This window comes from Oncorhynchus tshawytscha, linkage group LG03, assembly GCF_018296145.1.
Source record: "Oncorhynchus tshawytscha isolate Ot180627B linkage group LG03, Otsh_v2.0, whole genome shotgun sequence".
NCBI classification, from domain to species: Eukaryota; Metazoa; Chordata; class Actinopteri; order Salmoniformes; family Salmonidae; genus Oncorhynchus; species Oncorhynchus tshawytscha.
Genome location: NC_056431.1, coordinates 49,068,926 through 49,184,656, shown reverse-complemented (window position 1 = coordinate 49,184,656; position 115,731 = coordinate 49,068,926). Strand labels below are relative to the sequence as shown.

The following is a 115,731-nucleotide window of genomic DNA, read 5'->3' as shown; positions in this document are numbered from 1 at the left end:
TCATGACTGATGACACTGACTGTATAAAAAATACATTTCCATGCCTGTTATCATTTCAAAATGAAGAAACTGCAAATACTCAATAGCAGAAATGCGATGAGTTTTTTTCCTTTCACCATCTGAAAACAAGCTTTGCCCTCTGTCCTGTTCTATAATTCATTCTTAGGATGAAAACAGTTTGTATTTTTGCAGAGGTTTTATTTGTTTAGCTTATGCTTTTTATTAATTCAGTGAATACAATTTCCTCAGACCCGAAAGGCAATAAAAATAATCCATCATTGGATATATTTGATTTAAATGTCAGTCACCTTCTCTTTTCAATGGCTCAGCCTTGGTTCCTTTTTTTCTTTATTCAAACATGGAGTTGTCCATTGTTATATGCTCATATCATCTGTTGTATTTTTCTTTCCCTTTGAGATATTTTTTTTATGATACAAAATCATGGAAAGTCTCTCACAGCTCTGTATTATCACCAATATAAATAGGGATGAATGAAGATCTCTGTGTGTATAAGCCTGCATGTGTGCATCTGTGTGATAAGATGTAGAGAGAGAGAGAGGATGTCACGGGAGCTTGTCCTACCTGTATGGGCATAGCGGGGGACATAATTACCTCCATCTGTAGAAACAATCACAGAAGAAACAGTAAATAACATTGCCTTAGGAAAATATGCCTCCCCATACCCCTTGAGTCCATCACAATGTTTGGTAAAATATAGCCAACCAGAACATTCAATAGAAAGTGGGTTCCACTCCTGGAACAAAATAAGCAGCTTACTGTGCCAGATTTCCACCCCCACAAATCATGGAAAGTGTGTGTGTGTTTGTGTGTGATATAGGGCAGGGAACAGCGGGTTGTTTCGCATCCATACTTTCTCTGAATAAGGGGGCTAAACTGGGGCAAAAGAGGGATGAACTCCTATCCTTCAGTCCCACATCACTTCTGGAGCCACAGTCACACCAGGGGATAAGAGTGAGTCCAGACCAGGACCAGACCACAGGAGTAATAAATGTATAGATACACCCTCAGTTCTGGGACATGTATTGTCATTGGAGCCTCAGAGTCTACAGAATAATGCTGACTCATAAGAACAAAAGTATAATAAATCTGACCCCTAGCCTGCTCTGTGGCTGTATATCGTGGAAGTGGATGGCCATTAATCAGACACTGACTTGTCGTGAACACATGTTGTTTGAGAGCGAGAGCAGAAAGCAGACCCTCATTGCACCAAGTCGTATTTGCTTTGTGAGAGGGCCAATTGGCTAGTAGCTCTATCATGGAACTGATGATGACATAGAGGGGAAAGTATTGACATCTCATTCAATGTTGGTGAAAAGATTACGCTTTTAAGAAAATAGATTGAATTGCATTCTTATGTGTTGTTCACAGCAGCAGATTTCAACAAACAAAAAGTATGAGTTCCTCACTTCAGCAATGACTGAAATGCCTGAATACTGCTGAAAACCCCATAGATGCTAAATAGGGATTTTAGAGATAAGAAATACATTGTTTCGGCTACTGCACCGAGGCCCTTCTTATCAACATTCCCAAAATGTAAACTAAGGGTGGCAGCCTTGCTGAAGAAATAATCCCTTTGGAAAGGGTGGGTAGCCGAAGACCATTGTGTCATTGTTAGAATGAGCGGTTCAGGATTGAGGGATTCTCTGCTGCAGATGCACTATGATATGAAATGCAAAGAGGAACTGGCTGGCCAGCCTCCTGATAATATCTTTCCAATTATAACAGCACTTCTCTCCAACATCTTCGTCTGATTCCAACAAGTGGCAAAAACAACATAGAAAAGCAGTGCTGGCTCGCAGAACTTTTTATTTGAGGTTTATTTGGATCGTGGATTGCTCCTATTCTCTTATGCTCATAATCTCCGAGTTTTTATTTAGCTCTGCTGCCTGTAACATTGGGTAAAACAGAAAAGTTATGACTTGGCATTAACAGACAGTGAAGCCCCATTCATGAGACACCAAATGCTGGTCTTGACAGTCAGAACAAGAGGGCACTGTTGCTTGGGAATCAGAACTGACATTGGTACGGAAACCCAAACAATCCAAGTCTTGTGTCAGTGTGTGTGAATATAGTAGGCTTATGAAGCATTGTGAGGTTTGGGTCATTTCTAGTGTTTAGATGTTCGCTGAGGCTGTTAGCTTTTGTGAATGGGTGAGGAGAAGCATGGTTTTTTCCTACAAAAGTATTTACATTTTCTAATAAAAAAAAGTAAAATGTTATCTCTTTGGACTATTTTGAGGCCACTCACTGGGCGGTCCTGGCGGACAGCGCCGTTGGCCTGGGAGAGGCAGCGGATACCGTCTCTGAGGACATCCGTTTCTGTGAAGATCTCGTTATTCAAAAGAAAGTCAACATCTTCCCCAATAATAAACTGTGGGTAACTTAGGAATTAAAAGAGCTCCTCAACCAGAAAACAAATGTGTTTAAACCAGGTGGCAGGAAAGAGGAAATGAAAAATATTAAGGCAAATCAAGTAGTGAAAGGCAGCATACAAAGACAAATTAGAAAACCTTTTCAAGGACAAGGACATTTGGAAAGCCTGGTAAGTGCTACATATCATCACAGGCTACAAACCAAAGAGACATTGTGTGACCGTCGAAAATAACCTTGCTTTTGCAAATCCTTTGAACAGTTTCTATTGTACAGTCGTGGCCAAAAGTTTTGAGAATGACACAAATATTAATTTTCACAAAGTTTGCTGCTTCAGTGTCTTTAGATATTTTTGTCAGATGTTACTATGGAATACTGAAGTATAATTGCAAGCATTTCATAAGTGTCAAAGGCTTTAATTGACAATTACATGAAGTTGATGCAAAGAGTCAATATTTGCAGTGTTGAACCTTCTTTTTCAAGACCTCTGCAATCCGCACTGACATGCTGTCAATTAACTTCTGGGCCACATCCTGACTGATGGCAGCCCATTCTTGCATAATCAATGCTTGGAGTTTGTCAGAATTTGTGGGGTTTGTTTGTCCAACAGCTTCTTGAGGATTGACCACAAGTTCTCAACGGGATTAAGGTCTGGGGGGTTTCCTGGCCATGGACCCAAAATATTGATGTTTTGTTCCCCGGGCCACTTAGTTATCACTTTTGCCTTATGGCAAGGTGCTCCATCATGCTGGAAAATGCATTGTTTGTCACCAAACTGTTCCTGGATGGTTGGGAGAATTGCTCTCGGAGGATGTGTTGGTACCATTCTTTATTCATGGCTGTGTTCTTAGGCAAAATTGTGAGTGAGCCCACTCCCTTGGCTGAGAAGCAACCCCACACATGAATGGTCTCAGGATGCTTTACTGTTGGCATGACACAGGACTGATGGTAGCGCTCACCTTGTCTTCTCCGGACAAGCTTTTTTCCGGATGCCCCAAACAATCGGAAAGGGGATTCATCAGAGAAAATGACTTTATCCCAGTCCTCAGCAGTCCAATCCCTGTACCTTTTGCAGAATATCAGTCTGTCCCTGATGTTTCTCCTGGAGAGAAGTGGCTTCTTTGCTGCCCTTCTTGACACCAGGCCATCCTCCAAAAGTCTTTGCCTCACACCTGCCTGCTGCCATTCCTGAGCAAGCTCTGTACTTGTGGTTCACCGATCCCGCAGCTGAATCAACTTTAGGAGATGGTCCTGGCGCTTGCTGGACTTTCTTGGGCGCCCTGAAGCCTTCTTCACAACAATTGAATTGCTCTCCTTGAAGTTCTTGATGATCCGATAAATGGTTGATTTGGATGACGGCATGTGTTTCCTTGCAGGTAAACATGGTTGACAGAGGAAGAACAATGATTCCAAGCACCACCCTCCTTTTGTAGCTTCCAGTCTGTTATTGGATCTCAATCAGCATGACAGAGTGATCTCCAGCCCTTGTCCTCGTCAACACTCACACCTGTGTTAACAAAAGAATCACTGACATATGATGTCAGCTGGTCCTTTTGTGGCAGGGCTGCAATGCAGTGGAAATGTTTTTGGGGGATTCAATTGACTTGCATGGCAAAGAGGGACTTTGCAATTAATCTGATCACTCTTCATAGCATTCTGGAGTATATGCATTGCCATCATACAAACTGAGGCAGCAGACTTTGTGTCATTCTCTTAATTGTGTCATTCTCAAACCTTTAGCCACGGCTGTAGGTTTGACGTGTGATTTTACATCGCAGCAGAAAGTGGCCTTGGACAGTATAGACAGCATACCAGCTGTTGATATACAGATCTCTGTGAATGACGTCAAGCAATACTTTCAACGTGTCAACCCACGATAATCATATGGTACCGACGGCGTCAGGAGCAAGGCACTTCAGGCATGCGCAGACCATCTCGCTTAACTGTTCCAGAAGATGTTCCATCTGTCACTGAACATATGGCCAATTTACCACAGCCAAGGGTTGTTCTTATTCATGACTCAATGCGGAGTGCCTGGAAACAGCCCTTAGTGTCACGCCTGCACCCGCTCCCCCTCCTTGGTGCTCGAGGGAGCCAGGCTGCCGATCACTACGCACACCTGTCACCATCATTACTCACATGGGCGCTCATTGGACTCACCTGGACTTCTTCACGTTGTTGATTGCCCTCTCTATATCTGTCTGTTCCTCAGTTTTGTTCCCTGTGTCAGCATTATTGTCGTAATGTCGTTTTGTTCCCCCCATCCAGACGCCGTTCTTGTTTTGTTTGATGTCCGTTTTCCATCACTCCCTGTACTTACTTCTCATCTCCAGCGTCGGTCCTTACACTTAGCCTTGGTATATTTACCATATACCACATACCCCCGAGGTGCCTTATTGCTATTATGAACTGGTTACCAACGTAATTAGAGCAGTACAAATAAATGTTTTGTCATCCCTGTGGTATACGGTCTGATATACAACAGCTGTCAGCCAATCAGCATTCAGGGCTTGAACCACCCAGTTTATAAGAACATTTATACACTGGGTGGTTCGAGCCCTGACTGCAGATTGTCTGAAAGCCATTGTAAATCAGACCGTATACCATGGGTATGAGAAAACATTTATTTTTACTGTTCTAATCACGTTGATAACCAGTTTATAATAGCAATAAGGTACCAAAGGGTTTGGGATATATGGCCAATATACCACTGCTTAGGGCTGTGTTCTAGCACTCCGCATTGCATCGTGTATAAGAACAGCTCTTAGCCGTGGTATATTGGCCATATACCAAACCTCCTCTGGCCTTATTGCTTAGTTAGAAAAGGCAAATAGCCCAGTGAAAATGTTATTAATTGACTTCAACAGCTCATTTAACACCATCCAACCCCACTTACTGGTGGGGTTTCCTTGTGAACCATACTCAACAAGTAAAGTTTAACTCCCGCCTTCTCTACATCTAGAACGGTGAACACGGGAGCCCCTCAAGGTTGTGTACTTTCACCAATACAGTACAGCCTGTACTCAAACGACACAGCCCACACATTTCTTTTAATATACAGATGACACCGCTGTTGTCGGTTTCCTCCACCCAGACCAAGCCTCTGTTCAATGTTTTGACAGAGAAACTGCAAAATGTGTCTAGTGATGCGCAGATAACTTTCTTGAAATAAACGTTAAGAAAACAAAAGAGAAGGAAATTGATTTCAGATTAAACAAAACTCCACTACCCTCTACGAAGATCAATGGGGATTCAGTCGATAGAGTGACCACCTATAAGTACCTGGGAATTGAAATAGACAATAAACTGAAATCAAACTGGACTGTTTTATCTCCATCTCTTCATTCAAAGACAAGACTCAATCATGGACACTCTTATGGACAGTTGTGGCTGCTTCGCATGATGTATTGTATTGTCTGTAACCAATAATGTTTGTACCATGTTTTGTGCTGCTACCATGTTGCTGCCATGTTGTGTTGCTACCATGTTGTTGTCATGTTGTGTTGCTACCATGCTGTGTTTTCATGTGTTGCTGCCATCCTATGTTGTTGTCTTAGTCTTCTCTTTATGTAGTGTTGTGGTGTCTCTGTTGTCGTGAAGTGTGTTTTGTCCTATATTTTTATTACATTTTTAATTTTTAATCCCAGCCCCCATCCCTGCAGGAGGCCTTTTGCCTTTTGGTAGACCGTCATTGTAAATAAGAATTTGCTCTTAACTGACTTGCCTAGTTAAATAAAGGTGAAATAAAAACAGAGTGTGCTGTCCTTTGGTCTGATATGTGTGTTTTTAAACATGCGAGTGCAAGACCAAGTCAAGCTTCAGCGCTTGATAAGGACAGTGGTAAGGATAATTGGTATAGATCAAGAATCAGCTACCAATCTGTACACAAAACTCATCCTCCTAAAACTTGAAAGCATTTTACAGGACAGTACTCATCATCTTCATTCAAAATTCAGTCACAACAGCAGCCGGACAAGAGGAAAGAGACTTCTTCAAAGTAAATTAAAATGGATAGCTATATAGACTATTTTATTCCAACTGCCATTAGGCTGTGTAATAGATAGTATTTTGGGCCCTCGAGTATACAGTATATTGCACTTTCACTTTAAATGTTTAGCTAAAGCACTTTGAATGAATTATATTGTGTCGTTTCTGTGTTTTCATGTTTTATGAACCGTCTCTTTAAGCATATGAGCATATGTGCTTCAAATGACACAACATATTGTGAGATAAAGCCATGATGAACATGCTGGCATATTTTTCCAACAAATAATCACCTTACCATTTAAAAAAACAATAAAATATTGTGTTGTCTACATAACATAATAATGATGTGTTACATATTTTGCCCAACTGTGTTGCCTATTTCATTTTATTTGTCTAGCGGAACACATGTTTTATTTGATATTTGGCCGGACAACAATAACTAACGGAACAATCCCTGCACTTCCGTTAATGACACCGGCAGCGGAGTTGTTACAACTGATTGTCAGCTTTTTTACATTTCAGTATTAACATTTCTCATTATATATTTGAGAGGTTGTTTGGCGACGGAAATTCAGTTTTAATCTGTCGCTGCAGGTGCAGCAAGAGGCTTGATTCCGAGTGTCGTTTGATTATGGTGTAGAGGGAGCGTTTCTCTGAGACAGCAGGTAAACAACGGGGCAGACATTAGCTAGCATGTTCGCCTAGCTTGCTAGCAAGCCAAGTGACATTTCATTCGATAAAAACAATAGCTATATAACTAGATATCTCTGGTAGAAACATAGCTAGCACCCTTAGGTGTGTTTTTATGAATCGCTCCAGTTGTCATCCCAGTCTACCATTGTAACACTGAAAGTTAGTGCATATTTCGATAGCTAACGTTGGCTAGCCAGTTGGTAGCTACGTTTCCTGCTACCTACCTAGGTTTCTAGCGGCTAACGTTAACATCTTAACTACTCTACTATGTTGGTATGTTGCTTACTAAAGTTAGCTAGCTAAACTAAACCCATAGCTAACTAGATTGCGGGAGTGATTAAATAAGTAGCGTCCTAAATATTTACTTGTCTAGCTACCTAGTTAGCTTCATATGTGATGTCATTGCATTTTTAGCACTACAGTAGCTAACTTTAGCTACTACACAGGAAACATTGTGTAAAGTTAGCTAGTTAACGTTAGCTAAATATGTTTACTACACTGATGTCACAACTAATCTTAGCTAACGTTATTTATCAGTGTTTTCTTGCTGTGTAACTAGCTATGCTTTAGCTATCTGTGCAAGTATCGCCTTCCTTGCTTGCCACACCCTAACTAAGTCCTGAGTTTCACTTATTGTTTATTTGTCAAAAGCATCATAATCCTGGCATTACATAACTATATGGGGTCTTAGCTTGTTGACTGCCTGCCTTGGTGCAGTGCAGCTCTGCCCTGCTTTCATTTAGCTGAGGAACTAGTAGCCTGGAGACCCAAAGGTGAATTTTATTGGATTCAACGTTTGACATAAATGAGTGCTAGGAACAGGCAAACGTTTCCTTGCACTATCTCTACAAGCCAGAATGTTGAATACAATGATATTTTATCTTACTTTACCTGTTGTCTGTGTGGTTTCCACAGGAAAGTATAATTCAATCAACTTTTCAAGGTGCTGGTAGTGCTTTCAGATTTCTATCACCTGAAGCTTGTGCAGAACCATTTAAACTTGTACACGAGCTTGGCAAGTATCCTTGTGTGGCGTGCATGTATTTTCTTCTTTTGCCCATGCTTCAGGTGATAGAAATCTGAAAGCACTGCCAGTACTTTGAAAATTGTATTTAATTCTACTTTCCTGTCGATATATTGTCTCACATTCCTACCTGCAAAAGGACCAACCGGAAAGTAAGTACAATGCAATGAAATTAAGAAAGAAAGACACTGGTAGCTGTGCTATGGGAAATTAACAACCAATCTATTGTGAACATGCTGTGGAATTACTTACATTGTCTGTCTGCTAACATAGCTAGGACAAGTGGCTTTTAAGTTAGGCCTAAATGTAGGCCCTGTGCAGACTGCACTTTGAGCTAGCTTCGTGCCGCAACGAGAGATTTTGTTGGGACATTGGGCCGATACAGATCGTTGGCTATGTGTAGATCCAGTTGTATTAGCTTCCATTAACGTGTTTTTTTTCTTTCCTTTTATAGAACCACAAGATTACTTCTTTGTTGTATGTGTGTACAACTGTGTGGTGGTGAGAATAAAACTCTGGATATGGAACATCTGCCTTGTTCTTGCCGGACAACGTGTAGTGAGTCAGAAATGTAGTCAATCAGCATTAAGTCACTAGCAGGTAAGGGAATCTATAGCCAACCGCTCAGATGGCTCCACCAAGCCATTTTTACATGCCCAATGTCCCAACAACAGAATCCCTTGTCGGGGGACAAAGCTACAGTACGTGAGCCTGCCCTGTAGTGCTGGCAGGCAGGCAGTGACAGCTGAAGCAGGTGGGGGTCATACTGGGCACATTTCATGGACACACTGATATCTGATACCTAGGCCTCTGTCACTCCTATAAACACAAGCACTCACTCTACATAGGCACAGGCAGCCTAGTGCGGCAGGGCCTATTCATTTTAAGATTTTGGGGTTGATATTCTGGTTCAGGTGCAGACATCCCAGGCCTGGTGGCTTTTGTTCCTTTTACATTCAGAACAAGGATGGATTGAAACAACTTCATCATAGTCTGGTATAAACTCTGCCTTGAACTTGTTCAAGAACAGGCTTGACTGCAGTTCTTAGTGCAGCATGAATGCATGCCGATTCAGACACATTCCTTTGTTTGAAACTGAGTAGGCTAGTCAATCAGTGATTCTTCAAATCAAGCTATCAAACTATTTTAATTATCCCAGGTAGTAGTCCTAGCCACTAGCCAAATATGACATCCACTCAGAGCTGAACTAAGAGAATAACCCTATCGGGATGGCCAGTCTCATAGCGGGCGAATGACTCATACAGAAATTACAAGTTGGTCACTGAGCCGCTGTATTGTTGTGCTTCTGTGCTGCATCACCCCTGACAGTTTGTCGTCTGCTGCCAAGCATTTTGGGGGGATTTCAGCAACACAGCTCCTCAATGGCCCTAGATAACAGTGCATCCAGGTGGGTTGACAGAGTTTAAACCTGCATCATGCCAACCATCTTCTCATTGTAAGACTGAGCTGACTACTGAGAACACAGTAAACAAGCTGATTAAAGTCAAGAGTCCAAAGGCCCATACAAGCTTCACTCAATTGATCTACGCTCGTGGGTGGAGTTGGATTTTTGGAGCATTGGACACCTTTTAGCCTTTTTAAATTATAGGATTCGCATAATATTCGACAAATATAGTACTCAACATCCAATATGGACCAAACTTCTTCCTGCCATTGAGTAAAATGTGTGGTAGCCAATAAAATGGTCCAAAGCCACCCATGGTCCCCCTCACACACCATGCCAATCCCACCCCAACAACCACGACAGTATCATTTCTCTGTATCTGACAAGTCGTTTGGAGCTCCAGCTTGAAGTATAGCTTTTTCATCCTTTGAAGTGTATTCCTGGTGATTTAAATGTTTATTTATTTTTATCCCCCCCCATTTAGAGAAATGAGCCATTGAAGTTGCTTGCATCATTTACCATAAATCAGTGTGAAAGTGGTTTCCTGTGTTTATTAAATGGATCACAATATTTTCTTTGCAACTTTGTGTAAAAAAACAACCTTTAAACAGGTCAACATTCACAAGGCCGCTGGGCCAGACGGATTACCAGGATGTGTACTCAAAGCATGTGAGGACCAACTGTCAGGTGTCTTCACTGACCTTTTCGACTTCTCCCTTACCGAGTCTGTAATACCTACATGTTTCAAGCAGACCACCATAGTCCCTGTGCCCAAGGAAGCGAAGCTAACCTGCCTAAATGACTACCGCCAGTTGCACTCACGTCAGTAGCCATGAAGTGCTTTGAAAGGCTGGTCATGGCTCACATCAACAGCATCCCCCCGGGACACCTTAGACCCACTCCAATTCACATACCGCCCCAACAGATCCACAGATGACGCAATCTCAATCGCACTCCACACTGCCCTTTCTCACCTGGACAAAAGGAACACCTATGTGAGAATGCTGTTCATTGACTACAGCTCAGCGTTCAACACCATAGTGCCCACTAAGCTAAGGACCCTGGGACTAAACACCTCCCTCTGCAACTGGATCGTGGACTTCCTGACAGGCCACTCCCAGGTGGTAAGAGTAGGCAACAACAACATCTGCCACGCTGATCCCTAACACTGGGGCCCCTCAGGGGTGTGTACTTAGTCCTCGCCTGTATTCCCTGTTCACCCACGACTCCAACACCATCAAGTTTGCTGACGACACAACAGTGGTAGGCCTGATCACCGACAACGATGAGACAACCTATAGGGAGGATGTCAGAGAACTGTCAGTGTGGTGCCAGGACAACAACCTCTCCCTCAATGTGAGCAAGACTACTTAGCTGATCGTAGACTACAGGAAAAGGTGGGCCGAACACACTGTTTTATTTAACACATTTACGTTAAATAATGCAATCAACTTCAAAGGCTAATTTCTCCAAACGGGAAATATAACATCACCAGCTTCACATGGATTACATTACGAAGGATGACATGGAGACATAACTGATACTGGTTGTTGGGGTGGGATTGGTGTGGGGTCCGTTGGCGGCTTTTGATCATTTTATTAGAATCCTCACTGTTGGGAAGAATTAGACCAATGGTCCAAATCGGATGTTAGGTTATATATATATATATATATAATATATATATATATATATATATACATACATACATATACAGTGCCTTGCGAAAGTATTCGGCACCCTTGAACTTTGCGAACTTTTGCCACATTTCAGGCTTCAAACATAAAGATATAAAACTGTATTTTTTTGTGAAGAATCAACAACAAGTGGGACACAATCATGAAGTGGAACGACATTTATTGGATATTTCAAACTTTTTTAACAAATCAAAAACTGAAAAATTGGGCGTGCAAAATTATTCAGCCCCCTTAAGTTAATACTTTGTAGCGCCACCTTTTGCTGCGATTACAGCTGTAAGTCGCTTGGGGTATGTCTCTATCAGTTTTGCACATCGAGAGACTGAAAATTTTTCCCATTCCTCCTTGCAAAACAGCTCGAGCTCAGTGAGGTTGGATGGAGAGCATTTGTGAACAGCAGTTTTCAGTTCTTTCCACAGATTCTCGATTGGATTCAGGTCTGGACTTTGACTTGGCCATTCTAACACCTGGATATGTTTATTTTTGAACCATTCCATTGTAGATTTTGCTTTATGTTTTGGATCATTGTCTTGTTGGAAGACAAATCTCCGTCCCAGTCTCAGGTCTTTTGCAGACTCCATCAGGTTTTCTTCCAGAATGGTCCTGTATTTGGCTCCATCCATCTTCCCATCAATTTTAACCATCTTCCCTGTCCCTGCTGAAGAAAAGCAGGCCCAAACCATGATGCTGCCACCACCATGTTTGACAGTGGGGATGGTGTGTTCAGGGTGATGAGCTGTGTTGCTTTTACGCCAAACATAACGTTTTGCATTGTTGCCAAAAAGTTCAATTTTTGTTTCATCTGACCAGAGCACCTTCTTCCACATGTTTGGTGTGTCTCCCAGGTGGCTTGTGGCAAACTTTAAACGACACTTTTTATGGATATCTTTAAGAAATGGCTTTCTTCTTGCCACTCTTCCATAAAGGCCAGATTTGTGCAATATACGACTGATTGTTGTCCTATGGACAGAGTCTCCCACCTCAGCTGTAGATCTCTGCAGTTCATCCAGAGTGATCATGGGCCTCTTGGCTGCATCTCTGATCAGTCTTCTCCTTGTATGAGCTGAAAGTTTAGAGGGACGGCCAGGTCTTGGTAGATTTGCAGTGGTCTGATACTCCTTCCATTTCAATATTATCGCTTGCACAGTGCTCCTTGGGATGTTTAAAGCTTGGGAAATCTTTTTGTATCCAAATCCGGCTTTAAACTTCTTCACAACAGTATCTCGGACCTGCCTGGTGTGTTCCTTGTTCTTCATGATGCTCTCTGCGCTTTTAACGGACCTCTGAGACTATCACAGTGCAGGTGCATTTATACGGAGACTTGATTACACACAGGTGGATTGTATTTATCATCATTAGTCATTTAGGTCAACATTGGATCATTCAGAGATCCTCACTGAACTTCTGGAGAGAGTTTGCTGCACTGAAAGTAAAGGGGCTGAATAATTTTGCACGCCAAATTTTTCAGTTTTTGATTTGTTAAAAAAGTTTGAAATATCCAATAAATGTCATTCCACATCATGATTGTGTCCCACTTGTTGATTCTTCACAAAAAAAATACAGTTTTATATCTTTATGTTTGAAGCCTGAAATGTGGCAAAAGGTCGCAAAGTTCAAGGGGGCCGAATACTTTCGCAAGGCACTGTATAGATAGATGGATGATTATGTGAGTCCTATAAATTAAAATGGCCAATTTCGGTGCAATCAATTAGTTTAATTTCTTTAATTATATTTCAACAAAATAATGTTTCAGGAATGCAAATGTTACTTTTCTAACTACAGTGTAAACTCTTTATTATTTCCTCTTAATTAGCCTGGCTGGGATTAGTCTACTCATTGTGATCAAAGGTGGGAACAGCTGGGAAGGTAATACTACCTCTCCCCTTAATGTTTTTAAGCAGTTATGTCTGGGACAAACATGAATTAGACTAGGACGAATCTGGGTCCATAAGGACTGACTTGGGAAATGGTTACTGTTGGGACTTGGTTTGAAAACAACACCTAACCTCTATGCCTTTACCCTAGCCTGCCTCCTGCCCAAGCCACTTGGACATTGCTTACACCTAGCCCATATCCAACTGCACACCTAAAGGGAATGCAAGGTGTAAGTTGTTAGCTAGAGTTGTTCTTTTGGACAACAGTGTTTCTGTTGGCTGAAGGTCAAGTGCTGGTTGGTCTCTTCTCTGTGGTGGTAGAATGTAGCCTAGGGAAGTGATTGAGAAGAAGTTCAGCACATTAAAACACACAGAGGAGCTATCAGACATGGGCTTTGTGTTTTAGAGTAATGCTTGAATTAACTCTGACTTAAATGACTAATCACTATTAAACTGTCAAACTCTATGTAGGCTAAGTAACAGCACTGGCGAAAGTACAATGGAAGGTAGCTCCACAAAGAAGTCTTGTTATAACTGAATACCACTGATTTTGTGGTCTCGCATGACAGTGTTAACATCAAGTAGCTGACTTGGGTTCTGGCTGCCGGTGGCCAAGCAGAGTGATTTTTGGATGAATTCCGTTAGGTGTTCCACTGCGCCAGTCTATCAGACATGTTTCACATCACATGTAGTTCCTATCGACAGTGAATGTTGCAGGTGCATGAATAAGTCATCAGGTTATGTGATTGAGCAGCCACTGCTGTTCTCAGCAACTTTGTTGCTGCAGTGGCTTTTGGGGGATGCTGTGACTTTTTGAGTCCCAGGGGTGCTAAAGTGTCCCAATTCCACTGGGCCTGCAGGGGACAAGAAGCCACAACTAACACACCCAGCCACACGCTGGTGGGACAAAGGGCTTTGTGGGTAGCAGTTAGCACCTGTACATGCTCTGGCAAGACCTCACTTCATGTAATGTGAACATCAAGCAAAGGGAAGTGTATTCAGGGTTTTGAGTGCTTATTTCGTTCTTTTATTTCTCCTTTCATGTTGTCTATAGCCTACCACTATTATGAATTGGTCATATTTTATTGTAATATCACTACATCCCTGTCTCTTATGCATCATGTCACACACTGATCCACTGCTGTTATTGTGTGTTTTCAAGAGAGAGCGTAGGGTAGCCATGCTGACGTTGGCCAGTAAACTGAAGAGGGACGAGGGGGTGAAGACTGGCAGGGCCCCTGGGGGCCCCTCCGACTCCTCTCACAGGGTCTCTATCAGGGACCGGCTGCTCATCAAAGGTACAACACACATGAGCTTCTGTAAATGTATCTATCCATCTCCTTCAGTTAGTCTTTTCAGACTTCTAGCATCTGGGTGAACCTTATGCTCTTCTCATGAATTTCAAAGAAATTCAAATCTCTTTCTTTTTTAATCTTTTCATACTGTCTTTAGTTCTTTACATTTTGATCCCTGTATTCCTGTTGCTCACTCTTCTTCTCTATAGTCTCACCATCCCAGTCCCTTAATCGTCTGTCCTTGACCAATCTCCTCTAATTTTATTCCTCCACACTCCATGTTCTGTTTCAAGCTCTGTAGTTCTGCTTTCTTTAAAAATCCATTCAAATTCAAGGTCAGAAGCCCATCTCATGCAAAGGAGAATGGATGTCTTTCTGTTCAGTCACTGTGGATGTTCTTTCATCAGTCTCTTCTCTGTGATTCCTCCAAGTATTGTTTTTTTTTCTTTCTTTGAGTTACATTAATGGCTTTAATTATTTTTGTTAATTTCCTGTGTTGGTCAGGTCAAGACAAATTCCCCCTCAAGGGCAGAAAAAGTTGTCAAATTCTGTCTCATTTGAGTTGTCTGTTATGTTTGGATGCTCTTAGCTTACACAGTGCAGAGCCGATACCGTCGCAAGGTCACATTTTACCACTTCCTCTAGAGTGTCCTGAATAGCTAGCTAGAGTCAAACATCTCTGGTTGTGTCCATCTGTCTAGTGATTGAGGAGGTGGGCTTTGAACGTTAGCAGAACAGGAACACTGTCCGGATGTAGCTTCGTCGTCATCCGCTCCTCTAGACTCCCTGACAGATTCACATGTGTCCTCCCTCCTCTTTCTCCACCTCCCTCCTTCTCCACCTCCTTGTCCGTAGCTATTACTGTTATGTGTCTTACCACTGGGGCATAATGTCCAAAGTTTATCCTCTTTTAATCATTCACCCTAACATCCACTGAAGGCAGTTTGCCACAAAGTACACAGTCTAATACTCCCTCTGAGGGAGAGAACATGCTTTTCTTTCTGTAAAGGTGTGGAGCTGAAACTGCATCAGTCCAATGAATTGTATTGGTGGAAATAGCCCAGTACCCATTCATAATACATATGCAGTACAGACAGTCCATTCACAATTGTGTCATGATTTATTGTTTTAATATTGCTTGCACAGCACTGTATCGAAGCTCCTAAGCTGTACCTAGAGCAAGATAAGTTACTTCTCACCTCAGCACCGGCAGAGATGGTAAGGAAAGGGGAACACAAAAGAGTAACCCCTTCTCTCCCCACAGGACTCCCTAGTGAGGTTGAGGTTACTGTACAGTCATCTGAGTTGACCCTTGTATTTATTTACTTTTTTGCACTGTCTCTATGCACATTCTCAGGGCCCTACACACACACTGACACTCCAACACACATACAAGCACTCATTCCATCATTTGCTCACACACACATAATATACACATAAACTCAGCAGAAAAAGAAACAGCCCCCTTTTTAGGACCCGGTCTTTCAAAGATAATTTGTAAAAATCCAAATAACTTCACACATGCTCATTGTAAAGGGTTTAAACACTGTTTCCCATGCTTGTTCAATGCGCCATAAACAATTAATGAACATGCACCTGTGGAACGGTCGTTAAGACACTAACAGCCTACAGACGGTAGGCAATTAAGGTCACAGTTATGAAAACCTAGGACACTAAAGAGGCCTTTCTACCGACTCAGAAAAACACCAAAAGAAAGATGCCCAGGGTCCCTGCTCATCTGCGTGAACGTGCCGTAGGCATGCTGCAAGGAGGCATGAGGACTGCAGATGTGGCCAGGGCAATAAATTGCAATGTCCGAACTGTGACACGCCTAATAGGCTGACCACACCGCTTGTGTCGCGTGCGCAAGCGTTTTTTAAAATTTTTAATTTAACCAGTTAGGCAAGTTGAGAACAAGTTCTCATTTACAATTGCGACCTGGCCAAGATAAAGCAAAGCAGTTCGACACATACAACGACACAGAGTTAACCATGGAGTAAAACAAACATACATACAGTCAATAATACAGTATAAACAAGTCTATATACGAGGTGAGATAAGGGAGCTAAAGGCAAAAAAAGGCCATGGTGGCAAAGTAAATACAATATAGCAAGTAAAACACTGGAATGGTAGATTTGCAGTGGAAGAATGTGCAAAGTAGAAATAAAAATAATTGGGTGCAAAGGAGCAAAATAAATAAATAAATAGGGTAGGGTAAGAGGTAGTTGTTCGGGCTAAATTATAGGTGGGCTATGTCCAGGTGCAGTAATCTGAGCTGCTCTGACAGTTGGTGCTTAAAGCTAGTGAGGGAGATAAGTGTTTCCAGTTTCAGAGATTTTTGTAGTTCGTTCCAGTCATTGGCAGCAGAGAACTGGAAGGAGAGGCAGCCAAAGAAAGAATTGGTTTTGGGGGTGACCAGCGAGATATACCTGCTGGAGCACGTGCTACAGGTGGGTGTTGCTATGGTGACCAGCGAGCTGAGATAAGGGGGGACTTTACCTAGCAGGGTATTGTAGATGACATGGAGCCAGTGGGTTTGGCGACGAGTATGAAGCGAGGGCCAGCCAACGAGAGCGTACAGGTCGCAATGGTGGGTAGTATATGGGGGTTTGGTGACACAACGGATGGCACTGTGATAGACTGCATCCAATTTGTTGAGTAGGGTATTGGAGGCTATTTTGTAAATGACATCGCCGAAGTCAAGGATTGGTAGGATGGTCAGTTTTACAAGGGTATGTTTGGCAGCATGAGTGAAGGATGCTTTATGCTTTTTTTTTTTTTTTTTTTTTTTTTTGCGAAATAGGAAGCCAATTCTAGATTTAACTTTGGATTGGAGATGTTTGATGGTCTGGAAGGAGAGTTTACAGTCTAACCAGACACCTAGGTATATGTAGTTGTCCATGTATTCTAAGTCAGAGCCGTCCAGAGTAGTGATGTTGGACAGGCGGGCAGGTGCAGGCAGCGATCGATTGAAGAGCATGTATTTAGTTTTACTTGTATTTAAGAGCAATTGGAGGCCACGGAAGGAGAGTTGTATGGCATTGAAGCTTCCCTGGAGGGTTGTTAACACAGTGTCCAAAGAAGGGCCAGAAGTATATAAAATGGTGTCATCTGCGTAGAGGTGGATCAGAGACTCACCAGCAGCAAGAGCGACATCATTGATGTATACAGAGAAGAGAGTCGGTCCAAGAATTGAACCCTGTGGCACCCCCATAGAGACTGCCAGAGGCCCGGACAGCAGACCCTCCGATTTGACACACTGAACTCTATCAGAGAAGTAGTTGGTGAACCAGGCGAGGCAATCATTTGAGAAACCAAGGCTGTCGAGTCTGCCGATGAGGATGTGGTGATTGACAGAGTCGAAAGCCTTGGCCAGATCAATGAATACGGCTGCACAGTAAAGTTTCTTATCGATGGCGGTTATGATATCGTTTAGGACCTTGAGCGTGGCTGAGGTGCACCCATGACCAACTCTGAAACCAGATTGCATAGCAGAGAAGGTATGGTGAAATTCGAAATGGTCGGTAATCTGTTTGTTGACTTGGCTTTCGAAGATCTTAGAAAGGCGGGGTATATAGATACAGGTCTGTAGCAGTTTGGGTCTAGAGTGTCCCCCCCTTTGAAGAGGGGGATGACCGCAGCTGCTTTCCAATCTTTGGGAATCTCAGACGACACGAGAGAGAGGTTGAACAGGCTAGTAATAGGGGTGGCAACAATTTCGGCAGATCATTTTAGAAAGAAAGGGTCCAGATTGTCTAGCCTGGCTGATTTGTAGGGGTCCAGATTTTGCAACTCTTTCAGAACATCAGCTGACTGGATTTGGGAGAAGGAGAAATGGGGAAGGCGAGTTGCTGTGGGGGGTGCAGTGCTGTTGACCGGGGTAGGGGTAGCCAGGTGGAAAGCATTGCCAGCTGTAGAAAAATGCTTAATGAAATTCTCAATTATAGTGGATATATCAGTGGTGAGTGTTTCCTATCTTCAGTGCAGTGGGCAGCTGGGAGGAGGTGTTCTTATTCTCCATGGACTTTACAGTGTCCCAGAACTTTTGAGTTAGTGTTGCAGGAAGCAAATTTCTGCTTGAAAAAGCTAGCCTTGGCTTTTCTAACTGCCTGTGTATAATGGTTTCTAGCTTCCCTGCTGCATATCACGGGGGCTGTTCGATGCTAATGCAGAACGCCATAGGATGTTTTTGTGTTGGTTAAGGGCAGTCAGGTCTGGGCTATATACCAAGGGCTATATCTGTTACTGGTTCTAAATTTCTTGAATGGGGCATGCTTAGCATGGTTACCATTTAAAAAAATAAAATAATAATAATAATTTAAAAAAATAACCAGGCATCCTCTACTGACGGGATGAGATCAATATCCTTCCAGGATACCCCGGCCAGGTCGATTAGAAAGGCCTGCTCGCTGAAGTGTTTCAGGGAGCATTTGACAGTGATGAGTGGAGTTCGTTTGAACGCTGACCCGTTACGGATGCAGGCAATGAGGCAGTGATCGCTGAGATCTGCTTTGCAAAATAAATTTAGAAATCTGTTATTTAATTATTGCACCCACACTGCTCGTGTGCCCCAACGAGCATCTGCATTGCCAAGGGCTAAAATAGACATCAGTTCTATTTCTGATGCAGATCACGCTGCAAGTCCTGCCTCTTCCATTTCCTCATTGGTTTATAGAAGCAGGTACCCACGTGCCATCTCCTCATTGGTTATACCCACATGGGTGACTGAAAGACGAACGAGGTCAGTGACGGTAATGCACCTAATTTATAAAAGTTGCCAATCGCAATATAAATCCAAGAGAAGAAAATGCCTGGAAGGAGGAGAGATGACTAGAAACGATTCGGTTGACCGTTTAATGTGTGGATTAATTGTCAGAGTAGAGGACCTTGTGCATTTCATGGAAAATAACAACTCAATGTTTATCCCAGGACAAAATAGTTAGCTAGCAACAGCAAGCTAGCTAAATAGGACAAATTAGCTAGCAAGCTAACTAACTAAAGTACCATAAGTGTTTAATGCTTTTCGACCTGTCCCCAAATTAATGTAATTGGTATAGAGCTTGTTTGGATATTTTAACCTGCGTGTCGTGATCGCATTTGGTGTCGGGACAAAATAAATGTATGCACAATGGCACAGGATGGCACACTCGCGCAGCCGGTTTGGGTTCTGTGTAAAACAGCACTACAGGGAGACGGGACGGACAGCTGATCGTCATCGCAGTGGCAGACCACGTGTAACAACACCTGCACAGGATCGTTACATCCGAACACCACACCTGCGGGTCAGGTACAGGATGGCAACAACAACTGCCCGAGTTACACCAGGAATGCACAATCCGTCCCTCAGTGCTCAGACTGTCAACGATAGTCAGAGAGAGGCTGGACTGAGGGCTGGTAGGCCTGTTGTAAGGCAGGTCCTCACCAGACATCACCGGCAACAATGTCGCCTATGGGCACAAACCCACCGTCGCTGGACCAGACAGGACTGACAAATGTGCTCTTCACTGATGAGTCGCGGATTTGTCTCACTAGGGGTGATGGTCGGATTCGCGTTTATCGTCGAAGGAATGAGCCTTACGCCGAGTCCTCTACTCCGGAGCAGAATCGATTTGGAGGTGGAGGCTCCGTCATGTTCTGGGGTGGTGTGTCGCAGCATCATCGGACTGAGCTTGTTGTCATTGCAGGCCATCTCAATGCTGTGCATTACAGGGAAGACATCCTCCTCCCTCATGTGGTACCCTTCCTGCAGGCTCATCCTGACATGACCCTCCAGCATGACAATGCCAACAGCCATACTGCTCATTCTGTCAGTGATCTGCTATGGCCAGCAGAGAGCCCGGCACTCAATCCCATTGAGAACGTCTGGAACCTGTTGGATCGGAGGGTGAGGGAGGGCTAGGGCCACCCCCCCCCACAGAAATGTCTGGGATCTTGCAGGTGCCTTGGTAGAAGAGTGGGGTAACATCTCACAGCAAGAACGGGCAAATTTGGGGCAGTCCATGAGGAGGAGATGCACTGCAGTACTTAATGCAGCTGGTGGCCACACCAGATAATGACTTACTTTTGATATGGACCCCCCTTTGTTCAGGGACACATTATTCCATTTCTGTTAGTCACATGTCTCTGGAACTTGTTCAGTTTGTCTCAGTTGTCGAATCTTATGTTCATAGAAATATCTACAGATGTTAGGTTTTCTGAAAATAAACGCAGTTGACAGTGAGAGGACGTTTCTTTTTTTGATGAGTTTACATTTATACTAAACTTTTCATACAATCATCATATACACTGCTGCTACTCTGTTTATCGTACAGTATATACTGATTCCTAGTCACCTCACCACTGTACTGTACATCTCCCTCCATCACTCCAGTGTCCCTGTCCATTGTAATTATGGTTCTGGAACTGACCCTGTATATACTTACTTGTGTTCTTATTTTTATTGCTTGTTTTGTTTTTTCTAATGTTTAGTGCTATATTGATTACTGTATTTTTGCATTTGGAGTTTGCAAGAAGTACACAAGTACAGTGAAATGCCTGTGACATTAACTTGAAACTGTAGACAAACTGACTGTGGTACAAATTATTTGCTGAACTGTCTGCAGGTTTATCAATCATATTGTCTTTGTTTTGATTAATTTACAACCTGATTTATGAGGTAAATAATTACTGTAGCTACCATTTCATAATATTTGTTTGTCATACATTCAGCCTATGAATGACAAGGTAACTTTTTTTGCAGGGGTGTTTTCTAGTAAGTTTGTAGCATTCCAACAACACAGGGCTGAGAGAGAAGAGAAGGGAGTGTGGGATATGATGTTGTTCCCTTAGGATTTGGTGCACACCACTGACTGCGCTCTCCTAGCTACCCACACAATCAGGATTCTTAGTTTTAGTCTGACGACTCTCTCTCTCTCTCATATTGCAGAAGTTGCAGAACTTGAAGCCAACCTTCCTAGTAAGTGTATGCAGTGCAACATAAAAAAAAGTTGCGGATTCATGTGAATGATGTGTTTGATGTTCCCATGGCTCATTAGTAACTGAAGAGTCAGTTGCAGGCAGCGGTGGATGTCTCGGCTGTAGTGCTCCTGTCTGAACACCAGGGGGAGATTAAGAGCCACTGGAAAATGGATGATGATCATAGACCAGTTACTTCTTACTTTTATAGCAAAATACAGTGCTAAATACAGTGATGTATACACCACCGGTCAAATGTTTGAGAACATCAAAGGGTTTTTCTTTATTTTGACTATTTTCTACATTGTATAATAATAGTAAAGACGTCAACCATGAAATAACACATGGAATCATGTAGTAACCAAAAAAGTGTTAAACAAATTCAAATATATTTGAGATTCTTCAAATAGCCATCCTTTGCCTTGATGACAGCTTTGCACACTCTTGGCGTTCTCTCTCAACCAGCTTCATGAGGTAGTCACCTGGAATGCATTTCAATTAATGTTGCGTCCTATTAAAAGTTAATTTGTGGAATTTCTTAATGCGTTTGAGCCAATCAGTTTTGTTGTGACAAAGTAGATAGCCCTATTTGGTAAAAGACTAAGTCTATATAATGGCAAGAACATCTCAAATAAGCGAAGAGAAGGTCAGTAATTACGGAAAATTTCAAGAACTTTGAAAGTTTCTTCAAGTGCATCCGCAAAAACCATCAAGTGCTATGATGAAACTGGCTGTCATGAGGACCGCCACAGGAATGGAAGACCCAGAGTTTCCTCTGCTGCAGAGGATACGTTCATTAGAGTTACCAGCCTCAGAAATTGCAGCCCAAATAAATTCTTCAAAGAGTTCAAGTAACAGACACATCTCAACATCAACTGTTCAGAGGAGACTGTGTGACTCAGGCCTTCATGGTCGAATTGCTGCAAAGAAACCACTACTGAAGAGACTTGTTTGGTCCAAGAAACACAATGGACATTAGTCCGGAGAAATGTGTCCTTTGGTCTGGAGTCGAAATTCGAGATTTTTGGTGAGACGCGGTGTGGGTGAACGGATGATCTCTGCATATGTGGTTCCCACTGTGAAGCATGGAGGAGAAGGTGTGGGGGTGCTTTGCTGGTGACACTGTCAGTGATTTTATTTAGAATTCAAGGTACACTTAACCAGCAGGTTTACCACAGCATTCTGCAGTGATACGCCATCTCATCTGGTTTGGTCCCATTATCATTTGTTTTTCAACAGGACAATGACCCAACACACCTCCGGGCTGTGTAAGGGCTATGTGACCAATAAGGAGAGTGATGGAGTGCTGCGTCAGATGACCTGGCCTCCACAATTCCCAGACCTCAACCAAATTAAGATGGTTTGGGATGAGTCGGACTTCAGAGTGAAGGAAAAGCAGCTAACAAGTGCTCAGCATATGTGGGAACTCCTTCAAGACTGTTGGAAAAGCATTCCAGGTGAAGCTGGTTGAGGGAATGCCAAGAATGCCTTGATGACAGCAGTGCACAAAGGGTGGCAATTTGAAGAATATCAATTATAAAATATACCCTTGAATGAGTAGGTGTTCTAAAATGTTTGACCGGTACTGTATTAGCATAACATAGAGATAACAAAGATAGTGTAGACCTAGATTTATAATGTACACATAGATTCAAATATAATAAGATAACTATGTACATTTCCCAGAAAATATCAATTCAACTGTAAATGTTGGCTAATAACAACTGAGAGATATGCCCTTATCCTCTCTCTCACCACCTCCCCACCTTAGGTACGTGTAAAGCCAGCTTCCCTGATGAGAACAAGCTACATCACTTTCAGCTGGCTGTCTCTCCAGGTAAGACCCCACCAGCCCCCATCTCACTAATAGCCAACCTGTGTGTATGTAGACCTACATAAATAACAATTGTATAACACAAGTGTGCAGTGAGCTAGTTACTAGGATAGTAAGGTATGATGACAGTCTGGAAGCTGTTTCTAATCCCTTCAGTTAACCTTTAGAAGTAGGCTCTTAATAAGTGGCAGTGCTTAAGTAATTGTATTCTCCAAACCGTTGACCTCCTCTGAGAGTTAAACTGGATCATTGAGGTCAGGAGGTCAAGTCTAAGATGGACTACATCAGCGATTTCTCTAATTACTGCAGTGCTTTTAAAGGGCATAAACTCCATGCCAGCTGAGTATCACACTGATAAAAATAAAATCATGTGCTGTTCTTTCTGACTATTGTCACCATTATCCAAAGTTGTAGCTCACACCAATGACAAGCTGTACCAGTACAAACTTATTATTGAGTATTCTATAGTCCCCTATTGAGAACTGCTCTCCAGGCAAAAGTTCTGCTTCTCAGGAAGGTAATTGAGAGTCCCGGATCACGTCTGTGACAGCACGTCCTGTTCTAGCCTAAGTGGTTGTTCCCTGTATTTAAATGCAGGCTGTCTCCAGCAGGATGGCAGGCAGGCAGCCATCATTATTCCCCAGGCAGGTCCTGTCTTAGAGCGCTGCCTAGTGCATACCTATCCTGTATACTGTAGTCTGAAGATGTACTGTTACTGGAGCAGCCTGGAATTATTCATGCCTTAGGAGACTTTGTTCTCCTAACTCTGTGTGTGTGTGTGTGTGTGTTACTGCTTGTGTGAATTTCATCACGCACACCCACCCTTCTCCAGGTATGTGCCCCTCATTTCTTCTCTTGCTAAATGAGCTCAGTTCCTTCCTTTAGCCTTCATAAAGTGCAGTATCGGCAGATTCTCTGATACTGCGCTGTTGGTTGTCACCATTAGAGCAGTGTTATTCTGGAGTATTCAAAGACGGCCTGTTTGGAGGTCACAGAGGGCAGTGTGGTTTAGCTGGGGAGTGAGTAGTAGGAACTGGGGACAGGATAGCTGTTGTTCTCCCTCTGTGGAGCCAGGAGACTTGGCTAGCTGCCCCATGCGTTTAGCCTGCCCTGTCCAGGCTCAGGAGGATGGGCACAGCAACATGCATGTTTAATGCAGTGCATTTGTAATGTTTTGCCACTTTCCTCACATCTGCTGCATTTTTTTTTCTCAGACCTTTTTTGTTTTTAAAGAGAGCCTTTACCATTTCAGTAATATCTCTGTGTCAGCAGGGGGCACCTGTAATGCTCAACTCTGTTTGAGAGCTTGATCTAGCATGGAGATAGTGGATAGCATCTCATTTCACCAACTGAACTGTTTTAGAACCAAGCTCCTCAATACCTTGCATGGGTTGGAACATTGAGGTGCCTCCATAGTCCCTGTTCGAGGGGTGATTTTAACAATTACCCTCATGCTGTACTTTGTTACGACAAGCTCCAAAATGTCCCTATGCTGTCAGGCCCGCACTCCTCGAGGTCTATGAAGTTTTTGGTTGAAAAGATTCCGATTGGGAGGACGTAAATAATCTTCTCTGCACAAAGCCCAGGGCTAAGATCATGCAGTGTGAAAAGCCCTCTAATACTAGCTCCTCATTCACAGTCTGTGTCAGTGCCCCAGAGCACGATTGAGAGGACCGCCCAGCCCCAGCAGTTGACTCTTTTTAAATTCACAGCCTGTGGGAATGATAATGGTGATTAATTGCGGAATGACCCGTAGATAAATTATCCTTCGAGTTTCTACTACAAGGTGATGTTGGCAAAACCCACAGGTTCTCCCGGCTCTAACTAAAATACCAAGAGAAGAGGTAATGTCATGAATTTGTGATGTGGTGTGTTTAGGAGCCACCCCTCTATCACCTCTCTATTTCTGCGTGCTGTCAGCCAGTCACTCTCGAAAGGAGGCATATTCTATATGCTGAGCAGTCATTTTAATGTGTGTGCGCGTCTGTTTGTGCACGGGTGCTCTCTGAGCCCTCTTAACGCTGAGTCAAGTGTATTCTCTCCTCTTGAGCCTGCTATTGTATTAACTTACTAAAGGCATGGCTCCCCTGCTCTGGAGTTGACCTCTAATGACCGGTAGAGAGGCGAGTGACTGTCTGGGAGTCTCAGCCTCAGAATTACAGTGCCTAAGGATAGTATTTAGACCCTTTGACTTTTTCCATATTTTGTTAGGTTACAGCCTTATTCTACAATTTAATACATTCCCTCAATCTACATACAATACCCCATAATGACAAAGCAAAAACAGGGTTTTAGACATTTTTGTGAATTTATAATAAACGGAAATATCACATTTACATAAGTATTCCGACCCTTTATGCAGTACTTTGTTGAAGCAGCTTTGACAGTGACTACATCCTCGAGTATTCTTGGGTATGACACTACAAGCATGGAACACCTGTATTTGGGGAGTTTCTCCCATTCTTCTCTGCAGATCCTCTCAAGCTCTGTCAGGTTGGATGGGGAGCGTTGCTGTACAGCTATTTTCAGGTCTCTTCAGAGATGTTCAATCAGGTTCAAGTCCGTGGCTCTGGCTGGGCCACTCAAGGATAATCAGAGACTTGCTGCATGCTTAGGGCCATTGTTCTGTTGGAAGGTGAAACTTTGCCTCTGTCTGAGGTCCTGAGCGCTCTGGAGCAGGTTTTCATTAGGTATCTCTCTCTACTTTGCTCCATTCGTCTTTGCCGCCCAGTCCCTGCCGCAGAAAACCATCCCCACAGCATGATGCTGTTTCTTTCAGACGTGACACTTGGCATTCAGGCCAAAGAGTTCAATCTTCCTTTCTTCAGACCAGAGAATCTTGTTTCTCATTGTCTGAGAGGTGCCTTTTGGCAAACTCCAAGCGGGCTGTCATGAGGAATGGCTTTTGTCTGGCCACTCTACCATAACGGCCTGATTGGTGGAGTGCTGCAGAGATGGTTGTCCTTCTGGATGGTTCTCCCATCTCCACATCGGAACTCTGTAAATCTGTCAGTGACCATCCGGTTCTTGGCCACCTCCCTGACCAAGGCCCTTCTCCCCTGAATGCACACTTTCTAGGAAGAGTCTTGGTGGTTCAAAAGGTCTTCCATTTTAAGAATGATGGAGATCACTGTGGTCTTGCGGACCTTCAATGCTGCAGATCTGTGCTTCAACACAATCTTGTTTCGGAGCTCTACGAACAATTCCTTCGACTTCATGGCTTGGTTTTTCCTCTGACATGCACTGTCAGCTGTGGGACATTATATAGACAGGTGTATGTGCCTTTCCAAATAATTTCCAATCAGTTGAATTTACTACAGATCTCCAATCAAGTAGTAGAAACCTCAAGGATGATCAATGGAAACAGTATGCATCGGAGCTCAATTTGAGTCTCATAGCAAAGGTTCTGAATACTTTTTATTTTTTATTATTAATACACTATCCCTACTTTTGTAAATATATATTTTTTTTAAAATCTGTTTTTGCTTTTCATTAAGGGGTATTGTGTGTAGATTTGCTGTTTTTGCCTGCCATATCAGTTCTGTTATACTCAGACATTATTTTAACAGTTTTAGAAACTTTAGTTTTCTTTCCAAATCTACCAATTATATGCATATCGTAGCTTCTGGGCCTGAGTAACAGGCAGTTTACTTTGGGCATGCTTTTCATCAGGATGTGAAAATACTGCCCCCTACCCAAGAGAGGTTAAAGAAGAAATGTCTTTGTTTCTTGCCGTTTTGAGCCTGTAATCGAACCCACAAATGCTGATGCCTCATATACTCAAGTAGTCTAAAGGACAGTTTTATTGCTTCTTTAATCAGGACAACAGTTTCGGCTGTGCTAACATAATTGCAAAAGGTTTTTCTAATGATCAATTAGCCTTTTAAAATGATCAACTTGGATTAGCTAACACAACATGACATTGGAACATACGAGTGATGGTTGCTGATAATGGGCCTCTATACAACTATGTAGATATTCCATTAAAAATCATCTGTTTCCAGCTACAATAGTCATTTACAACATTAACAATGTCTACACTGTATTTCTGATCAATTTGGTGTTATTTTAATGGACAAAATATTTTCTTTTCTTTCACAAACAAGGACATTTCTAAGTGACCCCAAACTTTTGAACGGTAATGTACATACCACACCATCATCTAATTGGACTTTCCTCTATACGTCCATGCTTGTGGTTAAATTACTCTATCATAACATTTTGTCTGTCATATCTAGGGCGGTCATACTTAGTGGTGTGTTGCTTAGGACACTATCCTAAGTTGATAACTACAGCTGTAAGGCACCAGCTTCGGACAGTCTAGAGGGATGACCTATGGACAGTGATGTAAACTACTTAAGTAAAAATACTTTCAAGTACTACTTAAGTAGTTTTTTTTGTGGTATCTGTACTTTACTATTTATATTTTTGCCTACTTTTACTTCACTGCATTCCTAAAGAAAATTATATACCTTTTACTCCATACATTTTCCCTGACACCCAAAAGTTCTTGTTACATTTTGACAGGAAAAGGGTCCAATTCACGTACTTATCAAGAGAACATCCCTGGTCATCTGCCTTTGATCTTGCGGACTCACTAAGCACATGCTTCGTTCATAAATTATATCAGGTTTTCCTAATATAAGGATTTTGAAATTATTCATACTTTTACTTTTGATACTTAAGTATATTTAAAGCCAAATACTTTTAGACGTTTACTCAAGTAGTATTTTACTGGGGTATTTAACTTGAGTCTTTTTCTATTAATTTATCTTTACTTTTACACCAACAACCAAGAGAATGAACTAAAAGAGAAAAAAAACAGAAAACAGCAAACAACAATGCCAAAAACAACACACAAAAAAACGAAGGACATCAAGGACAACTAAAATCATAACAGCAATGCCAACTGTATATGTTTGTGTGCATGTCTGGCACGTACAGTGGGGCAAAAAAGTATTTAGTCAGCCACCAATTGTGCAAGTTCTCCAACTTAAAAAGATGAGAGAGGCCTGTAATTTTCATCATAGGTACACTTCAACTATGACAGACAAAATGAGAAAAACATTCCAGAAAATCACATTGTAGGATTTTTTTTATGAATTAATTTGCAAATTATGGTGGAAAATAAGTATTTGGTCACCTACAAACAAGCAAGATTTCTGGCTCTCACAGACCTGTAACTTCTTCTTTAACCTGTAGTGACACCCCATCCCGTGAACGGAGAGCTCCGTTTGTTCTTCACGTTTGGCTGAGAAATCGCCCGGAAATTGCAGTCACCACAACGCCAAATTAGCTCCATAATATCGACAAACATGGCAAACATTGTTTAGAATCCATCCTCAAGGTTTTTTTAGAATATCTATTCGATAATATATCTGTCGGGACAATTTAAAACGGGAATGTTTTTTCCCCAAAAATAAATATACTGCCCCCTAACACCAAGAGGTTAAGGCTCCTCTGTCCTCCACTCGTTACCTGTATTAATGGCACCTGTTTGAACTTATCAGTATAAAAGACACCTGTCCACAACCTCAAACAGTCACACTCCAAACTCCACTATGGCCAAGACGAAAGAGCTGTCAACGGACACCAGAAACAAAATTGTAGACCTGCACCAGGCTGGGAAGACTGAATCTGCAATAGGTAAGCATCTTGGTTTGAAGAAATCAACTGTGGGAGCAATTATTAGGAAATGGAAGACATACAAGACCACTGATAATCTCCCTCGATCTGGGGCTCCACGCAAGATCTCACCCCGTGGGGTCAAAATTATCACAAGAACGGTGAGCAAAAATCCCAGAACCACACGGGGGGACCTAGTGAATGACCTGCAGAGAGCTGGGACCAAAGTAACAAAGCCTACCATCAGTAACACACTATGCCGCCAGGGACTCAAATCCTGCAGTGCCAGACGTGTCCCCCTGCTTAAGCCAGTACATGTCCAGGCCCGTCTGAAATTTACTAGAGAGCATTTGGATAATCCAGAAGAAGATTGGGAGAATGTCATATGGTCAGATGAAACCAAAATATAACTTTTTGGTAAAAACTCAACTCGTCGTGTTTGGAGGACAAAGAATACTGAGTTGCATCCAAAGAACACCATACCTACTGTGAAGCATGGGGGTGGAAACATCATGCTTTGGGGCTGTTTTTCTGCAAAGGGACCAGGACGACTGATCCGTGTAAAGGAAAGAATGAATGGGGCCATGTATCGTGAGATTTTGAGTGAAAACCTCCTTCCATCAGCAAGGGTATTGAAGATGAAACGTGGATGGGTCTTTCAGCATGACAATGATCCCAAACACACCGCCCGGGCAACGGAGTGGCTTCGTAAGAAGCATTTCAAGATCCTGGAATTGCCTAGCCAGTCTCCAGATCTCAACCCCATAGAAAATCTTTGGAGGGAGTTGAAAGTCCATGTTGCCCAGCAACAGCCCCAAAACATCACTGCTCTAGAGGAGATCTGCATGGAGGAATGGGCCAAAATACCAGCAACAGTGTGTGAAAACCTCGTGAAGACTTACAGAAAACGTTTGACCTCTGTCATTGCCAACAAAGGGTATATAACAAAGTATTGAGAAACTTTTGTTATTGACCAAATACTTATTTTCCACCATAATTTGCAAATAAATTCATTAAAAATCCTACAATGTGACTTTCTGGATTTGTTTTCTTCTCATTTTGTCTGTCATAGTTGAAGTGTACCTTTGAAGAAAATTACAGGCCTCATCTTTTTAAGTGGGAGAACTTGCACAATTGGTGGCTAACTAAATACTTTTTTGCCCCACTGTATGTGTGTGTTATTGTATGCGTTTATCTGAATGAGTGGGTGTGTGTACAAACACCTGCACGGCATCAGCCTCAGGCAAACCGGCATTAGCTGTAAAAACACTGCCCCTCAGTGTCATTCAAACTGATTTTTACTTTATTTTTTACTTTGACTTTACTAGTTTTAATCTTTGACCATCATTATCTCCCGCACATCAACTCCACTCCCACTTGTCTCCAATACCACATCCCAACCCTCAGCTTCCCTCAGCCCTTCCCACCTATCTCTGCTGGCCACCCTCTTCGGATTTCTATGCAACATATCTTTCAACTATGCTGTGATGTTTAACGTACAATTTCTATCTAATCGAATAGAATCCACAGATTACGAATTGAAGATAATTATTTTTATTAAGAATATTAGTAATTGACTGACCCAGTCTCTCCAGATTTCCTAACAGTACTATTTCCAGGGTCAATTTTAGATCAATGCTATGCATTTTCAGCCATTCCTGAACCTGAGACCAGAAATAGGCTACCTGAGGGCAATACCCTGAGAAATCAGACCTTCCTGCTGAGTACCTGACAGACTACCATTTCTATAGGAGTAGTTAAAACCATCTAACAATGGAGCTTTTAGTATATAAAAAGGCTTGATATACCTCTACTGGTATGCCATCAAGCCCTGGGGTTTTTCCAGGCTGAAAGAATTTAATAGCCTCTAATTTGGCCTTCTCACTGATCTTTCTGTAGATTTGTTAATTTTCCATTATTATGGAATTTGGAAAGAATTCCTTACCGTAATCTTCATTCAGTGGGAGAGGATGAGACGGAAAAGAGAACATCTCCCTAAAATATTTAGCTTCCTCTTTTAAAATATAATTCGAAGAGTCATAGATGACTGTCTTCAGCAATGAGTTTCTGCAAATGTATTTTTGTTAGCATTCCTATATTGGAGATTCGGGAAGAATTTTTAATTTTTCTCCATATTCTATCCAGTTTGCTTGAATAAATTCCTCAAGTTCTTTTTGTTTTTCCTCTAACTTATTTTGCATCTCTGTGGTATCATTTTTATTGCTGTCTACCTGTACTATTAGTTAATGGATTTCCCTTGTTAGTCCCTTTAGCCAGAAACTGCTTTGTTATTATTGATGAATATTGAATGACCCCTGAAGGTACGTTTTTAAAGGTATCCCAAACAATAAGGGGATTTTCTGAACCTATATGATACTGGAAAAATTCAGTTCTAAATTATTTTGTCTTAGTTAAAAATGTTGTCCTCCAGTAAACTTTGATTAAATTTCCAATATCCCCGTCCACGTGGACAATCTGAGTTATGTGAATGCCAATTAGATGATGATCCGATCACATTCTGTCTCCTATTAAAACTTTTTGAACCTTTATGCTGATTTGGACCATATAGATTAATGAGCCAAATCTCCTTTTTCATCCACTTTCATAATCAAAAAGATCCACCTTTCTTGCGAATCATCATTCCTGACTATTTGCACATTCCGATTTTAAATGTTTGTTAATTCATATCACACCTTTTGAGTTCCTTTGTCCATGACAGAGAATTATTTCACCACCCCATTCCTTTTTCCACACAACTTCATCTAAGGATGTAGAGTGAGTTTCCTGTAAACAGTATATGTTATATTCCTTTTCTTTTAGCCACGTAAAGACTGATATTTTTGTATAATCTGCTAAACTGTTATAATTAGAACTGGCTATGCTTATTTCTCCCCTTACCATAACTAGATACTATTTTCAGTCTAAATTGACCATAATTAGTGCTTGTAAAGTTACTGCCATCAGAGGTATTATAATGGTCAAAATTAGCTTTCAAATGTCTGATATTTAGAATTCAAGAAATCGGTTCTAGCAATATTTGTTTTATTCCCTTGCCTGTTTGCCTGTGAGCCAATGCCACAGATGTTAGAAAATTAAGACAATATATTTTATGTGTAGTAAATCTGAGTAGGTTGATGTGTATGATATCGGATGTGATTTAGTGAGAGTGTGTACAATGTCTGTGTAAGAGTAAGACTATAATGTGATGTCCAAATAAATAGTAACTCCAACAATTTGCATGGTTGAGTGTCTTTGTGTAACATGTAGTGGGTATAGCCTTAATATTCATGAGGATAATTGTAATTCATATCGTATCACTGTCATAGTTGCATCATAATTACCTTTAACATCATTGAAAAACATCCCAGCATTTCCATAGCAATTCATGTTTCACATGATCATGAAAGAGACCTTGCGTTACTCTAGAGATGGCTTTACAGTACAAATGTATTCTGTACAATCTGTTATTATTCCCCAATGCCCCTGATATCTTCCCCTTGCTTGTTGTAAACATATATAAACTTGTAGACGAATACATAAAAACGAAAAAACATATTAAATTATAAAACAGTTCTCAACAATAGAGAGATGGCGAGAAGAGCGCAAGATCAGGGGTGTGTGTGTGTAAGTGAGCATGTAATTGAGTATGTGTGCGTTGATAACCACTTCATAGTGTTCAGATATTTTTACAGTTCTATTTGTTAACAGCATGTGTGTTAACATCAGAAGAGTGTTTTGGCGATTCCCTTCCACGTGGTGCAATCTGAGTGACTACTACCTCATCTGTTGCTGTTATCAAGGGCAATTTCACTTGTTAGGTTTCTAACCTGCTGACTGTTTCTGGCATTGGTACTGGTACCAAAGGGGACCAACTAGTCTACCGATTTTTATTCCGTATTGTTGTCCTACCGGAACACATGTTTAGAGTATTTTACTATTTGCATTGTAGTTGAGACTATGCATGGCTACGAATGATTATTGTTACCATTTTTGGGGGGAGATGGAAAGTGTGGGACACCTCAGTGATCTCTCAATATGTATTCCAAGGTTATCCCCGTCGAGGGGCTTGTCCGCCCCTTTCTGTTCTCGTGGGTGGCCTCGCACAGTGTTGCACGTAGCCTCGACCCACCCACTGGCCTCAACGAGGCTCATCATGGAGCTGGGCTAGTATTCACCCCCCCTTTTTGTCTCCGGACACCCCAACCAGCGGTTGGTGTTGGTATCCGAGGCACAAACAAAAATATTGTGCACTTTGTATGAGTTGTCAGCATCTGCGTTGTTCATAGATTGGCTGTAACCTTTCAACCAAATCTCCTGGTGTTTTTGCTTCAAAATGCTTAGTGACTGTCATGGCCCGCATTTTCCACAGCGTCCACATGTGGGAACCGTTTCAGTAACTGCGAACTGAGATGAGGATATCTTTCGGCGATATCACACAGTGTTATACTAGTTGGAGTTACCGGGTCAGTGGCGGGACTGAAGCTGTTAGTTTCATTGTTAAGGGGTCTGTCGCCCTCAAAGCGGAAAATGTATCATCGGAAGCAGAGTCCACTCTGAACATTGATACTTAGTTTCCTGAGACTGCTGCACACTGCTTGCATAAGCTTGCAGAAGTGTCTGAAGGAAGTTCATCTTAGCTACAGTATTGCATGATTCCAATGAGGACGGAAGTTGCTCACTCAGACTGCTTCCTCGGAATCATGGAAATAATAGTCTGAGGTTTGCTGATTTGTATGTGCTGAGATATTGTAATATCCGCTTGAGTCAGATTCTGTACCAAGAGGTATCAAAAAGTATTTTTCCCAAGGGGTCCTGTCGACAGATACTCCTTGTGGATGACTGTGTTGCAGCAAACATTAGGAGAACACAGTGTGGTCAATGGAGGCAGCACAATTACTTGTGACCACAATTGGTTGTTTTTCCAATCAATCAGTGGGACCAAATGATCCATCAAGCCTGCTCAGAGTAGCAGGTGTTCAGTTTTGTGGCTGGTAACATACACAGGGTGAACAAGCGATACGTTTTGGAAGTGTAGTTTCAGTATGAGTCGCTTTGTGAGTGGCGAAGTAGTTTGAGTGAAACCTCAAAGTTTAGTGTATCTAACCAAAGTTTAGCGAGGTTCACAGCCCTTTTGAGATCATTTCATCCATGTTTGAGAGATGAGCGTTATTGTCGAGCCGAATGAATTAGTGCATCACAGGGCTCTACACAATTTTTTTCCCCCAAGGAGTACATGTGCTCCTAAATGAAAAAATGTAGGCGCACTCAGAAATTGAGGCGCACAGTGTAAAATGTTAAAGTAACAAAGAATTTATTACATACATATTTATACTGCTTGTGTGTGTGCACATGTTCCAAGGGTCACACATCTATGCAACAGCACATACCACCAAAACCACACATTGACCCATGCCTACTAGACGCAAAGGATATCAGTTGTCCAGCTGCTTTTGTATGTTGGCCGTCTGGCACGCTAAGAGGTCAGCCAGCGGTCCATGGCAGCAGTGGGATCAAACTCCTCGACTGAAGGCCCCTCCAGGCTGATCCTCATCAGGTCTTCCCTGGTGGAGACCCCAAGGCACCTTCTTGTCGAATTCTTAATCCGGTTCTGCGCAGAGAAGCCTCGCTGAAATGGGCAGCACCAGCATAAGCTGCACCAACTCCAGTATGTTCTAGGGAAAATATATCTTTCAATTTCATTCTTTTCCATGCTGCAGGAACACTTTTTGAGGGATCTGTAGACATGGGGGATCCAGCGAGTGCCCTTGACGCTAGAGGGTGTGCAAATATCCACACAGCGCTCTCGCCCGAAAACATAGAGCTCTTGTTTGGATTTTCCGCTGAAGTGATACATCTTCGATTTCAGATTCAGAAGATCGTACACGGCAGACACCTTTTGGCTCTTTCTTCTGAAAGTATTGCCAGCCCTAGCCTGGCAATACATTCAGGTCTAGCCTGTGAAAGTCAGAACAGAATCTTCCAAACAATTCAAACCCCCCCCTGTCTCTTGTGCCAGCAGAAAACAATAATTCTGTGGTATTTACCATTCCAGCACTTAGAGCGCGCACACACACACACACACACACACACACACACACACTGTTTAACATTCTCTGCTTGCAAATAAAACTCAATCATAGGTTTGTAACTAATAAATTATCTTTGTGGCATACAGTGGATTGGAATTATATGCCCCCCTGCCTCTCTCTGCAGATGGGCAATCACTCCCCCATGGTGGCCCATGTTCACGGAGGCACCATCTGCCCCGAAGGAGATGCAATTCTTCATCCATGACCATCCAATGAGCAAACAGCACGAAATGCGGCCTTGGTGGCAACCAAAACACCTCGAATGACAACACAAAAAAACTATTCTACAAAAGTATTTCTGACAAACTAAATTCCATCTCCATTACGAATAATGATTCAACTTTACACAAGAATAAAGCCTGTAAAGAGAAACAACTTACCAATGGCATGGGAGTGCTCAAGAGTCTGTCTGACCAGGAGATTGACTGGTTTCCCATCCTCCAACAAGCGCATGAAGACAATCTCGCATTCGGTGTTGGATATATTAGTGTCTCCGTCTATTAGAATGGCAAAATGCTTCGCGGCTGACAGGCCCTCTCATTTTGTCAGCAATTTTACCAATCATCTCCGCACATCTTACATCATTGTCATATGTGGGATTAATGTCAACTCCGTTTTTGTGGTCCGATAAGTGGCCCAAATTTGATGAAAGGTTCTTCTTTCGCAATGAAGTATGCGATGTTTATCTTTAATTTCCGATGCCTCCTCTTCTCCTCAGACAGCAGCACTTGCCTTCTCAAGGCTGCTGACACTGCCTGATGGTGTCTCCTGTCTCAACAGGTACAGATCTCTGTACTGGATATTCCGCTGCGAGATGTTATGTTTCGTTACATTATCTCTTTTCAGATGCGGGTTTCCTGACACGAAGGACTAGCTGCCCGCCTGTTTCTGCCCTCTACAATATTTGCAGAACATGACGTTGTTTTCGAAATTTAGCAATGGGATCATTTTGAGCAAATTCGCATTGAAATCTATATGTTCTCCTTCTGCCAGGCTACAGTGGACGTTGAAGTGACAGCGAAGGTCACGGTAGCTTCGCTAACATTGTTCTCAGCAGCTTAGCTAACGTTTTTCTCAGCATCCCTTACGTTAGCTGCCATGTCAACATTAGCCGGCTCAGGTAAACCTTGTGAAGAGGCTTCGTTAGTTGAAACATGCGAATCCCCCTCGCTGGATTCCTCTTTCTCATTGCTTTTTCACTTAAAATAAAATTGAATGGCTTCATTTTTATCGATGACTGCACGTTAACTTATAGCCTATACCGATTTTCTTTTTTTCCCAGTGTTCACCTTTCTCTCACTGACTGACTGGACTGCGTCATCACAGTAAACTCTACTGTGGTTGGCGTATACCGCTTGTAAAATGTGGGACTTGTAGTTTTTAAACAATTCGCAGCGGGGGGGAAATCGATTACGGTTGGTTGTAATCTTTACTCAGACACTGTTCGTAAATGATTCGCATCTATATTTAGGGGCATATGCGAGTGAAATACTCTCACTGTAGAGCCCTTCATCATGGGTTAAGCAGTCCTCCAGGACTGTTTCCATGTAGCGACTTACAGAGTTGTGTTTTGTGGTCATATTCCCCACAAAGTGAAGGGGTTATTCGCACCAATGTGATGTGCCATTTGTGTTCATGGTGAAAACAGATCAGAGTTTGTGTGGAATTGGCTATAGTGATGTGGTTTACCTTGTGACACATCGTTTGTGTCTATTGTGTCTATCCGTAGTCAAAGCTTGTGGGCTTGTTTCTTGATCGAGTGGGCCCTGGATAGGGTTACGAGTGAGAGCGGGGGTAATTTGATTGTTTACATCCTTGCTAATGGTGTTAATTTCAGCAGACCTTTTCGCTCTTTCTCAAACATTTTTTTTCTCTTCTGTACTTCTCTTAACTTCTAGAGTGCATCGGTTTACGTTTTGATCGTCATTGAACTCTTTGTTACCCATGTGGGTTGTGGGCAGGATCATAGCGACCAGGTTGATTGTAGTGGTAGTCTTTTCACTGGCAATGTTCTTTATAGTTATTTTGACCTCGGTGGTTATTGGTATCGTGGTTTTGTGGTAGATACCATTGTTGTGCGTCATCACTCCACGCTCCTATCCCTGATGCCGCACCCTCTAACTGGAGTGAGTGCTCCTGCTCAATATTGAAAACCGAGATGTCAGGGCTCTTAGCGCGGCTCACTTTTGATGCCTCAAAAGCTGTTCTCGTCTGTAGGGCCCAAGTAGTTAATGAAGTTAGGATACATTTTCTACAGAAACATTTGTTTGAATGGTAATAACTCTTCCATTCCTGTTTCAGTGAGTAGTTTTGCACATGTTGCTGTTGTAGACGGACTAACCATGTCGTGTCTATTCGACACTTGTTTCAACAGATAAAGCCTGTCAGTACCCGTTGCGTTCGGGTAGCCGTCAAAGGCGTCCTCCATGTTTGCTAAGAACGTCTGTGTCGTTTGGCTTCCCTGGAACGGGGTCAAAGGTGCAAAAGTTTTTGATTTTGTCAAGGTGTTCCACGCTAAGAGCATTTTGGCATTGTTGGTGACGAGGCGCCATATTACTCTGTGCCGAATGGCCAAGAGGAAAAGACTAGGGACACCTGAGAGAGGTAAAGTCTGAAACCTTCTGTCGTCTTCACTCCTTTGTGTACCGAGCTCAGTTTGCAAACTTGGTTGCTTTGTTGGTAGTCACGCTGTAGCGCGTGACTGTTCTGGGGTTTCTCCAGGTGGTACCTAAAGGTGGTATTCTGCTCGAATGGCTTCTCTCTGTTCGTTAGCTAATATTCTAATGCAAAGCTAGCCGTTCTTGTACAATTTTTAAATCAAGAACAAAAGGGACCCCTTCAATTTGGGAATGGGGGTTTACTAACGACGTCTCACGTTCAACCCAATCGGAGTTTCTTGCTAGCAATGTTACTGGAACATAAAGAATTACTCGCCGTATCTACACGCACTCATGAAGTGCGAGAGAGAACGATAATACTTCGCTCCAGACAAACAAATATATCTTCTCAAATGTCCTTAATAGGCTGGCCATTGTGTCCTAGCTCTGGAAATTAATAATTACCCTACACACTCTGACCCTTTGACTCCGGTGTTGTATACCTGACAATCTCTCTCTGCTATCTGGGTCGAAAGGAAACTCTCACACTCAACGACAATCCTGACAACTGCTCTTTTGGTGTATAACGTAATTTGCTACGCAATTCCCGTAGACTGAATTCAACAGTAAGGCCTAATTGTTATTAAAAATACATTTTTAAAAGTCGGAACCTCATTGCATCTGCAAAACCCAAGCCTTACTTATGATTCAGTACAAAACAAGTTGGTTTAATTATTTATTTACTACCTAATTAAATGGTAACACAGGATAAACACACACTTATTACGGTAAAAACGGGTCCCTAGCACGCCGACACAACATGGCTGCTTGTTACAAAAGAGGGGGGCAGAGAGGGACAGATACACTTAACATTGATACGATTTAGAAACTCCTCTCACTTATAGTAATCATATACTTTGCACACAAACCGCCAACCTCTGAGTAAGAAATCATTCAAGTATTTTGGGAAATGTCTTTGTTCGCCATCTCTCTCTTGGTGGACAGGGCTGCCTTGGAAAGGGAGTTGGGACTTTTCGCTGCACACTTGTAAGGCTTTGATCTACCTAGCTTCCGTTAAAGCAATCTCAGATGGATGAGTTAGTACATGCCGGTTTCATGATGTAGTTTACCCTAACAGTGAACCCAAAGTGAGGGGAGATGGCAAAACTGTTCCCTGGCTCATCCCCCTCAACCCCTGTCCCCTGTATTCTTACATCACTGTATATCTCAGTGTCTCTCTTCAGAACTGGGACACTGACAGCTTGGGTTCACTCAATGCTTTGTTCTGGGCTATGTGTAGTCATTATGAGTGGAGACCTTTCCCCATTTGTGCCTGGTTTGATATGAAGCCATTAGCAGAAATCACAATGCTTTTTTATACAGGGGATTAGCTCTAAACAATTGGAGCAACATGCTGGGAGTGCCTTGCCTGAATAGGCCCAGTCCAGTTTGGTGTTCTTATGAGATCATTGTGACGTTGAGCTCTGGGTCCGTATTTACAAAGAACAACTCAGATTAGGAGACACTGCTGATCTAGGATCAGTTTTGCCTATTAGTTTATAACAAGGGGGGACCTGATCCCAGATCAGCACTCATCCTACTCTGAGACGCTTTATGAATATGGGCCCTGAAATGAATCACATTTTTACTACTATATTCATAGTATGACACATTTAGAAACGTACAGTACCAGTCAAAAGTTTGGACACACCTACTCATTCCAGGGTTTTTCTTTATTTTTTACTATTTTCTACATTGTAGAATAGTAGTGAAGACATCAAAACTCTGAAATAACACATCGAATCAAGTAGTAACCAAAAAAGTGTTAAACAAATCAAAATATATTTGATATTTGAAAACCTTCAAAGTAGCCACCCTTTGCCTTGATGACAGCTTTGCACACTTTTGGCATTCTCTCAACCAGCTTCAAGAGGTTGTCACCTGGAATTATTCTTTGCAAAATTTGAGTTGGGCCGTCCGGACCTGAGTGAAGACCGAATACAGCCTCTGGTCACTAGGGAATTGGGCTCCATTTGGAACTCGTACCCCACGTACGTAAAGCCTGTAAAATAATAACCTACAGGGGAGCGGACAGAGATCTCTTGTGGATAATACAAGGACTCTTCTCTCTATGTTCCAATGTGATTAGTGTCAGGCATGGACCTGTATACTGAGCATAACTTTAACACTCAGGGCCAGTGTATGCATGTGTGCTATGTCTAGACTAAAGGGTTGGAATTACCTAATGAATGTGTGTAGCAGAGAAAAAGGTTATCAATTTATCCTGCTTTAACCCCCCCATGCTACTAGTTGTAATAGTAGCATGCACAAGGTGCAATTTCGAATTTGGAAGTGCATGGGCAGTTTTCCTCTTGTTACATTGTCATTTATTGACAGACCTTAGAGAGGTTATAAATAACTATCATAAATGTCCGGTTGATCAACTAGCTCATGTTATCTTAAGTTCTGGTAACCAGCTACACTATATATACAAAAGTATGTGGACATCCCTTCAAGTTCACAGAATGGGATCGCAGAGGGCTGAAGTGCTTAGTGTGTCAAATCTTCTGTCCTCGGGTGCAACATTCACTATCAAGTTCCAAACATCCTCTGGAAGCAACGTCAGCACAATAAATGTTTGTTGGGAGCTTCATGAAATGGGTTTCCATGGCCGAGCAGCCGCACACAAGCCTAAGATCACCATCCGCAATGCCACGCGTCGCCTGTAGTTGTGTAAACCTAGCAGCCATTGGACTCTGGAGCAGTGGAAACACGTTCTCTGGAGTGATGAATCACTCTTCACCATCGGACAGTCCGACGGACGAATCTGGGTTTGGCGGATGCCAGGAGAACGCTACCTGCCCCAATGCATAGTGCCAACTGTAAAGTTTGGTGGAGGAGGAATAATGGTCTGGGGCTGTTTTTCATGGTTCGGGCTAGGCCCGTTAATTCCAGTGAAGGGAACTCTTAACTCTACAGCATACAATGACATTCTAGACAATTCTGTGCTTCCAACTTTGTGGCAACAGTTTGGGGAAGGTCCTTTAAAAATCTAAATGTATTGGTCACATACATGTATTTAGCAGATGTTATTGCAGGTGTAGCGAAATGCTTGTGTTCCTAGCTCCAACAGTGCAGTAGTATCTATCAATTCACAACATACACAAATCTAAAAAGTAAAATAATGGAATTACGAAATATCAAAATTAGGACGAGCAATGTCGGAGTGGCATTAACTAAAATACAGTATAATAGAATACATTATATAGAAATGAGATGAGTAAAGCAGTATGTAAACAACATTTATTAACCTTTTACGGCTGAAATACCGTTAACGGGATCGATTTGACAACAGCCAGTGAAAGTGCAGGGCGCCAAATTCAAACAGAGAACTCATAATTAAAATTCCTCAAACATACAAGTATTATACACCATTTTAAAGATAAACTTGTTGTTAATCCCACCACAGTGTCCGATTTTCAAAAAGGCTTTCCGACGAAAGCATACCATGCGATTATATTAGGTCAGTGCCTAGTCACAAAAAACACAGCCATTTTCCAGCCAAAGAGAGGAGTCACAAAAAGCAGAAATAGATCAAATTAATCACTAACCTTTGATCTTCATCAGATGGCACTCATAGGACTTCATGTTACACAATACATGTATGTTTTGTTTGATAAAGATCATATTTATAGCAAAAAAATCTCAGTTTACATTTGCGCGTTATGTTCAGTAATGTTTTGCCTCCAAAACATCCTGTGATTTTGCAGAGAGCCACATCAATTTACAGGAACACTCATCATAAATGTTGATGAAAGATACAAGTGTTATTCATGGAATTAAAGATATACTTCTCCTTAATGCAACCGCAATGTCAGATTTCAAAAAAGCTTTACGGCAAAAGCACACCATGCGATAATCTGAGTACAGCGCTCAGCCACCATACAGATACCCGCCATGTTGTGGAGTCAACAGAAGTCAGAAATAGTATTATAAATATTCACTTACCTGTGATGATCTTCATCAAAATGCACACCCGGGAATCCCAGTTCCACAATAAATGTTTGTTTTGTTCGATAAAGTCCATAATTTATTGTCCAAATACCTCCTTTTTGTTCCCGCGTTTAGTCCAGTAATAGTGCCCACACCGTGAGCATTTCTAAGTCCAGACGTAAAGTCAGTTCTATTACAGTTTGTAGAAACATGTCAAACGATGAAAAGAATCAATCTTTAGGATGTTTTTATCATAAATCTTCAATGATATTCCAACCGAACAATTCCTTTGTCTTTAGAAATTAAAAGGAACAGAGCTTGCGCGCGTGACTAAACTCGAGGCTTTCTGCCAGACCCCGGATTCAAACAGCTCTTATTCGCTCCCCCTTCACAGTAGAAAGACTGTTGACATCTAGTGGAAGCCTTAGGAGGTGCGATCGGATCAAATTTACACTGTATATTGGATAGGCAATCACTTGAGAAACTACATCTCAGATTTCCCACTTCCTGGTTGGATTTTTCTCAGGTTTTCGCCTGCCATATGATTTCTGTTATACTCAGACATCCTTCAAACAGTTTTAGAAACTTCCGAGTGTTTTCTATCCAAATCTACTAATAATATGCATGTCTTGGTTTCTGGGCCTGAGTAGCAGGCAGTTTACTTTGGGCACACTTTTCATCCGGACGTGAAAATAGTGCCCCCATGCCGTAAGAAGTTAAAGTGACTAGTGTTTCATTATTAAAGTGGCCAGTGATTCCATGTCTATGTATATAGGGCAGCAGCCTCTAAATCAAATCAAATTTTATTTGTCACATACACATGGTTAGCAGATGTTAATGCGAGTGTAGCGAAATGCTTGTGCTTCTAGTTCCGACAATGCAGTAATAACCAACAAGTAATCTAGGTAACAATTCCAAAACTACTACCTTATAGACACAAGTGTAAGGGGATAAAGAATATGTACATAAAGATATATGAATGAGTGATGGTACAGAGTGGCATAGGCAAGATACAGTAGATGGTATTGAGTACAGTATATACATATGAGATGAGTATGTAAACAAAGTGGCATAGTTAAAGTGGCTAGTGATACATGTATTGCATAAAGATGCAGTAGATGATATAGAGTACGGTATATACGTATACATATGAGATGAATAATGTAGGGTATGTAAACATTATATTAGGTAGTATTGTTTAAAGTGGCTAGTGATATATTTTACATTTCCCATCAATTTCCATTATTAAAGTGGCTGGAGTTGAGTCAGTGTGTTGGCAGCAGCCACTCAATGTTAGTGGTGGCTGTTTAACAGTCTGATGGCCTTGAGAGAGAAGCTGTTTTTCAGTCTCTCGGTCCCAGCTTTGATGCACCTGTACTGACCTCGCCTTCTGGATGATAGCGGGGTGAATAGGCAGTGGCTTGGGTGGTTGTTGTCCTTGGTGATCTTTATGGCCTTCCTGTGACATCGAGGTGTAGGTGTATTGGAGGGCAGGTAGTTTGCCCCCGGTGATGCGTTGTGCAGACCTCACTACCCTCTGGAGAGCCTTACGGTTGTGGGCGGAGCAGTTGCCATACCAGGCGGTGATACAGCCCGACAGGATGCTCTCGATTGTGCATCTGAAGAAGTTTGTGTGCTTTTGGTGACAAGCCGAATTTCTTCAGCCTCCTGAGGTTGAAGAGGCGCTGCTGCGCCTTCTTCACGATGCTGTCTGTGTGGGTGGACCAATTCAGTTTGTCTGTGATGTGTACGCCGAGGAACTTAAAACTTACTACCCTCTCCACTACTGTTGGATAGGGGGGTGTTCCCTCTGCTGTTTCCTGAAGTCCACAATCATCTCCTTAGTTTTGTTGACGTTGAGTGTGAGGTTATTTTCCTGACACCACACTCCGAGGGCCCTCAGCACCTCCCTGTAGGCCGTCTCGTCGTTGTTGGTAATCAAGCCTACCACTGTTGTGTCGTCCGCAAACTTGATGATTGAGTTGGAGGCGTGCGTGGCCACGCAGTCGTGGGTGAACAGGGAGTACAGGAGAGGGCTCAGAACGCACCCTTGTGGGGCCCCAGTGTTGAGGATCAGCGGGGAGGAGATGTTGTTGCCTACCCTCACCACCTGGGGGCGGCCCGTCAGGAAGTCCAGTACCCAGTTGTACAGGGCGGGGTCGAGACCCAGGGTCTCGAGCTTGATGACTAGCTTGGAGGGTACTATGGTGTTGAATGCCGAGCTGTAGTCGATGAACAGCATTCTCACATAGGTATTCCTCTTGTCCAGATGGGTTAGGGCAGTGTGCAGTGTGGTTGAGATTGCATCGTCTGTGGACCTATTTGGGCGTTAAGCAAATTGGAGTGGGTCTAGGGTGTCAGGTAGGGTGGAGGTGATATGGTCCTTGACTAGTCTCTCAACGCACTTCATGATGACGGAAGTGAGTGCTACGGGGCGGTAGTCGTTTAGCTCAGTTACCTTAGCTTTCTTGGGAACAGGAACAATGGTGGCCCTCTTGAAGCATGTGGGAACAACAGACTGGGATAGGGATTGATTGAATATGTCCGTAAACACACCAGCCAGGTGCAGGGTTGAGTAACCATGTGGTAGCCAGCTATTGATGGCTATTTAAAAGTCTGATGGCTTTGAGATTAGAAGTCTATCATCCCAGCTTTGATGCACCTGTACTGACCTTGCCTTCTAGATGAAAGCTGATGAACAGGCTGTGGCTCGGGGGGTTGATGATCTTTTTGGCCTTCCTGTGACATTGGGTGCTGTACAGTGGTTACTCCTTTAAAAGTTGCGTCATACCGAGGCAAACCTTGCGTGCTGCCTCAGCATTCTGTGGCACGTCATTTAATTCTCAGCCATTTTTTCTGTTACTGCAAGTTGTTGCTAGTTTGACCACCAGAGGGCATCTTTGAGAAGCATTTGATAGTATTACGTATTGGCAATACCAGAGATTTTAAAACCTTTTTTGTAATAACAGTATATGGGATTGATTTTAAGAAATTTGGCTTAATTAATTTGATTAATTTTAAGGTGTTTCTATTCAGAGAAAAAGGAAATCCTCAGAGTTTCTATGGCGCTGTACAACGTGATGTCGGGAGTAGGCTCTAGGATCGGAGGATTCTAAGTTATTTGCCTTCACTAGACAACTTTGTTCCAATATTTCTTTAAGTCAGTGGTATTTATTCCCATAGTAATTCGTTATGGGTCCATAACTAAATCAACTTATGCATTTTGAAAGTTTTTTTAATCATTATTTTAGTAACGAAATGTGTTTATTTGCCTACTGTGCAGTCTACAGTAAATACTGTGGTAAACATGGGAAAGTGCCTAATTACATTCATAAGGGAGAGCAGGCCATGTCTGTACTACAGAATGTGGGGCACGCGGGAGACCGGTGTTATGTCCGGTGTGATGTCTTCACTATTATTCTACAATGTAGAAAATAAAGAAAAATCCTGGAATGAGTAGATGTGTCCAAACTTTTGACTGGTACTTGCTTAATTAATTAGATTAATATTATGGTGTTTCTATTCCATGAAAAACGAAAAATCCTCTGGGTTTCTGTTAGAATGGAACAGAAAATATGGCACTGTACAATGTGACGGTAGGCAGTACAGTACTGAGCTATTTAGCTAAAGAATCCCTGTGTCCTGTGCATGGGAGACCATTTGACGGGGAGGAAGGAGTAGGCTGTCTTTGTTCCTAAATGATTCCATTTATGCTATTTCATAGTTGTGATGTTTTCACTGTTATTCTACAATGTAGAAAATAGTGAAAAATCCTGGAATGAGTAGGTGTGTCCCAAGTTTTGACTGGTACTTGCTTAATTAATTAGAATAATATTATGGTGTTTCTACTACATGAAAAACGAAATGGAATGGAAAATATGGCGGTTTGTTCCAATATTTCTGTAGGTCAGTGATATTTATTCCCATAGTAATTTGTTATGGATCCATAACTAAATCAACATCTGTATTTTGAAATGCAGTATTTTTTCATCATTATTTTATTAATGAAATGTGTTCATTTGTTTATTAGGCTACTGTGCAGTCTACAATACATACTGTAGTAAACATGGGAAAGTGCCTAATTCCTTACATAAGGGAGAGCAGCGCAGGAGACCAGGGTTCAAATCCCCGTCGGGGAGAAAGGAGTAGGCTGTCCTTGTAAATAGGAATTTGTTCTTAACTGATTCCATATGTGTTATTTTGTATTTGTGATGTTTTCACTATTTTTCTACAATGTAGAAAATAGTAAAAATATAGAAAAATCTTGGAATGAGTAGGTACAGTGCCTTGCGAAAGTATTCGGCCCCCTTGAACTTTGACCTTTTGCCACATTTCAGGCTTCAAACATAAAGATATAAAACTGTATTTTTTTGTGAAGAATCAACAACAAGTGGGACACAATCATGAAGTGGAACGACATTTATTTGATATTTCAAACTTTTTTAACAAATCAAAAACTGAAAAATTGGGCGTGCAAAATTATTCAGCCCCTTTACTTTCAGTGCAGCAAACTCTCTCCAGAAGTTCATTGAGGATCTCTGAATGATCCAATGATGACCTAAATGACTAATGATGATAAATACAATCCACCTGTGTGTAATCAAGTGTCCGTATAAATGCACCTGCACTGTGATAGTCTCAGAGGTCCGTTAAAAACGCAGAGAGCATCATGAAGAACAAGGAACACACCAGGCAGGTCCGACATACTTTTGTGAAGAAGTTTAAAGCAGGATTTGGATACAAAAAGAATTCCCAAGCTTTAAACATCCCAAGGAGCACTGTGCAAGCGATAATATTGAAATGGAAGGAGTATCAGACCACTGCAAATCTACCAAGACCTGGCCAACCCTCTAAACTTTCAGCTCATACAAGGAGAAGACTGATCAGAGATGCAGCCAAGAGGCCCATGATCACTCTGGATGAACTGCAGAGATCTACAGCTGAGGTGGGAGACTCTGTCCATAGGACAACAATCAGTCGTATATTGCACAAATCTGGCCTTTATGGAAGAGTGACAAGAAGAAAGCCATTTCTTAAAGATATCCATAAAAAGTGTCATTTAAAGTTTGCCACAAGCCACCTGGGAGACACACCAAACATGTGGAAGAAGGTGCTCTGGTCAGATGATACCAAAATTGAACTTTTTGGCAACAATGCAAAACGTTATGTTTGGCGTAAAAGCAACACAGCTCATCACCCTGAACGCACCATCCCCACTATCAAACATGGTGGTGGCAGCATCATGGTTTGGGCCTGCTTTTCTTCAGCAGGGACAGGGAAGATGGTTAAAATTGATTGGAAGATGGATGGAGCCAAATACAGGACCATTCTGGAAGAAAACCTGATGGAGTCTGCAAAAGACCTGAGACTGGGACGGAGATTTGTCTTCCAACAAGACAATGATCCAAAACATAAAGCAAAATCTACAATGGAATGGTTCAAAAATAAACATATCCAGGTGTTAGAATGGCCAAGTCAAATTCCAGACCTGAATCCAATCGAGAATCTGTGGAAAGAACTGAAAACTGCTGTTCACAAATGCTCTCCATCCAACCTCACTGAGCTCGAGCTGTTTTGCAAGGAGGAATGGGAAAAACTTTCAGTCTCTCGATGTGCAAAACTGATAGAGACATACCCCAAGCGACTTACAGCTGTAATCGCAGCAAAAGGTGGCGCTACAAAGTATAATTTTTCAGTTTTTGATTTGTTAAAAAAAGTTTGAAATATCCAATAAATGTCGTTCCACTTCATGATTGTGTCCCACTTGTTGATTCTTCACAAAAAAATACAGTTTTATATCTTTGTTTGAAGCCTGAAATGTGGCAAAAGGTCGCAAAGTTCAAGGGGGCCGAATACTTTCGCAAGGCACTGTATGTCCAAAATTTTGACTGGTACTTGCTGTAACGAGTCAACCATGGCCCTTGAGCAATTTGCTCAAAATTGCTACAGAAATATTAACTAAAGCATAAAGATGTTGATGAAGAAACGCTGTTTTGAGTTAGATATCCTCTAATGACTCCCAAACCCGCATGCGGGAGCGTAATCATCGCCTGAAACTAATTAGCATAACGCAACGGACATAAATATTCCTATTCATGAAAATCACAAATGAAATATATTGGGACACAGCTTAGCCTTTTGTTAATCACCCTGTCATCTCAGATTTTCAAAATATGCTTTACAGCCAACGCTAGACAAGCATTTATGTAAGTTTATCGATAGCCTAGCATAGCATTATGCCTTGCTAGCAGCAGGCAACCTTGTCACAGAAATCAGAAAAGCAATCAGATTAAATCGTTTACCTTTGAACTTCGGATGTTTTCACTCACGAGACTCCCAGGTAGATAGCCAAAGATTATTTTTGTAGGCGAAACAGCTCCGTTTGTTCTTCACATTTGGCTGAGAAATCGCCCGGAAATTGCGGTCACCACAACGCCGAAAAATATTCCAAATTAGCTCCATAATATCGACAGAAACATGGCAAACGTAGTTTAGAATCCATCCTCAAGGTGTTTTTCTAATGTCTATTCGATAATATATCCATTGGGACAATTCGTTTTTCACTAGGACCGATTGGAGTAATGGCTACCTCTGTATTTTACGTGAGAATCTCTCTCGGAGCCACCATGTGACCACTTACGCAATGTGGCCGCCTACGGCTATTCTTCAACAGAAGTGCGTAAAACTACATCACAATCCTGTAGACACCTTGGGGAATACGTAGAAAGCGTAAGCTCGTTGATGGTACATTCACAGACGAATAGGGAGTCATTGGAACGCAGCGCTTTCAAAACCTGGGGCACTTCCGGATTAGATTTTTCTCAGGCCTGCAACATCAGTTCTGTTATACTCACAGACAATATCTTTACAGTTTTGGAGATGTTAGAGTATTTTCTATCGAAAGTTTATTTTAGCATCTTTTCCTGACAAAATATCCCGTTTAAAACAGGAACGTTTTTCCCAAAAATGAAAATACTGCCCCCTAGCACTAAGAGGATATGTAACACTTTAGAGTACTTAAGCATCGAATACATTGCAAGTTGAGGGATTCTCACAACAGTAGCCAGGCTATAAAAAGTCTGTCCTGCTACTAGAAATCATTGTAACTCCAATGTCACACACAATTTGTATCTACCTTTCCAATGACTTTTAGAGTTTGGGAATTACAAATGTGCGCTTTTTAGTTACATTTTTTAAATTTGAGTTATAATCTTTAAATGATTGTTATGTAGGATGCTACATTTTTGACCAGTTGCAATTGTAAGTAGGTCTAATAAAAAATGTAATAAACCCTAGTTCTATTAGGCTGTTAAGCGTCAGCCAGTTAAGTTATTTTATATAGGTCTTGGCTCCGAAGAAATAGACTCCAATTAAGCCCTCTTGTTTTTTGTAAATTCAAAAGGCACTCGCACATCTATCTTTTTTGCAGGTGCATGGCAACAGCCGGATAAGATGAGGAAAAGAAAGGAACCCGCACACTGCTCTTGATCATGTCAATGATCTTTAATAAGCTTTACGTATCAGCCTCATGGTCTTTGTCAGAGCTTTTGTGAGTAAAAAAAAAACATGTGCACCCTTATGTAGACCGAGCCACACCCACATCCATTCCATGCATCAAAAGGTGTTAAAAGCAAAGGAGAAACAAATAAGTGCTACCGAATATACTTATATGCATTTCATAAATATTCAAATAAAGTGTGTACATAAAACGTATTAAACACGTCTGTAAAACCACAATGAAGACATCGACCTACCAAGCAAGTTTTCATAAATCATTGGGTACAGTGTAAGAAAAAAGTCAGAGTAATCTGAAATGGGGGCATAATTCATGTTCAAATTTATAACATATATAGGCATTTCATCATTAAGACCTTTTATGAAATGTCTGGAGGGTTAAAATCCCAAAACATTCTGGCTGATTTTCTTTTGTGGCTGGTAGTTGGCATGGACCAATTTATTGCGTAAATTCAACATGCTGGTTTTTCTTGACCTTATCTCCCACCTTTTGCAAGTTCAAAGTATATGTGGTTGTGAACATTACGTAGTGTTCTTTGGCTTTAGTGGGTCTTTTTTGTAGCAGTTAATCTCGTGTTTTTCCCCAATGCCAAATTAAGAGCATCATCCAGTGAATAGCCTCTTCTTAGAAACCTATTGTGCATCTCCGCTGTTTTTTCTAGATAGTCCTGAAAATGATTTGTTGAAAATTGGGGGGTGGGTTCACACCTAGCTCGGCTATTAGACAATTCTTTAGTAAAGGTTGAATAGTCTTGTTCAGCTAATAGCCCATCCTGCTTTGCTTGTGAAAAACTAATAATAATTTTTCCCCTTTCCACACGTTAAAGATTCCAATAGATAAGTGTTTTTAGCCACAATCGGCCCCAACCCAAGTTAATAGATTTGGGCACAGTCGATAGCATGCTGGACTTCGGGCTAGAATGTTAAGGGTTCAAAATCTGCTCCCTGCTTGCTATAATGAATGAGTTTGATACACCTGGTATTGGATATGGCTAAATAGCCATTTTCATAAACTAACTTTATAACAAAATATGCACAATTGTTTGTCTCTACATTAACTAACATATTCCTCTCAAATATGCACTTTTTGCTTGTCTCGTTATGATGGTATAATTACTTAAATTTGTTTCCCCGTAATGTTTTGTCAGCCATCTTTGCTGAAGTCACCAGGGATGGCTGGCCCACGTCAAATTTGTCATTGGAACCACTCGATATGATTGGTCATATATAAACCTTGGGACCCAAATGCATAATGAGAGCTGTAACTCCCTCTTGTGGTGGTCTGGAGCAATGAATCCGTGACGCTGGGTACCTCGTGTAAGTCCCGCAGTGTAAGCTCACAACTTTTAAAGGAGGAACCTCTGAGGGTCTTTGAGCAGCCACTGGGATAAGTTTGATTGCCTTTGGGGGAACGAACAAAGGATCCAATTTGGGAAAGTCGGAATGCTGGTAAGTTACCACTGCCCTGATATCCAAAAGTTATTTCCGGCTGTATGTAGTAACACAAAACGCATTGTGGTTTAAAAATGTAAGAAATAACAAAATACTGCAAAGTTGCTTAGAAGCAGAGCTTCCATGTGTATCGGCACCATCTTACATCATCCTGTTTCAGCATGAAAATGCCCCCATGCACAAAGTGAGGTCCATACAGAAATGCTTTGTCGAGACTGGTGTGGAAGATCTTGACTAGCCTGCACAGAGCCATGACCTCAACCCCATCGAACACCTTTGGGATGAATTGGAACGTTGAGTGCTAGCAAGGCCTAATCGCTCAACATAAGTGCCCGACCTCGCTACTGTGGCTGAATGGAAGCAAGTCCCTGCAGCAGTGTTCCGACATCTAGTGGAAGACCTTCCCAGAAGAGTGGAGGCTGTTGTAGCAACAAAGGGGGGACCAACTCCATATTAATGCCCATGATTTTGGAATGACATACTTTTGATCATGTAGTGGATCTAAATCCACAATTTTCTAATTGTGTTGAGTCGCTCAGGTATCATATGAACACACACGAAACATGGCCAAATGTGTAGAATTGTAGGAAATTCGCTTTAAATCTGCAACATTTTCACTCCGCCCAAAGCAAAATGTGTACAATTGAACTTAACTGAAAATGTTTATTTCTGCCAGTAAGAGTGGCGTGTGGAACTCTTTGGGTCACGTGGTTTGCGAGGTGGGAGATTTATTACTATGCCGATAAATGACATATCCATCCGGACCTTTACCACCTAGAAAATGTGTGTAACCTGACCTACTAAAATAGGAGTTGAGTACCTCTGATCTATAGGCTAGTACCAGATGTGATGCATCATTAAACCTCTCCACGCCATAAGGTTCTTGTTCACAATTCGTTCAAGATTTCACGATTTCCCCATGTTTCCATCAGTGGGTCACCTCTTTGTTGCTGTTATTCAACCATTACTATTTTCTGTCAGAATGATATTCATTGGCTCTCTGTTTTTAATTTAGTTGGTCTGAGATTCACCTTGAAAGGGAGAGGGGGGGGTGCAAGTCAATAGTAGGATGGTGTTCTTAATGTTTGGTACACTCAGTGCATTTTACATTTTTAAAAGTTATTCATGTATAAATTACCAAAGTTACAATAGATTGCTAAAGATTTTCTGTTAATTACAAAAAATTAACATTATCTTTGGTAAATTACCGGTAACTTTGCAACCTTAGGAAGGGTGAATACAAGGCTGGCTTGCTGATTGACTGAAGTCCAGTAAACATTCAGTCTCTGAGGAGGGAGGCTGGGGAAACGAGAAGTTTTTGATGAAGGCTATTGACTGAGGCTTTTCGCCTTGAAGCAAAGTCCACAGGAGAGAGGGGAAGAGGGGAAAACGTTTCACAAATTAGTTTCAAACATCAATCAAATGTATTTTTAAAGCCCTTTCTACATCAACAGATGTCGCAAAGTGCTATACATGGAGCACATGCCAGATTTCCTCTACTGGTACAGTGCTTCTGTATGAGCTCTCCACATGGTTACGTCAGTATCGATCAGCATTGAAGACGAAGAGGTGCTAGACAGATATTTTGGGAGACTTGCTTAGGCTATTATCTGCTTGATCCAAAACAACAAAGGTTATCTTTCAAGTAAGCTGGGATATAGAAGGAGATAATTGATTTGCAATTATTGTTTGCAAAGCATTGGAAAGCCTCCCTGGTCTTTGGTTGAGTCTGTGTTTGAAATTCACTGCTTGACTGAGGGACCTTACAGATAATTGCATGTGTGGGGTACAGAGATGAAGTAATACAAAAATAATATTAAACTCTATTATTGCACAAAGAGTGCCCCGCATGTGACTTGTTAAGCAAATGTTTACTCCTGAACTTATTTAGTCTTGCCCTAACAAAGTGGTTGAATACTTGTTGACTTTTGAAAAAAATAATTCCACTTTGACATAATCGGGTAGTGTGCATAGGCCAGTGACAAAATCTCAATTTAATCCATTTTAAATTCAGGCGGTAACACAACAAAATGTGGAGAAAGTGTAGGCGTGTCAGTACTTTCTGAAGGCACTGTAGGTATCAGCCGTTGCTAGCTTAGTTGCTAGCGTTCAAAGCTAGCTAGCTAGCTAACAACACAAATATCTGGAATAGTGACAAAGCAGTGGACGGAAGCAACTCAGACGGATTACCAGGACGTGTACTCAAAGCATGCGCAGACCAACTGGCAAGTGTCTTCGCTGACTTTTTCAACCTCTCCCTGACCAAGTCTGTAATACCTACATGTTACAAGCAGACCACAATAGTACCTGTGCCCAAGAAAGTGAAGGTAACCTGCCTAAATGATTACCAAAAGGCTGGTCATGGCTCACATCAATGGCATAATCCCGGATACCCTAGACCCACTCCAATTCGCATACCTCCCCAACACATCCACAGATGACTCAATCACACTCCACATTGCCCTTTCCCACCTGGACAAAAGGAACACCTATGTGAGAGTGCTGTTCATTGACTTTAGCTCAGCATTCAACACCATAGTGCCCACAACACTCATCACTAAGCTAAGGACCTTGGGACTAAACACCTCCCTCTGCAACTGGATCCTGGACTTTCTGACGAGCCACCCCCAGGGGGTAAGGGTAGGCAATAACACATCTGCCACTCTGATCCTCAACACTGGGGCCCCTCAGGGGCGCTTAGTTCCCTCCTGTACTCCCTGTTCATCTACGATTGCGTGGCCAAACACGACTCGAACACCATAATTAAGTTTGCTGACGACACAACAGTGGTAGGCCTGATTTACCGACAAGATTGAGACAGACCTGGCAGTCTCTGACCTCAACCTCTCCCTCAATGTGACCTATACAAAGGAGCTGGTCGTCGATTACAGGAAAAGGCGGGCTGAACAGTCCCCCATTAACATCGGTGGGGCTGTAGTGGAATGGGTCGAGAGTTTCAAGTTCCTTGGTGTCCACATCACCAACGAACTATCATGGTCCAAACGCACCAAGACAGTCGTGAAAAGGGCACGACAATACCTTTTCCCCCTCAGAGGAGACTGAAAATATTCTACAACTGCACCATCGAGAGCATCCTGACCGGTTGCATCACTGCCTGGTATGGCAACTGCTAAGGCGCTACAGAGGGTAGTGCCTGGGGCCAAGCTTCCTGCCATCCAGGACCTATACACTAGGTGATGTTAGAGGAAAGCCCAAAAAATGGTCAAAGACTTCAGTCACCCTAGTCCTAGACTGTTTTCTCTGCTACCGTACAGCAAGCGGTCCCAGAGCGCCAAGTCTAGGACCGAAAGTCTCCTTAACAGCTTCTACCCCCAAGCCTTCAGACTGCTGAACAATTAATCAAATGGCCACCCGAACTATTTACATTGGTACCAGTACCCCCTGTATATAGCCTCGTTATTGTGTTACTTTTTTATAATTTTTTACTTTGGTTTATTTGGTCAATATTTTCTTAACTCTTTAACTGCATTGTGCGTTAAGGACTTGTAAGTATGCATTTCACGGAAAAGTCTACACCTGTATTCGGCATAAGTGACAAATAAATGTTTGATTTGTTTTGATGTTTTCAAAATGCGTACTGCCTCCAGCTCATTGTAAAGTCGTGTGTGATGCACTGATGAAGTCTGCCTTCCATTGCCTATGTTTTCGATGTTTGTAACAGCAGCTCTCGCGCTGTCTGACAGATTTTCCTCTCAAAGACTGTGTGCTGTACGCGTGTTATAAATAAGATGCATAATGAATATACTGTACATGCCCCAATTTAAGTCCACACAATTATGCAAATTATCCTATAGACCGATAAGAACGACCAGTCAGAAGTTTGGACACACCTACTCATTTAAGTTTAAAAAAAATTATATTTTTAAATCTGTTATTTTACCAGGTAAGTTGACTGAGAACACATTCTCATTTGCAGCAACAACCTGGGGAATAGTTACAGGGGAGAGGAGGGGGATGAATGAGCCAATTGTAAACTGAGTATTATTAGGTGACCGGGATGGTTTGAGGGCCAGATTGGGAATTTAGCCAGGACACCGGGGTTAACACCCCTACTCTTACGATAAGTGTCATGGGATCTTTAATGACCTCAGAGAGTCAGGACACCCGTTTAACGTCCCATCCGAAAGACAGCAGTTAGTAGTTATTTTGAATATCCCCAAAAATTCTAAAATAAATTGCAACAAAAGGCTGGCATTTTGAGTTTGGGGTGTTAAAAATAATTTATCGATAGGCTTTTGTCTCTGTTGACAATGCTGCCGTACAGGAATGCCTGCCTAACATGAATATTAGACTAGGCCTATATCTCCTTTGTAAAGATAATATTAATGGTAATATTAGGCTATTCTTTATTGTGATATTATATGTTTAGGAGATTTAGCCTATCACCAACTGTTGCTGTGTGGATAGCTCCTCTGGAATGATCTTTTAGTAGTCCACAAGATAAATGAGTTCTTCAACGGCCTCAGTATCAGTCTTTTCCTCTCAACAGCTGTTGCTCTATGCAGCCTGTTGCCATATCTAGCTATTTTTAAACCGGAAGAATATGATTGCTCTGGATAGTTAGTCTTGTCCCTGGCCTAACCCCTGATGGAAAGACTGGTAATCCTTGTGCCCACCATTACTAATTCATCCTATTTTACTATTAGCCACGAGACAGTTTCTCTCCGTTTACACACGTCCATAATGAATGAAGGCCCTTTGTGTTGCCTGATTAGGTACCGCACTGCCACTAAAGTTACAGTGCATTCAGGAATTATTCAGACCCCTTGACTTTTTCCACATTTTGTTTATGTTACAGCCTTATTCTAAAATGTATTACATTTAAAAAAATCCTCATTGATCTACATGCAATACCCCATAATGACATAGTGAAAACAGGGTTTCAGAATTGTATGCAAATTGTGCTAAAACAGATACCTTATTTACATAAGTATCCAGACCCTTTGCTATGAGACTCTTAATTGAGCTCCGGTGCATCCTGTTTCCATTGATCATCCTTGAGAGGTTTCTACAACTTGATTGGAGTCCACCTGATGTAAATTATATTAATTGGACATGATCTGGAAAGGCACATCTGTCTATATAAGGTCCCACAGTTGACAGTGCATGTCAAAGCAAAAACCAAGCCACGATGTCAAAGGAATTGTCCGTAGAGCTCCGAGACCGGATGGTGTCGTGGCACAGATCTGGGGAAGGGTATCAAAACATTTCTGCAGCATTGAAGGGCCTTGGTCAGGGAGGTAACCAAGAACCCGATGGTCACTCTGAAGGAGCTCCAGAGTTCCTCTTTGGTGATGAGCGCACCTTCCAGAAGGAACACCATCTCTGCAGCACTCCACCAATCAGTAGTGTATAGACAGAAGCCACTCCTCAGTAAAAGGCACAGGACAGCTTCTTGGAGTTTGCCAAAAGGCACCTTAGACCATGAGAAACACGATACTCTGGTCTGATGAAACCAACATTGAACTCTTTGGCCTGAATGTCAAGAGTCACGTCTGGAGGAAACCTGGCACCATCCCTACGGTGAAGCATGCTGTGGGGATGTTTTTCAGCGGCAGGGACTGGGAGACTAGTCAGGATCGAGGGGAAAGATGGAAGGAGCAAAGTACAGAAAGATCCTTGATTTAAAAACCTGCTCCAGAGTGCTCAGGACCTCAAACTGGGGTGAAGGTTCACTTTCCAACAGGACAACGACACTAAACACACAGCCAAGATGACGCAGGAGTGGCTTCGGGACAAGTCTCAATGTCCTTGAGTGGGCCAACCAGAGCCCGGACTTGAACCCATTTGATCATCTCTGGAGATACCTGAAAATAGCTGTGCAGCAACGCTCCCAATCCAGCCTGACAGAGCTTGAGAGGATCTGCAGCGTCATACCTAAGAAGACTTGAGGCTGTAATCACTGACAAAGATGCTTCAACAAAGTACTGAGGAAAGGTTCTGAATACTTATGTAAATGTGATATTTCAGGGTTTTTTTGTATAAATTTGCAACATTTTCTAAAAACCTGTTTTTGCTTTTGAATTATGGGGTGTTGTGTAGATTGAGGGAAAAAAAGACACAATTGAATCCATTTTAGAATAAGGCTCTAACGTAACAGAATTTGGAAAACTTGAAGGGGTCTGAATACTTTCCGAATACACTATATATCTAGCTTGTGACAGTAGATGGCTGGTTTGTCCTCGACGTCCTGGTGGACAGAGAGCATTGTGGGTCACATCTGGAACGTCTTGGTTGTTGTTTTTCCATTATGTTAGTCATACTGGCTGGCACTAATCTCAGCTGCTAGTCAAACATGGACATAATCTGAAGATGATATACCTGGGCCATGGTATGATCCTGCATTGCTACACCATTCATGGTCCAAATCCACACTTTAGCCTACTTCAAACCTAGGCTAGATTTCTGCCTCGTAAAAAATGTATTCAGAAGTACTTTGGGTGACACATTTTTACTCTTCTAAATGCTAACTCACGGTGCTCAAAAACGGTGTAATAATTGACCTGTTCTACTTAACGCACAGAGAGATCCCCATCTGGTAGGTGAGGCTAAGCGTCCTGCTCTGACTACCCAAAGAAATATGGTGTGTGAGATAGGAGCCCTAAATATTCCTTCAGTGAGAACCCTCTGCAGTTATTAGGACACAGTAGGCATGGAGAGGGCAGAGAAAAGACCACTGTATTAATATCCCCTGGCCTGCATCTGTGCCATCCTCATTCTCACAGCATTTTGTCTGTCATTATTCAACCCTATGCTAAATAGGCAGATGAGAATATTGTCCTAAATTTGCAAGGGAAATGCAGACATCACACCTTAAGGGCCAGGAATTGGATTGACTTTTTAACCTCTGTGAGATGACTGAGAAAATGTGCTGGAATGTGTAGCTTGGTGTCAACCTAAAGGTGTAAAGGTAAGGAGGGGTTCTTTACACAGTCGTATCTGTACACATCTGTGTTCTCGCCGTGTTAAAATAGTGCGTGGAAATCGATCTCTCCATCAATCCTGAGCTGTGTGAAGATGTCTGATCGGTGTGGGGACTGGATATAGAAAGTGGGATTACGTCAGAAGACCGCCCCCTAATAGCCTACCCCTGTGAGGTGAGCAGGAGGGAAAACGTTGGAACGGTGTGTGTTTGCCTGTGCGTGCATGCGTGCTGCGAGAGACTAGATCGGCTTTCAGATAGACTTTATAGCATGGTCCTTTATGCTCCACAGGCTCAGTAGACAGTCTATTCTCCTGATAGTGGTCCAGGCTGTAGAAATGTAATAGGCTTTGGGGGCTGATCACTCGTTCAGGGCTTCCGATCCCTCTGGTTCTGCTGCACCCACCCTACATCTCAGTGAAATAGGTTTGAAGGAGCAGGGCCAACGGTATCAAGGCTGTGGAATAGCTGGACATGGAAAAGTTATGGCATTCAGTGTTCACAAAGATGATTCAGCGCTCTGTGAAATGCAACAGTGTAGGTTGGTTTTATTTTATATCAAGCAAGTCCCTCTCTCTGTAGATGCTAATATAAGGAATCGAACGAATACATTGTTGCCAAACATGTAAGAGCATTTCACAACATCCAAGTGTCATTAAAAAAAAGCTCTTATCTACTATCTTTGACTGCATGGAATCTTCAGTGGAGGCATCTGGTAGGCTTCTACTGGTGTGTGGGAGTGTCATCTGGAAAGGAACATGGCCCTGGACCCCGTTCACTTCTGGCATCTTTGCTGTGCCATTTGTGCACTACTGCACTTTATTACCCCTTGTACCCATGTGCCAGTGCAGCTTGAGGAGGGCTCTCTAGCCGTCATGCCTGCAGCACACTGGCTACTTCTGCCAGGAGATGGCCTGGCGATGCAGCTGCTTCTTTTTGGCTCGGACTCCCCAGTCAGTGTCTCTGCTCTCTACGCCTACTGGCTCTGACTCATCAGCCATACTTTGGTGATACGGGTGATGGGGTCAGACCTGATGATTTCACAGTGCCTGAAGTTGTTTGTGAACCAGCCAACCTCCATATCCCACAGAAATTTCAGGGAAATCTGCCTTAACCTGAAATTATGGGTCAATTATCGCTTTTTAGAAAACTGTTTAGGTTGAGACACTTCCAGGTTTGAAGATGTTCCATTGGTCGATGCTTTATTATCCAGGTAGATTGCTCTGTTATTTCACAATGATTTATTTATCCTCCGTAAGGTTGTACACATTCTGAAAGCCATATAGCCTAGCCAGTGTGTGTGTGCCTGTGCATGTGTGCACTAATAATAGGCTGCACAACATATTAAAAGTCGTTAAAGCAAGTGGCTAATATTTTTTAAGGGCTTAAGATGTGTTTAACAGAGCAGAACCTGTGTTTTCTCAGAAGGGTTCCAATGCTGATTTGTAATGTGTGTCTGGTGTCAAGCTGCTGCTAATTAGACCTAGCAGTCCGTTTCCTTCCGCTCAGGTCGGATCAGGGTTAGGGAGGGAGGGAACAGCTCTGGTTTTATAGCCATCTCTCAATCACAGGTCCATCATGGCTCAGGATCACACAGGATTTTATTGGATGTCATCCCAATTATTGACCTCTTAAGACAACCCTGTATGCTGGAGACCGTGCCTAGAGAACAGCTCATTACTGGGACATGGTTGCTCGACCAGTGCGTTAGACTAGAGTAACTTGAGCCTGGCCCCGCCATGAAATCTTCCTGCTGATAGACAACACAGGTCCCCCAGGAGACTGCTGGGAATTCCACCGGCTAAACTGCTGCTGCTCACTGTATCTCTCACTCTCTCTCCTCTTCTTTCTCTCTCGTTCTCTCTCTTTCTCATTCTCTCCCTTTGTCTCTCTCTCGCTCCCTATTTCTCTCGCTCTCTTCATCTGCAGATGAAGGCTACTATCAGAGTGGAAAATTCCAGTTTGAAATAAACGTCCCTGAAGCTTACAACATGGTGGTAAGTGGTCATGTCTCATTAGAAATGGTGTGTTTATGTGTTTGTGCGTGCGTGGTGTGGGGTCCGATTGAGGTGCTACTGAGAACAGGTGATGAGGGATGCAGAGGAGGACTCTCCGTTTAGTGGTTTCCATTTCCATGGCTAATTCTTAGTTTAATAACACCCGCACACACACACCAGAGGCCTTACAATCATACAGTCCACCTAAGTTAGGACAGCTCAGGATCATGAAATCATTCCGATCCTCCCTCCCATTTGAATGTCCCCATGGCCAATACATACCAGGGCTGTGTCTGAAATGGCACCCTATTCCCAACATAGTGCACCACCTTTTGAGCAAAGCCCTTGTCAATAGGGTTCTCTTTTGGATTTAACGCAAAAGTTCTGTGGAGATTAAACCCTGGTGCTGTGCAGCACTGTGGGTAATTTACACTCTCCCAGTTTTCCTCCCGTCCACAGCTCCATCAGGAGAAAGTGAGTACAGGTCCTCTCGGTAAACGGCCTGGCATGGAGTTGTAGGTGGCAGGGATGCAGGGTGAGTTACAGCCCAACACAGAACAGTCTCAGCCTTTAGTTTTCCCTCCATCCCTCCATTCTCTTCCTTGTTTTTATGCCACCCATCCATCCTGGATGCCGTTTTATCTCACCTCCACACTGCTCGTCTTAATACACAAACACGCATGCACGCACGCACACACTCCTGTGTGTCATCAGGAACAGTCCAGGCTTTGAATTTACAGCCTGTTTATTCCAAAAACTTTCGCTCTGTGCTTTACAGCCTGTTTCTATTGAAGACCTTACGCTTTGTGCTTTATCTTAATGGTGAATTTGCAGCCTGTTTATACAAAGACGCTGTGCTCTGTGCTTTATCTTAATGGAGGCTAATTAGACAGGCAGTAAAGGCTTTGTATGGATTTACCTGCCTTTTATGAGAGCTCATAAACGGCCTGAAAGAGACTCATAAAGAGCATGAGTTTTATTTGTATTTTTTAGGCCTAGCCCCTAGATACTCAACACATCTGACCATTCTAGCAAACTGGGCCACAGTTTTAAACAAATATTTTCAATCGATATATTATTTATGAATTTTGAAATGACTTGATCCCAGCCTTTAATAATGAATTTGACTGGTTATTCTAAGCCTTCTCAGGTTGTTGTAAGGTGGTCAACTGAGGAGTTTGATAATGGTGTAAGATGACAGTAGGGTCGGCATTTTAAGGACGGGCTCTTAGCCAGGACTGGCCTCATTAGCATTCAATTCTGGTCATCTCAATTCCATTTTGGGACTTCAGACGAAACGTTTGCACTGCACATCACAGGACTTAGTTATTGTCATCTCAGAGTATTGGCATAGCCAACTGGTCACTTTTTCATGAATCTTTCCCTATCTAGTTCACCTTCGTTAGAAAATGGGCAACGGCTGCTTTAGGGAAAAGTAGTGGCTTAATGTTCCCGAGGCCCTTGCCTTTCTCACAGGCTTGACAACCTAACATAAGATGAACAAAAACAAGATGGAGTAAAAGTTGTGATTTAGCAAGTTATTTCATTCAATGTCTCTCATGGAATATATCATTGTGCACGGTTAAAAAAAAGGCAAGATTTTGGAAATTGACTGGAGCAGAGAGTGGTATTTTAAGAAAAGTAAAGTCCGTTGTGAGCCCAAACACTTCCAAAGTGGTGTTGTCCTCTTATCAAATTGCCTAGGACTCTGTCTTCTAGAAGCCTCTTTGAAGAACTATTGCAGACTGACGGCTTCTATTTCTCTCTCTATACTGTGTGTGTATAACGATGTATTTATCTCTCACGGTGCCACCCTCTTCTCACAGTTTTGAGGAGCACTAATGAGGTCTAAGGCTGATGTATGATCAAATAAACAATGTTAAAGAAGAAGGCACTGCTTTTTTTTTGTGGCGTTTGTCTTGTTTGTTTTTGTTTTCATGTTTGGTTCAGTCTGGGGGAGAAAATATACAAGGGTTTCTTTTGAAGATTCTCAGCACCATATGAAAGTATGTCTCCTCCTGAGCTCTGCTGTGCTTTGTGTGGAGGTTGGTTTTCCTCAGGCAGTATTCCATACTGTCCCAATCAAACCTTGTGATAAAATGGGTCTTAACCTTTTCCTCAGGCTCAAGAGAGAGCTGGCTGGTGGACGAGATTAATACTAATCTGTTCCATGTTTCTCTCCCCAGCCTCCCAAAGTGAAATGTCAGACCAGAATATGGCACCCCAACATCGCTGAGACGGGGGAGATCTGTTTGAGGTAATGAACTCTTTCTCACATTGCCAAACACTGATTGGCTTTCATCCTCTGTGTGTGTATTTAAAGGATGGTGATTCAGAAGTGGACTACATGGACAGATTCCAAAGTGTGGTTAGTGGACACAGGAGCCCCAGCAGTGGTCAAGCAGTTTTGTCAGTGGTCAAGCAGTTTTGTGTGTGTGTGTGTGATATATATATATATATATATATGCTGGGGCTGGAGAGAGGAAAACATTTACAGGCAGATTTGATGTCTGACTAGTCTCTAGTTATTCTCAGAACCTTGGAGAGCAGCTAATGACCATACAACAAGAGTGCTGCTGTAAAAATACATCTCTTTATGATAACAAACTGACATCTAGTCATCAGCACATGAAAGGTCAAGAAAAGCAGATATTTTAAGATGCCTGGCTGGCTGACTTTCTTTTGGGATGTCCAATCATTTACAGAGCAATAAATATCACAGGTGAGAATTGTCATGGGGGTACAGGTCTGACTGTAGTAGTAGGCTATTTCTATATTGTGATTTCCGACTTGATGATGGAGATTTTGATTTCTTCTGGTTTCTATTTTCCCAGTTTGTTGCGGGAGCACTCTATCGACGGCACTGGCTGGGCCCCTACGAGAACATTAAAGGTGAGTCTCTAATCACTGTATCACCAGCACCTATAGCTCAGACTGATATCAGTGACCATCTTAATGAACCTCTGTGGTCCCAACGCCTCCACTCTTAAACTAGTAGTGGATCTTTAAAGCACCGTTCACCCTCCTACCCCTGCTCTGAGAGGGAGATGGACACTGCTGCAGGGGGAGGAGAACATGGGAGCCCTGGTCTAAAAGGAGCTTTGTATGTCATAAAAGTATGCAAGGAGTGGAAATTGCCATTCATTGTGGAAGTAGCGATTGCGAAGCGCTTTCAAAATCCCTTACCTGCTTCTTCAGGTTCTTTCTAAGATCTCAACAAGCACAGTGTGTTCTGTAAACTAAGCAGTAACCATGACATTCTATTTCCCACCTGACTTTCTCATCTCTACTACTGAAAGAACACAGTCTTCTCTTGAAAGGAGGGCACTTTCAATTGTGTGAGAGTTTAATGCCATTAGCCCTAATTTCCAGTTGGTAGACTGCAAAACTGAGAATGTAGGATAAATCTCTCTCGGTTTGACCTGGTGAACTTTGCTAAACTTTTTCTACTCTGTGGTGGTGGTCTGCTGCTAACAGGTATTGCTCCTGAGGGAGTTGGCTCACTATGAAGCAGGGCTCCTTGCTTGAAAACCCCAATGGTTTTCCTTTGATAAATGGATCGTGCTTGACCCGAGAGCCTTGATGTTGAACATGTGCTATGCATTGAACTTGCTTTCCATTTCCAGATAGATTTAAGATCCCTTGTCAAAACGTCATTGGGTGTTTCAAATTCCAAACCTAAAGTGAGGGGGGAAAAGTATTTGATCCCCTGCTGATTTTGTACGTTTGCCCACTGACAAAGAAATGACCAGTCTATAATTTTAATGGTAGGTTTATTTGAACAGTGAGAGACAGAAAAACACATGTCAGAAATGTTATAAATTGATTTGCATTTTAATGTGGGAAGTCAGTATTTGACCCCCTCTCAATCAGAAAGATTTCTGGCTCCCATGTGTCTTTTATACAGGTAATGAGCTGAGATTAGGAGCACACTCTTAAAGGGAGTGCTCCTAATCTCAGTTTGTTACCTGTATTAAAGACACCTGTCCACAGAAGCAATCAATCAATCAGATTCCAAACTCTGCATCATGGACAAGACCAAAGAGCTCGCCAATGATGACAGGAAGAAGATTGTAGACCAACACAAGGCTGGAATGGGCTACAAGACCATCGCCAAGCAGCTTGGTGAGAAGGTGACAACAGTTGGTGCGATTATTTGCAAATGGAAGAAACACAAAAGACCTGTCAATCTCCCCCAGCCTTGGGCTCCATGCAAGATCTCACCTCGTGGAATTGCAATGATCATGAGAAAGGTGAGGAATCAGCCCAGAACTACACGGGAGGATCTTGTCAACGATCTCAAGGCAGCTGGGACCATAGTCACCAAGAAAACAATTGGTAACACATTACGCCGTGAAGGACTGAAATCCTGCAGCGCCCGCAAGGTCCCCCTGCTCAAGAATGCACATGTATATGCCCGTCTGAAATTATTCAATGAACATCTGAATGATTCAGAGGACACCTGGGTGAAAGTGTTGTGGTCAGATGAGACCAAAATGGAGCTCTTTGGCATCAACTCAACTCGCCGTGTTTGGAGGAGAAGGAATGCTGCCTATGACCCCAAGAACACCATCCCCACTGTCAAACATGGAGGTGGAAACATTATGCTTTGGGGGTGTTTTTCTGCTAAGGGGACAGGACAACTTCACCGCATCAAAGGGACGATGGACGGGGCCATGTACCGTCAAATCTTGGGTGAGCACCTCCTTCCCTCAGCCAGGGCATTGGAAATGGGTCGTGGATGGGTATTCCAGCATGACAATGACCCAAAACACACGGCCAAGGCAACAAAGGAGTGGCTCAAGAAGAAGCACATTAAGGTCCTGGAGTGGCCAAGCCAGTCTCCAGACCTTAATCCCATAGAAGATCTGTGGAGGGAGCTGAAGGTTCGAGTTGCCAAACGTCAGCCTCGAAACCTTAATGACTTGGAGAAGATCTGCAAAGAGGAGTGGGACAAAATCCCTCCTGAGATGTGTGAAAACCTGGTGGCCAACTACAAGAAACGTCTGACCTCGGGTTTTGCCACCAAGTAATGAGTAATGTTTTGCAGAGGGGTCAAATACTTATTTCCCTCATTAAAATGCAACTTAATTTATAACATTTTTGACATGCATTTTCCTGGATTTTTTGTTGTTATTCTGTCTCTCACTGTTCAAATAAACCTACCATTAAAATTATAGACTGATCATTTCTTTGTCAGTGGGCAAACGTACAAAATCAGCAGGGGATCAAATACTTTTTTCCCTCCCTGTAGGCCTATTAAAGATGTGTTAAAACTTTTCATATGACTTATGACCAGCACATACCACTTTTTTTTACCATTTTCATCTTAATGGTAATATTCTAATATATTTCCAGACAGGAGACAGGGAAGTGACTTTGAAGTCAACCCTGAGGCCTTGATTGTGTCTCACTGGTGTTTCTCTTATCAGAAGCCACTGTGAGTCACAACCCAACCCATCTCTCTGCGTAACGCCTACGTCACATCTTCCGTCTCCTCTCTTCCCCTTTGACACACTGAGATACAGTACCGCTCAAATGGATTCAGTTTATAGTGTCACAGCCACTCTATTTAGGCCCTGAGCTCAAAACTATTGATTACATTGACGGCGAGGGAGATGAGGTGACACTGAAAGGCGACAATATGTTATTGTTGTGCGGTTGCTCGTCTCCTAGACGTCACAGTTGCAATACCTTATACCACACACACACACAGGCACACGGAAAGACACACACACAGGCACACGGAAACACAGATACAAGCACACACACACGCACATTCTCCCTGGCTCGCTCATCGTCTTCTGTTTCTGCAATTCAGGTGTAATTAACAGCTCTGATATCCCCATGACGACGTCCTCAGGTGGTTCCCTGGCTAACTAACGTCTTACTTAGCTACCGATGACACCCACAGCCAGCCAGGGTCATTTACTGCATGATGACTGTTTCAAAAGCCGTTACCGTGGCATGTTTCAAATTCTTATGATGTGAAGTTATTCTCATTAGCCTGACTCAGTTCGTTTTTATGTTGTGATAACATCCAGAATAACCTCCAAGCCTAGCTAAGGTGTGTAAGAAGGATAGGACCTGACTTGAGGCAGTGATGTACAGTAACTATTAGAGAGAATAGGATGCACTGGAGGAATACTAACTGTCAGTTCTGAGGAAAAGATTGGAATCATTAGTCTTTAGGAGGAGGTGATTTAAAAGTCAGTCCCTAAAGTGATGGCCATGGTCTGTTTCCTTGCCTGTTCAGGCTCTTTCTACTGGACACCTGTGATTTTGCGTGTCAGTTTGCCAGCCTAGTAATTGAAGTAATCTGCTGCTGTACATGGTCTGCTTTCCAAATGGCACCCTATTCCTTATATAGTGTGCTACTTTTGACCAGCGCCTATACAGTGGGGCAAAAAAGTATTTAGTCAGCCACCAATTGTGCAAGTTCTCCCACTTAAAAAGATGAGAGGCCTGTAGTTTTCATCATATGTATACTTCAACATTGACAGACAAAATGAGAAAAAAAAACTTTTTTTTTTAAATGAATTGTAATGAATTTATTTGCAAATTACAGTGGAAAATAAGTATTTGGTCAATAACAAAAGTTTATCTCAATACTTTGTTTTATACCCTTTGTTGGCAATGACAGAGGTCAAACGTTTTCTGTAAGTCTTCACAAGGTTTTCACACACTGTTGCTGGTATTATGGCACATTCCTCCATGCAGATCTCCTCGAGAGCAGTGATGTTTTGGGGCTGTTGCTGGGCAACAAAGACTTTCAACTCCCTCCAAAAATGTTCTATGGGGTTGAGATCTGGAGACTGGCTAGGCCACTCCAGGACCTTGAAATGCTTCTTACGAAGCCATTCCTTCGTTGCCCGGGCGGTGTGTTTGGGATCATTGTCATGCTGAAAGACCCAGCCACGTTTCAAGTACTGCAATATATAGGGAATAGGGTGCCATTTGGGACATAGCCTACTTACTATTGGCAGTAGCGGGACCGCAACAGGAAGAGACTGTTGCCGTGTCTGAATACTCATTCTTGTGTTCTAAATAGTAGGCTTTTTGGGTATGAAATAATAGAGCTTTCTTTAGGCAATGAACAACTACTCTGATAGAAAACAGCCTATGTGGCATCGATATTAGTCAGAAAATGTACTACAAAGTGTAAATGGGGATCATTTTTGTCACAAGGTCAGTCTCGTCCAAAACAGAGTTTTGTAAGTGAGTTTGTCATGACTTGAGGTTTGGGTTTTTGATTTCGACAACGCTCACTTGCCCACTAACACAAGATACACAGCTGTGGTCAATCCACTCTATCCATCCTACCGCAGAACACAGACAGCGAGATAGACTTCCCAGCAGCGGTTCAGACATCCAGTGCCTTTTAGAAAGTATTCAGACCCCTTTACATCTTCCACATTTGGTTTTGTTACAGGTTGAATTTTAAATAGATTCAATTCAGATTTTTTGGGTCACTGGCTTACACACACTACCCCATAATGTCAAAGTGGAATTGTGATTTTTACAAATTTTCACTAATTAATAGCTGGAATGTCTTGAATCAATAAGTATTCCACCCCTTTGTTATATGGCAAGCCTAAATACATTCAGGAGTAAAAATGTGCCTAACCAGTCACAAAATAAGTTGCATAGACTCTTTGTGCAATAATAGTGTTTAACATGTATTTTTTTTATGACAACCTCATCTCTCTACCCCACATATACAATTATCTGTAAGGTCCCTTAGTTGAGCGGTAAATACAGAGAGACTCATCCATGCTTTTATTACAAGCAAAATTGACTACTGTAATGCTCTCCTTTCTGGTCTAAGAAAGCGATTGGGCAAATGCAAAACATACAGAATGCTGTAGTGCGTGTACTGACCAAGACCAGACGGAGAGCACACATTACACAGGTTTTAAGGTCTCTGCACTGACTGCCTGTGAGTTTTAGAATACATTTTAAGATTGTTCTATTGGTTTTTAAATCAATCCACAATTGTGCACCCCAATACATGTCAGATATGCTTTTACGTTCTGTACCCAGTAGGTCCTTCAGGTCCTCTGGCACTGGCCTTTTAACTATCCCAAAGCCCAGGACCATGATGCAGGCTTAAGTTATTATGCCCCCAGTCTCTGGATCAGCCTGCCAGAGAAACTGAGGAAACTGTGGGCATATTTAAGAGATCTTAAAACAAATCTTCAACTTTGCTTTTCCTCAGGGTGCTTTTTAGTTCAGTTTGTCATTCTTTTGTTTTTTTATATCTTATGTTTGTTGTGTAGAAAATATTTCAGCTTTTATTTTCACAATTGTTTTTATTAATTAATTTATTGACATTAAATATCCCTTTGAGCATGGTGAAGTTATTAATTACACTTTGAATCAATACACCCAGTGACAGCAAAGATGGACTATTTGCCCCCCCCCCTTACACTGCTGCTACTCTCTGTTGTTATCGTCTTTGCATAGTCACTTTTAATAACTCAACCTACATGTACATATTACTTCAACTAACCGATGCCTCTCGCACATTGACTCTGTACCGATACACCCCTGTATATAGTCTCGCTATTGTTATTTTGCTGCTGTTCTTTAATTACTTGCTACTTTTATTTTTTATTCTTATCCATATATTTTTTTTAACTGCATTGTTGGTTAGGGGCTCGTAAGTAAGCATTTCACTGTAAGGTCTACACCTGTTGTATTTGGCGCATGTGACTAATAAAATTTGATTTGAACAAAGATGCAGGCGTCCTTCCTCCGCTCAGAGATATTCAAGCATAGTGGTGGCTACGTCATGTTGTGTGTGATTGTAACCATTAAGGACTGGGGAGTCTTTCAGGATAATAAAAACAACTTAATGGAGCTAAGCACAGGCAGAGGAAAACCCAGTTGTCTGCTTTCCACCAGACTGGGAGATGAATTTACCTTTCAACAGGACAAAAATGTGACTACATATAAATTCGGTGTGCAAATTACATGCTAAGTACTCTCAGCCAGCAAATGCTATTTGTGTGTCTGAGCCATCAGCTGCCAGTAGCTAGCCCATCGGAACAAGCTCTCTATTAGCTACCAGTAGCTGGTCCATAGGAACACGCTGTCTATTAGCTACCAGTAGCTGGCCCATCGGAACAAGCTCTCTATTAGCTACCAGTAGCTGGTCCATAGGAACAAGCTGTCTATTAGCTACCAGTAGCTGGCCCATAGGAACAAGCTGTCTATTAGCTACCAGTAGCTGGTCCATAGGAACAAGCTGTCTATTAGCTACCAGTAGCTGGCCCATAGGAACAAGCTGTCTATTAGCTACCAGTAGCTGGCCCATAGGAACAAGCTGTCTATTAGCTACCAGTAGCTGGCCCATAGGAACAAGCTGTCTATTAGCTACCAGTAGCTGGTCCATAGGAACACGCTGTCTATTAGCTACCAGTAGCTGGCCCATAGGAACACGCTGTCTATTAGCTACCAGTAGCTGGTCCATAGGAACACGCTGTCTATTAGCTACCAGTAGCTGGCCCATAGGAACACGCTGTCTATTAGCTGCAAGTAGCTGGCCCATAGGAACAAACTGCCTATTAGCTGTCAGTAAGAGGATTCAGGAGGGCTCTGGATAAATGAGCTAGACACTCCCTCAGCACCTAAGGTGTTGGCAGCTATAATAGATTTTGGTACATCTCATTCTCACTCGCTCTCGCTCTCTTTCTCACAGGGTACACAGACCAAGATGAGAAGGAACTATCCCAGTCCTTTATGTTCCAAAGCTCCTACTCTAGTAAATCATGCGAGTCTATTTAAATGCTGAGAAAGCCTTTTGTTAGCCTGCATAGAGTTTCAACCTTGCCTGTGCATATGTTGTTGCGAGTCTCTGACAATGTTGTGTTTATTAGATTCAGTCCCCTCAAAATATTACAGAACAAAATGTCAGTGAGACTGGGTGAGTGTGATCAGCCTGCGAGATTAGCTAGATGAAAATAACAGGGATGCAATGCTTGCTCCTTTCAAATCTTAAATTTTTCAGCTTCAGCCCCCCTCAAGATATTTTTTGGCTCAAAATATCCCAGCACAAAATGTCACAGCTAGACTGGATGAGTGTAATCACCCTCTGAGATTAGCTAGATGAAAATACAAAAAAAGCAATGCAAGCTGCTTTCCAATCATATATCTTCAATGTGACAAATACTTCAGATGATGTCACCCCAAAGTCACACAACACGCCAAAGACAGTGCAGTCGGAAAGTATTCAGACCCCTCGACTTTTTTCCACATTTCTTTACGTTACAGCCTTCTAAAATGTATTAAATAACTGTTTTTTCCTCATCAGTCTACAGACAATACCCCATAATGACAAAGCAAAAACAGGTTTTTACAAATGTGTTATATTTACATAAGTATTCAGACCCTTTTGCTTTTAAGCTCCGGTGCATCATCTTTGAGATGTTTCTACAACCTAATTGGATTCCACCTGTCTATTTAAGGTCCCACGGTTGACAGTGCATGTCAGAGCAAAAACCAAGGCATGAGGTCGAAGGAATTGTCCGTAGAGCTCCGAGACGACAAGATTGTGTCGAGGCACAGATCTGGGGAAGGGTACCAAAACATTTCTGCAGCATTGAAGGTCCCCAAGAACACAGTGGCCTCCATAATTCTTAAATGGAAGAAGTTTGGAACCACCAAGACTCTTCCTAGAGCTGGCCGCCCAGCCAAACTGAGCAATCGTAGAGAAAAAGAGCTTTAGTCTGGGAGGTGATCAAGATACCCAATGGTCACTCTGATAGAGCTCCAGAGTTCCTCTTTGGAGATGGGAGAACCTTCCAGAAGGACAACCATCTCTGCAGCACTCTACCAATCAGGCCTTTATGGTAGAGTGGCCAGACAGAAGCATCTCCTCAGCACATGACAGCCCGCTTGGCGTTTGCCAAAGGGAACCTAAAGGACAAGATTCTCTGGTCAGATTAAACCAATATTGAACTCTATGGCCTGAATGCCAAGTGTCACGTCTGGAAGAAAACTGGCACCATCCCTACTGTGAAGCATGGTGATGGCAGCACCCACATGCTGTGGGGATATTTTGTCAGCGGCAGGGACTGGGAAACGAGTCAGTATCGAGGGAAAGATGAACCGAGCAAAGTACAGAGAGATCCTCTGAGATCTTCGGGACAGGACTCAATGTCCTTGAGTGGCCCAGCCAGAGCCCTGACTTGTACCCGATCTAACATCTCTGGAGAGACCTGAAAATGGCTGTGCAGCGACGCTCCCCATCCAACCTGACAGAGCTTGAGGGGATCTGCAGAGAAGAATGGGAGAAACTCCCCAAATACAGACTTGGGGCTGTTATCGCTGCCAAAGGTGCTTCAACAAAGTATTGAGTAAAGGGGTGGAATACTTATTAATACTTATTTAAATGTGATATATATATAAAATATTTTATATCTATATATATTATATATATATATATATATATTATATATATATTTTTATATATATATATTTTATATATAGATATATTTTATATATAGATATATTTTATATATATTTTATATATAGATATATTTTATATATATATATATATTTTATATATATATATATTTTATATATATATATATTTTATATATATATATATTTTATATATATATATATTTTATATATATAGATATATTTTATATATATAGATATTTTATATATAGATATTTTGTATATATATATATTGATATTTTATATATATATTTTTTTTATATATATATATTATATTTTATATATATTTTATATATATATATATATATATATATATATATATTTTATATATATATATACATTTTATATATATATAAAAAAATATATATATATATTTTATATATATAAAAAAATATATATATATATTTTATATATTTTATATATATTTATATATTTATATATTTAAATATATATATATTTAAATATATATATATATATTTAAATATATATATATTTAAATATATAAATATATAAATATATATAAAATATATAAAATATATATATATATATATATATACACACACAAAATACTCCATAATGACAAAGCAAAAACTAATATATATATTTAAATATATATATTAGATTTTGCTTTGTCATTATGGAGTATTTTGTGTGTATATATGTATATATATATATATATATACACACACAAAATACTCCATAGTGACAAAGCAAAAACTAATATATATTAGTTTTTGCTTTGTCACTATGGAGTATTTTGTGTCGATTAATGAGGGAAAAATAGGATTTCATCCATTTTAGAATAAGGATGTAATGTAATAAAATTTGGAAAAAGTCAAGAGGTCTGAATACTGCACTGCATCCCCTGCTCCATTAAATCTTTAATTCCACATTTCCTAAAGACTTTTCATCCAATTGACCTATCGGTCAGTGCACCGATGGGTCAATTGAGCTTGGAATGAGCGAAACAAAAGAGACTATCATTCAAACCTTATGCGGTGACCCATGGCCAATCAATTGATTCAATCAGTGGAGAGAATACCTCCAGCCTCTGAAAGTCTTCTCTCAATCACAAGGGTATCAACAGTTATCAGTTGTTGTATCCTTGAGCGATGAGGAATTCTGGATTTCCTCTCCTGTCCTCTTCCCTCCTTTTCTCTGTCCTGTCTTCCATCTGTGACAAACAGTACAGGCCAAAACATGAGTCATTTTGGCACTATGCCATTTTCATTATTTTTCCATTAAATGTCTCATCAGAGGTATGTGAAATTTGAAATGCACGTTTGAGGTGGGGAGGGGTTTCCCTCCAATTTATGCCTTGGACACAAATCGGTATCGGATGAGTCAAAATTATTTGGGTATGAGTTTTAAAAGTGAGATTTACACAGGATAGTTACTTTAAGGCAGAGCTCAAAGATTTCTTAAACCTGTTCCCAGACTATTGGCTGTGCTCTGCAGACCACAGTTCCTAACCTTGCACGATTACAGACAGACAAATAGCCTGTGGCTCCTTCTGCAGGTGTAATTAATTCCATGGTTCCTGTCCTTCGATGGCCCCATGATCTGGTGGCCACTTAGCCTCATGCTTAATCGGTGTATTGACTAGGGGTGTGGACATTTAAACTGAATTGGGATCTTTAACTTTTAGAGAAAAATCTCTAACCGAAAATAACTATTTGTATTTTATTTTTTACACAATTAAAATCAGTTTGGTAAACACAAATATACAACTAACAGGTCCAGGTCATCATCATAAAGGGAAAACGTTTTTTTAAACCATTTTTATTTTATTTGACCTTTTATTTAATTAGGCAAGTCAGTTAAGAACAAATTCTTATATTTTCAATGACGGCCTAGGAACAGTGGGTCAACTGCCTTGTTCAGGGGCAGAACGACAGATTTTCACCTTGTTAGCTCGGGGATTCGATCGTGCAACCTTTCAATTACTTGTCCAATGCTCTAACCACTAGGCTACCTGCCGCCCTAACGCAACAACGCTGTAATGGTAGGAGGAGATATGCATATATCAAATGATTTTCCATGGCTATAAAGCGCTCTACACGTTACATATCTTTAACAATAATAATGGCAGAGAGTGAGACGGAAGTGACGGCAGCGATGTCCTTTATGGCAATACTTAGAGAACTTAAATGAAAAGGTGGTGAAATGCAAACTTTGCGAGGTGGAATTGAGCTACAGTGGTAGCTTAACCATCTGAAAGGGAGGCACCATGGGACCCAAGCCATTGCTGGCAGCAGCGCAGGCCCCCCCAACAACAGACGTTAGACAGGCTTTTCACACAAACAAATGCGATTAAGGGATGGCGTGAGAAAATCACAGCGCTGACTACTGAAATTATTGCAGTTGATATGCAGCCATTGTCAATGGTAGAGCATGTTGGCTTCAATGGGCGCTGATGGCATATCTAGAACCAGACTACAAGATGCTACGTGATGTCCCGGGTGGAGAAATTGTACTATGATTTGTCTGTAAGTACAAAGTGCACCATGCGTGGCGTTAACAGATTGTTGGACGTCTATGAACACGCTGCACTGCAACGAGCCATCACATTGATGAGAAGTGGGGCATGAAGTCCCATGTACTGACCATTGAGAACATGGAGGAGAGGCAGCAGAGAACCCAAAAGCATCATTAATCACCATCATCGCTGAGTGGATGGGGGGCAGCAGCTGTTTGGTAGCCAGGACTGCAGTAGATTGAACTGCATCATGCCCTAGCTGTCATACTCAGGATCATATCTGCATTGTGAATTCACATGTCATTTTATGATTTATCGTTTTAACCCCCTAACATCAATGTCCACGCCCCCGCGGAAATCTAATCGCCATAACAAATCAATCCCTATGATGTGTTTTTTTGCATTGGATGTAACGCGGTTCGGCAGTGAAAAGTGACCGAGCTAGAATGATGTTTGTCAAAATCATCTGTAGCATCTGAATGGTTTGGCCTACAAAATATTACGATCCCTCTATTGACCCCTCTATGGGCGAGACTCTCACGAACACAATGGTTTTTGCAGTTTTTGCTCTACGACCCCCACAAGTGTCTCGGGACTCGGTACAGCTGATCTGCCAACTTCTATCTATAGCATCCGAACAGTTTGGTCAACACACTAATATGACCCCTTTGTGGAAAGGTGAGAGACTCTCACAAACACGTACATGTCGGTTGTTTTGCTCTAGAACAGCCCCAGGCCTCTGTCAAAAGAGTGTGCAAAGCTGTCGTCAAGACCAAGGGTGGCTACTTTGAAGAATCTAAAATATATTTTGATTTGTTTAACACTTTTTATGGTTACTACATGATTCCAAATGTGTTATTTCATAGTTTTGATGTCTTCACCATTATTCTACAATGTAGGAAATTGTACAAATAAAGAAAAACCCTTGAATGAGTAGGTGTGTCCAAACTGTTTTTAACTTCACGGGGTCTTAAAATTCCAAATCAAATAGCAAAATTATCTTCGGTATGACCTTCTTAAAACAATTCCATATAGATTAGTATAACCCCACACCCCCCTGCTTAGACGAGGCTTACGAGAGTCTTATGAGTTAAACAGGAAAAAAATGGCAGTTTAAATGTTAAGACAAATTGTACATTTGTCACATCCCTAGTCATTGACAGGCCAATATCCTCTGTCCCTTGTCGATGAGCACTGAGAGTGTATGAGAGGACTGCACCTGACTGTTTTAACCACTGTGGGGGAAAGAGGGGGTGCTGGATGACACACGCACTAACACTGTCTTGTTGGGTAGATTAATCCAAGCAAGGGCTGTTTTGGAACATCCAGGTTACCAGATTTTGTATAATAAAGCCCTCAGACTGTTCATCCATACAGTACGTCCTAACCCTAGCCTCGGGTGCACTGTTTGGGAGTTTATACCTCTGTTGAGCACCCTGCTATCTCCCTCTGTCCCGCACTTTTTCCTGCTACTCTCTGCACCACTCTCCCAGCCTCTCCTACTGTCCCCCACCAATCAATACAGTATGGATCACTGGCCCTCTCTCTGAATCTGTAGTCTACTGTGAGATTTGACTTTGTTCTGTGACCCGGAACTCAAACGTCTAATAACAGACTAGGGTAAAAATGTTTTCCTCTGATTAATCCAGCCTACACACTGTAAAGAGAGTAGTGTGGTGTGTGTGTGTGTGTGTGTGTGTGTGTGTGTGTGTGTGTGAGAGAGAGGGTCTTGATTGTGTTTGGTGAGAGTTTTACCCTTGACCACTGCCTTGTACTCTCCCTCATGTGTGCTAAAGAATGAGGAGAAATTGATTTCACTAGAGCGACATACACCTTTTATCAGGTAGTTGCGGTAGACAGAAGTGTATATTGTTATTTTGCAGTCCTACCAGGTTGCTTTAAATGAAGATCAAACTAATTCTAGAAAAGAGCAGGTAAAATTTTTTTAACAAGTTTTATTTTTTTATTGTAGAAGTTGGCCTGGGGCATTCTCTATGATAAGTGTGTTGTGTTGTGGAGAGGGTGACACTGTCCCTCTTTGCTGTCACCTCTCCTGTGCAGCACAGCTCCAACCCACGCAGCTACTGTCACCTTTCCCCTCCTCGACCAGGCAGCTCACACACACACACACAGTGCCTTCCGAAAGTATTCATACCCCTTGACTTATTCCACATTATGTTGTTACAGCCTGAATTCAAAATGGATTAAATGTTTCTCACCCATCTACACACAATACCCCACAATGACAAAGTAAAAACATGTTTTTAGAAATGTTTGTAAATATATTGAAAAGGAAATAGGTCTGTATCTCATTTACATAAGTAATTACACCCCTGAGTAATTTCTTGGCAGAAGCACCTTAGGCGGCTTTTAGTATGTTTTTATCAGCTTTGCGCATCTGTATTTGGGGATTTTTTTTCCTTCTCATTCTTCCTTGCAGATTTTCTCAAGCTCTGTTCAATTAGATGGTGAGCTCCTGGGAACAGCAATCTTCAAGTCTTTCGACGGATTTTCAATGGGATTCAAGTCTGGGCTTTGTCTGGGCCGCTCAAGAACTTTCTTATTCTTGTTCTGAAGCCATTCTAGCGTTGCTTTGGCTGTATGTTTGGGGTCATTATCTTCTTGGAACGTAAATCTTGGGCCCAGTCTATTGTCATTTGCACTCTGAAGCAGCTTCTCCTCAAGGATTTGCCAGCATTTGGCTCCATTCATTGCCAACTCTATCCTGACCAGTCTGAGTCCCTGCCTCTGGAAAGCATCCCCATAGCATGATGCTGCCACCACCATGCTTCACGGTAGGGATGGTGTTTGACATGTAATGAGCTGTGTCTGGGTTTTTTTCCACAGATATATAGCGCTTAGCATTCAGGCCAAATAGTTAAATTTTTCTCTCATCAGACCACATAATCTTTTGCCTTATAGTCAGTCTTTCACGTGCCTTTTTGCAAACTCCTGGTGTACTGTCGTGCCTTTTTTCTCAGGAGTGGCTTCCGTCTGGCACTCTCCAATGAAGCCCAGGGGCCGGATTCACAAAACATTACTTATGAAAAAACATAAGTTCATAAGAGTTCGTAAATGCAATTCCTCAAAATGTTCTTAGGAATTCGTAGTTTTTTTTAGGAACTTCGTCAATATCTTCTTATGTGGCATTGACGTTAGTGATGTGCTTGAAACCAATAAATAACCCTATGTGGCAGGAATGATTGGATTTTGTTATTTTTCACACATTATAGCTGTCAGACTAGCTATGTCAAAATCCAAAATGGATAACCAAGAAAAGATTTTTGAAGTGATGGTGGAGGAAATAGCAGCCAGGAAAAGGTTGCTGTTGGGGAGACTTGATAACTGCGGGGTCACTGCAGAGACCAAAAAGAAAGGATTGGTGTGAGTTGCAGAGTCTGTCTCTGCCGTCAGGGGTATGGCAAGGGACAGTGACGCCATAAAGAAGTGGTCCGACATCAAGTCGGCTGCTAAGAAGAAGGGAGCTGACAGACCATTCATGTGGACCAGCTGGAAGAGAAGGTGATGTCCATCATGACAATGGTGGTAGAGGGACTGTGCGACTGCCAAAATAGCTAACGACTTTAACATTAGCCAAGTTTTCTTTGCAAATTGACGAGATAGCACTAGCTATTTAACACTTCTAGAATATTGTTAATTACTAGCTATCGAGATCATTTGTGTTCTTGCTGTATTTAAATATCCGGTAACCAACTGTGTCTGTGGCACAAGAAAACGTTCATGTTTACAAAAGTATCCATTTGTCTCATGACAAGGGTTTAGTTGTCCTAAAGTTAAGTACATTTCCAAGAAGAAATCCTAAAGCATTATTTTTAACAATCTCATTTCTTAACTTTTTTCTTAGGAAGAAACTTAGGATAAACCTTAAGAACATTTCCAATAACTTTATTGAGAAATAGCAACTTTGCTTAGCTTTCTTCTTAACTATAGACTTGTGAAAAAATGGCAGTTAAGAAGAAATTTCTTCTTAACAAGGTTTTGTGAATCCGGCCCCAGATTGGTAAAGAGCTGTGGAGATTGTTGACCTTCTGGCAGTTTCTCCCATCTCAGCCAAGAAACTCTGTAGTTCTGTCAGAGGGGTCATTGGGTTCTTGATCACCTCCCTGTGCAAGGTCCTTCTTGCCTGGTTGCTCAGTTTGGCCTTACAGCCAGGTCTAGGCAGGTCTGCGTAGTTCCATATTTTTTTTAAATTTCCCAATGATGGAGACCACTGTGCTCTTGGGAAACCTTCAACACTAGAAATAGTTTTATACCCTTCCCTCAGAGATCTATGGACAGTTCCTTGGACATCATGGTATAGTTTCTGCTCTGACATGCACTGTCAGCTGTGGGAGCTTGTATTGTGTTTTCTCATGTCCAAACAATTGAATTGGCCACCAGTGGACTCAAATCAAGTTGTAGTGACATCTCAATGATGATAAAAGGAAATTGGAGGCACTTGTGCTCAATTTGGAGTGTCATAGCACAGGGTGTGAATACTTAAGTACAGTGCATTCGACCCTTGACCTTTTACACATTGTGTTACATTACAGCCTTATTCTAAACTTAATTCAATTGTTTTTCCCCCTCGATCTACACACAATACCCAATCATGACAAAGCAAAAACATGTTTTTTTTTTTACATGTATTTAACATAAACTGATATCACGTTTACATAAGTATGCAGACCCTTTACTCAGTACTTTGTTGAATCGCTTTTGGATCGGGAGCATCGCTGAACAGCAATTTTCAGGTCTCTCAGAGATGTTTGATCAGATTCAAGTGTGGGCTCTGGCTGGGCCAATCAAGGACATTGAGTCTTGTCCCAAAGCCACTGCGTTGTCTTGGTTGTGTGCTTAGGGTCGTTGGTGAACCTTGGCCCCAGTCTGAGAACCTGCTCCAGCGCACTCAGGACTTCATCAAGGATCTCTCTGTACTTTTGCTCTGTTAATATTTCCCTCGATTGTGACTAGTCTCCCAGTCCCTGCTGCTGAAAAACATCCCCACAGCATGATGCTGCCACCACCATGCTTCACTGTAGGGATGGTGCCAGGTTTCCTCCAGACATGACGCTTGGAATTCAGGCCAAAGAGTTCAATCTTGGTTTCATCTGACCAGAGGATCTTGTTTCTCATGCTCAGAGTCCTTTATGTGCCTTTTGGCAAATTCCAAGTGGACTGTCATGTGCGTTTTACTGAGGAGTGGCTTCCGTTTCGCCACTCTACCATAAAGGCCTGATTGGTGGAGTGCTGCAGAGATGGTTGTCCTTCTAGAAGGTTGTCCCATCTCCACATAGGAACTTTGGAGCTCTGTCAGAGTGACCATTGGGTTCTTGGTCTCCTCCCTGACCAAGGCCCTTCTCCCCCAATTGCTCATTTTGGCCGGGCTGCCAGCTCTAGGAAGAGTCTTGGTGGTTCCAAACTTCTTCCATTTAAGAATGATGTATACCACTGTGTTCTTGGACTTTCAATACTTTTTTTGTACCCTTCCCCAGAGCTGTGCCACGACACAATCCTGACTCAGAGCTCTACGGACAATTCCTTCGACCTCGTGGCTCTGACATGCACTGTCAACCATGGGACCTTATGTGTGTGCCTTTCCAAATCATATCCAATAAATTGGATTTAGCACAGGTGGACTCCGATCAAGTTGTAGAAACTCTCAAGGATGATCAATAGAAACAGGATACACCTGAGCTCAATTTCAAGTCTCATAGCAAAGGGTCTGAATAGTTACAGTGGGGAGAACTGAGAAGTATTTGATACACTGACAATTTTGCAGGTTTTCTTACTTACAAAGCATGTAGAGGTCTGTAATTTTTATCATAGGTACACTTCAATTGTGAGAGACGGAATCTAAAACAAAAATCCAGAAAATGACATTGTATGATTTTTAAGTAATTCATTTACATTTTATTGCATGACATAAGTATTTGAAACATCAGAAAAGCAGAACTTAATATTTGGTACAGAAACCTTTGTTTGCAATTACAGAAATCATATGTTTCCTGTAGTTCTTGACCAGGTTTGCACACACTGCAGCAAGGATTTTGGCACACTCCTCCATACAGACCTTCTCCAGATCCTTCAGGTTTCGGGGCTGTCACTGGGCAATACGGACTTTCAGCTCCCTCCAAAGATTTTCTATTGGGTTCAGGTCTGGAGACTGGCTAGGCCACTCCAGGACCTTGAGATGCTTCTTGCGGAGCCACTCCTTAGTTTCCCTGGCTGTGTGTTTCGGGTCATTGTCATGCTGGAAGACCCAGCCATGACCCATCTTCAATGCTCTTACTGAGGGAAGGAGGTTGTTGGCCAAGATCTCGCGATATATGGCCCCATCCATCCTCCCCTCAATACGGTGCAGTTGTCCTGTCCCCTTTGCAGAAAAGCATCCCCAAAGAATGATGTTTCCACCTCCATGCTTCACGGTTGGGATGGTGTTCTTGGAGTTGTACTCATCCTTATTCTTCCTCCAAACACGGCGAGTGGAGTTTAGACCAAAAAGCTCTATTTTTGTCTCATCAGACCGCATGACCTTCTCCCATTCCTCTGAATCATCCAGATGGTCATTGGCAAACTTAAGACAGGCCTGGACATGCGCTGGCTTGAGCAGGGGGACCTTGCGTGCGCTGCAGGATTTTAATCCATGATGGCGTATTTTGTTACTAATGGTTTTCTTTGAGACTGTGGTCCCAGCTCTTTTCAGGTATTTGACCAGGTCCTGCCGTGTAGTTCTGGGCTGATCTCTCACCTTCCTCATGATCATTGATGACCCACGAGGTGAGATCCTGCATGGAGCCCCAGACCGAGGATAATTGACAGTCTTCTTGAACTTCTTCCATTTTCTAATAATTGCGCCAACAGTTGTTGCCTTCTCACCAAGCTGCTTGCCTATTGTCCTGTAGCCCATCCCAGCCTTGTGCAGGTCTACAATTTTATCCCTGATGTCCTTACACAGCTCTCTGGTCTTGGCCATTGTGGAGAGGTTGGAGTCTGTTTGATTGTGTGTGTGGACAGGTGTCTTTTATACAGGTAACGAGTTCAAACAGGTGCAGTTAATACAGGTAATGAGTGGAGAACAGGAGGGCTTCTTAAAGAAAAACTAACAGGTCTGTGAGAGCTGGAATTCTTACTGGTTGGTAGGTGATCAAATACTTATGTCATGCAATAAAATGCAAATTAATTACTTAAAAATCATACAATATGATTTTCTGGATTTTTGTTTTAGATTCCATCTCTCACAGCTGAAGTGTACCTATCTTAAGAAGTACAGACCTCTACATGCTTTGTAAGTTGGAAAACCTGCAAAATCGGGAGTGTATCAAATACTTGTTCTGCCCACTGTATGTAAATAAGGTATTTGTTTTTAATTTTGTATATCAGTTGAAGTCGGAAGTTTACATACACTTAGGTTGCAGTCATCAAAACTATTTTTTTTCAACCACTCCACAAATTTCTTGTTAACAAACTATAGTTGACAAGTTGGTTAGGACATCTACTTTGTACATGACACAAGTCATTTTTCCAACAATTGTTTACAGACAGATTATTTCACTTATAATTCACTGTATCACAATTCCAGTTGGTCAGAAGTTCACGTACACTAAGTTGACTGTGCCCTTAAACAGCTTGGAAAATTCCAGAAAATTATGTCATGGCTTTAGAAGCTTCTGATAGGTTAATTGACATCATTTGAGTCAATTGGAGGTGTACCTGTGGATGTATTTGAAGGCCTACCTTCAAACTCAGTGAAAATCTAAAGAAATCAGCCGAGACCCCAGAAAAAAAAAATTGTAGACCTCCACAAATCTGGTTCATCCTTGAGAGCAATTTCCAAATGCCTGAAGGTACAACGTGAACTATTATTTGTACTGATGAACAAGTATAAACACCATGGGACCACGCAGCGATCATACCACTCAGGAAGAGGACTCCGTCTGTCTCCTAGAGATTAACGTACTTTGGTGCGAAAAGTGCAAATCAATCCCAGAACAACAGCAAAGGACCTTGTGAAGATGCTGGAGGAAACAGGTACAAAAGTGTCTATATCCACAGAAAAACGAGTCCTATATCAACATAACCTGAAAGGCCGCCGCTCAGCAAGGAAGAAGCCACTGCTAAAAAAAGCCAGACTACGGTTTGCAACTGCACATGGGTACAAAGATTGTACTTTTTGGAGAAATGTCCTCTAGTCTGATGAAACAAAATCAGAACTGTTTGGCTATAATGACCATCTTTATGCTTAGAGGAAAAAGGGGGAGGCTTGCAAGCCGAAGAACACCATCCCAACCGTGAAGCACGGGGGTGGCAGCATCATGTTGTGGGGATGATTTGCTGCAGGAGAGACTGGTGTACTTCACAAAATAGATGACATTGTGAGGTAGGAAAATTGTGGATATATTGAAGCAACATCTCAAGACATCAGTCAGGAAGTTAATGATTGGTTGCAAATGGTTCTTCCAACTGGACAGTGACCCAAGCATACTTCCAAAGTTGTGGCAAAATGGTTTAAGGACAACAAAGTCAAGGTATTTGAGTGGCCATCACAAAGCCATAGAAAATGTGTGGGCAGAACTGAAAAGGCGTGTGCGAGCAAGGAGGCCTACAAACCTGACTCAGTTACACCAGCTCTGTCAGGAGGAATGGGCCAAAATTCACCCAACTTATTGTGGGAAACTTGTGGAAGGCTACCCAAAATGTTTGACCCAAGTTAAACAATTTAAAGGCAATGCTACCAAATATTAATTGAGTGTATGTAAACTTCAGACCCACTGGGAATGTGATGAAAGAAATAAAAGCTGAAATAAATCATTCTCCCTACTATTATTCTGACATTTCACATTCTTAAAATAAAGTGGTGATCCTAACTGACCTAAGATCGGGAATTTTTACTAGGATTAAATGTCAGGAATTGTGAAAACTGAGTTTAAATCTATTTGGCTAAGGTATGTGAACTTCCGACTTCAACTGTACATTTGTAAAAATGTCAAAAACAACTATTTTTGCTTTGTCATTATGGGTTATTGTGTGTAGATTGAGGAAAAAAATGTAATTAATAAATTTTAGGATAAGGCTGTAACGTAACAAAATGTGGAAAAAGTCAAGGGGTCTGAATACGTTCCAAATGCACTGTAAATTAGATTTCTGAATTTTATTTTCAATATGTTTTTTCAGAAATATTTAAATACATGTGGTCACCTTCTCATTATGGGGTATTGTGTGTAGATGGGTGAAAATTATATTTAATCCATTTTCAATTCAAGTTCTAACAGATCAAAATGTTTAAGTCAAGGGGTATGATTACTTTCTGACGGCATTGTACACAGTGGCAAAAAAAAGTATCAAATTGTCATACTTGAGGAAAAGTAAATATACCTTAAAAGCTAATGACTCAAGTGAAGGTCACCCAGTAAATTACTATTTGAGTAAAAGTCTAAAAGTATTTGGTTTTAAATGTACTTAAGTATTAAAAGTATAAATATTTTTAAATGTCTAATATTAAGCAAACCAGACAACACGATTTTCTTGTTTTTTTTAAATTTACGGATAGCCAAGAGCACAGTTCAACACTAAGACATCATTTACAAACAGCATTTGTGTTTAGTGAGTCTGCCAAATCAGAGGCAGTAGGGATGACCAGGGATGTTATCTTGATTACTGTGTGAATTAGACCATTTTCCTGTTCTTAAACAAGTACTTTTGGGTGCCAGGGAAAATGTAAGGAGTAAAAAGTACATTATTTTCTTTAGGAATGTAGTGGAGTAAAAGTTGTCAAAAATATAAATGGTTAATTATAGATACCCCCAAAAAACGACTTAAGTTAAACTACTTTTAAATACTACTTAAGTACTTTACACCACTGACTGTGCACACGAACACAGTCACTCAGACGCACAACATCTGTGCAAATAGATAGGCATACACACACATTTAGCTTTGTTTATCTCACACACAAAGACAGCATACTTGAATAATTTTGGAGCGACAGCCTGCCTGGCAAAAATAGTTTTTCCTAATTTGTCTATCCATCCTATTCACCACTCACATGCCCAACACTTACTTCTGCCAATATAAAGTGCTCTCATTTCTCTTTCATAACCTCAGTTCTTCCTCCTCCACAATTTCTCCCACGGTCTCACTATTCACTGAAAATAGACTCCTTTGGCTTATGCAAGTGGTTATGTTATCCTTATCACTTTGTTAGTGCGGGTTAGTTTCCCTGTAGGATATCACCTTAGAAATAACAGGAACAGAGGAAGAGCAATGACTGGTGACTGTCTTCCTATTTGTTAATGTGTGTTGTTGGTTCTCTTTATTCATCATTCTAAACGGATACGGTAGACTATCTGATGGACGGTGCATTGGTAACAAGTCATAGGCCAATACTTCTGTGTATTGTTATTTATCATGGTCTACATCAAGCTGTGGGTCCTGCATTAGAATCAAGTCGGATATTTGTAAGGCATTTAAACATCAGGCTAATTATGCACCGTAGTTGTTTCAAGGTCAAGAGCTGGATCTTGTTAAAAAAATATATCCCAGATGGGGGATCAACCGTATGGAGATATAAGATCATTAAAATAGAGGGCAGGTCCTGTAGAGAAAGGTATTGACTATATTTCATTTAAATGCAAATCCACCAACTGTCAAACATGGCCTCTGCCAGCACTGCAGTTTGCATCACAGCCCAGGAAAATATTTGTTTTTATTCCAAGTACGTTTTATTTCTTCACTTGCAATCAATTGTCTTCTGCTTTTGGATGGCACCATCCTTTGTTTTATAATGAAATGGCAAAGTGATAAGAGCAAATTGGGCCCATCGCCTTTGAAAAGCAGATATATGCCTCGCAGAAAAGAAATCGCCGTTAGGGTTGGTATCCATTAACAGTAGTGTTTCCTTGTTCTAATGAGCCTTTCATTCTCATCCTCCCCTTCAATGCATTGACTGTCTTTGGTTTAACCCCATCAATATCATGCCAAATGTATTGAACACACAGCATGCATTTTGTATTCGTGTATCATGATCTGTACAAATAAGCACCAATCCACAAATGTAAAAATCACGCCAGGTAATTCAACTATTTGGGCCAGCTAATACAACTGTACACCGCAATAGTGTTGCAAATATAGAGTAATGTAGGGCTAGGGTTTCAATTATTTACATTGGACTTAGTGGTTAACATATTATGCCTACCACACTATAATTTCTACAGCCTTGAAAGGCAGGCATCAACATGGCCGAATGAGAGGCTGCCAGCGATTTATAGAAATCGCTTCTACGGGTACACATCTTTTTCAATGAATTCAAGTCCCTTTCTACGCGTGAGAACATTCATTTTCTTGTTGTTAAATTCCTGCCAAAAGTCAGGTGACCTAAGCGCTTCCAAATATGGATTTGCAGGTTTGCCATATCTGTCATGTTTGCGCATATCTCTCCTATGAGCAAATCTTTATGCCAGTCATTTTAATTAAGACTCTTGGAAATGACCTGCATATCTGCAGGTATACTTTTTTTTGGAATGCAATCTATCGATTTACAAATACAAATCAAAAGGTGTTTGTTTGTGGATAGTGATTTACATTTGTGCATTGGTACTAATTTGTACAGATCATGATACACATACAAAATGCATGCTGTGTGTTCACAATACATTTGGCTTGATATTGATCCCGTACATCACTCCCTGTGGGGTCTACTTGATTTAACTGAGTGTTCTTGATTTAACCTTATGACTCCCTGTGGAGTACACTATATTAGACCCTTTCATTCCCTGAGGAGTGTCCTCATTTTAACCCTGTTACTCAAACAAATACGTTTGGAACTGGACAGGGCTTTGGATCATTATTTTCCTCATAAATCTCAGCTCATAGCCAACTGACAACTAAATAGAAAACAAAAACATGTTGTTGTCGTCCCCCCCCCCCCAATCAGTTCGTTTATTCTCCAGAATGTGTCAATACGTATTAAACCTCCATGTGGCACAAGTCTATGGCATTATCAGTTGACAGGGGAATAGAGTTGAATGTCCACACTGACGTCCTCTAAGTGAAGCTAGCATACATTAATACATTAAGAGCTATTTTGTAAGGGTAATTGTTTACACGTCGCCCGTCGACATCTCATTATGTTTAATGATTCATGAATTAACACACCCTTTGCAAAGACTGAGACGCTCAATTAAAAGAGCCAGTGTCCTCTTTTTTTATTTTTTTATTTTATGTCCTCAAAATATATATGTTAATGAATACCCATCATACCGTTCTTCGGTGTTTTAATCATCAAGGATATTTGCCTAATACGTTCCCAGAGGCAAACCACTTGCATAATCAGAAAATGTTCCATCTTCATTAGATACAATAGAACTAATCTGATGATATCCAATTAGGGCATTCAACGATTTTGTTTGTGTTAATTTGTTGGCTCAAAAAATGTTCACCGATTGGCCTGGTTATTACTGACAAGTTTTAGTTTGACTTTTAATGGGACATACAACTATGATGATCTATGGATGTCTGCTGATGTTTTGTCTGTTGCTTCTGTATCTTTCAGGATGTAGTCTGGGGATTGAACTCCTTGTTTACCGTAAGTACCTTTTTTTAAATCAAAACCATTTGACATCTACAGTACCTTCGGAAAGTATTCAGACCCCTTGACTTTTCCCCAATTTTTTGTTACGTTACAGCCTTATTCTAAAATGGATTAAGTAACAAAAAAAAAGAATCCTCAGCAATCTACACACATTACAATATGGAATTTTTGGGGGGACATTTTTGCACATTTATTAAAATAAATAAACAAATACCTTATTTACGTAAGTATTCAGACCCTTTGCTGTGGGACTTGAAATTGAGCTCATGAGACTCGAAATTGAGCTCAAGTTCATCCTGTTTCCATTGATCATCCTTGAGGTGTTTCTACAACTTGGAGTCCACCTGTAGTATATTCAATATATTGGACATGACTTAGAAAGGCACACACCTGTCTATAATATATTGTCCCACAGTTATCAGAGCATAAACCAAGCCATGAGGTCAAATGAATTGTCCGCAGAGCTCCAAAACAGGATTGTGTCGAGGCACAGATCTGGGAAAGGGTACCAAAATATTTCTGCAGCATTGAAGGTCCGCAAGAACACAGTGGCCTCCATAATTCTTAAATGGAAGAAGTATGGAACCACCAAAACTCTTCCTAGAGCTGGCCGCCCAGCCAAACTGAGCAATCGGAGGAGAAGGGCCTTGATCAGGGAGGTCACTCTGACAGAGCTCTAGAGTTCCTTTGTGAAGATGGGAGAACCTTCCAGAATGATAACCATCTCTGCAGCACTTTATGGTAGGGTGGACAGACGGAAGCCACTCTTCAGTGAATGACAGCCTGCTTGGAGTTTGCCAAAAGGCACCTAAAGACTGACGGTTTTGTATTTATTTATTTAACGTTTCTTTAACTAGACAAGTCATATAAGAACAAATTCTTATTTACAATGATGGCCTAGGAAGAGTGGTTTAATAACTGCCTTTTTCAGGGGCAGAAATACATATTTTACCTTTTCAGCTCGGGGATTCGATCTAGCTACCTTTCGGTTACTGGCCCAATGCTCTAACCACTAGGCTATCTGCTGCCCAAAGATTCTGTGGTCTGATGAAACCAAGATTGAACTCTTTATCCTGAATGCCAAGCGTCACATCTGGTTGAAACCTGGTACAATCCCTACGGTGAAGCATGGTGGTGGCAGCATCATGCTGCGGGGATGTTTTTCAGCGGCAGGGACTGGGAGACTAGTCAGGATTGAGGGGAAATATGAAAGGAGCAAAGTACAGAGAGATGATGAAAACCTGCTCCAGAGTGCTTAGGACCTCAGACTGGAGCGAAGGTTCACCTTCCAGCAGGACAACGACCCTAAGCACACCGCCAAGACAACGCAGGAGTGGCTTCGGGACAAGTCTCAATGTCCTAGAGTGGCCCAGTTAGAGCCTGATCGCACATCACTGGAGAGACCTGAAAATAGTTGTACAGCATTGCTCCCCATCCAACTTGACAGAGCTTGAGAGGATCTACAGAGAAGAATGCGAGAAACCCCCCAAAATACAGCTGTGCCAAGCTTGTAGCGTCATACCCAAGAAGAGTCGAGGCTGTAATCACTGCCAAAGGTGGTTCAACAAAGTACTAAGTAAAGGGTCTGAATACTTATGTAAATGTGATATTTTATTTTTTTGCACAAAATTCTAAAAAAAAACGTTTTTGTTATGTGCTATTGTGTGTAGATTGATGAGGGGGAAAAAAATAATGTCATCCATTTTAGAATAAGGCTGTGACTTAACAAAATGTGAAAAAAGCAAAGGGGTCTGAATACTTTCCAAAAGCATTGTATGTTAAAATGTGTTTCTATGCTCATGACAACAGGTATAGACTGAGTTGTTACTGTAAAGCCTATCTATTTTATTTATAAAACCATACAAACCCGTTTTTATGAGCAATTCCCCAAGCATTTCTGTGAACATTGAGGAGAAAGCAGGTAGGTAAGGAGAATGAGCGTGTTAAGTGTTCCTGTAAGCGACTGTTGTTGATTGGGTTGATAGCATCTCTTTCGCTCCTCTCCTGGCTGCTTCCCACAATGATGATGCAGCCTGATGCTCAGTCATGCCCTGAGGCTTAGCTCTTAATCAGGAAGTGAGGCGCTCTACACACAGGCCTAGCCGCCATTTTATCTCCTTAATAACACACCGCGCCTCACCCGCCACGCACGCCGTCTCTACGGCAACCAGCTAATTACACTACTTTGTCTTTTAACTTAAATCCAGGGTGACATTGCATACTGCCAGTGGCTGTTAGTCAGGCAAATGTTGTCTGATACTGTTATGTTTGTTGTTTTCATCTGGGTTAGCGGGTTTTAGTTTATCTGAAACTGTTTTTAGTAAACTTTTGCTGACTCAAGCTCATTTTCTCTTTCATTTCATTCAGGATCTACTGAACTTCGATGACCCATTGAACATCGACGCGGCCGAGCATCATCTGCGCGATAAGGTAACGACACCAACCAGCCCACCTGGAGGGAGGTCATCTTCCCTATGTCCTGTCCATGACCTTACATGGGCAGCAGTAAGTAGGACGTGTTTAGAAGGTCTGAAAGCTCTAGAAGTGGAATGTGGGGCTATTCTGTAGAACTCACTAATGACCACTTCGTTCACAACCATTGTGTACTGTGTAGTCTGTCTCACTGTGTGTCTAAGTAGTGCCCTATATAGAGAATTGGGTGCCATTTGTGATTCACGCTATGTCTCATTCTGCCTGGGCTATCCATGCCCGGCAGGAGACAGACCTCTCTGGGACCTCTCACACTCCCTCCCAAGTGGTGCTCGGCTGGGGCTTGCAGTACTCCCCAGTCCCCAGACAGACAGTGTATGCTAAACTTCAGAGAGCAAGAGCAGCTTAGTATGTCAACAGCAGGGCTATGGTTTACATTTAAGATCATGCCTGATGCCTCATTACTGTTTGCCACTCGTAGCGGGTCGATATCTGCAGTCTTCAGCGCACCCTCTTCGCCTGTGTAGAGTGGAGTCTAATATGGTCACTCTGGTTGGTTTCACACACCAACACCCCAAGCCCCGTCCAAAAACCCAGACTGGGCTAGCGGAACATAAACCAGAGGAAAAGAGGCCAGAGAAAGTAAGTGAAGGACGGAATAGGCCAAACTAATGTTGGAGAGGAGATGAGGCAAGACCTACAGGAAGTATTGATTTCAATGGATGGTTTCCTCTGGTCTCTTCAGGCCAGAGCCGTGTTCCTTCTAACATGCTGATTTCACCGGTCATGCGCGCATTGTTAATTTTGTCCGTCTACACCAGACGCGATCAGGACACATAGGTTGAAATATCAAAACAAACTGTGAACCAACTATATTCATTTGGGGACAAGTCGAAACACATGAAACATTCATGGACATTTAGCTAGCTTGCTGTTGCTAGCTAATTTGTCCTGGGATATAAACATTGGGTTGTTATTTTACCTGAAATGCACAAGGTTTTTTTTTCCTGGGTCTTTGTAGAATTTTGAGTCACACATAAAATTGTGTGTTCTCTACTACGACAATGAATCCACAGGTAAAAGGGAAAACTTCTAGTAATCTCTCCTCCTTCAGTCTTCTTCCTTCCGTCCTCCTTTTCATTCTGCTTTTTCGTCTTCCTTTTTCTTTTTTTCTTTTCTTTCTCCTTCTTTCTCCTCCTCTTTCTCCTCCTTCTTTCTCCTCCCTTCTTCTTTTCCTCCCTTCTTCTTTTCCTTCTCCTCCTTTCCCTTCTCCTCCTTTACCTTCTCCTCCTTTACCTTCTCCTCCTTTACCTTCTCCTCCTTTACCTTCTCCTCCTTTACCTTCTCCTCCTTTACCTTCTCCTCCTTTACCTTCTCCTCCTTTACCTTCTCCTCCTTTACCTTCTCCTCCTTTACCTTCTCCTCCTTTCCCTTCTTTTTCTCCTTTTCCTCTTCCTTATAATAATTACAGATTTATAATTTTGACGAAGTGTGTACTGGCAATGGCATTTCGAGGGACCTTTATTTTTTATTTTTTCAAACAAAGGGTATTTTAGTTACTATGAGAGGCACAGACGTTCACTTTGCCTTGCCAAGTTCTGCTAGGAGCAAACCAAACCTAGTATGCAGACGCCTGGTTGTTGTTCATAGGAGCCTTTCCGACCAATTACAGAGAGAGTAGTGGACACAGTGGGCTTCCAAACACTCAGGGAAACATGTCACTGCCTTTTAACTACACTGGGATGTTTTTTTGTTGCAAAGGTGAGTTAGAATAAAAGTAAGGGAGAAAGAAGTCCTCTTGTGTTAGAACAGTGGTTCCCAAATGTTTTTGCTTCGTGACCCAACAATTGAGCTGCCTTTTGAGTCGAGACCAATGGTTGAGCGGTGAAAAAACATCAACAGACCAAATAATAAGTAAAAAAATATAATCAGCGAGAGAGAGGATGTTGTTTTAATGCGAATTCCCTGCAATTCTATACATTTTGCTGTGGAGATGAGAGAAAATGTGATGTCTTTATATTAATTTCCGGGAATTGTACGCATTTTGACATGGCAAATGCTGTGTTCTTATGCTCAACATTTTAATTAAATCAATAGGGGTCTGATTGTATAACCCACAGTTTAGGAAGCACTGTGTCAGACCACCTTTAGTTAAGTTGCCATTAATACACTACTGTAACAGGTTCCCCTTGATAGTATCACTGTACCTACAGTGCTTTCAGTATTACAACCTGATTTAAAAATGTATTCAAAATAAATAAAAATCTCACCCATCTACACACAATATGCCATAATGACAGAAATAGGTCATTTACATAAATATTCACACCCCTGAGTTAATACATGTTAGAATCACCTTTGGAAGTGATGACAGTCTTTCTGGGTAAGTCCCTAAGAGCTTTGCACTCCTGAATTGTAAAATATTTTAGCATTATTCTTGTCAAGTTGGTTGTTGAGCATTGTTAGACAGCCATTTTCAAATCTTGCCATAGATTTTCAAGCTGATTTAACTCAAAACAGTAACTAGGCCACTATTGGTAAACAATTCCAGTGTATATTTGGCCATGTGTTTTAGGTTATTGTCCTGCTGAAAGGTTTATTTTTTCTCCTGTAACTCCCCAGTCCTTAATGATTACAAGCATAACCCATAACATGATTCAGCCACCACTATGCTTGAAAATATAGAGAGTGCTACTCAGTAATGTGTTGTATTGGATTTGCCCCAAAAATGTACTTGCTTCGACACATTTTTTGCAGTATTACTTTAGTTCCTTATTGCAAACAGGATGCATGTTGTGGAATAGTTTTACTCTGTCCAAGCTTCCTTCTTTTGTTGATTCACCCTCAGTTTTCTCCTATCACAGCCATTAAACTCTGTAACTGTTTTAAAGTCACCATTGGCCTCATGGAGAAATCCCTGAGAGGTTTCCTTCCCCTCCAGCCACTGAGTTAGGAAGGATGTCTATCTTTGTAGTGACTGGGTGATTGATACACCATCCAAAGTGTAATTAATAACTTCATCATGTTCAAAGGGATATTCAATATCTACCTTTTTATTTTTTTAAATGTTGCCCTTTGCGAGGCATTGGAAAACATCCTTGCTCTTTGTGGTTGAATCTATTTGAAATTCACTTCTCGACCTTACAGAATTGTATGTGTGGGGTACAGAAAAGGTAGTCATTCAAAAATCATGATGAACGCTATCATTGCACATAGAGTCCATGCAACTTATTATGCTACTTGTTAAGCAAATGTCTACTCCTGAACTTTTGACTTCCCATAACAAAGGGGTTGAATACTTATTGATTCAAGATATTTCAGAGTTTCATTTTTAATTTGTAATAATCTCTAAAAACATAATTCCACTTTGACATTAAATAGTACCAGCAAAACACCAGTCAATGTCAACAGTGAAGAGGCGACTCTGGGATGCTGGCCTTCTAGACAGAGTTGAAAAGAAAAAGCCATATCTCAGACTGGCCAATAAAAAGAACAGATTAAGATGGGCTGAAGAACACCGACACTGGACAGAGGAACTCTGCCTAGAAGGCCAGCATCCCGGAGTCGCCTCTTCACTGTTGACATTGAGAATGGTGTTTTACGGGTACTATTTAATGAAGCTGTCAGTTGCGGACTTGTGAGGCGTCTGTATCACAAACTAGACACTCTAATGTACTTGTGCACCGGTTGTGCCCTGGGGCCTCCCAGTCCTCTTTCTATTCTGGTTAGGGCCAGTTTGCACTGTTCTGTGAAGGGAGTAGTACACAGCGTTGTACGAGATCTTCAGTTTCTTGGCAATTTCTCACATGGAATAGCCTTCATTTCTCAGAACAAGAATTGACTGATGAATTTCAGATGAAAGTTATTTGTTTCTGGCCATTTGGAGATATTTATTTATTTATATATATTTATATTTATAAGTGTAAAGTGACTATGCATCAAGGATGGATAATAATAACATTAAAAATAAAGAACAGAGTAGCAGCAGCATATATATCTGACTGAGCGGTGGTAGGCAGAAACAGGCGCGTTTTGCCAGCAGCTCTTCGTTATGCGTCAAGCATTGCACTGTTTATGACTTCAAGCCTATCAACTCCCGAGATGAGGCTGGTGTAACTGAAGTGAAATGGCTAGCTAGTTAGCGTGCTAATAGCATTTCAAACGTCACTCGGTCTGAGCCTTCTAGTAGTTGTTCCCCCTGCTCTGCATGGGTAACGCTGCTTCGATGGTGGCTGTTGTCGTTGTGTTGCTGGTTCGAGCCCAGGGAGGAGCGAGGAGAGGGACGGAAGCTATACTGTTACACTGGCAATACTAAAGTGCCTATAAGAACATACAATAGTCAAATGTTAATGAAATACAAATGGTATAGAGGGAAATAGTCCTATAATTCCTATAATAACTACAACCTAAAACTTCTTACCTGGGAATATTGAAAACCACCAGCTTTCATATGTTCTCATGTTCTGAGCAAGGAACTGAAACGTTAGCTTTCTTACATAGCACATATTGCACTTTTACTTTCTTCTCCAACACTTTGTTTTTGCATTATTTAAACCAAATTGAACATGTTTCATTATTTACTTGAGGCTAAATTGATTGTATTGATGTATTATATTAAGTTAAAATAAGTGTTCATTCAGTATTGTTGTAATTGTCATTATTACAAATAAATAAATAATCAGACGATTAATCGGTATCTGCTTTTTTGGTCCTCCAATAATCGGTATCAGCGTTGAAAAATCATAATCGGTCGACCTCTACTAGAAAGGCAGGAACCTAGAGAGGAACCAGGCTCTGAGAAGTGGCCGGTCTTCTGGCTGTGCCGGGTTGAGGTTATAACAGTACATGGCCAAGCTGTTCAAACGTTCATAGGTGACCAACAGGGTCAAATAATAATTATTATTACAGTGGTTGTAGAGTGTGCAACAGGTCAGCACCTCCGGAGTAAATGTCAGTTGGCTTTTCATAGCCGAGCATTCAGCGTTAGAGACAGCAGGTGCGGTAGAGAGAGAGAGTCGAAAACAGCAGGTCCAGGACAAGGTAGCACGTCCGGTGAACAGGTCAGGGTCCCATAGCCTCAGGCAGAACACCACCCTCTAGCACTGAGGTCAAGGATGGTACATTTGCCATAACAAGCGGTGATGCAGCCAGTCGAGATGGTGCAGCTGTAGAACTTTTTGAAGAGCCAAGGGACCTTGACAAATATTTTCAGCCTCCTGAGGGGGAAGAGGCGCTGTTATGCCCTCATGATTATGCGGGTGTGTGGACCATGTTATATTCTTAGTGATGTGGACGCCAAGGAACTTAAAGCAAAGGAGCAGGGGTTCATGTACTCTACATACTCCCTCACACTAACACAGATATGCACAGTAGTTGTCCCAGCTGCCTCTCGCAAGCCCCTGCCGAGTGTGACGTCCACAGTTTGTGGTTCTCAATGTGAGGGCCGTGGCATTCGTGAGGAGTGTCCAATTTCTTGGTCTCCCCTGACTCTGTAGCTTTGTGGCATGCCGACTGAACGTCAAGTCTTTGTGCGGAGGGAACTGTGAGATGTGTGTCAGAGGGTACTGGGAAACCACGGCTCACACGTCCGCCACATAGCATACTGATGCTAAATGACCATGTAATCACCATACTGATGCAGCGGTCTCCCAGCTGACGGTCTCGTCACAGGAAGCTTGGCCTCAAATTCTCTCTCTCCCTCTCTCTCTCTCTGAGAGGAAACTAGGGCTTTTAATAGTAACGGAGTCATGTTGCAGCAGTGGTGTTGCAGAATCCCCATCCCACAGTAGGAAAAACAACAGCCACCCAGTCAAATGGATCTGACCTCCTACTGAGAAACAGCCCTTTTTCCAGCTTTATTGTTGGTTCAGCAACAACCGTAGAGAGAGTAGGCATAAAGTGGAACTCCCCAGTGCTCAATGCTCTCTGACTGCGTTGTTATTCTATTGTCAGCTGGGAGGAGTTAGGGGCGGGGGCGGGGGGGGCATACAGTAGTGCTGTGGAAGATGGAACATACCAGAACAGACTGAACCCACACGGGGCTGCCATTTGACTGTTGACCTTAAAACTAAAGAGGCCGATGATTAGCCAGGCATGATGACTTTCTTGACCTTATCTTATGTCTTTGTCAGCAACACTTAAGTATATTGGACTTATACTTTGTCATGTCATTGTGAGGTCCAAATGTATTTGGACAATGGCACATTTAGTTGTTTTGGCTCTGTACTCCAGCACCTTGGATTTGAAATGATACCATATGAGGTTAAAGTGCAGTCTGTCAGCTTTAATTTGAGGGTATTTTCATCCATAACGGTTTAGAAATTACAGCACTTTTTGTACGTAGTCCCCCCATTTTAGGTGTTTCAAATTATGTTGTGTCCAATGGTAAATAATGTAGTGTGTTATTTTAGTCACTTTTATTGTAAATAAGGAAAGAATATGTTTCTGAACATTACGGATAATCATGAATGCATGATGAGTGGGAAAGGCATAAATATCATACCCCCACAAAAATGCTGACCTCCCCTGTTATTGTAAAAGGTTACCATGTCTTGGGGGTATGATCTTTGATTCGCTTTAACATCGCTTTAACAAAGTACTGAGTAAAGGGTCTGAATACTTATCTAAATGTGATTCTTTTTTTTTTATATACATTTGCAACAATATGGGGTATTGTGTGTAGATTGCTGATGAAAAAAAAAAGATTTAATCCATTTTAGAATAAGGCTGTATTGTAACAACGTGGAAAAAGTCAAGGGGTCTAAATACTTCCCGAATACCCTGTATACCTGAATTTGTCCAAATGATTTTATTTCCATAAAATGGGGGGGGACTATGTACAAAAGTACTGTATTTTGATCCTGATGTAGATGACAATACCCTCAAATTAAAGCTGATCATCTCTACTACAACCTAGTCATTGTATCATTTTAAATCCAAATTGCTGGAGTACAGAGCCAAAACAACAACAAATGTGTCACTGTCCAAATGCTTTTGGACGTCACATTAACTATTGCAATGCCACAGAAAATGGTTGATTTAAGGTTGGCCACAGCAAACTAACAGTCACATTTTGACTGATATGTTTAGTCACTCAGGTATTCTAGCATGGTCAGCCATACTGCACCATTGATGATTCCCAGTCCGAAAGCTTAACGAAGGCCTTGCATAATGCTCTCTTGAGGGACCCTGTGGTCTTCTGACTGCATCCTAATGCAGATCTATGGCTCTCCAACCACCCCAGGACCAGTATCTTTACTGTGCTAACAAACTGTCTCACACTGGATCAATAGCCAATCAACTGCCTGTTTGTTTGCACGTGAAAACAACCCAGCATCCACGTGACTGGGTCTGGCTCTACATGGTTCTGGATGGTTGAACCACGGTGATCTTTAGCGCTTAGTATAGACCATGTCAGTTTTGTGAAGTGAAAACTTTGACGGTATGGAAATGTTGTAGTTTTGTCAACTTTCTTTCTGTCAATAATTCTTTGAAATCACTAGCTCATCTGGCCTCTGTGATCTTCTGTCAGACTATCTAGTATTTGTAACACCTTGCTGGCTGTGGGCCACCTTCAGCGCTAGTTCTACCTGACGTGATCTGACCTGAATCGGTGCAAACTGATCACGTTACCAGGTGAGCCAGAGGGCTCTGAAATGTTCTATCCCTAGTCCTGATGGGGAGGAAAGAGGAAGAGGGGGATTCGAAGTGATAGAGTGCGAGATGAGTGCCATCAGGAGGTCTCGTTTTCTACCACTCCACCCCTTCCACCCTCCCACCCCTGCGGTCTACCCTGACCAGCGTCTGCTGAGTTGGTGTTCAGGGGATGTGATTGCCTTTTACATAGCTTGACTGCTGCTCCTACCCTACCTGTAGCAGGGGTGGTGTGTGCAGCTGGTCTAGCACTTTAGGTGCTGTCCCTACACAGTAGTGTCTAAGCATTGTGGTTGCCCCACCTAGCAATCTTTAGATGAATGCACTAACTGTAAGTCACTCTGGATAAGAGTGCCTGCTAAATGACTATGTAAATGTAAAGGACATGGAGGAGAGGAGCCATGCAGCCCTGTGTTCTGAAGTAACCTTGTTTGGTGTTACAAATCATGTCACAGGGTTACTGAAGGCCATTGATTGGTCAGTTTGGTTTCTGAAAACATCTGAATGGCCAAACCAAAGAGTGACTGAGGGTTTCAGAGTGCATGTCATCTCTGCCAGTTGTGTGTAATAGACATGTCCCTGGGAGTCAAAACAGTGACATTGATGCGATCTGACAGGAAATTCAACTTGTCTCTTTTCCTGTATTCGCTGTAGCAGGGGAGGGACAGTATGGAGTTTTGACCTATTCCCTGAGGAAAATGGTTTATAAATCTGCAGGACTAGGTTGAGTATATCTGCACTTTTACTTTTGAATTTGTTTGAGGACATTGACTTGTTTGTCAAAGAACTGTTCTGGATGTCATCATTCATCTCCATTGTTAAGTTGTGTTATGTCATGTCGTAGTATAACCTAATATAAATCTCCCCCCAAATATCTGTTTCTTTGTAACATTCTGCATACAGAGGTATATCAAAACGCTTTTAGCCAGGGAAGAAAGGTAAGGCCCACACGACCACAAACCCTTCAGATTGTTATAATGGGGCAGATTAATACGCAGAACTACGTAGGGGGGGCTATTTCAAGCTCTGCTGCGCTCAGCTCGCTGCCAAAATATTTAGCAAGGCTGCAGAGTTATGTAAAGTGTGTGGGGGGTGCAGCAGTTGAATCCCCAAGGTCTCAGCTTGGAGTGTTCCGGTCTAACTGTTCGTTCTAAGTCTGTTCTGTCTGCCTAGCTGTGCTGAGGGCTCTTTAACGTAGTGATGTTTTCTTTGCTCTGTTGCTATAGCCTGACTGTAAAGCTGGAGCACATTCCACCCAAGGCGAAGTACAGCCATTTGCATTAATTAATTTACCTCTTGAAGAGGTGTTTTGAACAGAAGAGGTGTTTGGAACACTGGTGTACCTGCCTGCTGGGAGGATGTGAGCTAATTCAGTAGGAAAGGTTACATGGTTCAGTTCACTAATGGATGGCCGCTAACACTAGTCCGTCAGTCAGTGTCTGCTTCAACTACAGGCTTTGTTTGGTTGGTTTCCGCACTGCTTTCCTCCTTCATATCAGTGTCTGTCTCTGTCCTCCCCACGTCCTTGAAGTTTCACATAAGATCAACGTCATAATCTACCCCCCAGGTCATCTGCCCTCTGGCTTTCATCTGCCCTCTGGACTGTAGAGACCCAGTAGGATGGATTACGACTCAAAAAGCAGGTTACTAACCAGCTGTCTGATTGTGATATTCATCCCCATTTACATACAAGCTTTCATGCAATGTCAGACAGAGAGCGAGATCTGTAGAGCTAATTGTTTTTCCCTGAGGGTAAAGTAAGCTATTGAGTAGCAGGCACAGGCTCTTTTAGATGGCATGCTAGGAACTAAGTCTTGTACTCATTGTAAGTCTCTCTGGATAAGATCGTCTGCTAAATGACTAAAATGTCAATTGTAAGTCGGCCACACACATTGTCCTTAAGTCCTCACCATTTTAAAGCATTATGTCTCGCGCTTATCTCCATAAGTTGTTGTTGGCATGGTTGACATTGTTGTTGTTGTCTGAGACTCTTCTGGCCTTTTCCAGCCCTGACCAAGCCTCATTCTGAGCTTATTCTCAAAGGAATTAATCCTATCTTGGGAAACGTGCATCTGTGAAACTGGAGCTTGATGGGTAAATAATGCGTTGATGTCAATGGGATGTCCCTGTGCAGATTGGAGGAGAGTTTACAGTTGCTTCTTTCACTTGCCTTGGCTCCTGATACCAGGGCTGTGTGGTCTTTTAGTGGACTCCACCCCCTTCTACCCTCATCAATTCCCAATCGAACCCAAATCCTGGACCACTAATGAGAAGAGAAGAAAATAGGCTTTTGTTGGATGCGTTTGTTGTTGCTCTCAGAATTGTGCTGTGCTGTGCATGACCTGAGCTGGTGTGGTTTAATAAAGCTGGCCCTGGAAAAGGAAAAGGGCAGGGGGCAAGCTGACCCAGGAGAGACAAACAGAGCCAAGGATATCAATCGCCTTGAGCTCCTCCTGCCACCTGTGCCGCTACGTACGCTGCCATGCCAACCTGGCTCCATTTCTCCTCTCAATCATCTAACTGTCCCCAGACAGGCTCATGGGAATTAATTTCATTTGACTTTATTTCATTTAAACTGTACGCACAGAGTACACACTCACTCACTCACTCACTCACTCACTCACACACACACACACACACACACACACACACACACACACTGGCCCAAGCTTTAACTCCCCAGTTCTGTAGTGGAGGTACTGCACTATAGTGTTCCATACCATTCAGAAGGATCAATTAGGCCCAGATACTGTGTATACACCGGCTGGGGAAACAGAGGTTGTCACAGACAGGCAAAGATGGGTTGTTCACTGTGTTCCTCCAGACTCCCTGTAGACTGGGGTTATTTACAGCCTGGTACTGGGTACAGAACAACAGGCCAGCAGAGCTAATTGAGGAATCCTGAGCCCTCCTGGGTTCCTCTCAGGCATCTTGTTGTTGGAGGCTGTTTACCCGGAGCCAGAGCTTTAGCAGTGCAGCATGGCCCTCCGTATCTACCTCCATCTCCACAGTCTGGCAATGGGGACCGTATTCCCTGGCCGGACGGACGCTCTGCGGGTAATGTTTTCATAGCTCTTGTTGTAGCCGTGCCCTCAGTGGTCGTATCATGTTTTGCTTGACAGGAAGTGCGCAGGGTTTGTTGGTAATGTTTTCATCCCACTGTATCACTGCCATCAACCCCTGATGCAGCTTACTGCATTGTTGTTGAATGTCTCGCTCAGTCATTTAAACTGATGAACACACTGTATATTGGCCTAAAGATTTTCAGAGCAGTTGGAGGTAAGATGTTTGTAAAAAATTAAACAAGGATATACAGTAGATCCAGAAAAGCTCACTGATGTTGTTTGTGTGTCTTGTTCTAGGAGGATTTCCGAAATAAGGTTCAAGATTACATCAAGCACTATGCCAGATGATGACTGCGTCAGCTGCGCCGGCTGCCTGCAACCCCCCCTTTCTTCGACTGCGCAGCTGAACCCCGCCCCCTAACATCTCGTCAACCAACCAACCGCTGCACATTGCTGACACGCCCTGACTGCAATACAATGACGCTGAAAGAAAGAAAAAAAGATTTACAAGAAAAATTGTTTTTTAAAAGTTTGAGGGATTATGCTTTAATTGCCCTGAGTGGCCTAGAGTAATCATGCTGCGTCACCGCAGGGATTGTCCAATGACGGGGCCTCTCTGTGTGTCTGAGCCAATAATAGTAAGCGCATGTGGCAGTGAGGACCCGGGATTTAACCAATCCACTTAGCTGTTATTTAAGAATTGACGAATCGAAGAGAAAGATTATCTGTTAGTGTTTCTCAGTTCTAGTGCCTGCCATGTCTGGTTGCAAAGAAAATGCACACACACATACACACACACAGAATCCCTTCACACACATTGCAAAGCAAATGCACTCAACTAGTTACTCACAACACACAGCACTTGGTTGTGCATGCACACCCACCCAGCCACACAGAAACACACACAGCTGGAAAAACAACATCTCTGTTATGTCACTCATTCAAGGCCTGCACTCCTCCACCCACACCCACCTCATCAGACAGCATGTGAATGACAAGTGCCACCGACCCAGTCAGTCCCCATTCTGTTGTCCACTTCACTCAGCGTACGTCTGAAATGGCACCCCTTTATATTACCCTACTTTTAACAAGAGCCCTATAGGCCCTGGTCAGAAGTAGTGCACTCCATAGGGAATAGGGTACCACTTCAGACACGCCCACTTCCTGTCTGTTCTGTTCACTCATCCACAGGGGAACACAATTTACCGGTGCCCCAGACACACTGTAACACTGTCCAGATCAAGCTCCTAGGAAAAGACTCAAGCTGTACCACAGTACAAGTTCTACCACCACACCTTGACCTTATCTCAGCTCCCCTGACCTCTGGGGAAGCCAAGCGTAGAGGGCACTGTGCCTCTGATAGTCTGTCTGTCTTGCTCCATCCCTCCATCCTGACGTTTCTCCTTCCACTCTCTTAGGCCCCACCACCCTCATGCATTCTCCTCTGCCCCCATGGAGGTAGAGGGAATACGAGGGCTCTCTTCTCTGCTAGGTTGTGTATGAGAGTTCTCTGTTTTGAGGCAAGTGAGTGGGGTCTCATCTGTATGCATGTCCTAATGTGTCTGAATGTCCCCTGTGTGTGTGTGTGTGTGTGTGTGTGTGTGTGTGTGTGTGTGTGTGTGTGTGTGTGTGTGTGTGTGTGTGTGTGTGTGTTTCTGTGAGAGATGTGTAGATCTTTGAGTGTGTGGGTTTTTTGCTTCGCTTTGCCTGGGCTGGCTTTGTGCCTGTATGTGTGCATATTGGAACGTTAGATTCAGTGTCATCACTGTATTAAAAAATTGTATTCACATGTTTGCATGAGGCAAAATGTATGTGGCCAGGAGGTGGTGTATTTTACAGTAGGTATGTTAGAAGTGTGCGTGTGTGTGTGTGTTCAAATGGACAGGGGTTCATGTGACTTGTTTTTAGCATGCTCTGGTTCCTAGCCCCACACTCCTTATTTTACTGGTCCAGCTAGCCTAATTCTCTGTGGGGCTCGGGAGGGTCTGTCTGTTCCTGTTTAAATCCTCCTTTTCTTTCTCAGATTGTATATCCATTTTTTAAGATATATTAAAGAGGATATAATAAGGAAAAATATTTACTTATTGTGTTTTTTCTTTCTTTCCACATTCAATGTCCTTATCACACATTCATGGATTGTAATTGCTGGCAACAATGTTAATTGAAAGTTTTTTTGCAATGTTATAGCTAGTGGTGCAACAGATCACAAAACTCCCGGTTTTGGGTTGCAGAGCGGATGATTTTTCAGATCAGCAAAAAAATAAGAGACAAATATAACTTTGCTTTCCATGTATTACTTAACTTAAAGCAAGGAACTTTTCAATGTTTAAATAAAATCTTAAAATAAAATATTCAATACTCAATTGTTAAATTAAAGTGCAATATGAGACATGATACCTCCTTCCTTTGAACAATAGTGAATGATCAAAAAGAAAGAAAGCAGACCTGAGCTTATAACTTCACATTCTCTAATGGCAGCCTTGACATCTCTAGTAATGGTGCGGTCTTCCTTACTTGGGGCCATGGATTGTAGAATCCTTGTTTTCAGAGGTAGGATCATGGACACAGACGGTGCAGTTTCAGTGCTCAATAGGGTTGTAACCGTTTTCAGAGGTTTGAGCACCTGGAGGACCTCCTCTGCCACTTTCACATCAGACAAGGTGACAATGTCTTTATTTTTTTGTTCAAGGTCTTGTCTGTCAGTGCAGAGTATACAGCTCCCTGCTGCTCAAGATGGAATTCCACTTATGACATGTTGGAGAGCTATCTTGTTGTGACATGGTGTACGAGCTCGTGGGTCAGTAGCTGTAGCATTTCCTGCTTGGTCTTAAGCACATGAGCGGCTGTTCTTCGGTGGATAAAGGAAACCACCTCCCTGATCCTCCCAAGGAGGCGATCCATCTGGTTCACTGAGATTCCCCTTTTGGGATGCTAAATTGATCACGTGCAAAGCAAGCTATCTGTGGCCCCAGTCCAGCTTCTATCACTGCATTTACTTGGTTCTGGCATTATCTGTGGTGGTTGGGAAATTGCTATTGAGCCTCTCTAGCTTCCACTCTGCTACTGCTCCTAGAAGTACCTGCGGCAGATTTGTGCCTGTGTGACTCGTAGAGGGGGTGTGTCTGTAGCACCGGACTTCGCATCTCCCACTCCTCTGGTTTAGTGAACAGTCACGTAGCTTTCCGTTACCCTGGAGGTCCACACCTCTGTGGTGTAGTGAACAGTCACGTAGCTTTCTGTTACCCTGGAGGTCCACTCCTCTGTGGTGTAGTGAACAGTCATAGTTTTCCGTTGCCCTGGAGGTCCACTCCTCTGTGGTGTAGTGAACAGTCACGTAGCTTTCCGTTGCCCTGGAGGTCCACTCCTCTGTGGTGTAGTGAGCCATCACGTAGCTTTCCGTTGCCCTGGAGGTCCACTCCTCTGTGGTGTAGTGAGCAGTCAGTCACGTAGCTTTCCGTTACCCTGGAGGTCCACTCCTCTGTGGTGTAGTGAACAGTCACGTAGCTTTCCGTTGCCCTGGAGGTCCACTCCTCTGTGGTGTAATGAACAGTCACGTAGCTTTCTGTTACCCTGGAGGTCCACTCCTCTGTGGTGTAGTGAGCCGTCAGTCACGTAGCTTTCCGTTACCCTGGAGGTCCACTCCTCTGTGGTGTAGTGAACAGTCACGTAGCTTTCCGTTACCCTGGAGGTCCACTCCTCTGTGGTGTAGTGAACAGTCACGTAGCTTTCCGTTACCCTGGAGGTCCACTCCTCTGTGGTGTAGTGAACAGTCACGTAGCTTTCCGTTGCCCTGGAGGTCCACTCCTCTGTGGTGTAGTGAACAGTCACATAGCTTTCCGTTACCCTGGAGGTCCACTCCTCTGTGGTGTAGTGAACAGTCACGCAGCTTTCTGTTACCCTGGAGGTCCTCCACTCTGTGGTGTAGTGAACAGTCACGTAGCTTTCCGTTGCCCTGGAGGTCCACTCCTCTGTGGTGTAGTGAACAGTCACGTAGCTTTCCGTTACCCTGGAGGTCCACTCCTCTGTGGTGTAGTGAACAGTCACGCAGCTTTCTGTTACCCTGGAGGTCCTCCACTCTGTGGTGTAGTGAACAGTCACGTAGCTTTCCGTTGCCCTGGAGGTCCACCCATCTGTGGTGAGGCTAACAGAGGATGCCTTGGATAATTCCTAAAGTGCAATTTTGATATTTTCCTGTTCATAAAGGTCTTGCACGATCTTCATACTGAAGTGGGTGCGCGAGGGGATTTCGTAGCGTGGCTCAAGCACTTTCACCATATTTTTGAACCCTTTGTTTTCCACAACAGAGTATGGCCTCATTTCTGCGGTGATAAATGTCCCAATAGATTTGGTGATGGCTTTAGTCCGGTCTGATTCTGCAGCAAAGGGCTTAAATGCCGCGGTGGGAAGTTGTTGTCTCTTGGCTGAGTTGGCTTCCGTCACTGACACACCAGGGTGATGACACTTTAAATGTATGGCCATCCTCCATGTATTTCCATGATCATACGGCTTTCTTGTGGCACAATGCCTACACACCGTAATGGTATTGTCCACCACCCTTCTTCTGTCATCATATTTGACAGGGAAGCCAAAATGCTCCCATACATGAGACTTAAATGAAGCGGGAGGCTTTTCCAGTTGTTCAGCTCCTCCGCTAGCTCCATGGCTGTCACTGCTCTTTAGTCTTCTTTGCTTTTTGCAACGCGAGCATCCAGGACTGATTCGTTGGGATTCAACATGCCGCGATCACGTGAACAGAACACACAACTGATTTAAAAAAATATATATAATAATAATAAACCTTCAGGCTCCAGAGTAAAACACAGGATCTGTCTTGTCTTTATCTTTTCACTGCAACTCTGCATCAAGATTTAAGGAAGTATTACTTTAAAAAAGTATAAGCGGCAGTAAAAGTGTTTCACATTATGATGGTTAAACTTTGCAATTGATCTGCGGTTCACATGTGTGCCGAACCGTGGAGGGTGACCCGTATGGATCACGCATCAACTACAGTCCCTTACACCACTAGTTATAACTGTCCTGTGTACAACAATGTTAATGACATATTAAGCTAATTACTCATGTTGACACATTAGTTCTCGGGTGTATTCACTAGGAAGCACACGAAACAGGGAGGGACCTACCTGAATTTGTCCAATAGAAACTCTAGTTTTATTTGCAAAACATTTTAGACTAATCATTACACTCCAGGTCTCACACAGTACTGTTTAGTGTTAACTAACTCTGTGCTGAAATGGTGATGACCATAGCAGAATGTTAATCCAAGCTGTCAGATAGTGAGTCAGTCTCCTGAGAAAGAGGGTGGTCAGTGTCAGCAGCCTGGACCACCTCCCCTCACCTCTCTCTCACACACACACTCCACTGGCCATCTCTCTCACACATATATACACACACACTCCACTGGCCAGCTCTCTCACACATATACAGTGCCTTGCGAAAGTATTCGGCCCCCTTGAACTTTGCGACCTTTTGCCACATTTCAGGCTTCAAACATAAAGATATAAAACTGTATTTTTTTGTGAAGAATCAACAAGTGGGACACAATCATGAAGTGGAACGACATTTATTGGATATTTCAAACTTTTTTAACAAATCAAAAACTGAAAAATTGGGCGTGCAAAATTATTCAGCCCCTTTACTTTCAGTGCAGCAAACTCTCTCCAGAAGTTCAGTGAGGATCTCTGAATGATCCAATGTTGACCTAAATGACTAATGATGATAAATACAATCCACCTGTGTGTAATCAAGTCTCCGTATAAATGCACCTGCACTGTGATAGTCTCAGAGGTCCGTTAAAAGCGCAGAGAGCATCATGAAGAACAAGGAACACACCAGGCAGGTCCGAGATACTGTTGTGAAGAAGTTTAAAGCCGGATTTGGATACAAAAAGATTTCCCAAGCTTTAAACATCCCAAGGAGCACTGTGCAAGCGATAATATTTAAATGGAAGGAGTATCAGACCACTGCAAATCTACCAAGACCTGGCCGTCCCTCTAAACTTTCAGCTCATACAAGGAGAAGACTGATCAGAGATGCAGCCAAGAGGCCCATGATCACTCTGGATGAACTGCAGAGATCTACAGCTGAGGTGGGAGACTCTGTCCATAGGACAACAATCAGTCGTATATTGCACAAATCTGGCCTTTATGGAAGAGTGGCAAGAAGAAAGCCATTTCTTAAAGATATCCATAAAAAGTGTTGTTTAAAGTTTGCCACAAGCCACCTGGGAGACACACCAAACATGTGGAAGAAGGTGCTCTGGTCAGATGAAACCAAAATTGAACATTTTGGCAACAATGCAAAACGTTATGTTTGGCGTAAAAGCAACACAGCTCATCACCCTGAACACACCATACCCACTGTCAAACATGGTGGTGGCAGCATCATGGTTTGGGCCTGCTTTTCTTCAGCAGGGACAGGGAAGATGGTTAAAATTGATGGGAAGATGGATGGAGCCAAATACAGGACCATTCTGGAAGAACTGAGACTGGGACGGAGATTTGTCTTCCAACAAGACAATGATCCAAAACATAAAGCAAAATCTACAATGGAATGGTTCAAAAATAAACATATCCAGGTGTTAGAATGGCCAAGTCAAAGTCCAGACCTGAATCCAATCGAGAATCTGTGGAAAGAACTGAAAACTGCTGTTCACAAATGCTCTCCATCCAACCTCACTGAGCTCGAGCTGTTTTGCAAGGAGGAATGGGAAAAAATTTGTCTCTCAATGTGCAAAACTGATAGAGACATACCCCAAGCGACTTACAGCTGTAATCGCAGCAAAAGGTGGCGCTACAAAGTATTAACTTAAGGGAGCTGAATAATTTTGCACGCCCAATTTTTCAGTTTTTAAAATTTGTTAAAAAAGTTTGAAATATCCAATAAATGTCGTTCCACTTCATGATTGTGTCCCACTTGTTGTTGATTCTTCACAAAAAAATACAGTTTTATATCTTTAGGTTTGAAGCCTGAAATGTGGCAAAAGGTCGCAAAGTTCAAGGGGGCCGAATACTTTCGCAAGGCACTGTATACACACACACTCCACTGGACAACCTCTCTCACGCACTCCACTGGAATATCTCTCTCACACACTCCACTGGAATATCTCTCTCACACACTCCACTGGAATATCTCTCTCACACATACAGTGGGGAGAACAAGTATTTGATACACTGCCGATTTTGCAGGTTTTCCAACTTACAAAGCATGTAGAGGTATGTCATTTTTATCATAGGTACACTTCAACTGTGAGGGACGGAATCTAAAACAAAAATCCAGAAAATCACATTGTATGATTTTTAAGTAATTAATTTGCATTTTATTGCATGACATAAGTATTTGATCACCTACCAACCAGTAAGAATTCCAGCTCTCACAGACCTGTTAGTTTTTCTTTAAGAAGCCCTCCTGTTCTCCACTCATTACCTGTATTAACTGCACCTGTTTGAACTCGTTACCTGTATAAAAGACACCTGTCCACACACTCAATCAAACAGACTCCAACCTCTCCACAATGGTCAAGACCAGAGAGCTGTGTAAGGACATCAGGGATAAAATTGTAGACCTGCACATGGCTAGGATGGGCTACAGGACAATAGGCAAGCAGCTTGGTGAGAAGGCAACAACTGTTGGCGCAATTATTAGAAAATGGAAGAAGTTCAAGATAACGGTCAATCACCCTCGGTCTGGGGTTCCATGTTCCATGATCTCACCTCGTGGGGCATCGATGATCATGAGGAAGGTGAGGAATCAGCCCAGAACTACATGGCAGAACCTGGTCAATGACCTAAAGAGAGCTGGGACCACAGGCTCAAAGAAAACCATTAGTAACACACTTTGCCGTCATGGATTAAAATCCTGCAGCGCACGCGAGGTCCCACTGGTCAAGCCAGCGCATGTCCAGGCCCGTCTGAAGTTTGCCAATGACCATCTGGATGATCCAGAGGAGGAATGGGAGAAGGTCATGTGGTCTGATGAGACAAAAATACTCCACTCGCCGTGTTTGGAGGAAAAAGAAGGATGAGTACAACCCCAAGAACACCATCCCAACCGTGAAGCATGGAGGTGGAAACAACATTCTTTGGGGATGCTTTTCTGCAAAGGGGACAGGACGACTGCACCGTATTGAGGGGAGGATGGGGCCATGTATCGTAAGATCTTGGCCAACAACCTCCTTCCCTCAGTAAGAGCATTGAAGATGGGTCGTGGCTGGGTCTACCAGCATGACAACGACCCGACACACACAGCCAGGGCAACTAAGGAGTGGCTCCGTAAGAAGCATCTCAAGGTCCTGGAGTGGCCTAGCCAATCTCCAGACCTGAACCCAATAGAAAATCTTTGGAGGGAGCTGAGGAAGACGGCCATCTTGCTTGAGGCTGTGAAACCCTGCTGTACTGTCTTTTACAGTGGATCGAAGCTTCTTCCTCTCCCCATGAAAGATTTCTCTCATTGCTACTGCCTTCTTAACTAGTATACACCCAGAACTGTTCAGCCACACACTTTCGCTTCCTCTGCACGTAGCCTGTACCTTCTTTAGCACACTACAACCTTGAGGACAGTTTTCATTTAGGAAAAGTGCGGATTCCCCTCAAATGGCCTCTTTGTACATGGCCGTCTGAACGAGATGTTATCAATTTAGTGTAGAACAGGGCCAAAATGTTTGTTTCCAAATCAGTTAGCCTAAACACGCACAAACGCTGGCAAATATTTTCAGCATGCAGGCAGACACTGGAATACGTTTCTGAGTGACAGAGGGCTTTGCATAGGGGCTTTGTTGCATTTTTTATTTAATTTTTTTAATTAAATTACGTTGAACCAACGTGGAATTGACGTCAGTGCCCAGTGGGTAGTTGGTACTCCCACACACAGAGTGTCCTGAAAGAGATCGTCAGGAGGATGCCTCTCAAAGATGTATCAACCCACTTACTGTACAAGTTCTCATTGAAATAACCAATGTTCCATATTCATAGTACTGCCTTCGGATCCTTGAAAAGCGCTGATATAAATTCAGTGTAGCATTAGTCTATTTCCATAATATGCTTTTATATCAAAATATGAATCTCTCGTAAAGTAATAGGCGTTACAAAGTGGAGTGGAGAGATTCTATTTTTTTTATTCTGATTCCCCTAATAAATGTATTTGGTTTTAGCTTGTTTCAAATGCAGGCTCTTAGCACTGAGGTGCTAAGGTACAATGCAGCTGTTTTTATCTCAATATCAAGTCATTTCTGGGTAACAATTAAGTAACTTAATGTGATTGTTTTAAATTGTCAAAAAGAAACAAAATATATTTTGTTATTGGCAGAGAGGTCTGGAACTCTCTTATTGTTCTATTAACTAATTTTCCACCTGGTGATGTCACCAGGAAGGCCAAAACTCCATCCCACCAAAATAGGCTGAAATTTCAGGCAGTCTTTTCAAACAGCTCTTACACTAAAGGGGCATTTTCAGAATTTCGTGGTGTTATACACCTCGTAGTGTGTCAAAATATATAAAATGCAGAAAATCACATTTTTGGCTGCACTGGGCCTTTAAAGAGGTGCTCAAAAATACACAATTATGTTGTTGTTTATTGATCGTACCAGTTTACTTCGGTGGGTGTTAAATTGCTGTACAGTAATTGTGATGCTAATGACAAGTGAAGGTCTTATGCAAACAAAGCAAAACAACCTCCACATTGTGTTAAACTGGGAGAGCATGGTATCTGAACAGTCAGTCAGTTATGCCTATACCCATGCAAACCCATCTCCCTCAATCACTCACTCCCTCACTCACCCACTCTCCAGTTTCTAAAAACAGTGCCGTGAAGAGTGTAGTTTTAGTCATCAGTCAAATCTATGGGTGGCCATCCTCAACCACCACATCCAAACCCAGCACTAAAGACCAACCACTGTCTGTCTGCAGTGCACAGTGTGTTATGTCATATTATCTGCTTTCAAAATAGATTTTCACCCATTCCACAAAGTGGAAGCCATTAAAACAACGATGCCCCCACTCACACCTGTGGGCACATAGTTGACCTGGTCATCACTGACTCCACCCCTGTCAAAAACATTAGGGTCTATGACCTCTGTGTCTGACCACAAGGTTGTCGCACTGGACTTGACATTCTTTCCTCATCTAGCCAAGTCCAAGCATCCCATGTGTTTCCGGAACTGGAAAAACAGACCCAGTCAGCCTGTCAGAGGACATCTTGAAACTGTCTTCTACATCTTTTTTTCATCCGTGGATGAAACTGTGGGGTTTTACAACCAATCCCTGGGCAGTGCGCCTGACTTCCATGCCGTTATAAAAAATATGCTCACTGAGAAATATGAAATCCACTGGACGCATCTTAGAGCAGGCGTCTCAGAAACCCGTGCCTCACCTTCCACAAACGTACCTTTCAAGAGCACCAAAATGCCTATTCCAAGGCCCTGAAAGAGGCATGGTCAACATTCTACTCCAATCTCATCAGTAACAATCTGTGAAACTCAACAAACCTGTTTTCCACCATAAACCATCTTTAACAACCCCAGTCCCAGTTGCCCATCGAGACAACGAAGAGCAGTGTAACAGCTTCATTTACTTTTTTAAAACAAAGGTCCGCAAAATAAGATCTTTCATCTCCAGCTCTACTACTCTCTCCTCCCACCCTTGACCCAATGCCAACTTGGTCTCTCTCCCGCTTCCTTGAAGTCACCCAGGGAGGTATTGAGAAAACATCTCCATAATTAAAGTCTGTACCTTGGATCCTATTCCAACAGCCCTGCTCAAATTATGCACCCCTGCGCTCAGCCCTCTGATAATCCAGATTGTTAACCACTCCCTCCAATCTGGCAGTGTTCCACCCGCATTTAAGACCACTGTCATCAGCCCCCTTCTGAAGAAGCCCACCCTGTACACGGAAGTACTAGCCTCCCCTTCCTCTCCAAGGTGTTGGAAAAAGTGGTTGCTGTACAGCTCTCAATCATAACCTATTTGAGGGCATGGATGAAGCATAACTTCCTTCAACTGAACCTCAGCAAAACGGAGTCCCTACACCCCCACCAGGTCCAGCACTCACCAATAATAACACACCTCAACATTGCAGGATAGAACATCCCTCTCTCCAACTCAGTTTCCAATATGCATGTAAAGCTTGATTCCTCCCTGACCTTTGACAGCCACATCAAACAACTGTGTAAAGCGTCATTCTATCACCTTAAGAACATTGCCAAACTCTGTCCCACCCCCTCACTCAGTCTGATGCAGAGAAGTTTGTCCATGCATTTATCTCCTCAAGGCTGGACTACTGTAACAGACTCTTCATCGGGATCCGCGGCCGGAGTCTCAGAAAGCTCCAGTACATCCAGACCAGAGCTGCCAGGATCCCGATGGGTGCGGAAACACAATCACATCACCCCCATCCTGGCATCTCATTCCGGATTGAATTCAAAAACTTCCGACTGATTTTCCAGACCCTCCTTATCTCAAAGAACTGCTCTCCCTCCATAACCCCACCCACACCCTCAAGCTGGACCAAGCACCGTTTCTTGGGGGATCAGGCTTTTAGCCCACAGCCTCCAGAATGCCCTCCTGAAGGCACCACAGACTCATGTCCTTTAAAACGGACCTAAAGACCATTCTCTTTAGGAAGGCTTTATGATGATAGCTGTGCTTCGGGGTGTCCTTGTAGCGTCAGCTGGGATCTTTATGTCAGTTGCCCTGTTTAGTTATGTCCAATTTTTCCTTTTAAACATTTTTTTTTAGATAATTTTAAATAATTCTGTAATTGTCCCTTTAAACATCCTAAGATCAACATCCCCATCCCCACATTTCTCTCATGTAAATGTTGTAGCTACATAGAAAGATTAAACCATTTATTTGGGAAATATCTAGGGTTTGTTTCTTTATTACCATGCTGATTTCAAGTTGTATTGGATTTATTTGTATCCGTTAAAGACATTGAATATATGTTGTTTCGTATATATTTCCTACATTTAGTATGTTTAGTTTTTTTCTCTGTGAAGTAATTTAATTTAGTTGTGATTTGGTTTATGTAGATACATTTCGATGTTGCTAACACACAGTAACCAGAAACCTGATCTTATTTGCATATTAATACTGAGTTTGCAGCGAATAGAATGTTCGCCACAAGTTAACCAGGATTGTTTGCCAGACGTTCACAAATTGCCGCAAATATACCTGAACAATTTTGCCAAAATACTCATTTGCATGTGAAAATATGAGCTTTCTGCAAATTGGCCAAAGGTTTGCCACACTTGTTTGCCAGAAGCCAGTTTTTTTTGGTAATGGTAAGTTATGAAATGCCTCTGTAAAAACACACTAAATTATTCCCAGTCACACAGTAGCCATGGTTTTACAGGGAACACAGATCTTCAGGAGCTAGCAGTGTAAACTGTTTTTACTGAGAACAACCAGGTCATGAGAGGAGACAATGTGCCATACAATGTCAAGGGCAAAGAAGACACTTTCTGAGACACACACATAATGCCTTATAGGTGCATTTATAATGCAGAATGATGCACTTACAATGCATTAGAACACTTACTATAAGCTGTTTGCAGGAGACACTGTACCATGTCAAGGGCAAAAAAGGACCTCCCATAATCCATCTACCCTTATTTTACCTAATGATCATCATAGACTTTTATAGCCATTGAAGGACATACAGTAGCAACAGGACTCGGGCCAGGAGGTGGAATAAGTCTTTTGATATCTATCCGGACCAAATGGAGAAATGGGTTCTCTCTCCCAGCATCATAGGTTGACCTGGAGATCCCAGCATCCTTCATAGTGCAGGGAAAGGAAAGGAGACACTGTTCCTCTCACATCACCACCGGAACCGCCACTGCTGGGAAGTGCTGAGCAGATGTAGTGTGATCGGGTGAGACGGCGGCGATCAATACGTCCCTCCGTGACCTCCCCCGACCCCAAGTCGTCCGACAGCAGTCAGGAGAAACAGCCCATAAATCACTGGGGGATTATGTAGGGAAGTCTGTGTGTGTGGATAGTGAGAAAAGTTTATCAAGAGCTTCAGCTGGCTATTTCTGTTCGTGTTCTAACCCCCGTTACAGCCTCTCCAGGATCAAATAACCCTTGGAACACTACTAGTCTACTGAGCTGCTTTATGTGTCAGGGTCCAACTCTATATGAGTTCCTGTTACTTTACTATTTGATATCAGAAAGTGTGCCTGCCATACCATGTCAAGGACAAACAAGGAACTTTTTTGAGGCACACACATAATGCCTCTGAAGTGGGAAGTTTACATACACTTAGGTTGGAGTCATTAAAACTTGTTTTTCATCCACTCCACAAATTCCTTGTTAACAAACTATAGTTTTGGCAAATCATTTAGGACATCTACTTTGTGCATGACGCAATACATTTTTCCAACAGATTTTCACCCTATCACAATTCCAGTGGGTCAGAAGTTCACATACACTAAGTTGACTGCCTTTAAACAGCTTGGAAAATTCCAGAAAATGTCCAGTGTCATGGCTTTAGAAGCTTATGATAGGCTAATTGACATAATTTGAGTCAATTGGAGTTATACCTGTGGATATATTTCAAGGCCTACCTTTAAACTCAGTGCCTCTTTGTTTGACATCATGGGAAAATCAAAATAATACAAATAAAATCAAAAGACCTCAGAAAAAAATTGTAGACCTCCACAAGTCTGGTTCATCCTTGGGAGTAAGTTCCAAACACCTGAAGTTACCGCATTCATCTGTACAAACAATAGTACGCAAGTATAAACACCATGGGACCACGCAGCCGTCATATCTTTGAGGAAGGAGACGCATTCTGTCTCCTGAGATGAACGTACTTTGGTGCGAAAAGTGCAAATCAATCCCAGAACAACAGCAAAGGACCTTGTGAAGATGCTGGAGGAAACAGGAACAAAAAGTATATATATTCACAGTAAAACGAGTCCTATATCGACATAACTTGAAAGGCCGCTCAGTAAGGAAGAAGCCACTGCTCCAAAACCACCATAGAAAAAGCCAGACTACGGTTTGCAACTGCACATGGGGACGAAAATTGTACTTTTTTGGAGAAATGTCCCCTGGTCTGATGAAACAAAAATATAACTGTTTGGCCATAATGACCCTCGTTACGTTTGGAGGAAATAGGAGGCTTGCAAGCCAAAGAACACCATCCCAACTGTGAAGCACTGGGGTGGCAGCATCATGTTGTGGGGGTGCTTTGCTGCAGGAGGTACTGGTGCACTTCACAAAATAAATGGCATCATGAGGAGGGAAATCATGTGGATATATTGAAGCAACATCTCAAGACATCAGTCAGGAAGTTAAAGCTTGGTCGCAAATGGGTCTTCCAAATGGACAATACAGTGCCTTGCAAAAGTATTCATCCCCCTTGGTGTTTTTCCTATTTTGTTGCATTACAACCTGTAATTGAAATGGATTTTTATTTGGATTTCATGTAATAGACATACACAAAATAGTCCAAATTGGTGAAGTGAAATAAAATAAATGGAAAAGTGGTGCGTGCGTATGTATTCAACCCCTTTGCTATGAAGCCCCTAAATAAGATCTTGTGCAACCAATTACCTTCAGTAGTCACATAAATAGTTAAATAAAGTCCACCTGTGTGCAATCTAAGTGTCACATGATCTGTCACATGGTCTCAGTATATATACACCTGATCTGAAAGGCCCCAGAGACTGCAACATCACTAAGCAAGGGGCACCACCAAGCAAGCTGCACCATGAAGACCAAGGAGCTCTCCAAACAAGTCAGGGACAAAGTTGTGGAGAAGTACAGATCAGGTTTGGGTTATAACAAAAATATCTGAAACTTTGAACATCCCACGGAGCACCATTAAATCCATTATTTAAAAATGGAAGGAATATGGCACCACAACAAACCTGCCAAGAAAGGGTGCTCACCAAAACTTATGGACCATGCAAGGAGTGAATTAATCAGAGAGGCAACAAAGAGACCAAAGATAACCTTGAAGGAGCTGCAAACCACCACAGCGGAGATTAGAGTATCTGTCCATAAGACCACTTTAAGCTGTAAACTCCACAGAGCTGGGCTTTATGGAAGAGTGTCCAGAAAAAAGCAATTGCTTAAAGAAAAAAATATGCAAACACATTTGGTGTTCGCCAAAAGGCATGTGGGAGACTCTCCAAACATATGGAAGAAGGTACTCTGGTCAGATGAGACTAAAATGCCATCAAGGAAAACGCTATGTCTGGCGTAAACCCAACACCTCCCATCACCCCAAGATCATCATCACCACAGTGAAGCATTGTGGTGGCCGCATCATGCCGTGGGGATGTTTTTCATCGGCAAGGACTGGGAAACTGGTCAGAATTGATGGAATTATGGCTGGTGCTAAATACAGGGATATTCTTGAGGGAAACCTGTTTCAGTCTTCCAGAGATTTGAGACTGGGACAGAGGTTCACCTTCCAGCAGGACTATGACCCTAAGCATACTGCTAAAGCAACACGTGAGTGGTTTAAGGGGAAACATTTAAATGCTTGGAATGGCCTAGTCAAAGCCCAGACCTCAATCCAATTTAGAATCTGTGGTATGACTTAAAGATTGCTGTACACCAACAGAACCCATCCAACTTGAAAGAGCTGGAGCAGTGTTGCCTTGAAGAATGGGCAAAAATACCAGTGGCTAGATGTGCCAAGCTTATAGAGACATACCCCAAGAGATTTGCAGCTGTAATTGCTGAATTGTTATGCACGCTCAAGTTTTCAGTTTTTTTTGTGTTGTTTCTCGTTTGTTTCACAATAAAACATATTTTGCATCTTCAAAGTGGTTGGCATGATGTGTAAATCAAATGATACAAAGCTACAAAAAAATAAAAAATAATTCCAGGTTGTAAGAAATGCCAAGGGGGGTGAATACTTTTGCAAGCCACTGTACCACGGCTAAGGGCTATTCTTAGGCACATCTCATCGCAGAGTGCCTGGACACAACCCTTAGCTGTGGTATATTGGCCATATACCATAAACCCTAATTGCTATTATAAACTGGTTACCAACGTAATTAAATCTGTAAAAATAAATGTTTTGTCATACCCGTGGTATACCTCCCTAATCTTACTACACTTGCACACACTGTACATAGATGTTTCTATTGTGTTATTGTCTGTACATTTGTAACTCTGTTGTTTTTGTCATACTGCTTTGCTTTATCTTGGCCAGGTCACAGTTGTAAATGAGAACTTGTTCTCAACTGGCCTACCTGGTTAAATAAAGGTTCAATTTAAAAAAAATATGATCTGATATACCACGGCTGTCAGCCAATCAGCATTCAGGGGTCGAACCACCCAGTTTATACAATTAATTATAACACTTGCTATAAGCTGTCCACCGGAGACACTGTACCATGTCAAGGGCAAACAAGGAGCTTACATAATTCATCTCCCCTTAAGTTACCAATGTTCATCATAGACTCTTATTATTGTGATTCCACTAATACATGTAATCCCCTTTAGCTTGTGATTCAAATGCAGGCTCTTAGCGCTGAGTATTAAAGAGGTGCTCATATATGCCATTATGTTGTTGTTGTTGTTTATTGATTGTGTCAGTTCACTTCGGTGGGTGTTAAATTGCTGTACAGTAATTGTGATGATAATGAGAAGTGAAGGTCTTATGCAAACAAAGCAAAACAACTCTCCATGTTGTGTTAAACTGGGAGACC

The 115,731-nt window shown here is 42.1% G+C and overlaps 1 protein-coding gene across 5 annotated transcripts; it reads left to right on the top strand.

Annotated features, from left to right (window-relative positions):
• The first annotated feature begins 6,817 nt into the window (after positions 1–6,817).
• LOC112237888 (NEDD8-conjugating enzyme UBE2F) lies at positions 6,818–101,120 on the top strand. Of its 5 annotated transcripts, XM_024406514.2 has the most exons (12): positions 6,821–6,879; positions 6,973–7,043; positions 8,550–8,695; positions 14,231–14,366; positions 21,289–21,318; positions 23,089–23,154; positions 59,295–59,362; positions 61,549–61,619; positions 62,197–62,254; positions 85,858–85,890; positions 88,264–88,326; positions 99,342–101,120. In XM_024406514.2, the coding sequence occupies exons 4-12, from the start codon at positions 14,249–14,251 to the stop codon at positions 99,390–99,392; spliced, it is 558 nt and encodes a 185-aa protein (XP_024262282.1). In that variant the 5' UTR covers positions 6,821–6,879; positions 6,973–7,043; positions 8,550–8,695; positions 14,231–14,248; the 3' UTR covers positions 99,393–101,120. The 5 variants fall into 5 exon arrangements, with proteins under 5 accessions (XP_024262267.1, XP_024262260.1, XP_024262253.1 ...); XM_024406499.2 differs by having other exon boundaries at positions 6,818–7,043; positions 8,550–8,653; XM_024406492.2 differs by having other exon boundaries at positions 6,818–7,043.
• Positions 101,121–115,731: the final 14,611 nt, after the last annotated feature.

Coding starts and splice junctions, on each gene's coding strand:
- LOC112237888 (XM_024406485.2), top strand. CDS start 14,249: ATGCTGACGTTGGCCAGTAAACTGAAGAGGGACGAGGGGGTGAAGACT. Junction 21,319..23,088: donor ACTTGAAGCCAACCTTCCTA/GTAAGTGTATGC, acceptor TCCCCACCTTAG/GTACGTGTAAAGCCAGCTTC. Junction 88,327..99,341: donor AGCATCATCTGCGCGATAAG/GTAACGACACCA, acceptor GTCTTGTTCTAG/GAGGATTTCCGAAATAAGGT.